Raw genomic sequence first — 109387 nt, 5'->3', positions numbered from 1 at the left:
GCTATCAACCTGTGGCACTGCTGAGGTGTTATGGAAGACCAGGATGCTTCAATAGCGGCCTTCAGTTCTTCTGCATTGTTCGGTTATGGTCTACCTTATCAAATGCCTTACTGAAGTCCAAGTAAACTATATCGACGGCATTCCTCTGGTCTACTAATTTTGTCACTTTGTCAAAGAATGCAATAAGATTAGTCTGGCATGATCTGTTTTTGACAAACCCATGTTGGCTTTTGGCTATTACTTTGTTTGCTTCAAGGTGTTCGCTAATTTGTTGCTTGATTATCTTTTGCAGAATCTTTCCTGGTATTGAGGTCAGGCTGATAGGTCTGTAGTTTCCTGGATCTGTTTTTTTCCCTTTTTTGAAGATGGGAACCACATCAGCTCTTTTCCAGTCCTCTGGTAGTTCCCTGGTGCTCCAGGATCTCTGAAAGATATAGTTCAGTGGTTCTGAGATCTCGTCTGCCAGTTCCTTCAGAACCCTGGGGTGTAATCCATCTGGTCCTGATGATTTGAACTCATCTAGGGTAGACAGGAGCACACTTACCATTTTCTTCCCTATTTGAAATTGTGTTCCTAATCTGATTTTTGTGGTGCTGTTTTTGATAGGTTGGACTGTTTTATCCCTTTGTGTAAAGACAGATGCAAAACATGAGTTAAATAGTTCTGCCACTTTCTCCCAGCAATGGACCAATTGTTTCCTTAACATTTTTCTTGTTTTTAACATGTTGGAAGAAGCTTTTTTTGTTATTTTTTTACTTTTATGGCAAGTCTTTCTTCATTGTGAGCCTTAGCTTTCCTCACTTCATCTTTACATGGAATAATGGAAGCCTTTTGAAACTTGTCAGGAAAACATATTGTGTCTGTCCTGAATTTCATTTGTGATTCTTGCTGGAAGCCAAGAGTCTCCTCTGAAATATTTAATTTTATTTTAAAGGTAAAAGTTTCTCTATATAGTTGGGACACTATAATCTTTAATACCAGATGTAGGGTCGTTTTAAGCGTTCCGAAGGCTTCAGGGACCGTCCGGAGGCTTCCCTGACGCCTTCTGAGCTCTTAAAATGACCCTCCGAGCAAACCGAAAGTCACTTCCGGTTTGCTCGGAGGGTCGTTTTAAGCGTTCCGAAGTCTTCAGGGACAGTCCGGACGGTCCCTGAAGCCTTCGGAGCGCTCAAAAGGATCCTCCGAGCAAACCGGAAGTGACTTCCGGTTTGCTCGGAGGATCCTTTTGAGCTCTCCGAAGGCTTCAGGGAAGCCTCAGGACGGTCCCTGAAGCCTCCGGATGGCTTCGAGGGGGTCGGGGGAGGCTCTTTTCGCCCTCCCCAGGCTCCTATAAAGCCTCTGGAGCCTGGGGAGGGTGAAAAAAGTATGTAAAATGGGGGGGAGCGCGTTGTCCGCGCATGCACACTGGGGGGTCGCACATTGCATTATGGGTGCGGCACGCCCGCACACGACCCCCCTGCGCTCCCCCCTCTCGTGGCACGTGAGCCGAAAAAGGTTCGCCATCGCTGGCTTAGAGTGTAGAAACAATTGCTATTATTTAAATTAGGAATACATAACATTCTACTGAGTCTTAGTTAGGTGTTTTGTACAGGTTTAGAATTTATAAGATCCAAATCTTTTCATCCTCTAGAAATTGCTTTATTTTCCTGTTATCATAGAGACAGCAGCCAGACTGGGTATGCTCCGTCCATTAACCAGTTGGACTGAGTCTACACTTACAATGTCATTGGGCCCTTGTGGCTCCTTCCCAGTTTCAGATTCAGTCCAACCTGAACTGGCTGTGAGAATTGATCTCTCCTCCAGATTATTTAATTATATCTTTAATTGGTGAATTTTTCCAATTTTTTTTGTTTAAATTGGTTCCTTAAATAATCCTTTATTCTACAAATTAGAGGGAAATTCGAAACTGGTCTCTGGCTGCCTCTCCTCAGCTGTCTGATTGCCTGCGGCCACGAGTTCACTCAGGAAGCCTGCCTTCCAATCAGATCGGCCAGTTCACGAGCTACGGCTCCACGGCTGTTTCCCTGCAGTGCTCCTTGATTCTGGGCACTCGGACCGGCTGTTTCGCACGCAGCGGTTCCAGGCGAGTCCGGTGGCTATTCTGCAGATCGCCTGGTCACCCTTAGTATTGGCAGCCATTTTGCGGGTCGGAAAAGCCTGCGAAGATAGCAGTGGCCATTTTGAGGCTCGGAAAAGTTTCAGAGAAAAAAAGTCGGCCATTTTTGGATGCTTTAAAAAAGGCGCAAACTCTACAGCAGCCGTTTGGAGTACCCAGCAACGCGGGATCACCCCAAGTGGACCGGACCAGGTGTGCCTGGCCAGCAAACAGTGAGACCTTTGCCTATATTATTGGGGTATTGATTTATGTTTGGGGAAATGGCTGATCCAGCTATGGATACGAATACAGGATTAGATGAGGCAGGGCCATCAGGGGCAAAGAGCAGCAGGAAGAGGCAAGCCAAAGAGGCCCTTTCCTCAGGAGTAAACCCCAAGGTCTCTAAAGTGACTACCAGGGCAGAAGAGCACAGGCAGAAGGCCCTTGAGAAAGAATTTCAGAGGGCCCCAAAATAACAACATATTCTAACTGCCCAGCCCTCCCTCCCTCTCTCCGAGGATCACCAAGTGGCATCCCCAGCTCCACCTGTCTTGCCTCCCATGGGCCCTGACCCCCCCCCCCCGCCTATTCAGAAGGGGAATTGTCTTCTTCGGAGTCCTCGTCTTTGATGGAACCTGACAACATTGGCAATTTCTTTGATGTCCCTCTCAATAGGGAGCACACCTTTGAATAGGCTTCCCTCCCAGTTACACATGGTTCTGGGGCCTCACACACCATGTACACCTCTCCTGCTGATATGGCAACCATCATTGCTGAAACCATTAAACAGGTGATGGCTGCTGGCCTACAACAGCAATCCCAACCTGCTCCATCACATGGCCATAAGCATAAATCTTCTGTGGCTCAGCAACCTGATCCCTCTGCCTCTGCTTCTCAGGCCTCAATTGGCTGGGAGCAAGATAACCTGCGGGACTCAGACCTGTCTGATGACGAGGTGGTCACCCCAGATATCCCTGCCCTTACCGGATTATTCAAAACTGATTGTTTCAAGTCCCTTCTTCTTAGGGCCATTAAAACTGCTAACTTACCATCTTCTGCTTCAGCTTCTACTTCACAGGATAAACCGGCAGAACCGGCTTCAACTGAGGATCCCAGTACCCCATTCACCAAACCCACGGTGGAAAAAGAGGTGATCCCTGTTCCCAAGATATTCCTGAACATCATCCAGAAGCAGTGGGAGTCTCCAGGCACGGGCCCACAGCTGAGCAACCTTGACAAACGTCTCTACAACATTGCACCAGACCTCAGCAAGTTCTTCGAGACTCCCCCCAGTGGACGCACTGGTTGCAGCCCTGTCTTCACCTACTGTGGTCGCTGGAGCCCCTGAGAAGTTTCTCAAGCCTGAGAAGAAAAGGTCAGATCAAACCTTAGTCAAAAACTATCAGGCTGGGGCCTGGGCTGTTAGGGCCTCTATGGCCACTTCCATTTTCTCCAGGGCGGCCTTGGTTTGGATTGAACAGCTTCAGGAGCGCATCGCTCCTACTGATACTAGATCACATAGGGATCTCAACAAGATTAGGGAAGCGGTTGAATTTGCGGCTGTTTCTTCCCTTAATGCTGCTAGATTCGCTTCTAAAGCCATGGCCCCTTTGGTCATGGCCAGGCGTCTGCTTTGGCTCGAGCCATGGCAGGCGGATGCCCGTACCAAGTGGTGCCTAGCAGCCTCCTCATTCAGTGGCACCCAATTATTTGGTAATCCCTTAGACCCGTACCTCATGGAATCTAAAGACAAGCGCAAGGTCCTTTCATCCATCTACAAGAAACAGGACAGTCGGCCCACTCCCTTCTATAGGAGGTCGCCTTTTTGACTGGTGGACGGGGGACCTTCCTTCCTCCATCCACAATGCCAATCCTACACTCCCAGACAGGGATCTCACCAGGACAGGTCCAGTAGAAACACACAGCGTTTCCCCTCCAAGGGGAATTTTTCACGTAAGAAATGACTATCTGGACTCTCTTCCGATCGGAGGCCACCTGGCATTCTCTGCCCACTGCTGGGAGGAGACCACAATAGACAATTGGGTACTCAAAACTGTCAAATTTGGTCTCATGCTAGAATTCCTCTCCATCCCCCAGGAACACTTCGTGCCATGCCCGGTCTCTCAGTGTCCTTGCAAGAGGGCACTGATGGAACAGGCCATTCAGCACCTTTTGGAGATCCGGGCCATCAACCGGTTCCTCCCCATCAGGAAGGGCAGGGTTTTTATTCCCGCCTGTTTGTGGTACCGAAGAATTCCGGGGGATGGAGAGCAATTTTAGATCTAAAAACATTGAACTTCCACATTGTCTATCGGCAGTTCAAAATGCATTCTCTGCACACTATCCTCCAGGCGGTCAGGAAAGGTGACTTCCTCATGTCGGTAGACTTGACCGAAGCTTACCTTCACGTCCCCATCTTCATAGACCACCGAAAATATCTCCGCTTCTCCTATGGGGGGAGGCACTTCCAGTATCGAGCTCTTCTGTTTGGTCTATCCTCTGTCCCCAGGGTATTCACAAAGGTACTGGCAGCACTAACCGCCCAAATCAGGTCATCCCCAGCTCGGATTCTCTGTTACCTGGACAACATCCTCTTGTTGATCTCGCCCTCACCATTCACACCTTGCATAATCACGGGTTCGTGTTGAATCTCAAAAAGAGTCACCTCGTTCCCAGCACTCGCCTTCTCCACCTCGGGGTCTTGAGAGACACCATGGCGGAGAGGGTGTTCCTATCCAACAACCGCATTCTCAGTCTGAGGGAACTTGTCAGGAAGGTGCTACGTCTATGCAAGGCATCCCTTCTTCTTCTCTCCCAAGTCTTGGGCAAGACGGTATCCTGCTTCGGGATTGTCCCGTGGGCCAGGTTTCACAGCAGGAGCCTTCAATGGTTCATGCTTCCACATCAAGGCCGACAGGAGCAGCTCTCCTCTCAGGGTCCCCCTTCCCAGACAGGTATTACACTCTCTCAAATGGTGGCAGTCCCCGGCGATTTTGCAAGGGACCTTATTCAGAGAGCCGTGCCGTCTCACACTTACGACGGATGCAAGTCTGACAGGATGGGGGGCACACATGCAGGACCTAGTGGCTCAGGGTCAGTGGTCCCTCAAAGAGAGCCAAAACAGCATAAATTGGCTAGAATTGCGGGCGGTTTGCCTCGCCCTCAGACACTTCCACCACAGAGTTCAGGCCCATCACATATTAGTCCTCACGGACAATACCACGACCAAGGCACACATAAACAGATGGGGAAACTTGTTCCTGGTCCCTGATGCATGAATCCAACCTGTTGTGCCAGTGGGCAGAATCTCACCTGTCATCTCTCAGGGCAGAACACATCTCAGGGGTCTCCAACGTCCAAGAAGACTGGCTGAGCTGGACAATGATAGATCAGGCGGAGTGGACCATCCATCCGAGCCTCTTCCATCGACTGACACTAGGGTTCGACCTCCCAGTACTAGATCTGTTTGCGACAGCAGACAACAACCAGGTACCCAGGTATTACTCGAGGTTCATGGACCCCATGGCAGAAGGAGTAGACGCTCTCAGATGCCAGTGGCCCAGGGGTCTCCTGTACGCATTTCCTCCCTTTCCCCTCATTCAGAGGGTAATTCAAAAAATGCTGGAGCAGGAGGCAGACCTGTTGTTGCTAGCACTGAATTGGCCACGCCGGCCTTGGTATGCCGACCTACTGACTCTGTCAATCTCCACCCCATGGCACATCCCACGGTCTCTCCTGACTCTACACCAAGGGTCAGTTTGTCATCCTGACTCCCAGTGGCTGCAGTTAACCGCGTGGTGATTGAGCGGCAAGCCTTAACAGCCAATAAGATCTCCCTCAACATCATTGCTACTATTCAGGCATCACGCAGAAGCTCTACTAACTGCATTTATGATGCCACGTGGCAGACCTTTGCTCTGTGGTGTTCCAACCAGACTGTTGACCCGTTTAGGGCATCCATTCCGCAGATATTGGACTTCTTGCAGAGGGGCTTGATCAGGGACTTACCCCTAACATGCTACGCCGACAGGTGGCCGCTCTGGCCTCTGTTCTGGACGGCCTGGCATCCAAACATCTACCTTCTCACCCCTTGATCCGGAGATTTCTCCGTGGAGTGTCCAACCTGCGTCCCACTGCCATACATAGATATCCGACTTGGGACTTGCCTCGTGTCCTAGAGGCTTTGACTTCCGTGCCCTTTGAACCTATGACATCCACTTCTTTGAGACTGTTGTCCTTTAAAACGCTGTTTTTGGTGGCTGTAACCTCAGCCAGACGTATTTCTGATTTGGCTGCTCTTTCAGTCAGGCATGACTTGTGCGTGTTCCATCCAGACTCTGTTGTCTTAAGACTGGACCCGACATTCATACTGAAGGTCAATAGCTATTTCCACCGAGGTCAGGAGTTGACCGTACCTGATTTCTATCCGTCTCCCCATCACGAGAGGGAGCGCAAGTGGCACATTCTTGACATACGTCGTGTCCTCAAGATCTACATCGACCGCACTGCCTCCTTCCGTCATTCAGAAGCTCTCTTCATCTCCTTTCGCCAGGCCTCCTTGGGTACCAAGGCTTCATCGTGTAGTCTGGGGCGCTGGATAAGAGCCTGTATTAAACTGTCTTATGAACTTCAATCCATACAGGTCCCTGCAAACATTACAGCTCATGCTACACGTAGCGCTGCAACATCTGTGGCCTGGTCCACTCAAGCCACCTTGGAAGAAGTCTGCCGGGTGGCCCCCTGGGCGTCTCCCACAGTCTTCATACATCATTACAAGTTGGACACGTACGCGTCGGCTGACGCGGCTTTTGGGCGCAGGGTGCTACAACAAGTGCTTGTGCCCGAACGGACCTTTTTTACAATTTTCCACCCTAGTGGACAGCCCAGTCTTTGGTACGTCCCAGTCTGGCTGCTGTCTATACAATAACAGGAAAATGGGTGTTGGTTGTTACCTGATATGCTCATTTTCTGGTAGAGTAGAGACAGCAGCCAGCCCCGCCCTGGTATGGGTCACACGAGGGAATTCCAAGTGCGGAGGAGAGAGATACAGTGACTATGGACTTCCACTTTTTGCTCACAATTCTCACTTGAGTCTACAGTTTTCCTTCATCTGAAACTGGAGAGGAGCCACAAGGGCCCGATGACATCATAAGTGTAGACTCAGTCCGATTGGTTAATGGACGGAGCATACCCAGTCTGGCTGCTGTCTCTACTGTACCAGAAAATGAGCATATCAAGTAAGAACCAACGCCGAATCTGCTCGCTTGATGGGTAAATCCTGAAAGCTGTTTAAGACACTTGCATGCAAATGACCAAACAACACTTGTGGAAATTAATCAGATTCACTTTCTACAGTGATAGTATGAAGTTAATTTTGTTCATCTTTTTCAGAGGTGGGCTGCTGCTGGTTCGGATGAACCGGTAGTTTCGACCAACGGCTGGGCCCGCCCACCCACTCCAGTGCTATCCCATCCTATGCAATCACTGTAAGTTTGCAGCCACACGCACGCGCGGAAGGTACGCAGGCTCTCACATTTTTGCATTCTGGGCAAACCGGTTGTCACAGTGTGTGATGCACCCCTTTGATCTTTTTCCATTCATTTCTTTCCAGAAAAAAAGAATGAATAAAACACAATATAAAATCTATGCATCATATCTTCGAAACTCTTGCTAAATTGAGGCCTTTCTTCATTGAGAAAATGAAGAAGTTTATCAACCTTCACCATACAGTTAAAGGGTGTAAACTGATATGGCCTTTCTTTTTCTTTAGGCGACAAAAACCGACACATAATCTGTTAGTATAGCCATTTTCCTATGATGCAGGTCTTAACATAAAAGCCCTACAGGGTAAGACCTTTCCTAAAATGTATTTATCATTAATTTACTGCATTTTCTCCATTCCCTTCAAATTTTCGGACAATTTATAGGCTCCAAAAGTTAACTTCTTGTTTCCTGCTTTTTTCTTCAATATCTGCAAGGAATGTGAGTTATGTTTGCGTAGTTTTGAATATTCCTCTTGTTTCAAGTAATGTGTAAGAGACCTTTTGTTGATGATAGTGTTGCTCAGTATTCATATACAATAGTTAAATTAAAAAGATAAGATTTAGCACGTTCCAGTTGCAAAGGAAAAATACGTAGCAAAACCCTCCATAAATATGCTTTCTTTTTGATCCCCAGAGCCAGCATGGCCTAGAGATAGAAATGATGGGACCTGTAGTCTAAAACAAGTAGAGATCACAATTTTGGAGAAATTCTGGATTATTGCACCAGAGAAAAGGCATTTAAATACGTTCCTTCCTTTGTGGTCTTAATTATTTATTCATTCATTAATTTGTTCATTCAACTTAAATGGTTGCCCATCTCAAACCAGTTGCTCTACACACCTAACAGTAAAAATGTTAAAATATTAAACACATTGTCACTAATTACACAGCTGCATCCTAAGCTGACAAACAGCAATATGACTCACTTCTAGAAGACTAAATGATTACAATCGATTTTCATCAACTGCTGTTTTGAACAGTTATGTGTGGTTCCCAAATAACAAAAGCTTAGTTTACACTATTACAATAATATTATGTAGTATTTGCAAAGCTTGAGTGAATGAGCCCCCTTCCTAGTGAATAATAAATGGGCAATACAAGATCTTCTAAAAGAGTTTCTAGTGACCCTTTCTCTACCTACCTAGGTCAGCCACTAGAGGACATTATGTGCTAGCTGTATGAATAGTCAAACACATTGTTATATTTTATCCACATGCTGTATTTTTTGAAGTTTCCTAATATGGCACAGCTCAGAACTAAATCTTGACTCCAACACCTTTTAGACAACTATGTCAGGATATTATTCCAATTTCTTTCTGAGATTGAGTGGGGATTGCTATTATATAAAGCTTTTGACTATCAGTTCCAGAAGCACACTAAGAATCAGAATATTTTTGTGCTGCTTTTAGATGTCTTTTCCCCCCCTGATTTCACTTTCCTTTTAGAGTCACATTTATTGAAAAGACAATTCAGATGAGGAAATCAGAAAATGTGTTGATTCAAACTTTTTTCTGCACTAGCTTATAGTTGTTTATGATCCTCCTTCCCTTTTTTCATCTTGGTGAAGAATTTATAAATCAGTTAAGTGTGAGAATGACATTGAGGCTATGAAAATACATTATTTTGCAATTTGAACCACACACACGCACACACAGAGCAAAACTTAAGGAAAAGGTTGATTGCAAAATTTTCTCATGACTAGCTTCATCATAGTTGAGTTACCCAGTTAGCTCAGTATTTTTATAAGTTCATGCTATATTATGAATCATCAGCATACAGTATAGGTTACTTGACACAGCCTATACTAAATTCAAGAGCCATAGCATGGAAGGGATTGTAGAGGTCATCTGATCAAACTCCCTGCCCAGTGAAGGAATCCAAACAACCACAATTGAGACCAGCAACTCTATTGCTAGTGATGTAGACATCAAACAAAACATCATGCAAACCATACCAGAATTATGACTTACCACTGAGTCAGTAAGCAAACCACCCACAGCTGTTAAGTGAAACATCCTATGATGTAACTTGCCATTTTACTGCTGACTTCTCCATTGAATTGCTTGTCAGAAGCCAGCTGTGAAGCTTGCAGATGGAGATCATGTGATTCTGTGGTAGTTGTAAGTTCAAGGACCAATCATAAAGTCATTTTTTTCTCAGCTGTTGTGACTTTGAACAGTTGTTAAACAGGGTAGCTGTTAAGTGAGGACTTATTATACTTTAAGGCAGGTGGCTCTACCAAGGGCCATCTTCCAAAGCAGTCTCACATTGCTAATTAGTACTGATTATTAGGAATATTTTCTTGATATCAGCAGATGTTTGCTCCATGAAATCAAAACCCATTGTTTCTGACCTTAAGGTTAAAAAAAAGGAGAAAGAAACTCACTGGACAAATTGCTCCATACAGAGTGAAGGAGGATATACTGTGACCATCCAGCTATGATCATATTGAAACTCTTAACTAACAGGAGAAGATCATTTTGTCTGGGAAATTTTGAGAGTGATGCAGATGTAATCACCGGATTGCAGTCAAGGCTTCTGGCTGTATTGTACCAGCTATAAAGTTTTCAAAGTTTTGAACTAAGGTGTTTCCTGTTCCTGTCTGCACTTGGGTGTCTGCAGGAAGATGACAAGAGTAGGGGTAAGTTATGAAACCTGCGTCATAATGTCATGATGCAAACTCTTACGTTTATATCCTTTTGGATAACATTGCAACACAGCTAAAAAAAGATGATGCATAGGTCACCATTTTCGTTTCATTTTGACTATGAACTGATGCTTACATGCCCATAGTTTCAAGAGATTAAAAACAAACACTCACACTCACCCACTCAAAGTAGGTATAACATATTTGTTCACCTTCTCCAAAGTAATGAGACTGCTAACTGCTCAGTCTCCTACTACAGAAGCATGAGTTAATATTAAAAATTTAATGAATCAATATCAGAAAGATGTGAGATAAATTTAAAGTAAATAAAGATGAGCCGAGGTGGCACTGTTAGAGTGCAGTACTGCAGGCTACTTCAGCTGACTGCTAGCTGCAGTTCATATCTCACCGGCTCAAGGTTGACTCAGCCTTCCATCCTTCCGAGGTGGGTAAAATGCATATTACCCCCCAGATTGTTGGGGGCAATATGCTGACTCTGTAAACTGCTTAGAGAGGGTTGTAAAAGTAGTATGAAGCGGTATATACAGTATGTCTAAGTGCTATTGGTCTTCTGGAATGACAGCTTGACAAACAGCAGGGAAGCTTGGAATCAATTTGTGCCAGCACTCAAGTCCACACCCTGAGAAAGAATATGGATTACCCTAAACATCTCAGCATTCTCAAAACACCTAGGAAGACTCTTATTGGCTGAAGGTCGAATGATCGGGGTGGGGGGGAGGCTATGATGTGCGGAAACTTTCTGTATCTTTTGAGCACGGAAATTTAGTTCTAGCCTGACTCTACTGCAACCAACATCTGTTAATGTTCACTTTCTGAACTCAAAGATCCTTTCATTCATACATTAACATACCCAAGAATATACTGGGTATCCCAGTAGAAACAGTTCCTCAATGGCTAGTCAAACAGCATAAAGAGTAGGGCATTGCAGAAAAGACCTATTCTTCCAAGACTATTACATAGAAAATTATTATTGTTATGGACATTTATGCTACTGCAAAATATAAATAATGCATATATTTCATTCATCATACCATACATATAACATACTTATATTCATTTTAACATGTTGTATGCCATCCTTCAAAATCTCTTGAGCGGGTTATGTGATATCTTCAAATTAAGCTTGGAACCTTAGTTAGTGTCAAGCCTGTCGCAGTCCAATCCCTTAGGAAAGAAAGACCTTCAACTCCATTTGATTGAATTGATAGATTTTTTTATTAAAATATGTTGGTTGCAGTAGAGTCAGGCTAGAATTTCCTGTTCTCAAAAGATACAGAAAGTTTCTGCACATCCCAGTCCTCCCCCCATGACCAGCCTGTCTTCAGCCAATAAGAGTCTGCCTAGGTGTTTTGAGAATGCTGAGATATTCAGGGTAATCCACATTTTTTTTCTCAGGGTGTGTGGCCTTGAGTATGGCCAAACTGCTTCCAAGCTTCCCTGTTGTTTGTCAAGCTGTCATTCCCCCCCTCCCAGTTTCCCATCATGTACACAGGCAGGTTGATTCCCCATTTGCTCCTCCCGCCTTCTAGCCTTTGATGGCATGATGCCAGCAAATCATGGAATTTCTTAAGCAGCCTGGAAGCTATAATATGTTTGGCACCAACAGTCTCTGAGGGAGGTCCATCCTTCCATGCTACTAAATACTAGATTTTCCCTCGATGTGTGTAAGAATCCAGTGTGTCTTCAAAACACATGGATGGGATCAGGAGGAGGGTGTGATTCTGGGTGTAGGGACGATGTGATTAGCATTCGGTTATTTCATAGATCAGATAAATATCATGGAAAGTAAATGAAAGCTAATAAAACCCCAAAGCACAAACAACATGAGATTGAGCAAAAATCCATATCACTATCTTTTGGAGAAGTTCATTTGGCTGGTGTATTCCCATAAATATTTTGGGTAATTTTTCTTGAAGAATGACAGAGCTGGTAGCATTATAAGTCACCAAGATGGATCAATAGGTTTGTCTCTCTCCCAGTGAAGATCATCCAGAAAATGGGCATAGTAGTTTCGGTGCCAAAATCTTAAATTCTGGCTGAAATAGAACTATAAGCTCTATTTCACCCAAGAGAGCTTCATTCTGTTTTATGTACAGTAGAGTTTACCAGCCTTAGTAACTTACAGAATTCTCAACATGGCCATGCTGGCTGAGAAATACTAGGAACTGACATTCCCACGTTTAGAAGCTATCAAATTTGAGAAATATCTTTAAAACTTTGAGCCAGCATTTTTTAAACTAAAATAACTTTGCCATTGTCATATTGGCTGGGGATGTTGGGATCTGTAGATGATGTACTCAGAACCATTGTCCATTTTCATTATGTTATATGGGCAGCATTGATAGCCAACAATACCCATTCCTTCCCAAGAAATTTTCAAGAGACCCTGTCTTCACATTGTTGGCGACTCTGTATAAAAATACTAAAAGCATTTATTTTGTGTGGATCTTGGCAAGGGAAAAAAGTGTTAAAAAAATAGAAACAAATCATTGGGGAATCATCAACTTTAGTTTGCAAGCAGCTGACCGTCTCTTAGGAAGTTGGCACTCTTTTGAACCATTCCTTGATTGTGATGCAATTCTAGGATAAAATATGTTTTTTTCCTCTAAAGACATCACAAAAGTCTGGATTTTGAAGGAAAGTGAAAATACACGCCTCCTTTCCTCTTTTCTAACACATAGGTGTGCACAGATTTATCCTGGAGAAAGGTTTTTTGTTTTTTTTAATCCATTTTTGTGGTGTCTTTTCTTGAATAACTTATAGGTTCTTTAATTTCACGGAATACTTCAGTGGTGGGTTCCTACCTGTTTGGATTGGTTCAGCCAGACCAGTAGTGATTTGGCAGCCTGGGTCTGTGAAACAGGCAGTGACCCAGGCCTGCCACACCCACGAATCAGTTCCCTGGGCAGTGCCATCAACGCTGCCGTCTTATTTTTCAGTTTTGTGCATGCGCAGAACAATTTTAATTGCATTGCACCTCAAGCGCACGCAAAGCACGCACACAAGGAAACCGGCAGTACTGCCTGCCAGAACCCACCCCTGGAATACTTCCCCCAAGCCTACTACCCTTTCCACAATACTTGCTAAAAAAGAAGTTTGGGCAGGGGCATGGAACTTCTCAGTGCCTCTGAAGGTCATGGAATAATACTACTGCACAATGAGGTAGGATCGATAAATCAGTTGGATTTAGGGTTCTGTGTAAGGGACAAAAATCTTTGCAGATGCCCCAACCTTCCTATTTACCCCAATCATTCCACTGTCTCTTTCTACAAGACAATGCTCTGTTTCTATTATGTTTTTATAAGAATTCGATTTTAAATCCAAAAACACTAACCATTAGACCATTGGCGCTGGCCAACTGAGTTCACCGTTTTTAAAAGCCATTTTTCGCCCTCCCCAGCCTCCAGAGGCTTTATAGGAGCCCCCCCCTGCCCCCCGGAGGCCCTCCAGAGGCTTCAGGGACCGTCTGGAGGCTTCCCTGAAACCTTCGGAGCGCTAAAAATGACCCTCCAAGCAAACCGGAAGTGACTTCCGGTTTGCTCAGAGGGTAGTTTTGAGCGCTCCGAAGGCTTCAGGGAGCGTCCGGATGGTCCCTGAAGCCTTCGGAGCACTAAAAACGACCCTCCAAGGTTGTTTTAAGCGTTCCGAAGGCTTCAGGGAAACCTCTGGACGGTCCCTGAAGCCTCCGGAGGGCCTCCGGGGGGGGAGAGGCTCTTTTCGCCCTCCCCAGGCTCCTATAAAGCCTCTGGAGCCTGGGGAGGGTGAAAAAAGCATGTAAAAATGGGGGGTCACGTCTGTTGTGCGTGCATGTGCACTGGGGGGTCACGCATTGCATTATGGGTGCGGCACGCCCGCACATGACCCCCCTGCACTCCCCCCACTTGTGGCACGCAAGCCAAAAAAGGTTCGCGATCGCTGCCATACAACATTACACAGTCACATGAGTGTTCCATAAAGTACTGTATTTTTCAGCATATAAGATGCACCTTTTTCCCTCAAAAAAGAGGGTGAAAATCTGGGTGCGTCTTATACACTGAATACAGCATTTTTTTTTTGCCTCCTGAAACCCCGCCCTCTTTGCAAAAATGGACGTGCAGAGGGTTTGGGAGGTCTGCAAAATGCTCCTAAGGGCTGGAGAGGGCAAAAAAGAGCAAAAAATGGGCTGTTCCCCCCCCCAACCCTCAGGAGCACCCTACAAGCCTCCCAAAACCTCTGCATGCCCCCCTCTTTTTTTCAAAAAAGGCTCATTTTTGAGAAAAACGGGACATATTTTGCTCGTTTTTGGCCCCAGCCCCCAGGAACACTCTAAGAGTCTCCCAAAGCTCTGCATGCCCCCCCTTTTTTTGCAAAAAATGAGGTGTAGAGGGTTTGGGAAGTCTGCCGAGTGAAAAACTTTTTTAAAAAATTTACCTCTTCAAAATCATGGTGCGTCTTATACTCTGGTGCATCCTATAGTCCAAAAAATATGATCATAGACAAGTGAAGAAACGTCGAAGGGTCCTTGGTGTCTTCTGAGTTTGGTTGTTTTCTTGCAGATGTTTCATTACCTGAATTAGGTAAAACATCAGTGCTTTTTGTTATAAAAGAGGTAAATTAAGAGGTACCTGGCTAGAAAGCAAAAGACCATGAGTTTGAGTCCCAGCTTGGCCATGAAAGCTGGGTGACTTTGGGCCAGTCAATCTCAGGGCATCTCCACTCATAGGATGGTTGTTGTGGGGAAAGTAGAAGGAAGAAGCTATGTTGGGTATGTTCACTGCCTTGAGTTATTTGTAAAAATAATAAGGATGGGTTATAAATAAGAGCTTTCTTCATCCTTCTCCAATCTGGTGAGTTTTTCCCCAGATTTTTAAAACCCTTACAAAAATATCATTTCGAGGTCTTTTGCAAATTTGTTTGGAGGAAGGATAAATACTGTTCAGCCTTTATTTATGTTTATACCATCACAGATTTTTTTTGTCAGTATTTTCCAGAAATTATTTCCAGAGGGATTGTGGGGGATTTTAAAAATAATGTTATGCTACATGGTCCCTCCGTAGGACTTGCAGTGTATATTTCCCAGGCTCCAGGAACATGTCACAGTGGAACACTACAGACAAAGCTAATAATCACAAAATGTTGCCACCTAGGTCAGTTCTTCGTTAGTAATTTATAGTGTCTTCTACAGTCACCCAACCATTGTTGTGCCAAAAATAACAGTTTTCATATCCTTTCAGTGATGGCTGGGTACAGCTAAATGCCATAAGTCACTACTTTGGAAATGTCCCCAATGTCTATATACAAATCAATCCATGGGCTTTCAGTTTTTATAACTGCTAATAGCATTTGTGGTGTTTGGCCACATAAACACTCCTCGTAGGAATTAAAAGTACCCAAAATTGTTGTTTTATTCTCTTAGTAGGTTTGGATAAGTATAACAAGTGCACCATGTTCTGCTGAAATTATGTCTTTGTTGAGGTCAAGCCAACATACATAGGGATGAAAATGTGTTCTTTGAACAAGAAGCAGGGGGGAAAACAGAATATGAAGCAGTGGGAGAAATATCTCCTATATTTCGGTTTTTCATCTGCCAAATTGCAGTCCGTGTAATTACTCACTCCATCTGGGAAAGGTTTACCATAGTCATCAATATTTTATCATGTTGTTTTAATTATTTGAAAGATTAATTAAAAATTGGTCATAGGATCCCCGGAACACAATTTTCAGTGCTGCCAGAAAAAGTTGCAAAATCATTCTCCTTTCGATTCAGATTTCTTAAATGTCACTGATTACAGTAACACTGTTGTTAAATATTGGCTGAATTTGATCACAAATGAAGGCAAAAAATCTTCGTTCCAGGATAGCGTTGCAGGATCCGGTCACCAGAACCAAAGTTTTATTCTTCCAAGCTTTTGGGCTCCTGCTGGAGCCCATCATCAGGAAATTTCTCTCTCTCTAGAATATGCATTGGGCTGTTCTACTCCTTCTATTTACATGGTGCCTGGTTGTGTGTAGTTTTTAGTTGTTAATTAGGGTGTTAATGGCTGCACCAGGGGTGAAATTCAGCAGGTTCTGACAGGTTCTGGAGAACAGGTAGCATAAATTTTGAGTAGTTCCGAGAACCGGGAAATACCACCTCTGGCTGGCCTCAGAGTGCGGTGGGAATGGAGATTTTGCAGTATCCTTCTCCTGCGACACCCAGAACAGGTAGCAATTTTTTTTTTTTTGAATTTCAGCATTGGACTGCACCCTAAGTACCTGATAAGCTAGTGGTAAATCAGCATTCCTTTTGACTAATAAGGCGCCCATTTCCCAGGTTTCAATCATTTCTCTGGCTATTTTTGTCCCTGCATGGCCAACATTTGTAGTAGCTGCAAAACTGAATGCATGTCTTTGTTCACTGCAGGGTACCGATGAATTCAGGTGGTCTCATCCCACCAGGTTGCAAAAACACAAGCACTGGGCCAAAAGCTTGGAAGAATAAACCTTTGGTCCTGGTGACTGACTCAGATTAGATTCTGATTTGATCACCTTATAAAGCAATATTTCCTTTTCACTTCTATGATTAGTCTTTTGTCTAGAAAAGGAGTTTTGGGGATCTTGGACATGAATTTTTAGAATAATGTTACAAGAAAGGGTAGTTATATTTCTTGGTTTGCAATTGAGTATGACTCATACTGACAAAACCACACTTATGAAAAAAGCACCTTCCCTTTGAGAGCAAGATACAATTCAATTTGCCTATTCATATTTGCCCTGTTTCCTCTCAGGTTTTCTTAAGGCTGCATTACTATTACTATTAGTCTTCTCATCGTTCCTATCACCCATCTCCCCCCACTTATGACTGCAGGACTGTACCTTTGTTGCTTGTATCTTTACGATTTATATTGATATTGTCTCCTGATTGCTTATTTCTACCCTATGACTATCATTAAGTGTTGTACCTTATGATTCTTGACAAATGTATCTTGTCTTTTTATGTACACTGAGAGCATATGCACCAAAGTCAAATTCCTTGTGTGTCCAATCACACTTGGCCAATAAAGAATTCTTCTAAACAATCTAAACATGTCAAGAAATGACCGAGGTAGGAAACACTTAATTTTCTGTTCTAAATTTGCTGCAGATGATGTTTCTAGTATTTAAAAAGAGCCAGGAAAGCGCCATAGCTAGTTCCTGGTTTTTTCCATCTTCTATTCCCTCCATCTTTTTTTCCCCTCTATATGATGCTTGAAGTATACAAAACAAACCATTGCACATAAAACAAGCATAGATGGCTCTGGATCAGATTCCATATTTGAAAGCAGTGTTGTCTGCTCCAATAGTGCTGCTTAATGGTCATTGTATTCCGTGTTTAATAAATATTTGACTCTAATGCAGTTCATATGCTGCTCCAACTGCCAAGTATAAAGTTATTTTCCTGATACAGATTGCAGAAATCCTGCATGCATTCATTCAGACATCGGAAGACCATATTATGTGTTATAATAGAGGTATCTTAACTGCACCTTCTTTTTATGGAATGTTGGCTAATATACAAGATGGTGAACCAAAGCAAAGACCAACAGAGGTTACTATATCCTCAGTAACATTTGTAGGCCCTGCGTAATAATTTAAAATATTATAGTGGGTAATAGGCCACCGAGTACACTATTTTGAGTTCCTGGAGTAAGCATGAGATACAAACCTATAAGCAACCAAGTGCCTGATAACAGAGTATATCGGATTAGGTGTGAGCACCCAGCTGACCTCAAAAAGCAAAGCAGACTCAGATCTCATGAGTATTTGGATGAGAGAATCACCTACAAATATGAAGATTAGACTAAAAAGTTGAAAAATATTCCACAAGAAGACAATGAAAAACTATATTAGGCTATATTAAACTGTTTTAAGTATTGGGGAAGATTTAAACATTTTTCATTAGGTGTGGTCTCAAGACTCCCGCTCATATCATGATTTCTACTGGGGACCTCATCATGCTATCTGCAAAAGATTGGACAGCAGGGCTATATTCATGTGACTCCCCACATGCAATTTTGTCCTTGTCTACTGCCATCACAATCCCTCCATTCAAACAACAACAGTTTTAGATAAATGGGATGGTTGTTGGATGAGTGCAATCCAGTCTCCCACAAAATTGGTGATTTCCTCCCACATCTGACATCCCTGCTGAAAGTCTAGCGAATAGAAAATACATAGACATCTGTTTTCCATAGTAGTCATGTCTGCCTGATGTTAAATGTTCATATTATGGAAATCCAGACAGTGGAAACTTCAGCTGCTGCCCATTCCACGGAGGAAATTCCTCAGATTCCATAGCTTTCCCAGAGCCTTGTTTCAACAATTTCACATTGGGTTCTTCCTATCTGGAAAGCAACTCTACTGAGAAACAAGATAAAAATTGGATCAAAAAATTAGTGAATCATAAAAGTCATAAGGGAAGAGACAAATTGACTAATGGGCTTAGATGAAAATTCAAGTTCTTTTATCTTACTATAGCTGGGGTTGGGGGGAAATGACACAAGTAAAGGATGTATTGGTCTGAATTGTTTTAAACAAAGCATGTTTTGATTGCTTTCCCAGGCTTTCTCTATTAATATGTTGGCAGATAAGAATACAGGATATAAAGAACAGAAACAAGATGAGTTGAGCTACAAAAAGGCATTATATGGAATGAAAATCTGCACCAAGGAATACCCATGTAGGACTTCCTTACTAAGCTTTTTCCTACTGGTACTACTGAGTTATAATACTATCTATCCTCTCTCGAATTGGCAGAAAATTATATCAGCATAAGAAATTACTATCTCAACTGCTTCAGTTCCTAGAGCCTGACCAGAGGTGGGTTCCTACTGGTTTGGACCGGTTCTGCCGAGTAGGTAGTAACTTGGCCTGCCACGCCCCCAAATCGGTTCTGTTGGTGGCACCATAGATGCCATCATCTTGTTTTTTGCTTCTGCGCATGCACAAAAGCATTTTTGTAGCGCGCATGTGCACAGCGCATCCCTGAGCGAACCGGCAGTAGCAGCAGCTGGAACCCACCCCTGAACCTGAGCCTTTTCTGATGCATAGATAACCATGCCGTAAATACACCCTGGCAAGAAAAAAATCTGCCACGTTTATTTATTTATCAAACATGTACAAGATAACAAGTATAGGTATAAAAATAAACATGAACAAAGGAAGTAAATACAGATAAATAAGAGAGGGGCAGTAGGCACACTGGTGTGCTTATGCACGCCCTCTTTACGGACCTCTTAAGAATGGGGTGAGGTCCCCGGTAGACAGTTTGAGATTGAAGCTGTAACCAGAGAGTCAGGTAGGGCATTCCAGGTGTTGACCGCTCTGTTGCTGAAGTCGTATTTTCTGCAATTGAGTTTGAAGCGGTTTGCCTTCAGTTTGTATCAATTGTTTGCCCATGTATTATTTGGGTTGACCATGTTATTTTCCTGGAGTGGATTTGGGAGTGGATGTACTACCCCCATCCCACTCCCGCCTGAGATCATCCAAAAATAGGACCAATGCCATTTCTGTCCCGAATCCAGGCCTGAATCCTGCCTGGTAGGGGTCGAGATAATCCGTTTCACCCAGAAATCTCTGGAGCTGCCGTGCAACCACCTTCTCAACAAACTTCCCCAAAAAGGGAAAATTGGAGACAGGTCAGAAATTATCCAACAGGGTGGAATCCAGCGATGGCTTCTTAAGAAGGCAGATGACAGCCTCCTTAAAGTGCTGGGGCACTGCTCCCTTCTGTAGGGAAGCATTAATCACCTCCATAGTCCACCCACTTGTCACCTCCTGGAAAGCTTTCACAAGCCAGGAGGGGCATGGGTCTAAAACACAGGTGCTTGCATGTATACTCCCAGAATCCTGTCCACTTCCTGAGGAGCAACAGGGTCAAACTGTTCCCAGATAACAGGGCAAGAACCTGCCTCAGGGGCTTCCACCAGACCAGCATCTTAACTGGGAATGAAGTTGAGCGATTTTGACTTCCAGAAAATCGGCAAATTCTTAAGCATGCCCCTTCAGGTGGACCTCAATTTCCTCATTCCCCAGGATGAGGAGGCTCACCTTAAAGTGGGGCGCTGGCTGATTATCTGCTGATGCAATTAGTGTGGAGAAACACTTTGCAGCACGAATTGTCACGAGGTAGGCCTTAATAGCAGCTCTTACCCATGTTCAATCGGGTTTATCCCTTGTCTTCCGCCAGCGGTGCTCTAGATGTCGTCTCATGCGTTTCATCCCTCTCAGTTCCTCTGTATACCACAGGGCACAGAGTGGTCTACAGCACTGGTGGGTTTCCATTTTTTTTACTACCGGTTCACTCGTGCACGCATGCAACATTTCTGCACATGCGCAGAAGCATCCCGGTGGGTTGGCAGAGCCTCCCGTTGCCACCGCTACCAGTTCACCCAAACCGGGAGCAACCCACTTCTGGTCTACAGATGAGGAGAGGTCGCATGGGTGCAATCCTACCCAGAGCCTTAGTCACCTTCCTATTCCAAATAGTGACTGACAGCTCGACTGACTTCACTCACAGTAGATTAGCAGTTATAACTCCCAGCTCCTTCTGGAGCCCATCCGGGTCCATTAGTCAATGGGGGCAGATCAGTCTAATAGGTCCTGCCTCCCTGTGGGGGGGATACAAGGAGACCAAGTACACCAATTCCAGGTCACATAGGCATTGCTCCGACAAGAACACCAAATCGGGTATGTAGATACATAGCTATGTAAAGCCGTTCTGATTAGGTGCAGAATAGATTTCCACCAATACCAAGTGTTTCCATGCACTGGGATGATAGGAAACATCACCATTATCAGAGAAAACAGTAATATGTATGAACATGAAAAACATGAACCATCATCTCAGTATTGTTTCAAGAGCAGAGAAACTGCCATCTGCTCACCATAAAAGCAACTTGTTTGAACATTGAAGCCAAACACCTTTTACAAATTACTCTGCATTCCCTACATTCTCAGCCTCTTTATATTGCTCAGATAGATCACGGCTGGAGCCAGAGCAATTATGTTTCCCAATGATTCCCACTGATTTTGAATCCATCTGGCTCCTCCCATCCCCCTATGCCTCCAAATACAGGATGTTTTTTTGGCCTTACATAGCTTTTAGGCAACATCGTTGCTTTCATAACCAGACTAAACCAAAAGCTTATTTTGCTCAGATGAATCACACACACATAATACAGGCACATTCACGGTCTCTCTCTTACACACATAGTTGCAGCTGCATTTTTATTGGCTCAAGAGGATTTAAAAAATGAAACCCCTTGGTTTACAGGATATAAATTGTGGAAAATGACAGCACTTGGTCAACCTGATCTCTCTGAAGTCAGAACACAGAAGATGTCAAAGACTATCTTGAAACTCCCATTAAAAGGCTCTGAGAGGCAGGTGATGGGAAGGCCAATGCCTGAGACCTAGAGCAAAGGAAAGCAGCCATTTCTAGCTGGGAGAACATTTTGAAGTTAAAGCAGCAGATGATGAGTTCATTCACAAAATGATAGTCGTGAAAGCCTTGCATACACAAAATGGCTGCCAGTTGGAAAATACCCATTTATTAGGGTAGAAAGTCATCTGCCAGCTTGCAAAGTACAAGCCTATAGGGTGACCGTGACTTCCTATGTAAAATAATAAAGAGATCTGAAAATATGCAACACAGATTTTTTTTCTTCTTTTTTTTTACTTTGGTCAAATCAGATGTGACATTCCAGAAGAATGAAGAATTCATCCCACAGGATATCTTTGAAATGAAGGAGAGCATATCAAAACATGTTTTTTTTCCCTCCAACTTAACAAAATGATTATGAGATCAAGTTGTTCTTATTAAAGAATCTGTATTTATTATCTTTGAAGGGGATTAAAAAAAATACAAGGATAGCGACAAGATCCAGGTCCAGACTTTGAAATAAGGATAAAATGAGGGATGTTTGGGTGGGGAATGCCCAAAAGTTCAGTATGACTTGAGTGGTCAACACCCCTCCCCCTTTTTTTACATGCATTCTGAATGCAATGCATGTTAAAAATTGGCGAGGTTTGAATTGAACTCATTGCTGTCACCTTGATATTTTTATACACAGACAAATGCTCCTTATTAAAATTAAGGGAAAAAGCAATTCACTGAGTTAGTACATTCCATACAAATCAAATCAGAATAGAGCTGGAAGGGACTTTGGTGGTCTTCTAGTCCAGCCCCCTGCTCAAGCAGGAGATCCTATACCATTTCACCTTAACATCTTTAACATCTTTTTGTACAAGACAATGATAAACAAACTAACCAATCACATATTAGTGTACTAATCACAGCAAACACATATCTGTGCAAACCCAGAGATGGAGTTAGATGACAACTGAGGAGGTTGTGCAAATCCAAGAGAATTAGATTTGAATATGTTTAGTAAACATTGTGCACAAATGCCACCACTGAGGACATCATCTGTGACTGGTAAGTGGCTAATCGTTTGGTGTAATAAATGATGATTTTACATTCCAACTGGGAAGAGCAATGGTTCTTAACCTGGCCAACTTTAAGATGTGTGGACTTCCAATTCCCAAAATCCTCCACTCGCAGAGAAACACCGGACACTGGTCAAGATGGAAATAGGCTGTGCTTGGGAATGCCCAGATTTACAGGAATACCAAACTCTTTCCCCCCCTTCTCCTGAGTAGTTTCTTCAGGGCCACTGAATGTGGGCTGATAGCTGCAAAATGACCAAGCTGGCCTTCTCACTTTGAAATAGGTGCTCATTTCTCAATTCCCACCATAATCTATTCAGGTTATTTTGCCACACGAGCATAAAATATCCCGCATGCATCTCTCTTCATTCATAATGACAGAATATCACTTCAATAAAGTAACAATTTGCACATCTTTCACAAAATCTCAAACCTTAGCAATATTTGTGGTAGGTTGACTAGGTTATGGCTGAATTGTGCAAACCCAGGCCATGTCTAATGATGGTAAAAAATTAAAAAGAAAAGGAAGATCTAGACACAATTCTCTATTGCACACCTAATTTCTAAAGATTATTTTTATTCTCTATTTCATAATGTTCCACATAAAGCTGCTGTGAAAGAGGTAGCAGATAATCCCTTGCGTTCTGCCTTTGTCCCAGTCAGATGGCTTTTCCAATCAGTGAAGTTTTCAGCATGCAAAAAAATGTTATTTGGCATGCTTGTATTCTCTCCTGGCACTGGGCACCAGTCCATTTGCCAACAGGCCAAGAGCGAGAAAACGTTTGATCTTGGCAAGCAAATAGCTCAGAGAGGAAGTTTGTATTACCGGCACAAAATCAGACTTCCAGAAATTGAGAAGGTAGAATTCTTGAGATGGGAGGCTCTTAACTTCAGAAAGATATTGGCAAGGGTTTATTTTCTCTTCCCTTTGATTTTTTTTCTTCCTATTGTTGGAATGGCACGGGCAATGGGTGGAGGTGGTCAAATCAATTTCAATCTTGCCCTCATGCTGTTCAATATTTTTGTGCTCCTCCATATTCAGATCTGCTTTTCTTATACAGGCTCTTGTGCATTGCTCCCATAGATTTTTCCTCAAGCTTCCTTGGGAATCTTTGCAGCCACAGCCTCTCCCTCCCACCCTGGCAAAACTGTTCCTTGTAGATTAGTCTATCAAGTTCATCATCTTTTAAAATGTGTGGACTTCAGCTCCCAGAATTCCCCAGCTAATCCCAGTGATTGAAGCTCAGACCATTTTATTAATTGCTTTTTGGAAATTTTTGAAAAAGGAAGGCTTTCAATCTGTACTCCTTTTGTTCTTTTAAATTTGGGTGTCTGAATTATGGTGGGTTTTTTTTTTTTTTTTTTTTGCTTCTTCAGAAGTTATTTGGATTGTTTTTATTCTTCTGCATTTTGAGCATTTTGAACGCTGGTGTTTATGCTCCTAGAACTATAAAAAGTCTACCTTAAGTCAAGCTTAACTGCTGATGATCTCGTGAATATCACCATATAGACATTTTTGGGGCATTTCTACTATATTTTTGGCCAAATACAGCAATACATATATTGCTGTTTTCTGGCAGAAAACAGGAAAAAACATGGCAAATCACAATCATGCGACTATAGGATGTTGCAACTGTGTCTAAATGTGAGCAGCTGCCAAGTGCCCAAAATGCACTCATGTGCCTGGGGGGAGGGGGAGCATGTGGCAGTTGTAACTAGGAAGAGGTTGTAAGTACTGTAGCTTTTTTTTTATTTCCATCATAACTGAACGGTCATTAAGCAACCAGTCACAAATTGAGGATTACCTTTAGGCATCCCTTATCATGTAAATGGGCAGCAGTATCTCTCATGTGTGAAAAGATATTTTGACAGAGGATTAAAGGGATCAGGGAATATGATATGCTTGACTGTCATGTGTGCCCTGGGATATAGAGAATAACTCTTTAGATGTTGCGTTTCTTGTTTCCCAGATCCTGTGGCTACGTCAGTTTCTCTGGCAAGCTCCCATAGGAATGCAAGATTGTTGGCTTAACCTCTATCAGTTCTGCTGCCACAGATTGTGCGTTGTTTTATTTTATTTATTTAGTTTGTCAAACATGTAAAAGATAACAGGTATAAGTATAAACATAAATATGAACACAGTAAATGCGTATGAATAAATGGAGACAGTAGGACAGGGACGGTAGGCATGCTGGTGTGCTTATGCACACCCCTACTAACCTCTTAGGAATGGGGTGAGGTCAACAGTAGAGAGTCTTAGGTTAAAATTATGGGGGTTTGGGGATGTAACAACAGAGTCAGGTAGCGCATTCCAGGCATTGACCACTTTGTTGCTGAAGTCGTATTTTCTGCAATCGAGTTTGGAGCGGTTTACCTTGAGTTTGTATCTGTTGTTTGCTTATGGTTGAAGCTGAAGTAGTCATTGACAGGTAGGACGTTGTAGTGGATAATTTTGTGTACTGCACTTAGGTCAGACCGTAGGCAGCGTAGTTCTAGGTTCTCCAAGCCCAAACTTTCAAGCCTGGTGGCATAGGGTATTCTATTGTGAGTAAAGAATAGAGTACTCTTCTCATGAAATACCTCTGGACTCTCTCAATTGTATTAATATCTGATATACAGTACGGATTCCAGGCAGACAAGCTATATTTGAGAATTGGTTTAGCAAAGGTTTTGTATGTCCTAGTTTGCAGTACAATATTACTGGAGAAGAAGCTTCACAAGGTTAGGTTGACAGCTCTTAATGCCTTTTTGGCAATGCTGTTACAGTGAGCTCTGGCACTTAGATCGTTTGTGATGAGTACTCCAAGGTCCTTCACAGAGTGGCGTCATCTACAAGGTTGTATCATGGAATTCTGCAAATTGATCATTGGTGCATCTACTTGGTGCTGGTGTTGCAACAATGCTACAGCCAGATGTTTGGCAGATAGCAGAATTCCTTGAAGACTGAAATTCTTCTCTTTGAAAGAGAGTATCAGATTTGCAAGAATGATAACAGCTTTCCCAGGTAGACCAGATAGGCAGCACAACCAGATGAGCTTATTCTATTTAAGTCTGAAAGTATAAATCTCCCACCATTTCCATTACCACTTGAGCTTCTTTCTCCACCCATTATGCATCCCTGGATTATGGTCTCTCTCTTATCTGCCTGAATATCTCTTCACCTGTTTCTCAAAATCTTTCTCACATACCATTAGACTTGTGCCTTTTCACAAAAAAAGCAGCTTACTGCAAAAATTACTCATGTAAAAAAAAAGCTATGTTTGGTGTTTGTGTCTGATATTACAAAACTATTTCTTTCCTGATTTATATTCTCATTTCCTCTTTGGTTTATAATTCAATATATGAGATGAGCAATTATGTACTTTGCTTTTCCCCTAAAGAATTTTTGCAGTTTATTCACTAGATGGAGTATAATGTAAGGTACCAGTATGGTCCACTGTTTGCTAGTAGATAAATAAAAAATATATACCTCTGCACACCGTACACTTAAATATAGTTATGCTGAAATAATTTGGGAGGTGGTCTTCTGCATTGGTATTGCCCAGGTATGTGCACTTCAGCACCCAGAATGGTTATATCAAGAATTCTGGAAGTTGAGACCCACAAATCTAGAATACACTTGTGTTTGGGGAAAGCTATCTAAGATTATTCTGGAAAATATAGAATGAATCACTTAAAGTTTAAAGCAGAGGTGCGTTGCCAATTTCTTTACTACTGGTTTGGGGGTGGGGGGCAAGCGACGCTTCTGCACATGCGCAGAAGTGTCCGGCAGGTGGGCAGAGCCTCCCGCTGCTGCTGCTGCTACTGGTTCGTCCAATCTGGGCCGAACCGGCAGCAACCCACCTCTGGTTTAAAGCTGTATAAGAACTATAGCTTAGTGGTAGAATACATGATTTGTGCATTGGGGAAGCTATCTACTAACACTCAGTCATGTAGTTTTTTTTAATTATTGCATTCCTTGGTTTCACATGTGATGGAGCTTTTTAACATTTTTGCCATTTGCTAAATAAATAAATAACGTGTGATTGGGTCTTTGAGTTTGCAACTAACTTCACAGAAATATTTTTAGTCAAGCGTGAAGACTCTGGGGGATTTGGGGGCCATCATTAATCTCTCATCTTAATCTATCTCACAAGGCTATTTTACTGGAGCTCAATTTTTCTGTACTTGATAACGATCGTACACTTGGGAAAGAACTGGTTGGGAAGAATGAAGTGGTTGGATTTATGAATTGGATCCAAGATATCTAGGAGTCTGGAAACACTGAACTAAAAATAATATAATCCTTTATTCCCTGGGCAAGCCTTGAGAGTCTTTCTAAATTCCTCAAATCATTGATGTTCATCCTAACTATAGCAAGAGCATATTACAGTGAATCACATTGGTTCCCTATAGATTTCTGGAACCAGTTTTTTTAACATGCATGCCATGTTATTATGTAAAGCCTAAAATGATGTATCATTGAAGTTTCCCTAGATATTTTCCTGAATTACAGCCCCTAACATTCCTCACACAAGGGAATGCTGGAGTCAGTGCAATATAATGCATACACTTTGGAAAGTAGATGAGAGAGAGGGGGGTTCAATTTCTGCTGAATCATTGTGTTCTACATGGGTTATTTTGGACAGTCATTATTTCCAAGCCTATCTTATCTAACAGGATCGTTGATGGTAATGCATTAAGGGTGAAAAATGGGTGGATTTCTTCTATACAGCAAGTAAATTAGAAGGGTTGCCTGAGTTAGAAGATAGGAACCTTCTAAGGTGATCCTGTCTGATAACTTTTGAAAGGAGGGTAGTAGGAAAATAAGCTCTCCTCCTTTTGAGTGCACAAGGGCTGTGCTATTACACCATGTTTGCTATTTACCGAAAGAAGGAAAGATTTTGCCAATGGGAAAAGGCTAACTGAGACACACTTTTCTGATCAAAGCAAATTTAACAGTTGAAATCCTCATTAAATCCCAGAGTGGTTTTTTTTTTTTTTAATGAGAAGAGACAAAATATTTACAGAACAAAACTTATAAATCTTCATGTTTTGCAATAGCCAGAGTAACACTTGAAAAGTCCCCTTTTTTTTCAAGATTGGGCTGCTTGATATTTAATAATACCTGATGGACGTATTAGTAAGATTTATTCGTTTATTTGTTTCTTGATTCTAGGCAACCCATGTGACATAAAGCAATCTGTTAAATGAATGGACAACAAAACTATTCATAACTATAAAGAAACTCATAGCTGCTGTCAAGTGAAAATGATTAATCAATGGAACGGCTTTGTCTCCAGGAGTTGTGGGGGTTTCGTTGCTGGAAGTTTTCAAGAAAAGATTGGACAGCCATTTGTCCAGGATGGTATAAGGACTCCTGTTTTGAGCTGGGTGTTGGACTAGAAGACCTCCAAGGCCCCTTCCAACCCTCTGATTCTTTGAAATAAGTTATATGACATTATCAAAATATGGCACTGAAATGACAGCAGGGATTAGAAATAAATATATGCCCAGATCTCTGATGATAATGTGGTTGCAGAAAATGACAGGCTTAGACTTCTCAGGATACAGGAAAAGTTTATTTGGCAGCCAGGTTCAGAAACGTTAGCCCATGGCCAACATTGCAAGTTCTGAACAATCTTTATTATTGATGCACGCATTCTTATACATTCTCAAAGACAGTGTAACATGGAAACACTTTACTCATTTCTTATTGGTTACCTTGAGGAAAAAGCCTTATAAGGAGATGGGGGTCTTACTTCTCCTTTTGTTACAGGTATGGGCTATGTGCCATTAACAAACTTTAATTGAACCTTGTGGTTTTGGACTTTTGACATAGGGACATTTGCTGGAACATGTTGTGGTTGAAGGCTGATATTTTATTCTACTTTAATGTAGTATGGCAGATCATGGCTTGCTGCAGAGGTACCTGGGATTTAAGACAGCTGTTTAAAAGCACAGCTCTATTGAATAGCACAATTGATAGAGTAATTGATATTAAAATAATTGCACCTCTGATATTTAATTATAAATTCTTCTTGTGGGGCTGACTGGCTGGCAACACTAAATTTAATGTCCTCCTTAGTTTCTATTGTTTCTTTCTGGCTATTGGGAAATTGCAGTGAATCAACTGATAAATGAAGTCTGTTCCATACCTTAGATATGTCATATCTGTCCATGGTTCAGAAAGCAAAGAATTATTATGATCCATACAGATCATGCAGCAGGAAAAAAAGATTGTGAAGTCTCCTTCAATCTTAGATCTTGAGAAAAGGCTAAGGAGGCTGTTGGCTCATTTGAGAAGTTGAAATAAATATTCCAAATGAAGGCAGTGACAAAACACTTCCATACTAGTACCACAAAAACTACATAAATATGTTCACTAAATAACCAAGAGTTGAGCCTTACTTGTAAGGGGGTTTATCTTTAAGGACACATTCATATAGTTTTTCTTAGCAGCAGTATTGTTGCTGCTGTTGTTGTTAAAGTGGTTTGTGTTACCTTCCTCTGGGATATTTTTTTAAGTTTTGACCAAAACGCTGCCTTGCCTGGGTTTTAAATATTAATTAATATTAATTGGATAATTTATTATTATTATCCAAATAATAACCAGGTTTGAGCCTACTTAATTTTCCAGGCCATGTCTGAACCTTCTGGCAGAAAGAATTCTTTTAACAGAAGAATTAAAATAAAAGTCTTGCTCCATATCTAAGTCTGTATAATCAGTGATTTTTGGATTTTGCTAGCTAACCAATTTACATATGTGGACCATATTTCAATTACTTCAGGGGTGTCAAATTTGCAGTGTCAAATGACATATCGTGACTTTTTTTCCCCTTTACTAAACCGGGCGCGGGCGTAGCCAGCATATGACACATCCGTGTCATGGACCGGGAGTTTGACACCCCTGAGTTACTTCATATGAAGTTACTGCAAAATTCTGCATATCAAATGTGACTAGAATATTAGTTTAGTGTCAGAGCTGACAACTTTGGTAACATGTTCTGACCCCCCCGCTCTTGTATACCAAGTCACTCCGACACAAAGTCTCTTCAAGATGTTTATTGACATACAGGTTCAACCTTGGCAGCAATCCAGCCTGCCAATATCAAGATAGCACTTTGGGCAGCAATCCAGCTACAGCGAACCCTTTGGCAGCAATCCAGCTACCAAGATCCAGATATCCACCTTGGCAACACTCCAGCCTGCCGAGGTCCAAGGAACAGATTGGCAGCAATCCAGGTAAACACTTTGGCAGCAATCCAGTCTGCCAAGCTACGACACAGATCTGAGAGCGTCTCCAACTCTAATGATCAGTTGATTCCTGCAAGGGTGTGTCCACAAGCAGCCCCTTTATAGTCTGGAGAGGAGTCTGATTATCAGCAGCTGAGAGCAATTACCTCCTGTAACTGCTCAATTGCTCCTTATGCCGGGTAGCACGGTAACAAGCATCTAATAACTCACTGCTGATGTCTGACTCACTCTCCCATGATTCCTCCCCACTGCTCCAAGGCATGACATCAGGAGCCCCCTTCCTTTGGCTTTCACCACTGCTCCATGCCTCAGGCGCCTCCTGGTGGCCAACCAGCCTCTCTGCGCCCTGCTCAGAGTCGGAACCCTGTCCAGGGTCCTCCACATCCTCCTGAGCCGACTCATAGGGACCTTCGCTGTCTGAGTCTGGTGGTAGCTTGAATGGCTCCTGCTGGACCACAACAGTAACATATCTAAAATATTTGAAAATTATTTATAATGCTTGAAAGCAATATTTGAAAACTTCTCCAATTTTTTGTAGGAAATGTCTCAATCACTGTTTTTAATCCATTGTCAATAAATTCAGTAAATATCCCCTTGCTTAACACAGAATGCAGATTTTCATCTGGCAAATATTAAAATTCTGTTGAAAATCTTCCTTGAAAGGGAAACAGTATTTCTATCCAATGGGATGGACTTGTAAACATAGTTACTACATCAAACTTGTACCCATTGCTTTAATTTTCCACTTTCTATAGTAACAACCCCCCTCTTGCCAATTCTTAATGCAAAGGAATTTTATTCTGTCCTTATGTCAACCCTTCTCTTACACAACTGGCCACAGGGAGACAATCCAAATGTTGCACATCATGGAAAAATTGTAACAAACATCATGATTTAATTAAGCAGATAATGAAGTTCTATGTAAAATATAGAACACATTTTGGACATATTGTGTGATGAAGAATTGTAATGTACTCTTTCACTATGAGACTAACCCAGTCTCATGGTGACTGGCTTAGGAAAATGAGATAAACAACTTTGTCTTTTGGCTCTTATTTTCAGGCAATGTGAACTGATTTCTCCTGATTACAGCCAGTCTGTTCAGAGTACATCTATAAGAGAGCTGGCTTGTTTCTAGGAGAGAAAGAACAGAAAAGCATCATGAAAAAAACCTGACGTGAAATGGTGAGACCATCACCCCGTGTGATAGGTTGGCTTTAACAGTTTTGATCCTGACCATGGATTTTATGTAATTAATTTACAATGAACAATATTTTTAATTTGGTTTGAATCCGATGTTTTCAATCCCAATTACATTGCACAGAATTGCATGTAGCATCTGTGTCGATTAAAGATAAAGTAAAGATTCCCCTCGCACATATGTGCTAGTTCCTGACTCTAGGGGGCGGTGCTCATCTCTGTTTCAAAGCTGAAGAGCCAGTGCTGTCCGAAGACATCTCCGTGGTCATGTAGCCGGCATGACTAAATGCCTAAGGCACACAGAACTCTGTTACCTTCCCACCAAAGGTGGTCCCTATTTTTCAACTTGCATTTTTTTAAACTGCTAGGTTGGCAGAAGCTGGGACAAGTAACGGGCACTTACTCCATTATGCGGTGCTAGGGATTCGAACCGCTGAACTGCCGGCCTTCTGATCGACAAGTCATGTCTTAGCCACTGAGCCACTGCATCCCTCTGTCAGTGGATTAGAGGAGCCTTTGTAAGCAAAGAAGCACAGCAATATACCAAAAGGTTAGACAGGTGTAAGGGAAGTAAAAAGTCAAGATGGCAGCTGGATCCATGCAATGGAGGACCTGCTCTTTTTTTTTTACATATATTTTCATGTTCCCTCTAATCAATGGAACTAAAAAGTGCTTAATTAATGGTGTTGAGCTGGACTTTGCTATTTAAAGATGACCCAGTAGTCCCAAAGGTGCTTTTTCAGGAGGCAAGTGGACTTTCTGTTTTTTTTTTTTTTTGAAGATGTTTCACTTCTCATCCAAGAAGCTTCTTCAGCTCTGACAGGATTTGGAACAACCATGATCTGGATGACTGAGACTCTTTACGGACTTTTAGCTATTCAATTGGAGATGAACACCCCCTGAATGGTGTGGGAGTAGGAATGGATTTCCAGAGGGGGAAAAAATGGCAGACTACAGGAATCAAGATCACTACTCAGGTGACCCCCGAAGATACAGATAAACCTCCAAGTGCTTCAAGGACCCTCTTAAAGGATGCAAATGCCCAGCTGTCTGCAAGGAATATAAATCCTTCCATTCCCCACTATACTGTCAAAACTGAAGAAGCTTCTTGGATGAGAAGAGAAACGCCTTCAAAAGAAAAAACAAGAAAGTCCAGTTGCCTCCTGAAAAAGCATCTTTGGGACAACCATGACCTGAATGACTCAGAATCTACAGATGACCCAGTATCTTTTTAAAGACATGATTTTCAGGATTCACACTGGCGCATGTGGCCCTTCATATGGATACATCCTTTGATGCATACTTTGTTTGGAATGGCTCAAAGACCTTGTCTTTATCTTTGACATCTGAGGAAGAAATAATGCAATAATCCAGCATTACTGACTCCTGCCTGGAGAACGGCAGTGGAATCTGTCTGGTAGAGACACTGCCTGGTTCCCATGCCTTTTCCCCTGGAGAGAGATACTGTGAAATCTGATGCAGGCAGGAGCAAAACCAAAAGTGGTATTCAGCCAGTTCGGACCGGTACAAGCAAACTGGTAGTGAAGATCGTGGGTGGGCCTGTCTGCCCGCCCTGGCTCTATGCTGTCCTATTTAGCCACGTTTTTGAGGATGGGCACATATGCGGAAGGTGTGCGCGCACACTGTGAACCGGTGGTAAAAATAAGCGAAACCCGCTGCTGAGCAAAACCTTCTGTGGGACACTTAGTAAACAATCTTGATAAAAATCTTAAGTATGGGCTGTTGGCTATTTTCTGGTTTTGGCCTCCTTGCTTGGTATTTCCAGAAAATTATAGTAATTTCTTGACTTCCTGAGTTCAGCTGGGCAGTGCCAGTGTGTCATACAGGTTTTCATTGATTTCTGATGAGCAATGCTTAAAGGACATACGTTTCTTATTGTTACACATCCATTTCTGCTATTGTTGAAGCAGAGCTGCTAGGATTTCATTGCTAGAGCACTGGAGTTTAATGAGATTTTTGTACGGTAGAATCTATATTATATAAAATGATGCATAAATGCAGGGGTGAAATTCAAAAGTTTTTCCTACCGGTTCTGTGGGCATGGCTTGGTGGTGGAGGCGGGTCTTGTGACTGAGTGGGCATGGCCAACTCGGCATTACTCACGCCCACACCCACTCAGTCACATGACACCCCCACAAGCCACGCCCACAGAACCCAGTAGGAAAATTTTTAAATTTCTATTCTACCTATTTTCTGCCCAGGCCTGGCCTAATCTGTCAAAGGCCATTTGCTCTCCCTTCACCCAAAACTATATAATGCCAAAAATAGGATATCAAAGTATGAAATGCTTAATATTTCACACATTTCCTATTCATTTTGTGCAATGCCAAAAGACAAACCAGCAAAGTATAAAATGCTTAGACTAAAATGCCATTCTAGCTTTCTTGGTTGCAAGGAACAAATAGGTCAATGCTGGTCCCTTTATCTTTTTTTTTTTTAAGTAAGAAAGTTCTATACTTTATTTAGCATATTTTCTGTCATTTTCATATACTTCTTTTCATGACTCTCTTTTCATAGTTTGCTAAATAGTTCTTGTCAGCCTGCATAATGCTAAGTATGTATGCAATGCCTTGGGGAAGTATATGCCATATTAAATAACATGGGCATTTCATAATATGGCTGAAACATCACACATTCTATAAGTTTCCTACAGATTCTGTACAATGCCAACTTTTCACACATTGCTAGTGTTGGAAGAAATATCCATCTGGGTTCAGTTCCAAGTAGGGAGAAAGACACTGGAAACATGGAGGCTGATTAGAAAGATGGTTTAATGATGAAGCAAAACCACCAAGCACGTATGATTCTGGGTAGCTGACCACATGGAGTGGAGAGTGCGACGTATTTATACCCTCTTTTGGGCTTTGAACTTGAACTTCCTGTTCCTGTGGCAAAGAATGTATTCTATTGGTGGCAGTAAGACTCTCATGTGGAGTTATGTTTGTCTGAATCAAGTTTGGTGGAACCTTGCTGGGTGAGCAATCTGTTTTTACTTCCTCCCGTTTTGAATGAGTGTAATTAATTTAATTAAATGACAGTAATGTTCTCTATATTGAAGAAAGTCATTGCTTCTGCCACTGCGCCGAGTTACTGGTTCACCTTCAGATATAAATGTTCTGACTTCTAGATATCCTGCATAAATATTTTATCATAGAAGACTTAGACTTGGAAAGCATAATGCTTTGGCATCGCTAGATTCAATATATTCCTAATAGGTCTGTGCTTCTACCATAGGCTGAAATGGTAATTTTAGAAAAGAGTAGTCAACCTGGAAGATTACCAGTTAAAAAAGCAACAATGAAAACATGTGGCTTTCTTGTGTTCTCTGAACTTGGATGTTTGCAGGCATTTCGTTCTCTAAGTAGGTAATATCATCAATGCAGGTGGGTTTGCTGCTTGTTTATATATGGTATCTTCCCTGCAGGTTTTGGTGGTGATAGTGGTATTTGTTCCTGGTGGTTCCTTATAATTAGAGTATTATTTTCTGCCTGAGTTTGTCTGGTGTTGATCCAAGCTTATCAGTTGTTAGTTACTGGAGGGGATATGTTCAAGTTCTTTTGTTTCTATATTAATTTTTAATGAATCTTTTAAATGGTATGTAAATGTGGTTTATCTCTGTATGTCTATTGATGGCTGATTTGTTTGAATCTAAGCCTCCAGGAATTCCCTAGCATTTTGGGATTTGGCTTGATCTATAATGCTAATATTTCTCAGTTGAACTGTGGTTGAACTTGTTTATATGCTGTGAAAGTAAGGAGTTTTTGTCATGTTTTCTGACTGCTAGTTTGTGTTTGTGGGGATGCACTTTGCTGTCTTCTGACTGTCTGTCCTCTATAGTGGCTGTTACAGTCTTTGCCCTGTATTTCGTAGATGAGAATACTGGGTCTTTTAGTTAAAATATTTCGGAGGGCTTTAATTGGTTTGTATGCTACAGTAATACCATGTGGTTGTAATAGTCTGTTGGTTGTTTAAGATATTTTTGATGCATGAGTATTATCCATTTTATAGGTTATACCAGGGGTTGGCAATCTTAAACACCCAAAGAGCCATTTGGACCCATTTCCCACAGAAAAGAAAATACCGGGAGCCACAAAATCCTTCCCGTGCCTGACTATTTCCTGAGCGGCCACAAAACTAGTATATGTAGTTGAAGTAAGCATTCTGTTTTCTTCTGAAACTTTTTTTTTCTTGGATTTCACCATGTTTGGCCTATTGGGGGTTGAAAAGCTTAAGAAATCACGTTCCAGCGGAAGTCGCACATTAGCGGGTGTAATGCATATTTTGAGCAACAGGGAGCCGCAGCAGAGGGATAAAAGAGCCACATGTGGCTCCAGAGCCGCAGATTGCTGACCCCTGGGTTATGCTAATTGTGTTGTAGCGGGCTGTATGTTATGCACCTTTTGACAAAGGTCTTTGGATATTCATTGTATTGGAGGATGTATAAGTGGTCTAATTCCTCTTTCTGGCATTTCATGTTGCTGCAGTGTGTTATGCTGGTCTGAATTATGCTCTTATACAGCTCCTCTTGTGGGAGGTTGGGTTGGGTTGTAGTGGAGCTCTCTCTCTCTTGATAGAGATACATCAGAGATGCCATGGTCTGAATTCTTTGCAAAGAATTGAAAAGGTTCTGAATGTAAGACTAAAGAGAATAAAAGTACAGGTGAACAAAAGGAACACAAGGGCCAGATGTGTACATGACATGAAAAAGGTCTTGCATTTAATGTGAAGTCTTCTTAAAAATTCCAACAGCTTCATCTGGGAGTTGAATCTGGTAATTTTTAGAATCATAGCAGACAAAGCCCTGCCCAGAAATAAAGATGTGAATCGAAACATACCAGCTTCAATGGAACAATTTCCTTGGGGGGGGGGGCATCCTCCCTGTCTCTCTGTCTCTGTCTCTCTCTCTCTCTCACACACACACACACACACACACACACACCAGTGTTATTTGATTTTTTAAAAAAAAATCCCCGCATGTCTAGTAAAATGATATATTTAATGTTAGACTTAGTTTGTCATTTTGATTTTAATCCAGTTTTTGATTGCATATGGAATTGTATCTAAGGCTGATGGAGGAAAGAAACAGTGGTGCAGCTGGAAATCACCAAAGCCTTTACTTGAATGTCTGTAACCACATTCCAATGTATAACTGCAATTAAATACAGATGCTAAGGGCCCAATACAGGCCAGGTCATCTCCCTTCATGGCTTTGTTTATCTTCAAGCCTGATGGAAAATTCTAGAGTGTCTGGAAGCTTGCAAACTGTTGACCGATTTCGGGGTTTATTTTTTTATTGCTGGTTATCCTTATAGCTAACCCTGTATATTTATCACAGTCTTTCCCAATCAGATGCTCTTCAAATGTGTTAGCAAAGGATTTGAGCAGGAGTTTAACACATCTGGAAGGCACCAGACTAAAGAAGTCTGATTTAGCCTATACACATCAGGCTCTAAACAGGGATTACTGAACTATAATCTGTTTTCCAACATGGATTGTGAAACAAAATAAATTAAGCAAGGAAGACTGCAAACCAGTGGGAAGTCCAGGTTACTTATGAATGTTGACCATGTGATGACTATGTTGTTGTTAGTTGCAATGTCGTGTCCGACTCATTACAACTCCATGGACAAAGTTCCTCCAGGCCTTCCAGTCCTCTACCATCCTCTGGGGTCCATTTAAGCTCACACCTACTGCTTCAGTGACTCCATCCAGCCACCTCATTCTCATTCTTGCTATAGTCATTATGATGACTAAAGCAAGAAAAAAGAACTTTTAATTGTTGCAGCTGAGACACCATGACAGAGTATTCTGTCATGACTGAGACAGGGTATTTTCTTTGTCTCTGTGTTAATACTTCCTTACAAACATGTTGTTCATGTGTTATTTGTATGTAGGGAAAAGGCAAGGGATGATCCAAGTGCTTTTCTCTTTGTATCTAGCAAGCCCAGACATTTCTGTTTTTTTCTCAAATAAGCATTCAACAAGACATTCCTCTAATCTAGGCATGTCTCTCCAAATGATTTTTTTTTTCTCCCCAGAAGTCAGGATTGGAGATCATTTGGAGAAAAGCAGATTTTCTCAATGTATTAGGTAAGCAGGAAAACGATTTCCCATCATTGCCTGATACATCAAAAGGATGGGCTTTTTTCCCCAGCCCAGCCTGTTGTGACAGACTTCCCTAAACTGAAATTAACATCCTTCGGAAATTTGGATTTTAATTTGAAGGATTTCCCGAATACAATGACCTTGGCTAAGAATTCTTGGAGTGGATGTCTGGAGAACACCCAGACTGCAGAGGGGAGTGTAAGACGTACTCTGTTAAACAGGAAGAAGGTGACACTGTTGGCCCTATTCTCATGTTATTGATGGCATCTATGTATTGGACACAATTGTTGGCAAGCAGTGGTTCACCTGTAGGGATTTTGCAAGATCTGAATTTCATTCCAGCCAGAAATTCAGGTCACATAAAATTTGTCTTTACAAATACTAGCTCAAATATTATTTGCAAATAAATACATTGAATACATGAATAGATGTCACAAAAGGGCTGTTGGGACCAAGGGTAGAAATATGGCTTTCCTTTTCCTAGTTCAAAATGGCAAGACCCTTTTGGTATGTGTGTGTATGCCTTCAAGTAAGTGTTAACTTCTGGTGACTGCCTGGATATGCGTCTGCAGTTTTCTTAGCAAGATTTCAGATTTGCCTCTTTCCTAGGGCTGAGAGAGAGTGATTGGCCCATGGTCACCTAGCTGGCTTTGTACTTAAGGCAGGACTAAAAGTTCTGATCTCCTGGTTTGTAGCCTGGTGCAAATTGGCTCTCCGACAAGACCTTACAGGTAAGAAATATTACAATTCTGAGCCTTTACTGGTAGAGTGAATGTAAGGAATGGGAAGAGAGCAATCCATACTACTTCTCCTACCCCACCACTCCCATTTTCTGTTCACTTTAGAGAAGACCTGCAAAGGTAAGCCTTTACAGGTATAGCTGGACCTGCATTTAAATAGCTGGCAGTAAGAGCCCTGTGCAAGCTTGTTTTTTTTTCAGAATATTGGAAAGATGGGCCTTCCTGCATTTAGATGATGTGTAAAGGGTAAGGTAAAGGTAAATACCTTACACGTATTTGCTAGTCATTCCCAACTCTAAAGGGCGGTGCTCATTTCCATTTCAAAGCCGAAGGGCCAGCTCTGTCTGAAGACATCTCCATGGTCATGTGGCCAGCATGACCAAACTCTGAAGACGCACCACCTTCCAGTTACCTTCCCACCAAAGGTGGTTCCTATTTTTCTACTTGCATTATTACATGTTTTTGAACTGCTAGGTTGGCAGAAGCTGAGACAAGTAACGGGAGCTCACTCTGTTACGTGGCTTCTAGGGATTTGAACCGCCGAACTGCCGACCCTTCTGATAGACAAGCTCAGCATCTTAGCCACTGAGCCACCGTGTCCCTTTGTGTAAAGGGTAGGAGCTCATAAAGTTGGGTTGAGGGTAGTAAGCGGTCACAGTTTACAAATGTCAAGGAAGGGGAAGACTTGACCAAAAAGCACAAGCAATGATGCTTCTAGTGAGTTTCAGCATGGCACATATAGTGATAATTCAGCAACTGTTATCTCTGCCTGTCTGTCTGTCTGTCTGTCCATCCATCTTCTATCTCTCTTTTTCATCTCCAGTCACGGAGACCACCGATGAGTATCCATCCTTTCTATAGTATGACACTGATGCAAATGATACATTCTACAGTTGTAGTACACAGAACATCCTGTCAGCATAAAAAAATCTTAGATTATTTTATCTATTTGGTATTATTACTTACTGCTTTTATTCAATAAAGGTCTGCAGTGATCATACAACAAATTGTCTTCTTCGTTTGCTTTCTTGATGGACTGCATGTTCTCACCTTGAAGTGTGTGGAAGTATTAACTGGAATGTTGGGTGGAAGGGGGGGAGAGAGAGAGAGAGAGAAACTCCTTGATTCTTGCCCAAACCAACTTGTGTTTATACTGGAGCTTAGGAATGACATCAGAGCAGGGAAGAATATAAACACTTGCAGGAGTTTACTCGCAGGCTCTAAAGACTGCAGACATACTGCTGCCTCCAAACAGCTTGAGGAGGGATATGCTGAAGTGTCAGAATGAAACTCCAGTTTCTCTTGATCTTCCTCTGTCTCCTTTCCAAGGTAAGGAAACTGGAAAATGCTAACTTACACAATGAGGAAATTTTAAACTAATATTCATTGTGCATGCTCAGCTGAAGTCTCATATGTAAGCAAAACTTAGGATAACATATTGCTTTGAATGAACTGTGGAAGTCCATTTTTTTAAAAAAAAAACCCAATAGGACAAAGCAATTCCTTTACAATGACTCATACTTTGCAGCCAGATCTGTGAATTATTTATTAATTATGCCAGTATAGCATGGGATTACATTGGCTGAGGATCGTATGTAGAAATCAATTAAATAGTTTTCTCCTTCATAAACAGGTTTTGGTATTACAACATAGGCAGAAAGCCAACTAGCTGACATTCCTTTTCAGATTTCTCAATTGTTCAACTTTGGCTCTATAAAATATCTAAAGGTCATGTTCAACCAGTGCTTCTTGCAGGAATATGCAGGAGGAGGAACATGGTACAACTAAAACACAATCTATTTTTCATACACACACCCATATGAACAAAACATATAGGGGAAAGCAAACATTTGGTAAACGTTCCAGTGGTTTTGGACTGCTTCTTGAATTCCAAATTTTAGACTTTTACTAAGAGTTCAGATTACTGTGATTGTCTCTAAACTTTGTGATACAGAGGCTTTAGATCTGTGACCATAAGATTACCTAACTACACAATGTTATCTAACTATAAAAGCTACAATAGACCAGACAGAGAAATAAAATTAATTGTTACAACCTTTCAGCATCTAAGAACAGCAAGTACTGGACAGCAGTAAAACACTTGAAAATACTAGTGTGTTGAATATTCTTACTAGCTGTTCTTTCTTAGTGATTGAAATATTTTATTCATTTTTCTGATAAAGTGATAGCTCCTAATCTTACTTATGTTATCATAGTCATAATAAAAAACTTTCCTTTACTACAAGCTAAGCTTTGATACAAGAAATAATTCAGCATTACTCAGTTATTCAAAATTCTTAGTTGAATGAAAGTGGGTAAGTTTTTTCCAGTTCCAAGACTTTTTGTGTTAATTAATTGGGTAGATGCTGGAATCGGGAAATAAGGAATTTAGGAGCACATGCATTATAAAATGAAGGGGAACATTGTTGCACAGTTGTTCTTGAGCAGGTTATTAAGCAAGTAAAGTCTAATTATTGCCCTTTATCAAATGTCAAGTGTATGTTTCCTTGCAAAATTGTTAGACAACATCCAGAAAGGAAGAAACATGTCAAGTGGCACTCACAGGTATTGCACTTTTTGAAAAACAAATGTCTTCATTCTCTACTTCCCTTGAAGCTTTAATGAATGCATTCTTCCTTCTTTGTACAGGGTGGCAGGATTGGTTTTACTGCAAAGTAGCCCTAGCTGTTATTGAACTATTAGAATTATAGTCACAGGGCTATGCTTTCTTCATACTGGATTACACCACTTCTGCCATTTCCTATGATGTTGCTTTCATCCAGTGGTGGGATCCTGCCAGTTTAACAACCGGTTCAGTGATTGCATGTTTTGCTGTGCACGCACACACAGTTTTACCAAAACTTACCTTCCATGTTACTTCTTGGGCAGTAATACAGCTGAGGCGTGGCAATCCGCTCTGCCACGCTAATCAGCTGAGAGGATATAGGTAAGTAAAACGCAAGGGCAAGAGGGCAGCCTGATTGTCAGAGTGAACTGGTTCACTCTCAGCTGATCATTGGAGCTACCGGTTCACCCAAACCAATCTGAATCTGAATCCCACCCCTGTTTTCATCTCCTTCCCAGCCCGTGAAAGAGACAGGTTTAAGTCATTCTTAGTTGTACAATAATATGCTGGCCCCTTATTCTGATATTAGCCAAGGGCAGCCTAAAGAAATGCAAAATATTTTAGGCTTTGTAACTTATTATCTTGAAGAGAAGAAGATGAGTTGGCTGTCAGTGGCTTTGAACAGGCAGCCAGAGTGATGGCTATGGCCTTGCTCTTGCATACATTTCTGCTCACCTAGGCAATTGGATTTCAAACTCAGGAATAAAAATATAGGATTATCAAATTGGGAGGAGCATAAAATCTCCAGTGCTGAAACCTAAATTAAACCATCCAGCCTTTCTTTGAGCACATCCAGTGAAGGAGAGACTTCTGCTTCTCCAGGTGATTCGTTTAGTGTTGGACAGCTCTTTCTTACTGCTAGGGCTTCATTCTAACAGTTAAAGTGATTTGCCTTCCTGTATTCCATTTATTCCTGTAAAATCTATTATTTTACATGCTGAATCTCAAAATACTAGGGAATAAATATTCTTTCTGTGTGATATTCTTTAAGGACATCATATATATTTTTAATACGTGTATCATATCTTTCCTACAAAGCAGCATAGGTGCAGAGAAAGATGACTCAAGAAGTAGTATAATCAGGTGGAAATATAATCCCAGGTATTTTTGACACTAGCCAATTCTAACACAGAAAGGTACTTCTGTTTACAAACTTAAAGCCATTGATCATCTACATGCAAACCATACATGTGATAATCAAACTTGATATGATCCTGTAAGAAATTATGGCATGGTTCAGAACATGGTCTCAATGTTAGACATGTAACTTACACAGATATCTGACTCTGTAATTCAGCAGAGTATTACCTTGATTTTATGTTTTATGTTGAGTAGGATAACAGTAATGTGGTATGAAGGAAGTCTTCATTTTCCGATCATCATGAATAGACCTCTACCAGATATTGGAAGTGTTAAATGATAGAATGGATGCTAACATATACAATGTGGGCTAGCCCATCTATTGTCCCATTATGTCTTATTATCCATATGTTAATATGGTCTGAGAAGGGTGATACAATTTAGAGATGTGATTCTGAATTAAATATCAAAAAAATTGGACTCTACTATTATATCAGCAACTATGTTTTTTTTAAGCCCAGAGAATAGCAGTACACATTACTCTTTTATAAAGAAAGACATTGCCATTCTGGAATTACACTCTTTCTGATTATGAATTCATATTCTGTTGGAAGCCTGATCAAAATTTCTCAGTGTGCTTAAGATTTAATCTTCTGTTTAAAATCAAAGTGTTTTCTATATATATTATGTGGTTTGTCCCTTCTCAATTTTTTCTGTTTTTCTTTTCTTTTTTGTAACTTTTTTCTTTCTATCTGTATATGAAAGTAAATACATGAATAAATTAAACAACTTAGAATGAAGGTGTTGTTTTGTTTTTACAGAAATTCACATTCTTCCACAACATAAGGTTGTCTTGTCTATGGGCTGTATTAGCTGAAGGGGTGGGAATAGAATGGCCAAATGTTAGTTGACTTGAAAGGACAGAAGGAAAAGGCTTAAGATTTACCCTCTATATATATCAAATGTAGACATAGGATTTGTTTGTTTGTTTGTTTGTTTGTTCATGCATATTTATAGGCCACGATAATAAAAAAAATGATTCTTAGTGGTTCCCATAGAAAAATACAATACAAATTCTACACAAAAATAAAATTACCACAGTAGAAGAACAGAAAGAAAACACAATGTGGCAACAACAACTCAAATTCTCCAACAAAGTGACAGTTGTTAGAAGCTTGCGGAAAACCAGCAAACAAGTCTGCCTGATCTCCACACGGAGACCATTCAAAGGCAGTCCTCACCTTATGACCACAACTGGGACTGGAATATCTGTCATAGGACGGTGCAATCGCAAGTCACGTTGGAAACGATTTTACAACAACTTAATGGCATTATTTTTGCTGAATATCAGCAGAAAAGGTTGCGAATCCCGATCACTTGCTTGTACATGCACACTGGTTGCCAAGCACCCATATTGCAATCACATGACCATGGGGGTGGTGTGACATACATAAGTATAGGTTGTCGGTCACTTTTTTCCAAGGTTGTCATAACTTTGGCCCATCATTAAATGAACAATTGTAAGTTAAGGACTACCTACACGACAATGTCCAGGCCATGACAGAAAAGCAGTGTCTTCTTACCACAGTCCACAAACCTCCTAAATCTAAGGGTTTTGAGCAGTTTCTCCTTGCTAGATCTAATAGGCCATTCTGAAGGTGGTTGGAGATTTGTTTCTTTTCTGCCCAGGCACATCTTCTGCATATACCTGACTCCATTCTTGCATTTCTAAGCTAGCAGTTCTCTATTATAATAATAAAATTAGCCAGCTCATTTGAAGCAGCTAACCATGAATACTTTGCATTATTGGCCTTTCTCCTGAATATTAATGCCAATTAACCTTGAAGAAGACCAAATCAATAGTAAAACAATCAGGGATGCTGGTCATGAAAATGATATCACTGATGCCCCGATGTCTATCATTAAACATATGAAGATGCAAGCCCTCCATTGTAGCTATCTATACAATCTAACCTAAACAAATATTGATGGGCTTTTTTCAGAGCCCACTTTAACACACTCTCCCATCAACTCTACTGGGAGGAAGGTTTAATTGGGACTTCTTATTTATAGAGACTTTTCCCTTGTGGATCCAGAGAGATAGAAACTCACACTCATGTGCTCATATGGTGTCCATTTTATGATGCCCCAAGACGTATTCCCATCATCCCAACCATTTCCCTATATGAAGGCCAGACTGATCAATTTTATGGTTATATCTAAGGGATGTTAGCCCCACACCCACATAACGGGTGGCCAAATACCTTCACCAACTTATACAATTGCATAAAACTTTTAATTAGATATGTTGTTTTATTGTCCTTTCTCAATAATAAATTGTTACATCAAACTCTGTTTTTTATCTAAAGGCTAGACAAAGATCTTAATAAAGATATTTTATTTGATTGTTACATCAAACTCTCTTTTTTACTGTAAAGACTAGACAAAGATCATAATAAAGAGTTTTGATTTTATTTACTGATAGATAATTGTGCTCAGCTATTATTCATTAATTTATAAAAAGTTGGAACCAACTAAACAACAAGAATCCAAATCTTTCAAATTTCTGATTATCTGTTTCTGGATCTAGGGTTGAGTTTCTGCATGAGTAGAAATGTGACAGCAAGATTTAGGGATGTAGAAAAGATGTGGAGACTCTAGAAAGAGTGCACAGAAGAGCAACAAAGATGATTAGGGGACTGGAGACTAAAACGTGAAGAACGGTTGCAGGAACTGGGTATGTCTAGTTTAATGAAAAGAAGGACTAGGGGAGACATGATAGCAATGTTCCAATATCTCAGGGGTTGCCACAAAGAAGAGGGAGTCAAACTATTCTCCAAAGCACATGAGGGTAGAACAAGAAGCAATGGGTGGAAACTGATCAAGGAGAGAAGCAACTTAGAACTGAGGAGAAATTTCCTGACAGTTAGAACAATTAATCAGTGGAATAATTTGCCTCCAGAAGTTGTGAATGCCCCAACACTGGAAGTTTTTTAAAAGATGCTGGATAGCCATTTGTCTAAAACGGTATAGAGTTTCCTGCCTAGGCAGGGGATTGGACTAGAAGACCTCCAAGGTCCCTTCCAACTCTGCTATTGTATTGTATTGTATTTATTGCCCTATTCCAGGCCTGTGCTCTGATCTTCTCACAGTCCTGTTGACTATGAATCAAATTGCTACTGCCTTAGTTCAGTATTAGAAATGTGGTTAGATGATTAACATAGATAATGAACCCACTGGTCCAGCAGCTGTGACAGAATTTGTCCCATCCAATGGCTATAGCACCACTCCCAGCCTTAGACTACCACTAGCAGCAATAACAGCAATAGCAGGACAACTCTGGTGTTAAGTACCTGCCTCCATTTTCACTGGCAGAGAGTTGCAGAGAGCCGTTGCAACTGAAAACAGAGCTCGGGAGCCCATTTTCGCTGGCAGAGTGCTTGGGCTGCCACAGGCACCCCTGACACGAGTGACATCAAACTGGCCATGCCCACCATGGCCATGCCCACTCTGGCCCCCTGAAGTCAAACACAACCCTGATGCAGCCCTCAATGAAATTGAGTTTGATACCCCTGCATTAGAACATCTTTCCCCTATCAAATGAGTTTTTGCTGGCAGAGGAACCGCAGGCCAGTCCGCTGTTTCCAGGGCGGCCCTGCGGGCCAGCTCTAAATATCCCGCGGGCTGGATCCAGTCCCCGGGACTTCAGTTTGACACTTCCTGTTCTAATGGAAGATTCCTTAAATAAAATATTCCTTTTAACAGGTATAAATTGAATTGGGTATTTTGTTATAATATTATTCTCTCTCCTCCCAGGCGAACTTCCAGCACTGTCAAACTCCATGCTACTGTCCATGGCTCCCTCCCCGTTGTCCACCTGGGTCTCGCTTGGTTGTGGATGGGTGCGGCTGTTGCAGCATATGTGCTCGGAGATTAGGGGAGCCATGCAACCACCTTATTGTTTGTGATCAGAACCAGGGACTTATCTGTGACTACAGCAATGCTCCCACGCGAAGGGCGGGAATCTGCAACTGTGAGCAATCTTTGTTATTCTTAATAGGAATCTTTCCAAGTATGAGGAGAACATCAGCTTCCTAAAAATAGATGGAGTTATCTGACTTTAATGTATGCCAGAACAACACAGTATGATTAGGCAATTCATTTGACTAAGAGCTCAAAATCTCAGTTCCCAAATCTACAAACTTTCCATACAGATTCGATATCAAATTAAACATGGTTATTATTCATGAATGTTCACTGCTTCCAAAGTGTCAATAGCAACTAAAAGAAGGGAGAACTGAGATAATGGGATACACGAAAAATAAGCCTGTTAACTCTTGCTTTTGGCTTTTTACCTCAGTTAAACTATAGGCCTGGATTGGGCCTGAACTGGAAATATTGGAAATTGTGTTGAATTAAAAAGAAGAGAATAGGCTCATAGTCCTTGTGAAAACTTTTTTCAATCTGCCAGCATTTATTGCTGCTTTGCTTATTTTTTATTATCTTAGTTATTCATATACTGGAATTCTCACAATCATTCTTGTGTAAAGCCTAAATAAAATATAGGAAATGTATGAAATATTAAGCATTTGATAGCAATAGCAATAGCACTTAGACTAATATACTGTTTCATAGTGCTCTAACAGCCTTCTCTAAGTGGTTTACAGAGTCAGCATATTAGCCCCAACAATCTGAGTCCTCATTTTATATGCTTGACATTTAAGCGGCATATTAGAGCCACGTTTTTGATGTCAAACATTCCCATCATTCAATAAGAGATCTTGCTGAAAAAAGAATACTACAGCTGCAATCATATACATAAATATCATGATTATAGTCCAGGAAGTAGGCAGGTAATATTGGTTTGATTTTATGACACTAAGCTTCTTTTCTGTTCTGCCTCTGATGCTCCCATGATAGCCGAGAGGAATGCAAGCAAAGCTTAGCAAATATGCTTCAATTTCCTATCTCACTTGGAGAGTGCAAGTCAGCTGACAGAAATGTAAACAAATATCAGTTCCCCACAAAGTAAAATCCTATCCTGTTCTGTCCTGTTCTGTCCTGTCCTATCATATCCTATTCTACCCTACCCTACCCTACCCTATCCTACCCTATCCTGATACATTGAAGGCTTCTTAAAAACAAATAAGAGACAAAACCCAATATTTTCTATCCTCACTAAAATTAATATATCAGAGTCTTATGCAGATATGTTTCATAGCTTGTCTTTCCTTAAAAATGAGAGAAAGTAGATGGTATAACTAGATTTCCTTTGCAGACAAATTATTTGATCTAGCAGACATATGGTCCTTACTAGTCCAAAAGATAAATATTATTATTGCTCTTCCCTGTAACAACAATATAGGTTTTACATTAACAATAAAACCTCAGGTAATTGCTGATTTAATTGTTTGTCAGTCTCTAGGCCTGACTCAGTCTACAATGTCTATGATTTCTTTTTCATCTATGGGTTCTCCTCTTAGGTTTCTCCTCTCTTCAGTCCCTTATTCTTCTCTCTTATTCCTGAGTCTCATTGTACTTTCTTCTTCTACTATGATAAAACCGCCAGTGTCATCCCAGTGATCTAGTGTTTGACCTATAGATACATGCTGTAGAGTTGGAAGGGCCATTTCAGCCATTGAATTCCATCCCATACATAATGCAAGAATTCAAATTAAACTACTGGAAATAGATAGTTGTCTGCAATTTCAGTAAAGAGGAGTGCACCATCTTTCTGGGTAGCTAGTTGTATTATTTCATCTTTGCAAAGCTTTTGTTAACATTCACTTAGAACCTTACTTTCTGTAGTTTATTTTGTTTGTTTGATTGTTTATTTATATCCCGCCTTTATTATTTGCACAACTAACTGAAGATATTGAATATATCCAACACACCTTTCTTCTCCTATTTTCCTCCCACAACTCTGTGAGGTGAGTTGGGCTGAGAGAGAGAATTGGCCCAAAGTCACCCTGCTGGCTAAAGTGGGACTAGTACTCAAGGTCTCCTTCTTTCTAGCCAGGCGCCTTAATCACTAGACCAAACTGGCGCTTTATTTATAGTTTATAGTTTATAGTTTATTTAATTTATAGACCACCCCCTCTCCCCAGAGGGACTCGGGGCGGTGTACAGACCATTCGTAATCAAAACAATAAAATGACATAAGACATAAGACATGCAACATAAACAACTCACACACACGGTCTGATTATAAAATCCCAAAACCAATTAAATATTAAGAACAATTTTAAAACCCATTAAAACCCCAGTATAAAATTTAAAAAGCCATCCAGGAAGGTTTAAATAGATGATAAATGCAGTTACGATAATGGTTGTAATTAGGCCAGACCTGCTACTCGAAACAGGTGGGTCTTGAGTTTCTTGCGGAAGGAGCGGAGATCAGAGGTGGTTCTAATATCGGGGGGGAGGTCGTTCCAGAGGGTTGGGCCCATCACAGAGAAGGCCCTACTCCTAGGCACCGCCCGCCCGCACTGTTTAGTGGATGGTACCCGGAGGAGGCCCTCTCTGTGAGAGCGGATTGGTCGCAGGGATGTATGGGGTAGAATGCGATCCCGCAAATAACTAGGTCCCGAGCCATGGAGCGCTTTGAAGATGACAATCAACACCTTGAAACGCACCCGAAAGGCCACAGGTAGCCAGTGCAGCTCGCGCAGGAGAGGTGTTACATGAGAATAATTTATAATTATGCTTATTTATTTATGAGGATATGTATTTATTTATTTATGAGGAAATTTATATTGATGCCATGGCAATTCAAGATGGCTTACAGGGATATAAAAGCATCATATATAAAAAAATAAAACTAATAAAAGAACATAAATAATAAAATAATATAATAATCCCCCACCCCTAACCCCAGCGTCAACACATCACACAAGCCATTGAATGGGCTTCATCCCACTCTGGGTTCTCCAGGCCTGCTGGCAGAACCAGATCTTCAGTACCTGCCGGAAGAGTGCTAGAGTGGGGGCCAATCTTTGGGGGAATGATGTTCCAGACTGAAGGAGCCACCATGGAGAAGGCCCTTCTTCTGGGTCCCGTCAGGTGTATCTCCCTAGGGGATGGGACCGATAACATTCCTTGCCTCCCCACTCTAGTGGGTCATGTAGATGTGACTGGCAAGAGACAGTCCCTCAGATAACCTGTTTATTACATGTTACACCCATGGATAATAAAGAACAGATAAACACCTGTGTATTAAACAGTAATTTCAGATCCCATTTCAATATTCGTCACTTAGGGTTACAGGTACCCTTTCAGACTGTGAAATAATCATAGTCCAGTGTTAATATTAAGTGTTAATTCTATCCGAGTTCTAAATATCTCCATTTGATTTATCTCATTGGTTCCCAATGTTGGCTGCAGATGAAGAAGATGACCAAGACAGTTGTGAAGTAAATGGAAAGATCTATCAAGATGGAGAAGTATTCCAGCCAAGTTGTAAGCTCCAATGTCGCTGCTCAGGAGGAGGATTTATATGTGTTCCTCTCTGCAGTGAGGATGTTCGTCTCCCCACCCCAGATTGCCCATACCCAAGGCGTGTGGAAATCCCAGGGAAGTGTTGTCAAGAATGGATTTGTGACAGAGAACCCAGACAGATCTTGCAAGACAACATGGCAGGTAAAATCCATAGATCCTGACACCCCTTTTCAGTGTCTTTTTATTGGTAAAACCTTGGTGGTTGGAACCAAGTGTGCCTGGAACTCCATTCAGATAAATGGGGAGCCACTGAGTATCCCAGTCTTTTCCTCCATGAGTTGCTGAAGATTGGACAGAGGGAGGGGTGGACTTCCAAATTTTTTGCAAGGGGTTCTCTGCCTGGTTGCTGGTGTGTGGTTCTCTGCTGGTGTGTGGTTCTCTGCCTGGTTGCTGGTTACTAGGGTGTGGCCTAGTCAGGGTGGGGGGGGGGCTTTTTGCTCTCCCTGGGCTCTGGAAGCTTTCCTCGAGCCTCCAAGAGGGCAAAAATGGCCTCCCCAGGTTCCGGAGGCCCTCTGGAGGCCGGAAATGGGCCTGAACATCTGCTAGGCCTGTTTTTCACCCTCCCCGAGCCTCTGTGCACACCCTGCACTTACCTGCATCCAAAACAGGCCGCATGGTGACTCCTGGGAGGGGAGGGATGGGCGGGGCCAGCCAGGAGTGGGATTTGGGGGTTCTCTGAACTGCACAGAATCTTAGCTAGAGGTTCTCCTGAACCCCTGCAAACCCCCAGCAGCCCATCCCTGGACAAAGTCCATCTTTTTCCTCAGTTTTCATCAACTGAATAAATTGTTTTTCATTCTAATACACTTCGTGAAGTTATTTGCCAGTCTGGCTTAAAACACAAGCTCTTTTTAAACGTTCAGCTTATTGTAGTGGTTATGTGCTGGACTAGAACCCCTGAAACTGAGTTTTAGTCCTTCCTTCAGCATGAAAGCCAGCTCTAGACCTTTGAATGTCCTTTTTGTACTCTCCCATTTGTCAGTTGAACTAACCCAAAGCACTTCATAAGTATTTTCTGCATTTCAAGGTCAAGAAAGATACTATGGTTGGTTTTGAACAGAACAATGTCCTGAGACATTAGAGGATAAGAAAGTCTGAGGATGTGGATGAATTATATCCATCCACAGGTAGTTCTTGCTTACCAACAGTCTTAGCAACCATTCAAAGTTAACAATGGCACTGATACAGCAGCTTTATGACTGATCCTTAAACTTGCAGCTGTCATAGTGTACCCACATTGTGTGATTGCAACTGGGACACATTGGGTGCTTTGTAATATTGTGGCACATATTCACAAGAGTTGCAGCGTCCCATTGTCACCTGATCACTATTTGCATGCTTCATAGCCAGCTTTTGACAGTGCAGAAACCAGTAGGAAGTTGCAAGTCATGGCCACACCATGTCATGCTTAATGACCCACAAAGACTTAATGGTTGCAACAAAACTACTGCCCTGAGTCTGATGTGGATACATTACTTTTCACTTAACAGTTGCATTACTTGGCGATGGAGTTGCTGGTCCACATTACAGTCAATAAGTGAGGACTACCTGCATTAGACCATAACTGTACAACCTGTAGAGAGGAAATTGCTAAATTAATAAATTAAAAAGCATTGGGATCAACAAAGGAATACCTGCCATACCAATCAGCTCTTTGGCAGCTAGTAGAGAGGTGCCAGTGATAGCGGTGATGATCCCTGGAGGCACTGAAGGTGGTTTGCAGTATGTCTTTTGTTTTAAAAAAGAAATCAATGGACCACACAAGATTGCTTAGCAGGCTCCATGCAACCTGCAAACCATGTGTCACGCAAGGCTTCTGTACATTAGATGGTACATGACAGCATCTTGATTGATCCTGAAAGTGAAGCAGGGTCAATTTCGTGTTTCCCCCAAAATAAGACCCGGTCTTATTTTCTTTTGGGCTCTGAAATAATCACTAGGGATTATTTTTGAGGGATGTTTTATTTCTTTTGAGTGCCACCACTGCGAGGCAGGGGGTGGAGCTGCCCCATACGCCCTGCACTGGCTTACCTCAGGGTGCCTGTAGCCAGGCCATCCATGCCCCAATAGCTGCTTCAACTTGCGGCGGCAGCTCCAACAACTCTGTTCTGCAAGACCCCTAGCTGCTGGCCCACTTCTTCTGCTTGCTCGCACCAGTGTCATGGCCACAAGGCAAGACAAGTGTCAAGGTGTGGATGGCCTGGCTGTGGGAACCTGAGATAAACCGGTGTGCATGTGGTAGGGCTTATATTGGATGCATGCGCAGAAAATATATCAGTGCCTATTTTCAGGCTATTTTCAGGGAAACACAGTGGCACTTAAATGGGGAACCATCTGGGTAGTTAGACCTATAGACACAACTGGGAAGTTGAAAAAAAACATTCTGGAAAGAGGCAATAACAAATCATTTGTATAATGCCATAAAAACTGCATGAATTTGTCATCAGGAGTCATGCTTGACTCAGAGAAGACTTTACTTTTTTTTAGAGCTAAAAATGTCACACACATTCAAACCTTGCTTCTGGAATGCAAGAGATGCTTTCCAAAAGGAAAATCTTATAGGTGTAGGACAGGTAACTGTGTTCCATGGACTTCATATGGCTCTCCGTACCATTTTAAGACCCTGTGAGGCCCCCATGGTTCTTAGGCAACTGGTATCTATGTTATGTTAAATGTCTAGACCACTAAAAATGAACAGCTGGTCCCACAAAATGGTTATAGAGGTAATGTTATTATTTGTAAGGTGCATTTTGTTCATAAATTTAAGTTATATAGAATTCAACAGTATGCCTGTAGTTTGGTATACTGAATCATGAAATAAAAATATACTGACTTAACAATTCCTAAGCCAGGTTGAAATCACAATTTTGATTTCCCCTAAAACTGCACCAGTTAATCAATCTAGTCCTTGAAAACTGATGCCCTGAAGTTTGGCTTGTTCTTACCAGTAGGTTCTATAACTTGCTGTAGTTGTAGCCAATTTATGTCTCCGGAAGCTGTTATGACTATGTGTGCCAATTTTTAATACCCACCCTTTCTTCTCCCCCCCCCCCCCCCGTTTTTGTTCCAGAAAGGTTAACTGGGATGGCTTTCCCCAGTTTGTGTGAAAACTGGAGCACTGAATGGTCTGCCTGCTCAACCACCTGTGGCATTGGGATTTCCACACGGGTGTCTAATAAGAATCCCTACTGCAGGCTTGAAAGTCAGAAGCGCTTGTGCACCCTTGGACCCTGCCCAGTTCTCACGGGAATAGGCAATATGGTAAGGAACAGGCTTTCTTAAAATTTGAGACAGTCCCAGGACTTTTTAAAATGTGTGGAGAAAATCGTGTTGCCATTTTCCACCCCTGTGGGAATCCCAATGTAAACAAAGTCCATGCAATGTTGCCAAGATTGCTAATCTGCTTCCTTCACTTAAACTAATTAACCTGCACCAATTAATAGTAGACAGGGAAAATCATTTCACAATACAGAGTTTTTTCCCTGGGGACATAGAAGTGGCATCCAAAGTCAACACATAGAAATGCATCAACGAAAAAAGATCTATAAACTTACTAAAACCATGGCAAAAAAAGGGCTGTAAGATCAGACACAATTCACTTAACAACCACATTAGTAAGCAACAGAAATTCTGGTGTCAATTGTGACCATAAATCAAGTACTGTATTTTTCAGAGTATAAGACACACCTTTTTCCCCTCAAAAAAGAGGCTGAAAATCTGGGTGCGTCTTATACACTGGATACATCATTTTTTGCCTCCCAAAACCCCGCCCCCTTCACCAAAATGGCCATTCAGAACCTTTAGGAGCCTTGCAGAGTGCTCCTTGGGGCTGGGGAGGGCAGAAATGAGCGAAAAACAGGGCAATTTTTTTGCTCATTTTGTCGTCCCCCCCCCCTGGCCCCCAGGAACACTCTGCAAGGCTCCTAAAGGCTATGCTGCCCTCTTTTTTGGGGGGGAAAACGGGCCCGTTTTTGAGAAAAATGGGCCATTCTATGGAGGTTTCAATTTGCCTCTTCAAAACCTTGGTGCGTCTTATACTCCGAAAAATACGGTATCACCTGTAAGCTGAAAGTCATGTTCTGATTTTTTTGCTAAACTTTTTTTTTTTTTTGCTGAAGCTGTGACTGGTGCTATAATCCATCTCAGTCTCTTGTCTACATACACACACTGTGAACACTAAGCTGTGTGATAAAAGGCAGAGCATGTCAAGAATAGCATCTCCTTATGTTAGGTATAAATTCTTCCAACAAAATCAATAACCAGCATTTTGACTGCAAAATACTGTAAGCAATTGAATCCCAGAATAGCAAAGGCCCTTTCATGACCCCCAATTTGGCAGTATGATTTATTGATGCAGCTTAAACTACCTGGCTGCATTTGAAGTGGGCTATTTTGTTTAAGGAGGTGATTTTGTTGTTACTTGACCAAAGAAATCTAGCATTGCCTGAAATGGTGTACACTTCACAGGTTCCCTGTAGGGGAAAAATGTAGAGTATGAAGCGTTGAAACTAAATTTACTGTGCAAGTACTCAACGTGCCTCTGTTGTAGCACCCCTGTTGAGAATCAAAACATTCTTACTGCTCTTCAAACACACTGTTCCCAACCAAAGAAGGTAGGACATAGGAGTTGATGGAGCTCCAGTTCGCATAATGAAACTGACAGAACAGAACATATCAGAGTTGGGTAGAAAGGGGGCTGGAGAAAAATAGGAGGAGATACTGGCATCTTGAAGCAATGTCATGGACACCAACCTGACCAAATGACATTAATGTCAAGCCCCCAAATAACATGTCCCAAAAACTGAAGTCCAAGGCATCCATCTTCCTTTTCAAATCCATTTTTTAGGAACACATTAAATTGGCAAGGATTCGGTGTAATTCTGACTCTAACCGGATCCGGAATTACACTCAATAAAAGCAAAAATTTGAAAACCCCCCCCCCAAGTCACAATCTCCAATCAACTCTCAGTCCATCAAGCTGGGGGCTCCAAACTTCACCTTCGGCTAGCTGCAGGCATCATCTCTCTTCCCACAGAAAAGGAATGCCACCTAGACATAACATTCCCCCTTTTATCTTTATACCCCCGTCAACAGTTAGAAAGTGGCGAACCTGAGATATTTACTAAATTCAGTTACTGCAAACCTAAAACCTAATAGAAAAAGATTATATAGGCTACAGTAAAACATGGCTACACCTATGTCATCTTCAGGGTCAACAATTGACCCATTGTCCCTCCCGCTCTTGATTTATAGTTTATATTTTAAACAGATTGGTTCAAAATATTTGACTGTTGATTCTTAAGTCCCCAAAGCACCATGCCTAGAAAATGCCATAGCACCTCCAACTCTGCTTTGGACATTTGACCAGTCCAGACTAGATTAGTACTAGAAAATAACAGTGTATTATATTAACTCTGGGGAGGAAGATCTATAGGAAATTGGCGACCTATATTCCCCTGGAATGTTCACATGTTTATATGCATTTGATTAACTAGTTCTAAACATGGAAATAGCATTCTCCTATTTCACAGGACAGCATGTCACTACAGTAATACATTCTATTCCAAAGGAAAACATGTCACCACAGTAAGAACTGAATGATGCTCTCGGTCACTGTGTGAAAAGGCTTAAAATGATGACAAACAGTTGACACAATATGGTTTTCTGCCTGCATGGTCTTCTGTGATAAGCCGAAGGACAGAAATGAGGGAGTAGTGACCTTCCTCCCATATTTAGGCATACCAGGGGTTGTAACACAAATACATACCTATTTCCCTGGCTCAACTGATAAGGAGGCGAGCCTGTGGCTTAGTGGCTAAGACTTCTGCCTAAGAATAATACAGCCCAGGTTCAAATCCCAGTAAGGGTATGGCTAACTGATGAGAGCTAGTTAGCTCGAAATAGATCTATACTAGTCTCCCTTTATTTACTTATCAGTACAAATACAACACAAATATAAAAAGGCAACATTAAAAATAAAAATATGGTTTTCTGCCTGTATGGTCTTCTGTGATAAGCCGAAGGACAGAAATGAGGGAGTAGTGACTTTCCTCCCATATTTAGGCATACCAGGGGTTGTAACACAAATACATACATACATACATACATACATACATACATACATACATACATACATACATGTGTGTGTGTGTGTATGTATGTATGTATGTATGTATGTATGTATGTTGTATTTGTACTGATAAATAAATAAAGGGAGACTAGTATAGATCTATTTCGAGCTAATTAGCTCTCATCAGCTAGCCATACCCTTACTGGGATTTGAACCTGGGCTGTATTATATATTAGGCAGGAGTCTTAGCCACTAAGCCACAGGCTCTCCTCCTTATCAGTTGTACCACAAATATATGTTTGTGGTACAACCCCTGGTATATATACATACACTATACACATTTATGTATATCTGTTCAGTGGTTTAGACATTAATGGCTGTGTGTTGTGTTATTTGAGGGAACAGCACATTTACACAGTTATACAAGCTGTATGCTCACTACTTTACCTTGTAGCCAAGTGTCATTACTTCAGTGTTTCATATGAAAAGATATACTTAAATATGTGAGGGGGTGTACTCACTTCTGTAATATATTGTATATCAGCATCCCTTATCTGGAAAAATATGGAAAAGATGACGGTCAAATAAGAAATGGTGAAGAAGATTCATACAGTGTTTTAATGAGAAGCTACCCATATGAACATGGTGCAAATCTGCTCCGTCTTTTATTATTATGTCTGTGATGTATCAAATCTCCATTCTTTCCTTTGTAAGAAGAAAAAAATATAGGGTTCTTTTGTCTGGTTGAAACACAAAATGACCAAAGTGGAAGGAATGAAACAGTCTTCCTGCCCCCATCCCCACCCCTGCTCTTCCATTCACATTGGCCGCTTTCTCTGGCTCTTTTTCAGTTTAAAACAAATTGGGAGATCAGTTTTCTTCCATGGTCATGTCTAATTTGGCCGTCTGCCTCTTTGTTTGGCCACACTTTCCCAGACAGGGTTGGAATTTAAACTGAGTGTTTTATCTCTCCAGAGTGGAAGAGGAAGCCGCTTATAAACCAGTCCACTCCATTCAGAAGTTGACATGCTGGCTTCAATCCAGCAACTGGAACAACAACAGAAGCCCACGCTGATCTTGTTTCTGCGGTGATGAGAGAACCTCTGAAGAATGTAGAGACAAAGCAACTGTCCTCAACAGAGAGGAAGGACGTAGCAAACAAATGTCCCCACATATGAGCTGACAATCATCATCTTCTCAATGCCAGGCCGATGACACTAGACGGTTTTAATGTTTGGTGGAAAAAATTCCAGACCATGTGTTTTAATGTTATTCAGTAGTGGTGTCTTTTTGGCCAGCTTGAGACTACAATTATAAATCCATCCAATTAATGACATGACGCTTTGCAGTTACAGTAATTCAAAGAAACATGTCGTGTTATTCTCTCTTCCTTATCCTTTCTCCAAATAATAGTTCTAGGAATCTAGCAAGTGAGATCATCATCCATTGTTCAATATAGGTTTGCTCGGAGGATCGTTTTGAGCGCTCTGAAGGCTTCAAGGACCGTCCGGAGGCTTCCCTGACGCATTTGGAGTGCTCAAAACGACCCTCCGAGCAAACCGGAAGTCACTTCCGGATTGCTCGGAGGGTCGTTTTAAGCGTTCCGAAGGCTTCAAGGAACCCTCCGGACGGTCCCTGAAGCCTCCAGAGGGCCTCCGTGGGGGGCGAGGGAGGTTCTTTTCGCCCTCCCCAGGCTCCTATAAAGCCTCTGGAGCCTGGGGAGGGTAAAAAATGGCTTTTAAAAAGGGTGAAATCAGCTGGCCAGTGCGCACATGCGCGCTGGCCAGCTGACAGGGCAGCGCCTCATGTGCCCTGACAAATGGCTCCACGTGCCACCTATGGCACGCGTGCCATAGGTTCGCCATCACTGATATAGGTTATTGTTTATGTTCTTGTTAGAAATAAATAAATCATTACAATGCTCAATTGCCTGAAGCCAGATTGACCAGTTTTAGGGATTACAGCAATATATAATGCTTGGAGGCAAATGTTCATGACATTCAAAGGACAAAGTAGGCATTGCATACTATTAGTATTCTCTCTGTGTGTGTATAAAAGAGAATAACGTCTTCATAACAACATTGTTCATGGATGAAGTGTAACTTGACAAATGGAGATGAGTCTTTAATAACTTAGCAGACTTGGAGTAAAGATCAAAGTTTTCTTTGAAGCTTGTCTCTTGCTGTTGTTGTGACTTTTGCCTTTGTTTGCATGGAAAAAAATATGATGAGAAATATTAGTAAAAAAAACTTCTGCAGAATGAAAACATGTGGCAGGCTTCAACGGAACACTAATACCCAGTTTTCTGAAGCATAGGTGAAATACTATAAGTCTGATTGGCAGTATACTCAAAAACCAGTGAAGATGGGAAAATCTAACTCTGGCTAGTCACATGAGGAATCTCAACTAATTAGAGACCAAGTCATAAAATCATATAATGTTGCAAGTTTATACATAGACAATTATGTATCATTTGGTAACCAATTTATTAGGTTTTGCTTTGTTTAGAATAGGGTGAAAAGTTCTATCACCTTCATTTCCCACTGGAATGTTTTTTTTACCAGTACCGAAAGTGTTTGTGTGTGCCAACATACATTTTGGCCTCTATCAAGAAGACTACAAGAGTTGAAATAGAATTTAAAACAGGGCTCTTCAAACTTCGCAACTTTAAAACATATGTGTGGTGGTGCAGTGGTTAGAGTGTAGTACTGCAGGCTACTTCATCTGACTGCTAGCTGCAGTTTGGCAGTTCAAATCTCACCAGGCTCAAGGTTGACTCAGCCTTCCATCCTTCCAAGGTTGGTCAAATGAGGACTCAGATTGTTGAGGGCAATATGCTGACTCTGTAAACCACTCTGTAAAGCTCTGTGAAGCGGTATATAAATCTGCTATTGCTATTGCTATACCTTCATGTCAGACTTTCCAAAATTGCAATCTCTTAGACATTACTGAAAGTGTTCATCCTTGGACTTCTATAGAAATTTATACAGGAAGATTGATGCTGTTTGGAGACATGAGTCAGATAAGTTACTATTTCTTGTTGCAAGTTTGCTTGGTTACAAAACCATATTGATTATTGAATGATATGAGAAAGGATCTAAGTCAAATTACATAGAGTCTATTTATGTATATCTGTCCCTGGAAGCATTTATTTAAGCTCTTGTTTCTTTTTTTATGTCATTCTCTGGTGAGATTTTCTCCTCAGCTAATGCTGAGTCCAAAGCAGTTTGAAAATATTCTGTTCAAAGTCACTTCACTTCAAGAAAAGCATTGCATATTTCATATACCATAGTCTTGGTTTGGGAATACGTAGGATACAAAGCAGCCCAGCTATACACATTACAAAATATTGCGCCTAACCTGAACAGAACATATTTGCTACTATGTCGAAGGAAAGACATTATTGAAAGCTTCATCATCTTATTTCTATGGAAAAATAAATTATTTTGTGGTTGACTTTACAATAAAGCAACAAATATCCTGTTATAGGCAGTAGATACCAAAATAAACAGAAAGTGGTCAATCTGACATTAAAATAAACATGTTTCTTTTTCTCCTGTACCTTTAATCTGACATTATTCTAATATCCAATGATAATTCTTCCCCAACTGACAAATTTTCCTTTTTTTGCAAGATATTTTAAAATGTACTTTAAAATAACTTGGTTTTTTGTTTTGATGCTAATTCTATTTTTTTTATCTCTAATTGTTTTTGATTAAGCTATTCTAAAAATACAAGAAGCCCTCACACAAAGTTCTTCAGGCAGACAATGTAGTGGCCAAATAAGGCCAAATATTTTATAGGCTCGGGCCAAAATAAAAGAATGAAGCAGACTGCCCTCTTTATCCCAAAAATTAAAGCTAGAAAGATCATTTTTTAATTGATCTTGTTGCTTAATTCTGCAAGTAAGAGGTTTTCCCCACTTAGCTGGGCTCAAGAATGAGGTCAACCTGCCCTCTAATGGCATGTCTCTAGATTGGCAGGCAGCAAATTGTGAAACCCGAATAGCAGTGCAAAATTAACAGTGAACAAAACAAAAATAAGTAGATCTATGCTAAAATTAATACATTTATTTCCAATGTTTGTATTAGAAAAATAATAATGCTAATAATCTGTTGGTGAAAGGATGAGAAAGTCCTACTGTATTATATCTCTATACTCAGTATATAACCGCTCTCAGCATGTTTTTGGAGAAAAAAAATAAGGAGAAGGTTATTGCTTTTATAGCTGCCTGCGGACTTCCAGGTTTATTATGGGCATCCATGGAAGCAATAATATAGAATAAATGCAGAGCAGCATTTCTCAACCTTAGCAAGTTTAAGAGTCACTTTGGTCTAGTGGTTAAGGCATCAGGCTAGAAAGTGGAAGGCCGTGAGTTCAAAACCAACATGAAAGTCTGATGGGTGACCTTGAGTCAGTCACTCAGCCCCAACTCACCTCACAGGGCAGGGGGTGTGGGGAAAATAGGGGGATGGAAATATGTTGAATACACCTTGACTTACATGTAAAAAATAATAAATAAATATCTAAATAAAGTGAGGACTTGGACTCCTTGAATTCCTCAGCCAGCATGTGACTGAATATAAATAGTAGGGGATACTGATCATTTAGCAACATATCCTAATGGATATTTTGAGGGGTTTTTTTGTGGTGTATGGACTGAAGGATGAGAAAATTGAAAGGTAGCCTGCAAAGGGAAAGAATCAGAGCTAAGAACAACAGAACCGGCATCAATTATGGAAGCTATACAATCCTTACATTTATAGGTTTTACCGTATATTATGCTAAAGAAATCCAAACTGATTTCATAAACAAAATGTAAAACTCCAATGAAAGATTTAAATCATTTATTCTGATGCGTATTTGTTTGTGTATGTGTGTCTGAACAAACTCTGCTCATCTGATACCTTCATCTGTGATCCCTGGAGTATCTCTGGCAGTGGTCTAAAAAACTCAAGACGTTGGCTGCAACATGCCAACATAGCCCCATCCTTTTTTTAAATGTGCAGAACTTTGATGGGATGATTGTGACTGACATCTTGACATTTTTGATTGTAACTGCAAATGCTCCTGTTGGAGCCTTTAATGAAGCTACTGACACAACTGCTAAAAATCGGTGTGTTTTCTACTGTTTAGAGGTGGGAAATATTGAAACTGCTGCATAATTCTTAAAAATTAACTTAGCATAGTATATTAAAAAAAAAACCCATGTCCAACCTAAAATGGGGAAAACAGAAAGTCTTCACTGTGGCAGCATGTTAAGTTCCATTCCATTCACTTTGTGGCATGCCTGTGTGTTTTTGCACCCTTTCCTCAAATTTTAAGTGGGATCTCAGACCACTAAAAGATTTATGGGTGTGTGTGTGTGCATTCAGTTTCAGGTTTGTCGCATAAAAGTTTCCAAGTGCCTTTCAGCATGTTTGAAGCTTAGTGATGAAGGCACCAGCTAGAAAGCAGAAAGCTGTGAGTTCTAGTCCCACCTTAAGCACGAAAGCTGGCTGGGTGACCTTTGGCCAGTAAAATAGAATAGAATAATAGAATAGAATAGAATAGAATAGAATAGAATAGAATAGAATAGAATAGAATTCTTTATTGGCCAAGTGTGATTAGGCATACAAGAAATTTGTCTTTGGTGCATATGCTCTCAGTGTGCATAAGGAGAATAAAATGCATTCATCAAGAATATTTTCAGGCCAACTCATCTCACAAGCTTGTTGTTATGGGGAAAGTAGGAAGAAGGAGGATATGTCCACCACCTTAAGCTTTTATAAAATAATAAGTGTGAAATGTAAATAAAATGAAATGAAATGAAATCTAGGGATGTCCCAGAACTAAATTAATGCCAATCCGTGGTCATCTTCACATGAAAGTCTTTATGCCTTCTCCCCTCAAAACACTATGAACAAGGAGCAACCCCCCCCCAAATCATATTAGACTTAGAAAACTCAGAATAACTTTAATGCCAGGCATGCCTCCTTCAATATCCAAGAAAGAAAAACCTCAACTCCATTTGAATAGAGATAAAGTACTTTTACTAGATATAAATTGAAAGTAGCGAAAAGGAAAGCAAAATCTGAGCCAAAAAGGCGCGAACAAGTACATATCAAATGATTATCCAGCCCCCTTCCTCCAGTTACCCTAGCCCAGTGTCCAATCTGCAACTCCCTAAGGTGTCATATGGAGTGCATCTTCAAAAGGCCTCATCAGGTTGGTATGCGAGATGGTTGGCCTTGACCAAGACCAAACATCGGCCATCAGCATGCGCAGAAGATGGTGAGAACAAAACTCCCTTCTACATAACTCTTCCAGTACCATACAATTCTCTTCACAAATACCATGCCCCACCTCTCCTTTTCTATGGCAGCCGATAGCAAGCGAAGCAGAGGCTGACATATTGTCCCTTTAAATGTACACTAATCGGCATACATTAAAATGAAATTTTGTTGCATACAGCTCTCAAAGGGTCACCACCTCCAATATATACTACATTAATATGACTAAATAAATAAACAAATGAATACACAAAGAAATAAATACTTATATTTTTTTTAAAAAAAGAAAAACTAATTTACTAATTACTAATTTACTTTTGGGAGAACTCTTTACAGCCGTTGCTGCCTGTCCTCCATCTTCAGAAATAAATACAAAATTATGCATATATCCACATATATGACACAGAGAAACAACACAGTCTAGTTCAGATGTACATGGCAAGAAAAATGAATCTTGCCTCCACTCTGAGTTGCCGCAATTTATAGAGAAAAAGAAAAAAACGAGATCTCACTTCTGCTTCATAGAAAATAGAAATAATAAATTGCTCATGCATTTACAGAAAAAGGCAACACAATTTGCGTTACAATGGACAGAACAGAGCTTGCTCTGTGACATAACTAAACACATTCATCTCAAACAATGATAAACTAATCCATCTTTTCTAAAAATGAAAAGGTGGACTATTTCTATATAGTCTAGATACCATATGTTTAAGGAATGAATTAACTTTATATTGTTGTCATATGAATCCTTTTTCTCCAGATTTTCCCCCTTATATTCCATTTACTTGAATCACTATTATGCATGTGGTTTCTTACTATGTTATCACCTATTATTTTTGCTTGTTATAATTCATTAATAAAATTATAAAACTATTTTTGAAAAGGTACAGTTTATCATTTGACACAATTGTGACTTATTGTGAATATGTATGAAACAGTTTATATACACAGCCTAATAAATCCAAAGCCTATTTTTTTAAAAAAAGTCAATATGTTTTTGGGAGGGAAGGAGCTGCATAGACATCAAAATATTTTCCCATTAAAACAATTGCTAGATGAGACACAAATTCTTGCATATGGCAAATTAGTATTCAAGAAGTTGTTGTTGTTCTTATTATTCAAATACACTGAAATTCAATGAGAAATAAATTGACCCAGGACACAGATACACGGACATTGCAGAATCAGACGTTTGAACCGGATTCCTTGTGAAAGTGTCCTATGTTCCACAAATCTTCTGTGCACAATTAATTCTAGACAAATATGCACAGAACTGCATGATCAGCGAGGAAAAAAATAGCATTCCCTCTCAGAGAGCATGATAAAGCCATTAGAGAATGTAGTGCATCCCACCACTGAATTATTAAAAATAGCTTTTAAAAAGGCAGAAGAAAAATTAATAAAGGAAGAATGGAGGCAGTGTTGCTTTGTAATAAAAGGGAGAGAAGAGAGGAAGTATCTCATGTCAGCGTAACAGAAACAAGTGAAATCTTTACCGCAAGCCAAGTATGAGATAGCGGTGTCATGAGGCTCCAAAGAAGGCAAATACATTTTTCTTGCATCAACAGATGTATAATGTCCAAATTACCAATAGTAATTATTCTATGTTACTGTGCTTAGGTCACACCCACTTCAGTCCAAAGAGCTGCTGTACATGTATAAGCCCTATCAAGAAACCGAACAAAAGAGACTGTAAGGAACAGGGCCATTACAAAACTTAATCACTAGGTGGTGCTGTGCTGTACAATACAATATCAGAATGAAGTCAAGGTTTCCTAACCCTATTCCCGTCTTCTCTTGCTGTTGTTTATGCTTTGACCGTAATAAAAGTTTGATTTGATTTGATATGTTTTGGGGTTTTTTGGCTTTGGGCAAAAGACATTAAAGCAATCTGTTTTACTGTAACTTCAGTCTGCTAAATGTAAGCTTTAAAATGAGTTTAAACATTCAAAATAAGGGGAATTTGAAGGTATTGTTGCATTCTGGAACAATCTGCTATCCAAAATTAGGACTTGGGTTAACTGATGTTCATTTATTTTGCTCCTATTGAATGATATAGCATAAAAAAGGAGTCTTCGCTACACACATATGGCTGTATAACTTCTGGATCCTTAAACTGCCTTTTTTTAGTCAGGAATTTGTTTGTTTCTCCAGCTAAAGTGGATGAGAAAAGGAAGACATATCAGACATCTGAAAAAGTGAGTTGCAGAAATAAATTTAATTTAGCCTTTCTCAGAAGAAAACTTATAATTCACACTTAAAACAGGGTTTGTATATTGTACTGTGCCATGGTTTCTTTGGTTCTGGTTTATTGAACAAACTACAGTTGGCTCTGTAAGCAAAGCAAATAAACTATACCTTAATACAGGGGTGTCCAAACTTGGGAACTTTAAGACTTGTGGACTTCAACTCCCAGAATTCCCCAGCCAGCTTGGCTGGCTGGGGAATTCTGGGAGTTGAAGTCCACAAGTCTTAAAGTTCCCAAGTTTGGACACCCCTGCCTTAATACGATGTATGCATGTGACTCTATTTGACATAGCCAGGCTGACCTCACAGGATTGTTGTGGGAAAAATAGGAGGAGGAGGAAGGTATTAGGTATGTTCGCTGCCTTAAATTATTTACAAAAATAATGAAGGCAGGGTTAAAAAAATCTTTAAAAATAGCTATTTAAAGGGACCAGGTAGGAAGTGAAGTCAAATATCTCTTCCTGTTCATCAACTGCAAATCCCAAGACAATAGTTGACATTCACAGGGTTAGAGAAGCTACAAAATCAGGTAGTTGCCAGTTTCTACTTTATTTGTTTTTCTTTTACTAGAAGTCCAAGGTCCATGAACTGTAGCCAGGTTGAATAATAATATCTAGAGGCAGCGCTTACATGGAAAATGATGACTCGGGGACTTCAAATATCTACTGTAATCCACATGACAGGCACTGTCATGGTGTGGAGGTCAAGGGGGATGAAGGGCAGGAGGAAGAACTGCTACCCAGGCAATGGTCAGACAAAGGGGACTTTGGGCCAGGCCAACAAAACAATTTGAGAAAAGGTCTCGGACATAGTTCACACAAAGATAAATAGAAGGAGGGAGAAGCACATTCAGATTGGCAAGATTCTGTTACTACAGCTGTTACAATAAAAGTGGTTCTGACCTATTTGCCATTGGTTTCTAAGTCTGGTGTACCTAGTTGGGCTGGAACATGGTTTGTGTACTTTCATATTACAAGTCCCAAAAGACACTGCAGCAAACAAGAAGAAAAGACACTGCAGCAAACAAGAAATTCAATGGTGAAAAGAGTAAGGTTCTACATTTAGGCAACAAAAATGGAATGCACAGGTACAGTATAGATGATACCTTGCTCAGTAGTAGTAACTGTGAAAGGGATCTTGGAGTCCTAGTGGACAACCATTTAAATATGAGCCAGCAGTGTGCAGCAGCTGCCAAAAAAGCCAACACAGTTCTAGGCTGCATCAACAGAGACATAGAATCAAGATCACATGAAGTGTTAATACCACTTTATAATGCCTTGGTAAGGTCACACTTGGAATACTGCATTCAGTTCAGGTCACCACGATGTAAAAAAGATGTGGAGACTCTAGAAAGAGTGCAGAGAAGAGCAACAAAGATGATTAGGGGACTGGAGACTAAAACATATGAAGAACGGTTGCAGGAACTAGGTATGTCTAGCTTAAGAGAAAGAAGGAATAGGGGAGACATGATAGCAGTGTTCCAATATCTCAGGGGTTGCCACAAAGAAGAGGGAGTCAAACTATTCTCCAAGGCACCTGAGGGTAGAACAAGAAGCAATGGGTGGAAACTAATCAAGGAGAGAAGCAACTTAGAACTGAGGAGAAACTTCCTGACAGTTAGAACAATTAATCAGTGGAACAGCTTGCCTCTAGAAGTTGTGAATGCCCCAACACTGGAAGTCTTTAAGAAGATGTTGGATAGCCATTTGTCTGAAACGGTATAGGGTTTCCTGCCTAGGCAGGGGGTTGGACTAGAAGACCTCCAAGGTCCCTTCCAACTCTACTATTGTATTGTAAAGACAGAGAAGAGAACTGGGGAAAAAAGACAGAGCAGGTGTTTGAGAGAGTGTGATGTACTCTTCCACTAAGGTTCAATCATCATATCTACAAAGTGAAAACCACCAGAGTGTTTAACAATTGTGTAATGAAGCCATGATGAACAGGAAAAGCTTCCTTGCTTTCTCTTCAAAGTGACCTTGGAGATAATGTTTCCTAGGAAACGAGCTCATGATCCAGCAAACAATCTGGAAACGGCTTTGCTGAATTCCAGCAGTTTCCGCAAACATTATGGTCTGGCAAGTGTGAAGAGTTAGAATTATACGTATAAGGTCTTGCAGAAGTAAGGAAACTCAGCAGTCACGCACCATCTTCATTTCCTACTCAGAAACCTTGACAGCAATATGGGTACCATTCAGCAATATTCAGGCCATTCCAAAAGGACACAACTGCATAATTGTCAATGTCCTAACAATCCAAGCACTAATGATGCAACCACAGCCAGATCACTTTTCAACTCTGATTCAGAGGCCAATTATATGGAAATGAGCTCCACTGAGGTCTCAACCCCTACACTCCTTAGGCAGTGTATAACCAGGGAAGCAAGATTCACACAGAATCTCATTAGTCAGATTTAATACCAGGAAAAGGACAATAGATTACAGAATTTTAGAAACTAAAATGAAATAGCAGCAGTACTCGTTTACTGATTCCTTTATTCAGTTGTAAGAAGATTCTGGAAATAGTTCTACCAAGAATCTGTGGATATTTGGCAGAGAGGATCAGTGTCTCTATCATTAAGGGAGTTGCTGACTAATCATCAAAATCAGAAAGATTTCTCAAATTTAGCAGTTGCAGTTGAGATTCCTCACTCCTCTTTCACAGTTCCCCTTCCTCTTGATTTTGTGGGTCTCCTTTTGCTATATAAATACCTGGAATGTGCCCAGTGAATGTTTTTAAGTGAAAAAGTGTTCATTGGCTCTCTTTTTTTGTTTGATACGATTATTATCAAACTAGAGTTTAGATAATAATTAGAGACTAAGACATACTGAAGTTATCTTGATAGAGGAGCGCAGAGAATAAGGATAACAGTGTAATAATGTATGAATAATTGGAGGAGTGTGCAAGGCAGATTTGGGAGAGAGATCGAAGGAGGGATACACGATCAAGAGAACAAAAATGTTCGTTGTTGCTCTGAACACACTGTTTTATGTTTGAATAAAAAGTTAATGTGATTCATCCAGGAACTTGGTATTTGCTTCAGAGTCCAGCAGACAGATTAAAGGGAAATGATTGCCCAAGGCAAGTTTAAAAAATGAGTTATTAGGCAGGCATGGGCATGTGTGAAATCAGTATGAAATCAGTCACACTGATTCCTATTCAAAAAGTGAATTATCCATTAAAATCTTCCCTTGCATTGCCCTTTAGAATGACAAATCTGTTGTGTTACCATGATTCTCTTGGGATTGCCAAACATGAGAATAATAAGTTCCTTCTTTGGGGGAAAAATGCTATTTAAAATGAGCTCATAGTGAGGCATCGTTATTCTCAATAAGTGCATTCAAATTGCTGGCAATAACTACTGGAACATCTGGGGATAGTAAATTATTAATTGTTGTCAAGGAGATCTGACAGACGGTCTGCAAAGTAGATGGAAGCATATGTTAATAAGCAGAATATTGCAAAGCTGGAACTGGAAAAGAAAGGCTAGGACTGTGTTAGCACATTTCTCTAAACTAATCAGAGGAATATTGGATTTGGTAGGAAGTAGGAACCATTATAAACCCTCCCAACCCGTCTTTTGCTTTTTACACTAGGTAATGGTCTAATATGTCCAGCTATAAATAGAACATCCATAATTAAAGTTTCTTGGGAAAGGACATAAAGCAGCAATGCAATGTAAGAAATTGGTATCCAGGTTCTTTACTTTCCAGCCAGCAATGTTCCAGGAGAGAATGAAAATTAAATCATAACCATCAGGGACTTCACCTGATGACCTGACTGAACCTTCAGAGAGATATGAAGCTAAGAAGGGGGAGACTTTGAAGAGCAGTTGAACACTGGAAGGCAAACATAACCCCTTTCATCTTTAATTAAAGCAGGGGAAAATGAGACAGGACACCTGGGAAGAACCAAGGCCCAGATGGGGACAGCCTCAATTACTACAGAGCTACAAACTAGCAAGAGCTTTTAATAAGCTGATTGTATATTCTGCTTCTGTGGCGATATCCATTTAGGACAGTGAGACAAGCAGAGAGGATCAACAGAATTGGGGGTTAGGTTTCCACAGAGGGAGGTGTCAGAATTTGCCAGACACCATTACTGGATGTAAGAGATTCATCCTTCCAATCAGAAGGCATGGTCTGGGGCCTGGAATTGCTTAGCTCTCATCCCTTTGGTTTTTTTCAAATAATTTTTACTGGGTTTCAAAAAAAATATCATAAAATCCCAAACAACACAAAGGGGAAAAATTGGAGAGGCTAAATAAAAATGGGGGAAATTTTAAAAGGCTTAAAAAAATTAAAACTTTTTTTAAATTTTAAAAAAAGTTTACATTTTTTTAAAAAACAGAAAAAATACATAATGTATACAATGAGTAACTTCTGATTTTTTTTCTAATAAACATACAAATATACAATATAGTAACCCCTTGCTCTAAATTTAAGTCAATACACGTTGAACCATACAAAAATAATGCAATTCAAATAACTCATTTTTAATTTAACCGACTGATAAAATATTATTAAATGGGGAAAAAAACATGCATATGCAATTTTAGAAATTCACCATATTTCTCTAATCAAAACTGATCTACCGTAATTGTCCAATCCCAAAATCAAATTTTTCTTTTTCTTTTTCAACCCCCACAAAAATCCTAGAATAATTTTTCAGTAACAAAGAATACGGTACATAAAACAATATCATAAAGAATGCCAACAATCAATGTTCAATACAAAAGTACAAATATCTTCTCATTTTAAACTTAAATCAATATATAAAAAACGATGATTGAAATATGAGTGAAATGTAACTTCAAGTCTTAACATTTCACGATATTTCTTTAATCAAATAATAGCTCTTGTGCCATCACTCTGCTGAACATCTAGTAATTCCCCTAGCACAGTGATGGCGAACCTATGGCACGCGTAATCCCTAAAACTGGTCAATCTGGCTATCAGGCAATTGAGCATTGTAATGATTTATTTATTTCTAACAAGAACATAAACAATAACCTATATCAGTGATGGCGAACCTATGGCACGCGTGCCATAGGTGGCACGTGGAGCCATTTGTCAGGGCACGTGAGGCGCTGCCCTGTCAGCTGGCCAGCGCACATGCGGACGCTGGCCAACTGAGTTCACCCTTTTTTAAAGCCATTTTTCACCCTCCCCAGGCTCCAGAGGCTTTATAGGAGCATGGGGAGGGCGAAAAGAGCCTCCCCCCCCGGAGGCTTCATGAGCTTCCCTGAGCACTCCGAAGGCATCAGGGGAGCCTCCGGATGGTCCCTGAAGCCTTTGGAGCGCTTAAAATGGCCCTCCGAGCAAACCAGGTGACTTCCGGTTTGCTCAGAGGGTCATTTTGAGTGCTCCAAAGGCTTCAGGGACCGTCCGGAGGCTTCCCTGCACCTCCGGAGGGCGTCCGGGGGAGCAGGGGAGCCTGTTTTCACCCTCCCCAGGTTCCTATAAAGCCTCTGGAGCCTGGGGAGGGCAAAAAAAGCATTTAAAACTGGGGGAGGGTCGCGCCTGTAGTGCACGCATGCGCACTGGGGGTCGTGCATTGCATTATGGGTGCGGCACGCCCGCACATGACCCCCCTGCACTCCCCCCACTTATGGCACGCAAGCCAAAAAAGGTTCGCCATCGCTGCCCTAGCACTTTCTTTTGTCCAAGGATACCTACCCAGGGCTATATTACTATTATCCTTCTCATTCCTTCTATTACCTTCTCCTTTTGGTATGTTAGTATATTACTTTGTTGTTTGTATTACCCATGAGAGCTTATGCATTGGAGAGAGACATACTCTTTGTGTCCAATCACACTTGGCCAATAAAGAACATTCTGCTTCTAATCAAAGGAACTGCTTAGTTTTCATTCCTGAAGAAGGTTGCTTAAACAGATCTGTCATATGGGCAGCAAGCCCCATGTATTCCCCTGAACTTTTGAGCAAAAGCTCCAGAGATACTTTTTAAGGAGACCAAGTTTCTACATTTGCCAATTATTTGAACACCAAGATGACAGTTTCTGCTGTAAGAAAACCTCACTTACCCATAAATTCATTTGAGTCACCTTGAAGGAACAGCCTCTCCCTGTCTGACTATGCATAGACTTGATTTTCTCCAAGAGTAATCCATGAATTAGAAAGGGGTGTGTGTGTTGTGTGCGCGCATGGGTAGAAGCATGAAGGGAGGATGGAATTAGGACCATTCAATTAAATTATCAATACTTTAATTATTAATAATTTAATTATTAGGACCATACAATTAAGTTATCTCTGAAAAAAGCAAAGAGTTCTAGCTAAGGTCATTTGTCTAATTCTGTTTGAAGTTCCATTCCAGCACCTCAGATTTATTACAAGTAGAAAGTAAGAGATCTGCTTACAACTTCCTTGAATAATAAAAATTATTCAAAGTTGGGAGTGTTTCTTGGGACCCCCCCAAGAACCGAGACACAGAACAGGACAACGGCATCACCCTCCTCCCTTACATCAACGGCACCACAGATAAAATCAGCAAAATTCTCCACAAACACAATATCAAGACAGCCTTTGGCACTGACCAAAAAATAGTCAATATCTTAAGAAACCCCAAAGACAAGATCCAGCTAGAAAACCAAGGAGTCTACGAAATACCATGCAAAATCTGCCCTGCAACATACATAGGACAAACAAACAGGAGAATCAATGCATGCATCGCAGAACACAAAATGCAGTAAGAAAAAAAAGAAAAAACTTCCTCCCTTTTCCAGCACCTTAAAGCTACAGGACATGAAATCAACTTTGAAGGAACCAAATTAATCTCCAAAACTGAACACTTCAACAAGAGAATAATTATGGAAGCCATCGAAATAGAGAAACACCCCCACTACATGAATAAACCTCCCGCCTACCAGACATCTGGAAACCAGCCCTAGTCAACAAATGAGTCCCACCTACCACCCAGGCCATTACAACACGAAACAACAACGGACACACAGCCAGCACCAATCTATCAACCATGATACAACCACACAGCCAATCATTCCACTTACTGAAACAAAGCCAGCACTCCACACACACACACACACACACCAAGATTTATAGAAAGACGGCAGCTCCGACCACGCTTTACTCACACAAACACGAAGCCGAAAACACCAGCCTGAAGATGGCGAGTGAGACCTCGCTGAAACGTTGCCATGACAATCTCAATCTTACATGGGAAAAGACCCAAATACAACAAGACCAGGTTCCTGAGTGCAAAGGGATAACACAATGTTCCCCTTTAGCACCCATCTTCCCACAAATGCCAGAGAGCCACCTGTCTGAACTGCTTCAGCAGAACCTGCTTATGCTAAATGACTTCTAAGATCCATTCCAATTCTGTAGTTCCATGATCTCAAGTGTGCATTTGACGCCAACTCTCAGGCCAAATTAGGGAACAAATTGAAAGCTTCTTCAATTAATTGATGCCAGCTCTCCAAGGGAGAATAGACTACTTTTATTATAAGGTTACAGTAACAAAATCTTTCAAGTGTAAAAGTGCCTCCTGTATCTGTCCTTTTCTCTTCATGAGAAGAAGAGAAGATCATGTCTGAGGTGTTTCTCAAATTATCTTGCTGCCCAGTTCTTTTATCTGACCATTGTCTTGGTTGCAGCTTGTCCTTAAAGTTACAGGCAGTTCATTATGACGGTGATGGAGCCTGGAATTTCCATCATGAGTCACGCCAGTCATAAATTGAGGTATCCGACGTGACCAATGTAATGATCTTTTTTGTGGCAGTTGTAAAGGGAACATTGTGGTTGTGAACTGAATGTAATGGTTGTAAAGTGAATGCTGTGGTCATTAATTGAGTCAGTGCATCCCTATGAGTATTTTTGGCAGGAAAGTAGCCAAAAAGGTTGGTTTGCAATAAAAAAAACCAGTCATAAATCACATCATATGACCGTGGAATGCTGCAACTGACCATAAAGGCAAGTCAGTTTCCACTGCTTCAAATACAGTCATGTGATTGCTGAGACAAGACCTGCCATCAGAACTCCAGAACTGGATCATAAGTACCTTGTGGAGAGGTTCATAGTAATTTTGGTCACTAAGTGTGCATTGGTTATATATACATCCATCCTTTTTTGCAGGCAACACAGAATTACAGCATTAGATTTTTTTTTCTACTTGCTATGGCGCTGTGGAGCTTTGATGAATGATGTGTGCATCAGTGATGGGATTCAAATTTTTTTTACTACCGGTTCTGTGGGTGTGGCTTGGTGGGTGTGGCATGGCTTGGTGGGTGTGGCAGGGGAAGGATACTGCAAAACCCCTATTCCCTTCCCATTCCTGAGGGAAGGATATGGCAAAATCTCCATTCTCACCCCACTCCAGGGGAAGAATATTGCAAAGTCCCCATTTCCACCCCATTCCAGGGGAAGGATACTGTAAAATCCCCATTCCCTCCCCACCCCACTAACCTGCTTTCCAGCTCCGTTCTCCTGTGCAGGGCAACAGAAGAAGACCCAGACAATCAGCTGGGACTCTGGAGGCAGTGAATAGATTGGGGGTAGGGGCAGTCAGAGATGTTCTCCAAACTAATCAAAATTTAATACAATACAATAGCAGAGTTGGAAGGGACCTTGGAGGTCTTCTAGTCCAACCCCCTGCCTAGGCAGGAAACCCTATACCGTTTCAGACAAATGGCTATCCAGCATCTTCTTAAAGACTTCCAGTGTTGGGGCATTCACAACTTCCGGAGGCAAGCTGTTCTACTGATTAATTGTTCTAACTGTCAGGAAGTTTCTCCTCAGTTCTAAGTTGCTTTTTTCCTTGATTAGTTTCCACCCATTGCTTCTTGTTCTATCCTCAGGTGCCTTGGAGAATAGCTTGACTCCCTCTTCTTTGTGGCAACCCCTGAGATATTGGAACACTGCTATCATGTCTCCCCTAGTCCTTCTTTCTCTTAAGCTAAACATACCCAGTTCCTGCAACCGTTCTTCATACGTTTTAGTCTCCAGTCCCCTAATCATCTTTATTGCTCTTAATGCTACTGGTTCTTACTGCAACTTACTGCTACTGGTTTCCCAGAACCGGTCAGAACTGGCTGAATACCACCTCTGATGTGCACACACACACACCTTAGAGCAGGGGTGTCAAACTCATGTCATCACGGAGTCATCACGTGACATATCACAATTTTTTCCTCTTCACTAAACTGGGCATGGGCATGGCTAGTGTGTGACACATCTGGCCCCGTGGGCCGCAAGTTTGACATCCCTGCCTTAGAGGGAAAATAGCCTGTGTGCAGGACCTTAAGGCAGCTGTGGCATTTGAAGGGATCACGTGACTGTCCTCCAAAGCTGCGGTGGGATTCCAGGAAGGTGCACAGATGTTTCCTTGTATTGCAGACAATGTGCTTTCAATACATTTCTCACCTGCTCCAAAGCACCTTTTTTTTTGAGGCTGAATTCAAAGTGCAATACAACCCTAGTGAGGACACATTTCCCAAAACCGCTAAAGTGCAATAGTACAAAAGTATTTACTCTTTTCTCCAAACTACAAGAATGGCTCTGTGGCCACACCAGAACATCTATAAATTGCAGAAGCACCAGGAATGAGACGTCATTTACCATCCTCAAAGCTCTCTGTGCAGATGCACCAGATAATTATCTCTATTTTGAAATATGAGATTTCCTTCCTCGGGCCGGAAGCAGGTGCTATCTGCAAATCAAAGAAATAAGTTTCTTCTTTCAGAGATACTGAAGGGCTCGTTTTGTGCACATTTCATGGATGGATAAATCAAATAACAGACATATACAGCACAAATGTTTGCAGTTTCAATGCATTTGATTAAACAAGCATTAGACAGTACAGCCTTGTGCGCTTCTTAGACATGCAGTACCTCTGGACTAAGGATCTTTTCCCACAAATTATTTATGGTGTCATCGGAACCCCAGTGTTACCCTTCTGTCATAATGATGTTTTCTTCTGGCCATGCATTGATTTATAGAGCTTGGTCCTTGTATTTCTCGTCCTGCAGTAATCTTTAAAACGCTGCATAAGCCAGGCAGTCAAATGGTTCAGCATTATATCATTAGGTCTAATACCACAGCAAGGATAAAGCTGCCGAATAGAGGCATCGTCACTTCAAATGCAGATCCTTGTGGCTTTATATGTGATGTACTACGGTGGGAGCCGGATGTTTTAATCAGTGACACCAGTCAACAAAACTCCCGTAAAGCAGATGGCACCAGGTCACCAACCATATTAGATATGATGTTTCTCATCTCATCAAGAAAGGAGCTTCCCCAGCCTTAAGATTCATAATTAATATAAACATTCGCTTGCCTCAGTTGAAACTTTCTATCTGTAGAATTAATAATAGCCAATATACTGCATACAGAAGGTGCCAGTTCTCTCATCGTTATTAATAACATTGCTTACACCTGAGAATAGTGGAGTGTGACAGTAGTGTTACAATCTTCAAAACAGGAGATAGACTCGTGTGAGCAAACCACAGCCCCATGCTCATAGGGCTGTGATTTGCTGGCATGATTCTATCGCCTCTTAAATCTAATTAGCAAATGCAAAGCATTTAAACAGGAAGTTGCATAAACTCATGGACCAAAACCACACCTTACAGACAAGCAGGTTTTGGCTGCAAGAGATCTACTAGAGACCACTGCCTAATTCTGCAATCTCTAGCAGATAAATATTCACACGGCACATCTTCATTGCATGTAGTTTTTGTAGATTTAAAATGTACTTTTAATTCAACTTCTAGACCAGTGATGGCTAACCTTTTTGCCATCGAGTGCCAAAAGCATGGGGAGCGTGGGGGGGGATGCGTGTGCGTGCCCACACCCATAATTCTATGTGCCCGCCCTCACGCACACACGCGCAACCCCCTGGGCTCCCCCCCCCCCGCTTTTGGCACACAATGGCATGGTGGACCCATTTTTTGCTCTCCCCAGGCTTCAGACTCTTTCTAGAAGCCTGGGGGAGGGCAAAAAGGCCTTCCCCACCCCCCGGAGGCCCTCTGGAGGCTGAAAATGGCCCATTTCTGGACTTCCAGTTTGCGCATTGGGGTGTTTTTCTCCCTCTGGAGGCTTCAGGGAAACCAAAAAACCAGCCCAACACACTAACTGGAAGTTCGAGAACGGACTTCCGGGTTTCCTGTTGGGTTTTTCTTCTACCTATGGAGGCTTCAAGAGGCTTCCCTGAAGCCACCGGAGGGCAAAAAACAGCCCAACACGTAAATTATAAGTCAGTTCCCGAACTTCCGGTTTATGTATTGGCTTGTTTTTCGGCCTCTGGAGGCTTCAGGGAAGCCTCCGGAGGGCAAAAAGTGGCTGAACATCAAGGCTGAAATGCTGTTTAACTGGCCAGCGCACGCATGCGCGTTTGAGCTGAAAGGACAACGCCTCACGTGCCCTCAGAAATGGCTCAGATTCGCCATCATGGATCTAGACCATAATTATGGGATAAGCTTATACACGCTTCCTGTGACAGTTGTCTTCTGTTGGTGATGTCAAGATTATAGGGAAGCCCTGACTTAGACTCAGGTATGATTGTGCTGGCCAAATGTCAAATGCAGTTACAACAGAGAAGAGTGTCTCAAATTTTACCTTTTTGCTGTTTAATATTTATATACTTTCCCTGGTAAGGTGTTTGCAGATCCAGAACTTGTGGATTCTGTTTTAGATCTTATTGACAGACTCAGGTGAGAAGTAAAATAGATCTAACCAGTTTGTTTCCAGTTCTTATTTGGGGAAGGCCATGGGAATAATTAGTTGGAGATATAGAGCTACAAATTAAATTGGGCCTTGTAACAAAAGATTTCCCAACTCCAAGGGAGTCACAGATATTCACACCTGCAAATAATTATGTTTTCTCACATACCTATTTATGGATTAGACAGAAAGGGCCCAATTATTTCTTTTTTTTCTTATTGGATTTGTCTGACTTGTTAAGTGAATCGCTGCAATTGTTAAAATAGTGACATGGTTGTTCAGTGAATCTGGCTTCCAAATTGACTCACTTTGTCAGACAGTTGCAAAAAGTGATCACACGATCCCAGGACACCACAAAGGTCATAAATACGAAGCGGGTGCCAAGCATTGAATTTTGATCACAGGAACTGTGGGGATGCTGCAACCATCGTGGAAAAAAAAAGGTTGTAAGTCATTTTTCCCACTGTTGTAACTTCAAACCATCACTTAATGAACTGTTGTAAATCGAGGACTACCTGTAGCAGTCCAAAAACTACTTTAATCTCACTTTCTCTTTAAAAGTACCGGGGAAATGCTTGAGTGTTGCTCACCACTACTGGAGGAATGAATCAACTTCATTGGGCTGGTTAAGTACCGAAGATCTGAAGGAAAAGCTTTACACGTGTGTTCTCCAAGTTTAGCAGTTCAATAGATTATTATCCGTTTGAGTGAGACGAGGTCCAATCCAACCGGCCTGATTTCGCCCGAGAGTCATCCATCCATCCATCCATCCATCCATCCATCCATCCATCCATTTTCTCAGTTTCGGTAAAAGGCGGTGATGTTTTTTCCAGCGGTCCTGGCGATGCGGTCATAGCTGGTTGCTTAGCGGGAACCGCCGAGGACACCTGTCCTTTCCTGGTGTTAGCAACAGTAACAGAGTTGGAAGGGACCTTGGAGGTCATCTGGTCTAACCCCCTGCTCACTAGGAGACCTGTACCAGGGATTCGAACAGCCGACCTTTCTGATCGACAAGCTGAAGTCCGGCTAGTTCCCCTTTCGGTCCAAAAGAGATGCTACTGTTAAGTCCTATGACCACCCCCCCTCCCTTTGCTCCTGCCCGGCTCCGCTCCTTCTCTTTCTCCGCGTTCACTTTCGGTTCCACCCTTCCCTTTTCGTCTTCCGTCCTGTCCGGACTCACCCCACCCCATCCCATCCCGCCTTCTTCGAGTGCAGCTTTTCTCCGAGCGCCGCGAAGCTTTGCTCAGCTGCCGTCGGCTTTGCCTGCCCGCCCAGCGCTGGATCCTGGGGTGGTCGCGGGTAGTCTCATCCGCGGAGTTCCCCGTTCCGCCGAGCCAGACGGACGCGTGTCCATTCTCCGGAGCTCCAGACGTCCCGAAGACCGGGTTCGACGGCCGACCCGCAGTTCGAGACCCGGACCGTGGAGTTACCCTGCATCTTCCCCTCTCTTCGTCCTTCCCTTGCGCCACCTTCGAACGGTTTGCAGTCTTTCCACGGAGAAAAGGGACTCCAGCTGGCTTTTTCCTCCCTTCGCAGAGTTTCCAAACTGACACCGGTCTGTCTTCTGAAGCCTCGTCGCTTTCTTTCCGCTGGCAAAACTCGCTTCTGCATCCACCAACCACCCCCTACAGGGTTTAATTCCCCGGTCTACTCTTCTGAAGCCTCTCCGCTGTTGGCATCCCCGTTGCTCTTCCTCCAGGCATTCCCTCTCCCGATGATTTCCTTTGAGAAATTCCTCAATTCCATCCTGCACCCACTCAGGTAAACTGCTCCTCTCCCTACCTGCCTCAAAGAACACGCCCCTTGCATAGGACCATCCCCCCCCCACTTTCTCTTGTCTCCCCCAAGGCTCAGCATTGACCGTGATGAAAGAAGTGGGCAATCAAGTCAACAACTCCAACAACAACTCTACTTGTGACATTGATGCTCTGTGCCCAATTAATATAGATTTCACCCAATGGTTCCTGCCCGCTTTCTACCTCATTCTCTCTGTCTTGGGTCTTTTGGGGAATACGCTGGGCTTGTGGTCCTTGTGCAGAAGCTCATGGAAGAACAGTTGGAACCCCTTCAATGTGCTGTTGTGTAACTTAGCATTTGCAGACTTGTTTTATGTGATTACACTGCCCTTCTTTGTGTCCTACTATCTTGGGGGACATGTGTGGCTCTTTGGCCGAAGCTGGTGCAAGCTAACTCGACTTTTCTTCCATGTCAACCTTTATGCCAGCATTGGCTTTCTGACCTGCATCAGTGTCCATCGTTACTTGCACATTGTCTATCCAATGAAGATGATAGGAAGATGTCAGAACCTTGGCTTTTCTGTCTTTCTGAGTGTTTTGGTCTGGCTCTGGGTCACGATTCAACTTTCTCCTGATTTAACTTTTAACAAAATGGGTCGCAAGCCCGAGAAGTGCCATGACTCAACAGAACACAAATACCTGGAGCCTTATATGTTATACTTTCAAATTTTAACAGTGACTGGCTTTGCTATTCCTTTCTTCATTGTCACTGGGTGCTATTGTCATGTGGTCCTTGTACTCAGGAGGAACAAGCACATGGATCCTAACCTCAAGCAGAAGAGCATCAAGCTGGTGATTATGGTAATGACACTTTTCTACGTGTGCTTCCTCCCGTATCATATCTTTAGGAATCTTAACTTCTTGTCTCGAAGATGGCAATGTCAGGGATTTTGCAACCAGACTTTAAAGAATATTTATATCTTCTACCAAGTGACTCGAGTCTTGGCTAGTCTGAATAGTGTCCTGAACCCTTTGTTATACCTGCAGACCCGCCAGGATTTAGGGGTGCAGTTGAGAAAATTTGGTAGAAGCATTAGACTGAGTCTGAAGACTTCTTTCCAGGACAAAGTCCAGCCCCATTTGGAGTTGAGGCAATCAAATATTATGCTTGATAAAGAATGTGAAGAGATGCTATCTAGTGATCTCTGAATGATAGTTTTAATTTAAAAGAATATATCATACATGCTGTCCGTCCTAATGCTCCTCCCTCTTTTCCAACATTCCTATCATTTGATGGATGCAGGTATTAATGTTTTTCATAAATTGGGGTTGGAGCACAATTTAGAAGCATTATGCAAACGTGCAGAAGATGTGGAGTGAGAATGTATGGAATACAATGGAACAGATTATGAAAGATAAACAACTAAATTTATGGGCCTGTAATTTTATTATTTGCTTGAATTAATCTTTAACTCGGATGCATAGCCCTGCCCTTATCACTTCATTATATTTGTATTTTCCATGGGAGATTCTCTGAAGAGATTGGAATATTTAAAAGTTACTGGATTGAAAACATCATATATTGTACATTATGTATAATAGTACTCCTTTTTCTCTCTGTACATGTATGGTGGCAGTGGCAGACCATATAAGACTCAAAGCAGAAGGTTTATTCAGTTGCCATTAATGCATATCTATAGATATAGTTATTGCTACCTAGCTGGCTAGTTAGCATTTCCAATGAAATGTGAAATGTCTATTTTTCCTTACCGATGGCAGGTAGCCAGTGAAATCTGCATTGGTTCAAGTTCTACAGAATATTTTAAACTGTTTTAGACTAGGAATGATGACCTTTGGTATCTGATGGCTTGTATAAAGTTGTATAAAACGGCTTATATTAAAAAAACTAGAAATGTATGGATGTATTTTTGAAAGGCTACATTATGGTATATTGCACAAAATCACAACACATACATATCTTTTAATATAGATCAGTGGTAGTCAACCTGGTCCTTACCGCCCACTAGTGGGCGTTCCAGCTTTCATGGTGGGCAGTAGGGGTTTGCTGTAACTCTGCTTTATAAATGTTATAAAGGAAAGTTACTTCCCTACTATATAAATCACCATTACTGTGGAACCGGTGGGCGGTTAGAAAATTTTACTACTAACAGAGATACAAAAGTGGGTGGTAGGTATAAAAGGGTTGACTATCCCTGATATAGATGATAGATAGGTAGACAGACAGACAGACAGACAGGCAGGCAGGCAGATAGAGATAGAGATAAATGACTACATTAGCTAGGAGGAACTACCTTCTGCATATATCACTTTCACTCTTTAACCACAAGTATTTCAGCATATATTACCTTGTTCCACGATTAATACTTTAATCCCATCGTGAACTCCATACCAAGGTGGGGATATGGGAAAATGTAAGGCACAAAACTATAACAGAATAGTTTACTTTATTTTTTTAAAAAAAATCTAAAATGGATTTGCTTGAGATAGATAGATGATAGATATAGATAATAGATGGATGGATGGATGGATGGATGGATGGATGGATAGATAGATAGATAGATAGATAGATAGATAGATAGATACAGAGAGTGAAAGAGAAAAGAAAGAAAAGAAGGAAAGAAAGAAACTGTGACTGTCCTGTCATTCATTTTAATGAATATAACTTTTTGATGTAACATTTTTATCTGTTTTATTTTCTTGTTTTGTACATTGCCTAGAGTTGGGCAGCTAGTAACTATAAATACACAAACAAGCAAACACATAAACAAACAAACACAGGGTTTTTTTGCTATACCAAAAAATCAACAGCAGTTAAGACTTGACAAAAACTCCATCTGTCTATTGTAAAAGGCCACACTGCTTGGATCCGCATATGTACTATGCTGATACATTATGATATCCCAGGTTCTTGATGTGCATAAAGGCCAACAACAGCTAAAGAACTGGCGGCTGCAACTTCAGATTGTTATGAATAGATAATAACAATCCAAGTTGATGTGACTAGAAGAATTAAATTTGACCTACATCTAACTTTTCACTAGGCACAATAGAAAGGCTGCTCTCTTCTTCTGCTCCCTTAGGGAGTTGAGTAACCTAGGGATCCAAAATTAAATATGAGAGTCAGTTTAGACAAAGAATCCTAAAACAGAATTTAGTGTCATGGAATGAAAGTTTGGAAAAGAAAGAAATGATTAACCTGGGTACTGCAAAGGCAGGATTTTTATCGAAATCAGTGTCTATTTGGCAACTTTAAGATGTGCGGAGTTTAGCTCCCAGAATTCTGGAAGCTGCCAAAGTTGAGAAACACAGATGTAATTCAATGTATAAATGTATATAAATAGCACAGGAGTTTTTAGGATGGGTGGGTAGGGATATATGATAAAATGTTATGATGTCATGGCTCAAATGACAAAAAAAATCATAATTAACATTATTTGTGTGATGATGTCATGATGCATGTAATTTATCACAATTTCTACATATTATTCCTATTCATGCTCTACATTTTGTACATGTTTTAAAAAATCACTAGGCAGCTAACATTTAAACAACTGACAATAAATATATCAGTATAATGTTGGTTCTAATAAAACCAGTAAAGTGGAGAAAATGTTACAGATTCAACCCCAATCCTCTTAGTTTCAGGAGCCTTTAGCACAGCTGCAGTTGCACAAAGGAGGGGTCAAAAAATCAAAGTGCCATAATAGCAATCATCATATTGACTTTTTTCCCCCCATCCTGACCCCTAGTACTCTGTATTAACATATGGTATCCAACACGGTTGCCTTTAATTTTTAATTATGAGATACTGAATAAAATCTGGATTTCAGTAACCAAGTTTGACAAATAGGATTAACTGTTTTAGACAAAAATATTTCTTGGTTATTTTGTTTTGTTATATTCCATACAACTTTATTGTAGCTTCAAACTTCAGTGCTATAAACATGGTTGGGGCTTGCAATAGGTTGACTAGGTTGTCGTATCACAACAAATCAAAATGTGGCTTGTAGCTTAACTCAGTTTGGTCCTCGGGGAAAAAACACTCCTCTGTATTTTAGTGATGTTATCATCCTGGGCCTTGTGCCAGCCCACTGTGTATAACTAGCTTTGGGCATCCATGACGTGATCAATATTGAACTTGACTGAAAGAGAATTTTATTCTGGGGGAAATCTGAAAAAAAACGAAGAAGGTTGCCCTTGGTTAAGTACCTCTCAGTACTTACAAGAAAACCAAGAATACATGCTAGACTGGAAATTCATAAGCTGTCATGGCTCCTGTTTGGAACTGGGATCGTCTTACAGGGATGGCACGTCTCCCTTGTCATGTTTGAAGAGGCTTGTCTAGCCATGAGGCCTGCCTTCTGCCTTTTGTCTTGGACCTTGCCCTTGTCTTGTGAACTCTCTGCTTTGCTTTGCCTTTAGAACTGCTTTTTGCCTTGTACCTTATCTTTGCTCTGAGACTACCAGTTGTCTTGTGCCTGGACTTTGCCTGTGGGCTACAGTTTACCTTGTGGAATTAGAATAACAGAGTTGGAAGGGACCTTGGAGGTCTTCTAGTCCAACCCCCTGCTTAGGCAGGAAGCCCTACACCACTTCAGACAAATGGTTATCTGACATTTTCTTTAAAACTTCCAGTGTTGGAACATTCACAACTTCTGGAGGCAAGTTATTTCACTGATTAATTGTTCTAACTGTTAGGAAATTTCTCCTCAGTTCTAAGTTGCTTTTCTCCTTGATTAATTTCCACCCATTGCTTCTTGTTCTACCCTCAGGTACCTTGGAGAATAGTTTGACTCCCTCTTCTTTGTGACAACCCCTGAGATATTGGAACACTGCTATCATGTCTCCCCTAGTCCTTCTTTTCATTAAACTAGACATACCCGTTCTTCATATGTTTTAGCTTCCAGTCCCCTAATCATCTTTGTTGCTCTTCTCTGCACTCTTTCTAGAGTCTCCACATCTTTTTTATATTGTGGCGACCAAAACCGAATGCAGTATTCCAAGTGTGGCCTTACCAAGGCATTATAAAGTGGTATTAACACTTCACGTGATCTTGATTCTATTCCTCTGTTTATGCAGCCTAGAACTGCATTGGCTTTTTGGGCAGCTGCTGCACACTGAATTGCTTAGCCTGAATTGCTTAGCCTGGTGGATTGGACTTGGAACCCTGGACCTTGTCCTGTGAGTGCTTGCTCCTACCCTGTAGAACTTCTTTGTAATATAGTGGCTGCTGTCTTCAGGGTAGTGCAGGGTGGAGCCTTACCAGTCATTGAAGGACTGTTAGTTGGACCATTTATTGAAAGCAATAAAGAACTCTCTAGAGGCCTGTCTTGCCTTGATCACATAGGTCATAACAAAAACTATTCCCAAATAAGTAAAAGCATAACACTTCTGCACTGTTGTCAGGAAATGACAACTTCACATAGTTGAGAACTTCAAGGTGTGTCTCTTTTTTCTTGAAATTTGGCACCCACAGGTCCTACCATACATTCCAACCCTCCTTTCCCAGTGACAGAACAAAGTCTGATCTCCGAGAAGTAGAGACTATGATGCTGGACAGAACAAGCTCTCTTGTTGGGTCCCACCAGATGGCAATCTTTAAGAGGGACTTGACATGCTTTTGCTGGTTCAGATAGGACAAGCAGGAAAATATGTATATCGTATTTATATATTGTAGATATTATATAAATTCGGTTCGATTCCCAGTAAGGGTATTGCAAGCTGATGAGAGCTAAATAGCTTGAAATAGATCTATACTAGTCTCCTTTTATTTATTTATCAGCACAAATGCAACACACACACACACACACACACACACACACACACACACACACTACAGGTACTTTATATCTAGAGATATAAATAAAAATATACATAAGATGTAATAAAACAATCATTGGCATTATTTTAGCCATTGTCTATCCATTGCAAGATGAAGGCCTCTTCCACATGTTTCCAACCAACAAAGTCCCGAGCTTTCTTTTGCCAATTGGGCCCACAATACTGATGTCATTGATCCAGCTTGTTTTAAAACAATCTTATAAAACAATATACTAGTACAAATAATAGAGAGATTCACCAAGATTAGATTAGTACAATTTAAAGTACATTTAGTACAAGATTACTGTTAGTGTAATACAGGCATGGAATTCTACTGGTTTGGACCAGTTCGGGTGAACCGGTAGCTCCAATGATCAGCTGGGAGTGAACCAGTTCTCTCTGGGCCTGCCTACCCACCCCTGCTCTATCCTGTCCTTCATTTCCTGCTTTCTAGCTCATCTCAATCATGTGGCACTACTGATCCCCCCCCAGCTGTTTTACTTACCGTTGCTGACTTGGAAGGTAAGCAGCTGAGCGAAGTGCTTCATTTTTAGCACTGTGTGCGCACGTAAAGCACACATGAATGCACCGAACCAGTTGTTAAACCAGCAGGATCCCACCACTAGTGTAATAGAACAAAGAGAAGACATATCAGAGCCCTGGTCAGATAAAAGAAGTGAAATATAAGCTCTGGACTCTATGCCAGGCATATAGATGAATGTGTAGGACAATTGGATATTTGTCAATTTTTTATTAACTTATTAATAAGTAATTAGAGACTTTTGTAAGCTAGCTAGCTAGATTAGCTGTTTCTTGGACTGTAAGAAGTAAAAAAAAAAGTTAACATCTGCCAGGGAGAGCTACACAAACACTCCATAGACAAATATCTCACAAACTAGCTGACAAGATGGGGTTTTTAATACTCGGCTAAGATACATAGCAAGTAAGTTGCTACTGGAATTAAGGGAGGTGACAGGATATTTAGTTAGCAGTGGTTAGGGGCATACGGACAAGAGACTGGCGATGAACACAATTTATCATTATCATAGTAAAAAACACACCCAGTGGTATTCAGCTTATATAAAGTAGGTGAATCTAGTTAATCATTGTGGGGTGGCTTTCTCTTATGTGCAGGTGTGACTATCATGTAACTTTGTAACCAATCAGCAATGCTCATACTCTCGTTTCCTGTGGCAAATTGCACAAAAAGTGTACAAAAATAACTGATTTCTGTGACATTTCCTGGGTATGAAATTCAGTGGCATACACATCTGCTTCTCTACAGAAATAAAAGAGTTCTGTCTTTTCTTGATCCTGTGGGGAAATCAATTCCTTTATACTGAGTTCCTATATCTAGCCAATCTTCTGGTTTACAAAGATTCCCTGTAATCCTTGTCATCTAAGATCCCTTGTAAAGGTAGAACAGAGAAGCATGTGTCTCTGGGACTTCATGTCCTGACATGGGCTTAAACACTGATGTACAAGGGAAATTATGTAATAAATTATCAAGTAAAACCAGAGGTGGGCTGCTGGGGGTTCGCACAGGTTCAGGTGATCCTCTAGCAAAGATTCTGCGTGGTTCAGCAAAGCCCAAAATGCCACCCCTGGATGGCCACGCCCACACCTAGCCAGCCCTGCCCCTCCCAGGCATGTTCATCATACAAGATAAGTGCAGGGTCCCACACGGAGGCTTGGAGAGGGGGGGGAATGGGCCTACTGGAGGTTCTGGAAGTGCAGAAACGGGCATGTTTCGGGCCTCCGGAGGGCTTCCAGAGCCCAGGGAAGCAGTTTTCACCTTCCCAGAGGCTCGAGGAAAGCCTCTGGAGCCTGAGGAGGAGAAAACAAACCCCTCCCACCATGGTGCAGGAGGCCAACTAGGCCACAGCCACCATGGCCACGCCCACCCAGCAAAGGGCAGCAAACACATTGCTGCAATTTTTGAGTAAAACATTGATCATCTTCTCAAAAGTCATTTTCTTTGGCCCTCTGTCTTTCATCATCCATCCCAATGATGGGAACCATGCTACAAATATTTAGTAACAGTGATCTTAGAGGCCATAAGGTAAGGGTTTTTAGAGACTTCATAAAGCCTCAGGCCATCAACTGCCTTCTTCATATCCATATCATCTCCGTGATAGGAAAAGTAAGACCCACAACTTTATAAAATGTCTGCAAAGACAGAAAGAAAAAGATAATAGGGCGATATTTAGCAGACACTGAAGTCAGTGATGAATGTTTGATTTTCCCTATGTTTTCTTCCACAGCCGGCTCTGAACATCAGGAGAAATTTGTACAATAAATATTCACTGAACCAATAATACTTACCAAACTATTTCCCCTCAAAGATTTGGAAACTGGATGAAGATTCATCATATCAAGCTGTCATTGTGTGAACTAATAGATCTTCTTTGAGCTTCCAGGAAAGAAATCAGATCTTCTGTATCCATATCAGAGAACTGTAATAACCAAATAAATATTTAGTGTTTAGGGAGCGACATGACTTGACCTAACTTGCTTCAAAGGCACATGAATACAAGCCAACTGGTCTGGGTTTCTGTAGAGCATTACAAGGTCCTGCTCACAGGGAAACATGGGGAAGAAATGGACTTATTTGGTCACTTGGCTAACAAACAAGAACACAATTGTTCTGGTCAGTGGATCAGACTAAGCATTCATCTTGTTTAAACTTTTGTTTTCCCCAACCGAAGGTCCACAACACATTTTTAAAAAAACGCACCCCAGACAGTTATTGCACTATACAATACAATACAATAGTAGAGTTGGAAGGGACCTTGGAGGTCTTCTAGTCCAACCCCCTGCCTAGGCAGGAAACCCTATACCGTTTCAGACAAATGGCTATCCAACATCTTCTTAAAGACTTCCAGTGTTGGGGCATTCACAACTTCTGGAGGCAAGCTGTTCCACTGATTAATTGTTCTAACTGTCAGGAAATTTCTCCTCAGTTCTAAGTTGCTTCTTTCCTTGATCAGTTTCCACCCATTGCTTTTTGTTCTACCCTCAGGCGCCTTGGAGAATAGTTTGACTCCCTCTTCTTTGTGGCAACCTCTTGAGATATTGGAACACTGCTATCATGTCTCCCCTAGTCCTTCTTTCTATTAAACTAGACATACCCAGTTCCTGCAACTGTTCTTCATATGTTTTAGTCTCCAGTCCCCTAATCATCTTTGTTGCTCTTCTCTGCACTCTTTCTAGAGTCTCCACATCTTTTTTACATCGTGGCGACCAGAACTGAATGCAGTATTCCAAGTGTGGCCTTACCAAGGCATTATAAAGTGGTATTAACACTTCACGTGCTCTTGATTCTATCCCTCTGTTGATGCAGCCTAGGACTGTGTTGGCTTTTTTGGCAGCTGCTGCACACTGCTGGCTCATATTTAAATGGTTGTCCACTAGGACTCCAAGATCCCTTTCACAGTTACTACTACTGAGCAAGGTATCATCTATACTGTACCTGTGCATTTCGTTTTTCTTGCCTAAATGTAGAACCTTACTCTTTTCACCATTGAATTTCATTTTATTAGATAGTGCCCAACGTTCAAGTTTGTCAAGATCCTTCTGTATCTTAAGCCTATCTTCTGGAGTGTTGGCTATTCCTGCCAGCTTGGTATCATCTGCAAATTCGATGAGTTCCCCATTTATTCCCTCATCCAAATCATTGATGAAGATGTTGAAGAGTACTGGGCCTAAAACAGAGCCTTGGGGTACTCCACTGCATACCTCCCTCCATGAAGATGCAGTTCCATTCAGAACTACACGCTGAGTGCTATCATAGGTGCAGTCTTGATGTGTAACAAATAAATGAGCAAGCACAAAATATAACCTTCCTTCAGCTTTCCTTTGCTTTAGAGATCTGTGAAGATTGTAAATGAGAGGATTAGTCACAAAGTTCATTTTAAAATCCCTATTGTATTTCTGAACAGTTGCTTGGCCAAGTCAGTTGCTAAACATGGACTACAGCACTTGTGAAATCAGGTTAATAGCCATTAAAGAAAAAAAATTGCTCCATGAACAAAAAAGTGGTTTGAAAATACTTGGTAAACCATGGTAATTATGGGTGCTGTTGAAATGGCATTCCTTGTAATGTACCCTATCAACTTCTAGGCTTAGCCTGTAATGAAGTAATGCACACCAGACAACATGGGCTCAAAGTGCTCCTAAGAGAGAAGATGACTGTAAAACCACAGCAGGAAATGTTGCCCAGAGCTTTTATTTACAACTGGAGGGTGTGGGTATAGAGCAACATCCACTCCTGTCGGTTCAGCCTGGCTGCTGACATGCTCAGACAACAGGGCAACCAGAGGTGTTCCTAAGACATACGATTTGTCTATGCTTGCTAAGAAATCCCAGGTCTTTGGCATTTCATGTTACAGTGGATACTGCCATTGTATATTTGTAATATTAGGAAAATGAGCAAGAAAAATAAACCATGCTCTATATCAGTGATGGTTAAACTTTTCTGGATCGAGTGCCCAAAGTGAGCGCACGCATGCCCGAACTCCCAAATGCAATGTGTGCGCACCCCTTGTGGATGTGCCCCACCCCCATGCATGTGTGCGGCCCATGCCCCACCCCCATGCAAGCGCACGTGCCCCGCTCATGCACCCGCCCCCCTGCACGCCCTACTACCCCCCCTGCACATGGGCAGCAGAGATCCAAAGACCAGCCGGACGGCAGGAGGCATGCATGCATGCGTGGCAAAGCTGAACTGGAGTGACGGCTCGTGTGCCATCAAAGATGGCTCTGTGTGCCACCTCTGACATGCGGCCCATAGGTTCGCCATCACAGTTCTATATCCTTTCACAGCCTATAAGAACACAAGTCCATAAGAACAAGCCAGAAAAGTAGAAAGGGGAATAAGATTTCTTTTAATAAATTACAGCCATAAGTTTAAAAATAAAACTATAAATTCTGAAGATGGGCAATAATCAAATATATATTGTACACCCTAAAAATACCCCCCAAATTAATACATTAAGGAATTGTTATGGTTAATATTATACGAACGAGAGAAGAATGAACACAAAATAAAGTTTAATGGAGGAAGGGTGGGGTTTTTTTTGTAAGGCCAATTTAATGATAGGAAAAAATGGGGAGCAACAGGGAGTGGAACAGAAAATGAGGAACAGAGAGAAACTAGTAAAAAAAATACTGAAGACTATAAATTTCCTCTATAAATAAGGTCATAGACATATAAAACCACATGTGTACTTGAGAACCAGTTTTTTTTTAAAAAAAATAATTGCCTCAATAAAAGCAAATGGAATTTTAAAAACCAATTACATTTTAAATGTTCAATATAAGCTTAAGAAATGAAGCACTTTTCAGTTTCCACAGATTTCCAAATACCATTTGATAGATGACAAGTGCCTGCTGAACTATTGAAGATTCTCCCTTGAGTGGCGGCATATCTTCTGTTATGAAGCATAGTTCAGCAAGAGACATTTGATATCCTCTTTCAATTATATCAACAAAGAGGACATTCCTTAAGATTTCATTCCTTGAAGAATGCCTAAGGAGCTAAATTGCTGGACTTATCAGCTGTGTGAAAAGGGGAGCCTAGAATAGGACGAGCCATCCAAATATCTAGCCAATAATCCCCGGAGAAAGCAAAAATCTCCCAAATCAAGTTTAGCTTTGTTGGCCTTTCTTAGTTCCATCCAGAGAAGTGCTGCTTTTTCTGACAAGAGGAGATTTTTCTGGAGATGTGATTTTGATCTGAAAAATCTTTAAAGCTTTTGGTTAAATTAGCCATATGTGTCCATTGACGTCCCAAGATCTTCTAGATGTGCCCATTGTTTTCCTCAATAGATCACTCTATCAAAAAAGTTCAGGTTAATTTGGCACAACTTATTTTCGAGAAACTCATGATATCTGCCACTAAGCACTTCCTACTTTTCTAAATGCTTGTAGACCAACTGTTCATCTGTTGGTGAATCACCTGTTTTGGAGTTTTAGCCAGGCTGAACCAGGGTGCAGAGCTTGTGATTTTCAGCATTCTTAGCTTAGTTGTGTGTCCCACCAATTCTTTAACCATCCATGGAGGCATCTAAAACAAATAGGGAATTGACCAAAGAAGTATTACTTTGTCTGCAAGACAAGCTCTTTAACAAGTCATGGTTAAAATAATCATGGTGATATGAATACAGCCAATAGTGTGTGAATACACCCACTTTAAATGGAATTGTTTAACAGATTAAAATCAAATGTCATTTATCTGTTTGTATCTCAGGAACTGTGGGGTTTTGCGCTTTTTTTTTTGGAAACCACAATTAAACAAACCTCATGGGTTTGTTATGATGTGTAAATAAAACATCTCACTGGCAACTGGGAAGACATTTAAACTTTATGATATTTTTGCAGTTTCGTATTTATCACAGTCTTCAGATTTATTTATGCTATGTTATCATTTGCATGAATAACATTGTTTGGCAGTATTAAAAAATGGAGATAGGGTAGAATATGGAATGTGAGAAGCTGTTTTGATGTCCTATATTTTATTTGTTGGCGCTGTTGAAGAAAATGACAGGCTTAGACTTCTCAGGATACAGGAAAAGTTTATTTGGCAGCCAGGTTCAGAAACGTTAGCCCATGGCCAACATTGCAAGTTCTGAACAATCTTTATTATTGATGCACGCATTCTTATACATTCTCAAAGACAGTGTAACACGGAAACACTTTATTCATTTCTTATTGGTTATCTTGAGGAAAAAGCCTTATAAGGAGATGGGGGTCTTACTTCTCCTTTTGTTACAGGTATGGACTACGTGCCATTAATGAACTTTAACTGAACCTTGTGGTTTTGGACTTTTGACATAGGGACATTTGCTGGAACATGTTGTGGTTGAAGGCTGATGACATTTCCCTGTCCCTTTAAGCAAGCTTCCAACTGTTCCTTTAAGCAAGCTTCTAACTGTCCCTTTTATGCCACGTCTTTATTCTTATATTTTAATCCATATTTTATTCTACTTTAGCGCCTGTTCCAGAAGTGAATGTACAAAAGTTCTACACAAGAACTCTGTCTTGTATTCTTACAAGTTCAATCTACTTTTGCTTTTAACGAGCTTTGTGACATTTGTCATAACACTATTTTCATGAGACATACTGAACCAGTCAACCAAATTGTGGCCTAATATAATGTGCGCCATCACCATTTGAAATTATTCTCTCCAGAAAATTGAGTTGAGTGAATCATGGTTAACTCTGTGAAAACTACTATGCAGACGCAGCCAAATTGCATATTGATATATTGCCCATTTTAAAACCTTTATTGTGGAATAAATAGCAAAGAGAGAAGTGTGTCATATTTCCTGGAACTAGTAACTGGAAGAGCAGAGAGAATAATTCTTTGGACATACATCTTTTTGGGTTTCTTTGATCTTTCTGAGAAGGTAATTGAATATGGCTTCTATTTATGCTTTGCCAGCTATATAAATGTGAAGGATATTGTCTGCTGTAGTTGGGTGAAAATTCCTCAAGAAATAAGAGGAGAAAGAACAAAAACCAGTAGCCAGCCTAGTTCCAGGAATAGGGTAGTGGAGAAGTGTTTGACCACTTCATATGACTGCTGTCTCACTTGTTCCTGATTAAGTCTGCTTGAGCTCCATCACAAATGAGCAGCTGTAGAAGAATACATTTTGCCCAGACTTCTCCCTCCAACACAGAGCCAAGATTAAACTTCATTGAAATGCACTTTCCTACAGGTTTACGTGGAACAAATGTTAGCCTTTTCTCTTCTCTTCTAATATAATGTTTCTCAACTTGAGCAATTTTAAGATATGTTGTCAATTGTTACTATAACAAGAGTTTAAAACCCATTGAAAATAAATGTGAATAATGGTGGTTCGGAGACTAGCTGAAAAGCCCCGGAGGATGGAACTTCAAAACAGACTTAATGGATGGGGTTGGTGCATATTTGCTGGCTATGAAGGAAACACCATCTCTTTGGGGTTCACTGACTGGCAGATGGATTGTAAGATGTTCCTTTTTTGTTCATTGCTTTAGAAATCAAAACTTAACCCTCCTGTACTGGGGACAGAGAATATAACAGTTTAACTCTGCAGTTTCTTGATTTTCTTTCTCTTACTATCTTAGTAGATTTTGCACCATTATACTACTAATAATTAAAAACCACTTTATTTTTCTGGTTATTATTTTGTAATCTTTAAAGGCCTTGTCTGAAAAGCAGAATTTATACTGTTAACAAATAAATCCCTGTGTTCATTCTACTTATTGTTTTCATTTTCTTATCTTTTAACTGAAGAAATATTCTGGACTGGCTCGCTGAGCATAAGACATCTTCAGCACAGACCACCAATCTGCATTTCGGCTCAAGAGCCAAAATATTGTCTAGATACACTCTTTTAACTAATTTACATAATGGATTTGAAGGGTTTGGGCAGAATACAATTCTTGAGAGACGCAAATTGACTGTGAATTGCAGCAGTAGATTCACTCTGGACTGATCAGTGGCACCGTAAACCCATCATCCCAACCCTTCAGAGTACCCAACAACCATGATTCCCACATGGTGGTGGAGAACTCTAGGAACTGAAATGCAGCATGTTTAAAGAGCACCAGGTTGGAGAATATGACATAATTTTAAATTGCATTTCTATAAAACTAAATCCAGTGTACTATCAGAGAGAGAAAAAAATCTTACCAATATTTTCTTTACTTTTCTATCTTAGATTGAATGGCAGTATTTGTAACTTGCAGGTATTGTTACCTTTATTTTAGATTATATTTCATGCACAATAGCTCAACCACCGAACCTCCAAAACTATTCTCACCAACTGTGAGAATAAGCCACTAGTATATAAATTGAGAGCAAACCCCACACCTTAATAGTGTTTTGACCTAGGCTTCTCCAGCAGCACCAAACTGAGTCCTTGTCTCGATAATCCCTTTTCTTTAATTTACAGTGAATTCCTCTCCAGCAAAGTCTCGGCCCTCAGTCTTTCAAGATAGTTCACAATTACCAACCTTTATGAGGCTTGGAGAGTGGGCAGGCCGGTATCTTTCAGATGCCACAATACTTGACAAGAATGCAGGAATGAACGAATTGTCTCCTGCAAGCACTCCATCTTCACTCCACTTCATCTGGCAACTCTGCACATGCGCACACTGGGAACAGGCTCCAGCTGTTCGTCTGCCTCACGGATGTCTGACTCCGAAGGCAGCTGATAACTATCAGATGGCCCAGGTCCCATCTCTGCCTCTGACGCGGAGCACTCATCAGAGTCTTCCCAAGACTCCAGGACTGGCCCATGTTTTTCCACAACCTCCTCACTGTCTGAATCTGCTGCCAGCTCCGCAGGCTGCTGGCAGGCCACAACAAATAGCACAGATGTTACCTAGTTTGGGTAATGAAATGTCTGCAAGAAAACAATGTCTGCAAGCTCAGACAAAGCTTCATTTCAACCCTGAGCTACAAATATTTTCCTTCATGCATATTTATTTTGATAAAATGCAGGAAATGAACATTATGGTTGCATCTAAAAGGGGCCAAGGTTAGGTCACAAATTATCAACCTTGCTGGGCAAAACTTGTCCTGTAATTCTTCATTAGGTTTTGTACAACTGAACAATGTTGCAAGATGTTTTTGTAAAAGGTACGAGGAAGGAAATAACGCTAACCAACTTGTAACTACATGTCCTAAGGGACAGATAGGTCAGGCTAACCTAGCAGATATGAGGCAATACTTTTATACTGATGAAGCAGAGAGAAAAAAGAGGGAATTAGATTAAAGGCACTCTAGCTTTTCCATCTATTTCTGTAAAAAAAACTTAAAATAACCTTGCTTTTGTGTTTATTCAGCAATACTTTGTCCATATGCAGCTGAGATATTTGTGGGGAAATGTAATAAAAAGTAGTGACAATTCATGTCAGGAGTCTCTGCAAAGGCAACATGATGCCCTCAACTACATATTCAAAGTCCCTTTGGTAGGGCTTAGGGCATTTTTGCCACATTTTGATTCTTCTGACCTCTATTGATGCTCCACTTTATATATCACATCATCAGAGGTGGGTTCCTACCAGTTCAGCCAAGTAGGTAGTAATTAGGCTGGGCATGCCCCCGAACTGGTTCTATCTTGTTTTTTACTTCTGCACATGCACAGAAGCATTTTTAACCTACTGCGCATGCACATACCTGAAGCACCCCCGAAGTGCATCCCTGAGCAAACCGGCAGTCGAAGAAGCCGGAACCCACCTCTGCACATCATGTCAATGTTTATTTAACTAATGTGGTATTCTGGTCATTGTGGTATAAGCTCATTGTGCTAAGTCTTAAAGCATGACTTGCAAATCACAATAGTTGAGTTCATAAAATACTTGCAATACTACTGTGCAATACCTGCAATACTACTGTGAACCAGGTTGTGGGTCAGCTACTGCATCCAGTTAGGACACCCAACAATCTTTATCCAAACAATATAACACTAGATATGTTACCTTGCATCATCTTTTTGCATTATCCTGGCATCACTTTCAGCCAGTGCAGCAATGACCAGGTTGGCTGAGGATAACAGAAGGTAAGGCGATATGCTGAAGAGAAGAATTGTCTAAGATGAGTAGGCAAAAGCTATGACAAAATAGCAGAGGGATGATTGAGGAGAGAGGAAACATTTTGGGACACGTACGTTAATATGAAAGAATATTTGTGGCTACGTGAATCATTCTGATAGTGAGAGCAATTAATCACTAAATAGCTTGCCTCCTGGAGTTGTGGGTACTCCGTCACTGAAGATTTTCAAAAACAGACTGGACAACTATTTGACTGGGATGGTATAAGGCGCCTGCATTGAGTAGGGGGATGGACTAGAAGACCCCCAAGGTTCCTTCCAGCCCTATGAGTCTATAATCCTGAGAAGAATGACTACTCATCAGTTTAGTTAATGATCCAGTCTGTCTTTCATGAAATGGGTGTGTTTGGGGACTCTAATATGTCTTTAGTTGGTAAACTAAACTATACCCTTATACTTAATTTTGGAGGTCAGGTTTTTGTATAGAATAGGGAATGTGGCAGGAAGTTCAGCTGTTGGTGGCAGACTGTCAAAAATATCTTTTCATTGGGGATCCTTGGCAGAGCCTTTGCAAGCATTTGGCAATGTTCTCAAAATTCTAAGTACGTACACCAGCTTATAGATCTTCAACAAAACAAGTTAAGAGTCTTAACAACTGCATAAATTTTCTTCATGTTTTTCTATCCCTAACCTGGTCTTTCAGGTCATCCAAGAATACATAAAATGCTCATTTTCAGTCCGGTTGTTTTATCTTTTATTTAATCTTCCAACTCATTTTGGATCCCTCCACCATTTTCAAAGAACACTTTTCTCCCCAGTCCTTCCAGCCCATTTTTTAAGATTTCAGATCTTGATTCTAAAAAATTCTGGTCTGGATTCAATTTCCTGTTTCTCCATGAATTCATTTCAGTTGCACTGAATGTGATCTCACTTTCCCATCAGTAAAACTGGATCAAAACAAGATAGGAAGGTTTTTCAGGATACATCCATCATCGCATATCCATTGCTCTAAAATATATTTATGTATACAAATATCTTCCTATGCTCCTACCTCATTTAAACTAGTATCAGTATCGTATCATACCCCATAATAATGTCCATATCAATGTTGGGTTTTGAATATATCCCCCTCCCCCCCTGTCGTTGAGCCATCTGTTTAGGTAGCAGAACAAGCTGCTTTTGACCTACACTTTTTAAAAAAATTAGCAATGATTTTAGGATTCAAATGCGTATGCAAGAGGATGAGTTAGTGTTACAGTAACTATAACAACAGGAATTAACTGAACAATAATCACAGTGACATATCACCCACATTAGTAGAACTAGGAAATAATAACAGGGTAGCTGTTTATAGAAACAGTACATAATGGAAAGCTTCAAGCTTTATAGTAGTGTATAGATTTGTGCAGATGGTTTGGGGCATAAGCAATGATTGTAGGTTAGATAAAGACCAAGCAGAATGAACAGCTGAGAATTAGACAATGTGATATATGGATGGCTTACTGGGAATTCTGATGGGATCTATTAGAATGGAACTTTGATCCTGTCTGGATATCCAAACCTTGTCTGGACTACATTTAGTAAGCATTCTTTGGGAACTTAAGCCAAGGTCTCTTCTGTCATCTGCTGCCTGACTATCCGAAGCAGAATTCAGAGTTTAATCTAGCCTTCCTAAACTGATATTCTGCAAAAGATTTGGAATTACAAGATAGGTAGACATCAGGTAGAGAAGAGAAGTAGAAATCTTGGAGTTGACAAATCCTTTCCTAGCTCCTAGAAAGTGTTGTTTCTAATTAATTCTGTGGGTTACAACTCAAGAGTTCCCAATGGAAATGGGGAAAAATATCCTCATATGAAGCCCTTGCTTATTTTGTGAATTCCTCACAATCTGATACCGTGTCTTGATCTTAAAATTTTAATTTCTCACAAGCAGAATATGAGTTTGCAACATGATGTGAAAGAAATGGAGTCAAACACGCATTTAGCCCGCAAATCATGAGAATCCTACCATTCAATTTTGCATTGGTTAGGCCACACCCACAGTTTAAGAAAAATTCAGAAAAGTGAAAAATTGCCAAAGAATGCCAACAACGATTGAAGAGTTGAAAATTAATTCCCAAGTAAAGCTTACGTTTTATTTTGAGAAGGCTGTGAAGGTGAGGTAGAGATAAGGTGTAGGTTGGGAGACAATCTTACCTAAAACATCTTGCTCCTCCCTCTAATTTTAAACCTGGATGAAATTGGTGGTCTTTGAACATATGAATCATGTATTCCTTTGCTGAACTATAAACCCCATCATTTGGGCAGAAGATACAGTACATCCTTATTATTGTACGGAGAGCAATTACTGTGATCAAAATTTGGCAGAACAACTGAGAAATTCTCTTCCAAGCTAAGAGGATAATTGACCTTATGACTGTAATAAAACATAAATAAGTACATGGGGCCTAAACCTGTCAATCCAAAAGTTCTAAGACAAGAAATCTATTGTAAGATATACAAGTATCAAAACATGAGTTGTACCGCAGTTTATAATGTTTGCAATTTAATAAAGGTATTTAATAATGGTAGTGGGACCTCTTAAGAGCTGTTTAATCTGAACACTACTTCATAATAAATGCAGTAGATTAAACTGAAGTTGTTCACTGCACTTTTAGTGCATCTTATCTACTGTACTGTACGCTTCTCCTGCAGAAGAGGTGGGGAGGGAGCAAGCAAGAGGGACGAACAATTTTCTTTATTAGCTTGGAAAGGGAAATTACATTTAAACCCTGAATGTGGGATGGTTTCTTGAAATATGGAACAGGTAGTGAAGTTTATTAAGCCCTTTATTTTGCTGATGCAGTTGGCAAGAATTCTGGCCTTGCCAGGCTTATCTCATAAGTGAAATCACGCAGGGACTGAATGGAAATTGGACAAACCCTAGCTGCTGCTTATATCTTTGCTGAGAAAGCAGAGAAATGAAATACTGCTGATCTCCAGGTTGCAATATGGTGATTCCAGGAGAAAAGAGCTAACTCATCAATAGGTGATCCAATAGCTCAAAATAACAGTTTTGTCTATTCTGCTATTTTTCAATTCAACCTTGAACCTGGGACAATATTTAAATGTGGTGTGGCTTGGCAAATGGCATTAAGGTAAAAACTAGTAAATCCTTTAGAGCAATTGGTCCTTTGAAACTTTAGTTGATGACAAAGTGCTGGAGAAAGAGGGAATTTTGAAGGGTTCTTGCAGGGAAGGGAAGGGCTAATCTTCCTTTCCCTTTTTCATGATCGTTTATTTATTATATTTGTTAAGTGTACATAGCAATAGCACTTAGAGTTACTGTATATACCTCTTCATATTGCTTTGCAGCCCTCCCTAAGCGGTTTACAGAGGCAGCATATTGTCCCCAACAATCTGGGTCCTCATTTTACCAACCTTGGAAGGATGGAAGACTGAGTCAACCTTGAGCCTGTTGAGATTTGAACTGCCAAATTGCAGGCAGCCGGCAGAAGTCAGCAGAAGTCGCTGCAGTACTGCACTCTAACCACTGCGCCACCACAGCTCATATATCTTGCTAACATCATAGAGCTCTGCATATTCTCTCATGGTTGTCAACCATGACCTGGATGCAGGGGTGGGCTCCTGCCAGCATTACTACTGGTTCGGGGCCCGAAAATGTTTGCCCACGTGCACATTTGCACTTTAAAAGGTCTGTGCATGTGCACACCATTAAAAAAGGGAAAATACACTTTTTCAATAAGATTGTTCTTTGCATGTGCAGAACAGAAAATAAAGATGGCGGCACCCAGGATAGAACCAGTACGATCACATGTTTGGCCGAGTTACTACCTATTCGACTGAACCGTTCCGAACCGGTAGGAACCCACCTCTGCCTGGATGACTGAGAATCTCCATAGACATTTAGTGATGCACTTTGGGATGAGCATCCTTCGAATGGTGCGGGAGTATGAACGGATTTCCAGAAAAATTACAGACTACAGGAACCATTTGTGCTTCAGTTTGAGATGCAGACAGCACAGACTCATCCCCAACAGCCTGCAACTGAGCTCAACAGTGAAGGAAAGAGAAGGATGGATGGACTTAAGGAGAGAAATTTTGACCAAAACACTACTGATAACCAAAGATAAACTGATTAAGGAAGTTGATGGGGGGGTTTCGAGATTTTATAAGATACGTAACAAGCAACAAGTTGCGAAGAGAAGTCCAAACAAATTTGATTAAGGAAATAACCTGAAGACTAATTCCACAAATGGCAAAAGAAATAGGACTACACTATTACTGGAAAGACACAGGTTGAGATATGAAAATTAATAATAAAATACTAGTCAAATTTAGTTAAAATTTGAGCATTATGTTAAAAATGTAGTGATAATGATAAAGTTAGGTAAATAATTGATAATGATAACAATGTATACATATGTATTGGTTTGATAAGAGGAAATTTGGTGTAAATTTTTAAATGGTGAAAAAAAGGGGGGGAAAGTAAGTTAAACATAGTTAAACTAAATGACTGATAATGATAATAATGTAATAATTTGTATTGACATGATAAAAGGGAAAAGTGGATATAAATTGTAAACAATGATTAAGAAAAGAGGTTTAAAAATTTTGTCAAAATTAGAGCATTATGTTAAAAATGTAGTGTTAATGGATAAAGTTAGATAAATAATTGATAAGGATAACAATGTATATATATGTATCGGTTTGATAAGAGGAAATTGGGTAAAACAATTTAATGGTGAAAAAAGGGGAAAAAGCAGGTTAAACATAGTCAAATTATTGTTAAATGAATGACTGATAATGATGATAATGTAATAATTTGTATTGACAGGATAAACGGGAAATTGGATAAAAGTTGTAAACAATGATTAAGAAAAGAGGTTTAAAAACTTGGTTATTAAACACAATTATTATTATTATTATTTGAATGTGTTATAAAGGAATAATGTGGTTGGATGATATTGAAAATAGATAAGGGAATGCCACTATGTGGTTTTGTTTTAAATTTTGGAATGTTTGTTCTAAAGGGATGTTAAAACAACTATAGTCATATGAAGGATGAGGTATGATGATAATAATTATATATAAATATATGTGATGTAAAGTAGATAATTTGATGTGAATTAGAGGTGATGACGGTGGAAGGGATGCACGAAAACTCTGTGTAACCAATTGACACACTTTCTACAACTTTGTAATGGAGGATGATTTTATTTGTTTTTATCTAAAAAATAAAAATTTTGGAAAAAAAAAACCAGTGAAGAAACAGAAAACATCCTGCACAGCTCCAACTACTCAATGTCAGAGCTGAAGAAACTTTTTGGATGACAAGCAAAAGTGCAGACTACAGACCGATCCATAAATGAACTCTTGATGGAAATGGTTTCCAATGTTAAAATTAAGTGTCGGCATATTTAAATGGAGAAAAAGAAGTGTTGAGACACTGAACCCATTTCTTTGTGGGCCACTTTTCTCTAGCAACAATAATCCTCTCAAGGCTGCTTTCCTCCCTATTTGAAGAGAGGGATAAATTGTCTACTAGCCTTTCTTTGACACAAAGTCAAAAAGATGAGTTCTTCAAGATGAGTTCAGCTTGTGTTGATTTTATCCATTGAACCAGGGTTGGAATTCTACTGGTTCGGACCGGTTCAGGCAAACCAGTAGCTCCGACGATCCCACCCATGCTATTTTTCTACTTTTATCTTCTCAGCTGATTCACGCGGCACAGCAGATTGCCACACGAATCAGCTGTGTTACTCCTCCGAAGAAACCCGGAAGTGACGATTTCTTCAAACTGCGCACACACGCACAAATCATGCGATCACTGAACCAGTTGTTAAACCAGGAGGATCCCACCACTGCATTGAACACTATACTTTTCTTGGCAGAATTAGGGATATGCTGCTGTTTTCTTCCAGAATATTCTTTGAACTATTCAGTCCAGTCTACAACCCTTAATATCTTGAAGCCTCTCATCCAAACTCTAACCCATCTTAATTTCTAAAGCCCAAACAAGGTCAGTCAGGTGCTTCTGCCTGTTCCCAAAGTGTTAATATTCAGCGTGTTCAATCGCACACATACAAGGCTATATTCTATGATTGCATTCGGATCTGGTACATCTGCTAGTATTCTTATATTTAGCAACAGTGATCTCGTTGTTGGTTCCACATATTGTCCTAAGCCACAATGTGACTTGTTTCTTTTTGTCTTAGTGTGTTGTGAGAATCCAGCCATTTTGGTTTGTATATTAAACTTAATGGCTTAGCATGATGTATGAATCCAACCAATTTTGGCTTAGTTAACACCGTGTGGTTCAGCATCATGTATGAATTCAATCAGAATGTCTAATATGGCACAAATCCTCCGAGGACACATCTGAGCATACAGAAAGAGCAAGCAAAGATTTTAAGACCCCTCTAAAGGGTACCCCTTATTCCTTTCTAGCATCAGGGCTGAGAAAAATTCTTAACGGCCTTGAAGAATCAGTCCGTTCAAGTGTGAGAGAAAACTTGCAGTTCAAAGAAACATAACGAGTCCTTTTGGTATTCTGTTCACTAAAATGGTTGATAATTGTGGTAGTACTGTATTTACTAAGTATAAATAGAAGGAACAAGAGGAACTGCTTGCCTGCTTCGCTGGGTTTTTGGTTCCATTCCATTAACTCAGGAGCGGGATAAGGTTTGATGTCAATGTATCATCGCATCTAATTCCACTAATAGCAGCAATAGATCACTTTCTGAAAGACAGTGTGATGGGTGGGGGAGGGGAAACCTCAGCTGAGTTCCTTTTTTATTACTATTATTTGCTTACCACTTTGCTGATAGCCCACTGTGACCTGGCTGGAGCAGATGGCAGCTATTGCAAGGGGGCGGGGGGAATTTCCCCTCCCCATCTCTTAAAGGAAAAGAATAAATTGCTGCAAGGAAATTCAAACTGACAAGAACAAGCAGACTCACGTAGCTTGTTTGAAAATGGTCATTGCAGCTAAGGGGGAAAAAAATAGTTTTGTGTTATCAGCCAGATGATTTTTTTTTGCACGGGAGAAATGCCATCAATAGGAAATCCATTTTCCCAGATCTTCATGTACTTGGTTGTAAGAACTCTTCCACTAACCCCACAGCAGCAGTCCTGTGAGTGGCTTCATACATTGTGTAGTTTATGTAATCATTGATGATTAGAAAGCGCAATGGTTGGATTTACACAATACACTCAGGGTGGGGCTGTTACGGGTCCGCCCAGGTTTGGGAGAACCCGTAGCTAACATTATGGCTTGTTCAGAGAACCTCCAAATCCCACTCCTGGCTGGCCCCGCCCACCCTGCCCGGAGTCTCCACATGGCCCATTATGGATGAGAGATAAGTGCAGGGCCTATGTGGAGGCTTGGGGAGGGGGGAAAATGGGCCTCCTGGAAGTTCTGGAAGGCCGGAAGCATTTCTGGCCTCTGGGACCCAGAGGAAGCAGTTTTCACCCAGAGGCTTGAGGAAAGCCTCTGGCGCCTGGGGAAGGGGAAAATCCCCCCCCCCCATGGTGCAGAAGGCTGACTAGGCCACGCCCACCCAGCAACCAGGCAGATAATTCATTGCTGAAATGTTTGAAGCCCACCACTGAATACACTAATAACCCATAGCTAACAGATTGCAATCCTTAATGCACTAAGGCTGGGTTCATACCAGACATTAAGCTTGTTTGTGGCTTAATGTCATGCTTGTAGGAACACAGCTCCTCTGCTGTGATTTAATATGATGAATAAATCATATCAATCTTAATCCATTCAATGTATCATTTTGAAATAAGGCATAATTTAGCTCAAAAAGCTATGGAAGCCCAGCCAATTAATAAACCCTAGCGAATGACATAATAGCAATATTGGACTCAGAGAAGATCTGGGTTCAGGAGCTCACAAGATGATTTTAGATATAAACATTTGCCTGAATTCTTTACAGATTGGCACCATTTGGAACAAATAATCTGTTTGGGGCAATACATTCTTTTAATGATTGCAATTGTTCCTAACCATGTTCCTTCACCTTTTAAGATCTCTCTTGATTTCATGCCATAATTTAACAGAATTATTTTATTTCCTGATTATTACCTGTCAAATGCAGACCAAACTATCTCTCTGAGTGGGCTATCTGATGGTCAGATTTTCCTGCCAAAAAAAAACTTCTTACACTGCATATCTTGTCATTATTTTTGGGTTTGGGATTTTAATTTTGTATCCAGAGAGTTCTCCAAAACTATGAATTGTTTTCATTAATGAAATAATGAAATTCATCAACTCACCTTCAATATTATTCAGTATAATTCCATATTAATTCCATATTCAATAATGAATACAATTATTGACTTTCATGGTGTTGTGGTAGTTAATATTACAATACATTGCCTGTCTAATATTTGAGATTATTTTCTACCTCCATAGATTTTGAGAATTGATATTTGTTTATCACCTGAAGCCTTTTCTGCCAACATTACTATAGCAATGATAAATAGCAAGAGACATCCTTGGACATCCTTGCCTTGGACCTTTGCTGATTTGAAAATCTGTGGAGATTGATACATAATCTTTGCTCTTTGCCATTGGTACATGATTCTGGCCTAAACTTGGAACTCTTCTCCAGGATTTATCTCATTCAGTACAGCCAACAGGAATTGCTACTGCAAATGATGAAAGGGTTTTGTTTTCTACACCAAAATACACATTTCTTCTTTCTTTTTAATGCTGTCTAATGTTGTCTAGATTTTTTCTAGCCCAGAACTTGTAGACACAACTTGTTGCTTTCCAGTCCTTTGAAGATTCTCTTTTTTTTTTTACAGACTTGAACAATGAGTTGATCTAAAATGTTGGCTGCAGCATTATCTTAGACATTAAGCTGTGTAACATATTGATTTTCCAGTGTACTTGCTTCTGCACACATCTTGAATGGCCTGAAATTGGGATCAACAACTGGGCAGAGACCTCATAGAAGCAATTTCATTCAGAGATCAATCAGGTACAAAACAGAACTGTCTGCCAGATTGTCAGGAAAACACCCAAATGTCCTTTGAACACTTGTGGATCCATAAAATGCCTGTGAAATTTATGCTCAGGATGAATCCCTTTTGGTTTTAGTAGCTGCCAAAAGCTGGAGTTTGTATTTCCCAAAATGATGTCTGCAGAAGGGCCACAGTGACCAACTCTGGAAATATCAACTCTGATTCAATCCTAGCGAAACTGGATACTTGTGGTTGTTAGGACTGCCTCAGGCTGGGGAACTTCTATCTTTATTTTTGGATGGAGTTACACTTCCCTTCAGGAGTAGTGTGTGATCTGGGCATCCTCTTACATTCACAGCCTCTGCTCATTCATATCATTATCTCATGTCTTGATTAATGTAATAGACTGTAAACAGGGCTGCCCTTGAAGACTAATCAGAAGTTTCAACTAGACTGGAATGTAGTGGCACAAGGCCACGGTGGATGTCAGCCCCACCAGGTAGATCAGACCAGGAAATCAACTCCACCGGAAGTCTAAAGCCCTGTTTATTGAGTGTGTCTATAACAGAATTTTGCGTGTTGGATTGTGCTGTGCCTCCTCCCCTTGTATTCTTGTGAAATAGAGAAGTGCCAGTCTTCGTCCTGTTCAATTTTGTCTGTTGTGGACTTAAGTATAGTTCATCCTTTATTGTTTTAGCAATGGATCAGACCTATTTTTGTCAAGGTTATCATCCTTACTCTCTATATGTGACATCTCTGCTTTGTGAGATACTTGCCAGTGCAGTTTCAGATTCAGCTCAGGGTGTGTTAACATTTATAAAGACTTATATAACATAAAAGGTAAAGATAAAGGTTCCCCTCGCACTTATGTGTTAGTTGTTCCCGACTCTAAGGGGCGGTGCTCATCTCTGTTTCAAAGCTGAAGAGCCAGCGCTGTCTGAAGATGTCTCTGTGGTCATGTGGCCGGCATGACTAAATGCTGAAGGCGCACGGAACACTGTTACCTTCCCACCAAAGGTGGTCCCTATTTTTCTACTTGCATTTTTACGTGCTTTCGAACAGCTAGGTTAGCAGAAGCTGGGACAAGTAATGGGAGCTCACTCCATTATACGGCGCTAGGGATTCGAACTGCCAAACTGCCGACCTTACTGATTGACAAGCTCAGTGTCTTAGCCACTGAGCCACCCTTTAGAAAAACTTTACAAAAGCACATTTTAAAACAAAAATAGGGTTGGGGCCATCTGGCTCTCTGGTGGAGGAGAATGCCATAGTGCAGGTGTAGCCCAAAAGAAGGCAATATTCCAAGGTCCAACAAGATGGCATTGTTTGAAGGGATCCAGAGCAGGGGTCACCAACCTTTCGGACCTCAGGGACCACTACATTCATAATTTTAAATCCTGTGGACCACTAATTTGATCTGCCTAATGACCAGCTGGATGGGCATGGCAAGGTGGTTATATGACCGGGTGGGCGTGGCCAACTTGATGTCACTCACATCGAGGGGTGCCTTGCCAGTCTCTACTTGCCACTCCTTGCCTACCCACCCACGCTCCTTAGGGCCCCAACAGGAAGCAGTTGTTGGAACTAAGCAGCCACCACGGAAAAAAGTTGGCAAAACAGCTGGCTCAGTTCAAATTGAATCTGGCCGAGAAGGAGGTTCAGCAGAAGCATCTCACTGATGACTATGAACATAAGCTTTCCAAGCAGAGGGAAGACCTGCAGGAGTGCAAGGCCAGGTGCCAGTGCCTGGAGGCTCAGTGGGATGAGATGGTCAGCCAGTTCCAGACCATGATGCAGTCCCATTGGAACAAGGCCCCCCAGCTCTTTGCTGTCAGTGACACTTCCCTCCAGCCTTCAACAAAGCCCCGCACCAGGAGGTTGAAGCAGACCTGAAGTCGGAGTTTCTTCTCCCCTCCGACCTGCCCAAAAAGACCCAGAAGGGTGAGACTCTCTGCAACAACACAAACGTTGATTGCACGTATCTGGCCCGGGGGCCGTAGTTTGAGGACCCCTGACTTAGTGCAATATAAAAAATGCAAATAATGCTTCTATGGACCAACAAAATTTTCTCGCAGAGCACTAGTGATCCAAAGACCACCAGTTGGTGACTGCTGATCCAGACCATGCTCTCTCTGTTAGACCTGGAAGAGCTGGTAGAACCAATGGGGAATGGATGCTCCCACAAATAGCTTGGTCCTATGCCATGCAGGGCTTTATAGATAGCAATTAGCACCTTGAATTGGTTTTAAAAGCCCACTGGGAACCACTGCAGCAGAACAGGAGATGCCAAAAAATGCCTGCATTGTCATTTTGGACCAACTGCAGCTTCAAAATACTCTTCAAGAACAAGTCCATATAGACTATATTTCCATAATCCAGGTGGAGTGACTAAGACATGAATCACCCATGAAAAAGGTCTCCCATTCCAGGGCAGGGTGCAATTGATGCACAAGATGCATCTGTTCAAAGGCCCTTGTCCATGGCTGTCACCTGCTCTTCGAAACCAAAAGAAACCCCCAATTGCACACCTGATCTGACTAAGATGTACTGATGACAAAGAAGTAAGCAGAATAGATAATTTTGGACTTTGGGAAACCGCCAGCCACCCAGCAACAGCCTTCTCTTCATTAGCAACTGCAAAGAGTAACAGATTCTACCTACCGGTAATTGTAAATCAGGAGTTGGCAACCTTTTAGTGTCTAAGGGCCATACATTTTGAGATACATTAGGGGGACTGTGGGCAAGGCACAGTGACCCTACCATTTAATGAGCTGTTGTTTCCAGCTCCAGAAACTCTCTTCTTATAAATAGGTCCTAATAAAATTGCTATAATTTTCTCAAAGCTTGTTTTACATTTCATTTATTTTTAACAGTGTCTTACTGAAAAAAGTAATTATGGCTTACCATCTAAAAGAAGCTAAGCAAAAAAATATATATCAAAAATACCACACTGGCATAATATGATGTGTGAACTCAGCAAAAAATGTCTTTGATATCCAACTGAATTAATGCTACTGGGATTTTTTTTTTAGTACAAAAAAGAGTTTCAGTGAAAGAACGTTGGTCTTACCTGAACGTGTCTTTTCAGGGGAAGAGAGGGAGTGGTCACGTGTGGGTATTCTCAAAGCCTGATTGGTCCAAAGACTGAGAGTAAACTTCTTAAATACTCCTGCCTTCCATTCCTGCCCGGTTTCCTCGAAGGCGAACAACAGAACTGAAACAAAAAACCAACAACACAAACCCCGAGAACCACCCGGCCTCCCCTTGGCCCCAATAACCTAAACAGGGCGGGTCGTGACTACTCCCTCTCTTCCCCTGAAAAGACACGACCAACATTCTTTTTCCAGTGGAAGAGAGGGAGTGGTCACGTGTGGGACATACCCAAGCTCCGTCCCAAGGGGGGGAAAACACAACCACAAGCTATGGCCCAAGGTGAGTATCCGCTACCACCCTCTGTAGGACTCTCCGACCAAAGGAAGCATCTGCCGAAGCGAACGAATCCAGATGATAATGTCGGATGAAAGGGGTCGGGGACACCCAAGTGGCAGCCCGGCAAATGTCCTCAAAGGGAGCCTTAGCGTCCCATGCCGCCGTGGTTGCGGCACTCCTAGTAGAATGGGCCGTTATTCCCGATGGAATGGGATGACCCATTGCCCCATAGGCCTCCAAGATGGCCAGCCGCAGCCAACGGCCAATGGTAGCCGAAGACACCCTGGCCCCCAATGTCCTAGGTTGGAAGGAGATAAACAAGGCCTCCGACCTACGAACCTCCGCAGTCCATTGGAGATAAATACACAAAGCCCGACGAACGTCCAAACGGTGCCAGAGCCTCTCCCTATCATTAGACGGCCCCAGACAAAAATCGGGCAGGACGACCTCCTGCGCCCTGTGAAAAAGAGTGTTCACCTTTGGGAGGAAGGTAGGGTCAAGACGAAGAACCACCCTATCCTGGTGAAAATGGCAAAGATCATCCTTGGATGAAGCCCAGCTCCGAGATACGCCAGGCCGAGGTAATCGCCACCAGAAAGACCACCTTAAGCGACAAGTGTCTCAGATGGACCGACCGGAGAGGCTAGAACGGGGGCTCCATCAAGACCCTGAGAACAAGGGGCAGATCCCATGTAGGGAACCTATGGATAGGGGGAGGCCGGAGATTAGCCGCCCTCTTAAGAAAACGCTTGATCAGGGGAACGTGAGAAAGGGAGGAAGACCCTACTCCCCCCAGTACCGAAGACAGACCCGCCACCTGACAACGCAAGGTGTTGTGTGACAGCCCATCATCCAGTCCCTTCTGCAAAAAATCCAAGACTTGGGAATAGCAGCCCTAGCCGGAGAAATCTGACATGCGGCGCACCACCTAACAAAGGCAGCCCAGGTGGAGTTGTAAACCCGGGTCGTTGACAGACGCCTGGAAACCTCAATGGTGTGGATGACTCCAGAGTACAGGTTGGCCGTCCTCAGTAGCCTCCGTTCAAGAGCCAGGCAGTCAGATGGAGCCACTGAGTTCTGGGTGAATCAGGACCCCCCTGGCGTAAGACCAGCGGAATTCTCCATGGAAGAGCCACCGACAACTGGACTAGATCTGGGAATCAGGGTCTCCTGGGCCAATAAGGGGCCATGATGATGACCAGTGCCTTCTCCACCACCACCTTTCTGAGGGTCCCCGGAATGAGGGGGATGGGAGGGAAGGCATAGAGAAGGCCCAGAGGCCACCTGCTCCGGAGGGCATCCGTGCCCTCTGCCGACCAGGATTGAAACCGGGTGAAGAAACATGGTAGTTGTGAATTTGTTGGGGAGGCGAAGAGATCCACCAGCGGAGTGCCGAACCTCCGACAGATCCCCCGGAACAAGGACGGATGGAGCTGCCACTCGCCATTGTCTAGGGTCGCCCGACTCAGCCAGTCCGCCTGGTGGTTGGAAAGCCCAGAGATGTGCTCCGACACCAAAGACAACAGGTGTCTCTCCGCCCAGGCGCCGAGCCGCAGGGCCTCCAGCCAGAGAGCCCGAGACTGAGTCCCCCCTTGACGGTTTATGTGAGCCTTGGTGGCCACGTTGTCCGTCAGGAGAAGCACATGACGGCCTTCCACGGAAGTCCGGAAATGTTGCAGGGCTAGGCGCGCTGCCTTCAGTTCCAACCAATTTATATTGTGCCGGAGACCCGAAGACGTCCACCTGCCCTGGGCCAAACGAGAGCCCACCAGGGCTCCCCAACCAAACAGGCTCATGTCCATAGTCATGGTCACCCTATCCGGTTCCCAGAAGGAGCAGCCCTGACGAATGGCCGGGGAGAGCCACCACCTGAGGGAGGCCCGGACCCTTGCCGGGAGATGGAGGGTCCAAAGAGAGTTGCTCATTCTTCCTTTCTGGAAGGGGATGAGCTCCCACTGAAGAGGTCAGAGGTGGAGCCTGGCCCACCGGACTATTCCTATACAAGAGACCATCTTGCCTAGCAACTTAGATAACATGAGAACTGAAACTAACCGACTTCTGTGAACCTTTCCTGCAAGCTGTTGTAGACTTGTTTGGCGCTCCAGGGACAGACAGACCACCCCCGACCCGGAGTCTATGACTGTCCCCAGGTGAAGAATGCGCTTGGATGGGAAGAGATGGCTCTTGGGGAAGTTCACTGAAAACCCCAGAGATTGAAGACTCTGAATGATGAGCCGAAGGTCTGAGACTGCCTGAGAAGATGATCCCGCCTGGACTAATACATCATCCAAGTAACATTGGAGTCTCACCGGGATGGTGCGCAGATGAGCCGCCAATGCCACTAGCACCTTCATAAATTCCTGAGAGGCCGAAGCCAACCCGAAGGGGAGAGCCCTGTACTGGTAATGGCGGTCCCCGTGCGAGAATCTCAGGAACCTGCGATGAGCTGGGAGAATTGGAATATGAAGGTAGGCCTCTGTCAGGTCTATTGATGCTAAGAAGTCCCCCCTCCGGATGCCCTGAAGAATAGACTTGAGGGAGGACATCTTGAAGCACCTGTACACTAGAAACTGGTTCAGGCGCTTGAGGTCCAGAATCGCCCTCTAGCCCCCCGAACTCTTTGGGAGCACGAACAGGTTGGAGTAGTGGCCCCGACCCCTTTCCGCCAGAGGAACAGCCTCCACCGCCTGAATGTCGAGCAGGTGTTGAATAGCCTGGTCCATCAGCTCGAAGCAGAAAAGACTGTCCCTTGGGTCGCGGCTGCAGTTTGGAATTTAAGTAAATTTAGAGTCTCCAATTTAGCCAAATTAGAACCAAATAGAATTCAAAGGAAGAGGAATAAATTAAGTAGCCTACCTAACTACAATCTCAAGCAGTGCTTGGACCAAGAGACTGAGAGGAAACCGGGCAGGAATGGAAGGCAGGAGTATTTAAGAAGTTTACTCTCAGTCTTTGGACCAATCAGGCTTTGAGAATACCCACACGTGACCACTCCCTCTCTTCCACTGGAAAATGTTACTAATAAAATTATAGCTGATTATAAAGAGGTAGTATTACCTATACTTTCCTTGATCCACATACACACACACACACACACACACACACACCTACAATTAGGCGCCTCTGGTATGTCTGGCTGCCACTCAGGGGTGGTATTTACTTGCCTTCCCTATTGGTTTGCAAATGTGACCGCATGTGCTAAGTAAATAAACACCTCCATGCATGCACTTTTTGCTTAAAAAGGGCCTAACTGGGATGCCATAGAGCCAGGGTGAGTAGGCAGGGCCACCTACAATTTCCGGAAGCCTTCATGC

General features: G+C 41.4%; 2 protein-coding genes across 3 annotated transcripts; both read left to right on the top strand.

The window, feature by feature from the left end:
- Positions 1-10141: 10141 nt before the first annotated feature.
- Positions 10142-56845, top strand: CCN5 (cellular communication network factor 5). Of its 2 annotated transcripts, none has more exons than XM_081947012.1 (5): positions 10142-10279; positions 45578-45794; positions 49145-49399; positions 52329-52519; positions 56304-56843. In XM_081947012.1, exons 1-5 carry the CDS (start codon positions 10265-10267, stop codon positions 56325-56327), a joined length of 702 nt encoding a protein of 233 aa, XP_081803138.1. In that variant the 5' UTR covers positions 10142-10264; the 3' UTR covers positions 56328-56843. The 2 variants fall into 2 exon arrangements, with proteins under 2 accessions (XP_081803138.1, XP_081803137.1); XM_081947011.1 differs by lacking the exon at positions 10142-10279 and adding an exon at positions 39261-39384 and having other exon boundaries at positions 56304-56845.
- Positions 56846-76777: 19932 nt separating this feature from the next.
- On the top strand, positions 76778-79176 carry LOC309389845 (P2Y purinoceptor 1-like). Its single transcript, XM_081948697.1, has one exon. The coding sequence runs from the start codon at positions 77407-77409 to the stop codon at positions 78484-78486; it is 1080 nt and encodes a 359-aa protein (XP_081804823.1). The 5' UTR covers positions 76778-77406; the 3' UTR covers positions 78487-79176.
- Positions 79177-109387: the final 30211 nt, after the last annotated feature.

This window comes from Natrix helvetica (assembly GCF_964273705.1).
Source record: "Natrix helvetica genome assembly, chromosome: 3".
In the NCBI taxonomy this organism is placed as follows: Eukaryota; Metazoa; Chordata; class Lepidosauria; order Squamata; family Natricidae; genus Natrix; species Natrix helvetica.
Note: the sequence above shows the minus strand (reverse complement) of the source record. Positions and strands in the feature narration are given on the sequence as shown.

Coding starts and splice junctions, on each gene's coding strand:
- CCN5 (XM_081947011.1), top strand. CDS start 39,340: ATGAAACTCCAGTTTCTCTTGATCTTCCTCTGTCTCCTTTCCAAG. Junction 39,385..45,577: donor TCCTCTGTCTCCTTTCCAAG/GTAAGGAAACTG, acceptor CTCTCCTCCCAG/GCGAACTTCCAGCACTGTCA. Junction 52,520..56,303: donor TCACGGGAATAGGCAATATG/GTAAGGAACAGG, acceptor TTATCTCTCCAG/AGTGGAAGAGGAAGCCGCTT.
- LOC309389845 (XM_081948697.1), top strand. CDS start 77,407: ATGAAAGAAGTGGGCAATCAAGTCAACAACTCCAACAACAACTCTACT.